General features: G+C 39.4%; 2 protein-coding genes and 1 long non-coding RNA gene across 10 annotated transcripts; 2 read left to right on the plus strand and 1 right to left on the minus strand.

Moving 5' to 3' along the window:
* The first annotated feature begins 5,016 nt into the window (after positions 1-5,016).
* On the plus strand, positions 5,017-12,480 carry PLSCR1 (phospholipid scramblase 1). The gene is made up of 7 exons (XM_062582531.1): positions 5,017-5,033; positions 7,098-7,267; positions 8,002-8,044; positions 9,094-9,314; positions 10,156-10,317; positions 11,317-11,478; positions 12,243-12,480. Exons 1-7 carry the CDS (start codon positions 5,021-5,023, stop codon positions 12,300-12,302), a joined length of 831 nt encoding a protein of 276 aa, XP_062438515.1. The 5' UTR covers positions 5,017-5,020; the 3' UTR covers positions 12,303-12,480.
* Positions 12,481-33,688: 21,208 nt separating this feature from the next.
* Positions 33,689-89,210, plus strand: PLOD2 (procollagen-lysine,2-oxoglutarate 5-dioxygenase 2). Of its 2 annotated transcripts, XM_062582704.1 has the most exons (20): positions 33,689-34,045; positions 51,375-51,466; positions 53,243-53,379; positions 58,370-58,533; positions 59,714-59,826; positions 61,611-61,674; positions 62,251-62,348; positions 64,615-64,716; positions 68,847-68,972; positions 70,596-70,717; positions 77,801-77,905; positions 79,468-79,593; positions 80,825-80,966; positions 82,203-82,265; positions 83,836-83,949; positions 84,339-84,404; positions 85,295-85,399; positions 86,322-86,468; positions 86,680-86,805; positions 87,982-89,209. In XM_062582704.1, exons 1-20 carry the CDS (start codon positions 33,934-33,936, stop codon positions 88,135-88,137), a joined length of 2,280 nt encoding a protein of 759 aa, XP_062438688.1. In that variant the 5' UTR covers positions 33,689-33,933; the 3' UTR covers positions 88,138-89,209. The 2 variants fall into 2 exon arrangements, with proteins under 2 accessions (XP_062438688.1, XP_062438689.1); XM_062582705.1 differs by lacking the exon at positions 82,203-82,265 and having other exon boundaries at positions 87,982-89,210.
* Positions 89,211-95,838: 6,628 nt separating this feature from the next.
* On the minus strand, positions 95,839-102,089 carry LOC134144133 (uncharacterized). Of its 7 annotated transcripts, XR_009959294.1 has the most exons (5): positions 101,854-102,089; positions 101,430-101,517; positions 99,368-99,584; positions 97,747-98,076; positions 95,839-96,987 (listed from the first exon to the last, which is right to left on the minus strand). It is a non-coding gene; the product is annotated as an uncharacterized LOC134144133 (long non-coding RNA). The 7 variants fall into 7 exon arrangements; XR_009959293.1 differs by lacking the exon at positions 95,839-96,987 and having other exon boundaries at positions 97,588-98,076; positions 99,368-99,514; positions 101,430-101,489; XR_009959290.1 differs by lacking the exon at positions 95,839-96,987 and having other exon boundaries at positions 97,588-98,076; positions 101,430-101,489.
* Positions 102,090-144,179: the final 42,090 nt, after the last annotated feature.

Here is a 144,179-nt window from a genome sequence, read left to right on the forward strand (position 1 = left end):
AGCTTTAGAAGTTATAGGATGCTTTTAGAAACTTTGGACCTTTTCAGACTTAAAGAGTTTTTTTTTTTTTTTTTTTTTAAGAAATATGAATCTGTTGTACTCTATTTCTCCAATTACTATGTAACATTTCTTATCACAGTATTATCAGACATGATACAAAAAAATAAGGCAATCATCATTCCTCAGCTGACCTCTGTTTTCCTGAAATCTTTCAGGAATAGTGCATCAGGTAGGCACCAGCCAAAGGGTCTTCCTCTTCTAGTGTAACATGTTTCAAAGAAACCAACGGTCCTTAGCAAAGGGGAAGCTTTTTCAGCTAGAGGATGATGGTGGAAAGATTACGGGAACCCTGAGATACTCGTTTAGGATTATCCTTGAATAATCATGCGATGGACATAAAAAAAAAAAAAAAAAAAAAAAAAAAAAAAAAAGGAAGAAGAAGATACTTACATGGGCAGGCTTGAATCACCATGCCTCCTGGACGAAATACTGCTGCTGTTTAATTCTAGCAGTCACGCTGAGCAGAGGAGCGACGTTACCCCCTTAAAGAGCAAGAACGCCGTCGCTTGAGTGTTTGCCCTTGCGTTGCACCGCCCTAAGAGCGCGGGGGCCGGGCCCGGGGGGGCGGGCCCGGGGGGGCCGGGCCGGGCCGGGCCAGGCCGCGGCGCTTCCCTTGAGGCCGCTGCTGCGGACGGGACGCGCCCGTCGCGCCGGGCGGGACGAGCCCGCAGCGGCTCCGCCCGCCCCCTCGAGCCGGCTCTTAGCGCGGCCGCGGCGCTCGGCGGCAGTCGCGGCTGGTGGGGGGTCCCGGCGCCGGAGCGGCTCCTCTTCCGTGGGGAGCGGGTGTTTTGGCTGTAAACAGATTTTTTTTTTTTTTTTTTTTTTTTTTTTTTTTAATTCCAGGTGATCCTTTTTTGTTTTTTGTTTTTTTTCCCCCTATCTTTTCTTTTTTTCCTTACAGCACTGCTTTAATGACTAGGCAGGCCGCAAAAGGCGGTTGATGTTTTCCAGTTGGTGATTGTGAATGAAGTTAAAAACGCGTCTCCTTAGCAACGGTTACTTATTAGAGCCATCAAAATAACTCTTTTGTTTTCAAAGATCAGCTTCTGCGGAGGCTTGCACAGCGAGCGCCGGGGCAGGCTGTGCTGCGAGTCGGAGTTACAGTGGCGGTGCTGGTGTGAGCAGTGTTGGAGAGCCATCCTCAGCGCCGTGAGCCTGCGGCGTGTCCCGCGTTCCGCATCGTCTGCAGTTCGGTTCGTTTTGCCTTTTTTTTTTTTTTTTTTTTTTTTTTTCCTTCCCTCCTCCCAGCTGTCAGGTGTTGGTGACTCCTAGGTTTCAGGAGAGGTGTCCCTATGAGGGGAGGGGATACCTCGGTGCATCAGAACAAACTAATTCTTATCAGCTTACAATTCATTTAATTTCTTCTTGGAAAACTATTTAGCAGCAAACACGAGTTAGACTAGGTTTAACTTGATTTCTAACATGTTGGTTCCCCAACAGTCAAGATTAAAATCTACACGGCTAATGTAATGGGCCTGTAAGTGTTCTACAGCTATTTGGCTTTCTAAGTGTGTTTTACAAATCATAAACCTTCTTGGAAATTTCCTGTGTTGGTACTTACGCAACACTGCATGATGCTTGTACTCGTGCAGCTTACGTTAACACGCTCTTAGTGGTGTTTTAGTGACTTGAACGAGAAATGAAACTGTTCATCATAAATGAAATCAGACTACTTTTGCTAACAAAAGACTGGAAGCTCTGCAGTTACCTGCATGAAAACACATCTAATTTCCCTAAATTAACTACCACATATCTACTGACAGGCATCAGGGTAAGAGCAACGTAGAAACTGAAGCTGTGCCGTGTGGCTCTGAAAACGACAGAGGAAGACCGTGGCCATTCTGCTGAAAGGGAGAGCGGAGTAGGCTGGGAATGTTGTTTCTTTGCTGTTTTGTAAACTGGAACTGTTCCGTTATGGTTGCATTTAGAGCTGGTATTTCCTCTACTTCCTTTCCAAAAGTTGTTGCCGTTTTTAGGTGCCTGGGCTCAGCCCCCGCTAGAGGGGAAGAGCAGCGTGCTCTGGGCATCGGGGTCCCTCTGAGGGTTATTTGCGGGCCGGATCTGTGTGGCCGGGAAGGTGGTGCGGCGGCTGGGTACACTGGCGTTGGCTGAAAGGCTTCAGGCCCTCTAAGGACCTGAGAGCGAGTTTTGAGAGCAAAGGGAAGAGTTTAGGGTGATGATGATGAGGAGGAAATGGCAGTGCCAGCCCTGGACACCTGCGGCGTTTAGGGGTATGAAGGATGAGACTTCTTGGTTTTAGTTCCTTTCTCCTGTGAGCAGTGCAGCGAATGAAGCACGTAGGTCTCAGATTGGTGTCAGTTTGGTATCGTGCAGCTGAGCTGCTGCCTTTGACAGTTGAAGGGCCGTGTGTGCGTGTATGGTTTCTTTAGTTTTTCATTTCCTTTCTGTATTGTAGTAACTGAGGTTAGAAGTCATGCTGCAGGGTTAAACTTGTTTTCACGAAAGATGGTCCAGCTTACGCTGGAAGTTACTGCCTTTCCCAGGCATAGCAAAGGAAGCAGGGAGGCCTCAAAAGATCCAGAGATTGTATTTCATAATTTTAGTTAACAGGCAGCTGCTTTGCATCAGTTGTCCTCGGTGGCCTCAGTGCTTCCTCCTTGCTAGCAAAATCACTTCTGCTTTTGCTTGCATTGAGCTGCTCCGGGTTATGTCCCCTCCTCCAGGGAGAGGAGGGTGTGTATCTCTTGCCTATACTCTCGCCAAGGGAGTAGACTCAGAGATAGGTGCTGGTAAACGCTTTCACGTAGCCCTGCAGCAAAGCGCCTGCAGCAGCTCCTCAAGCAGCCTCGGCTGGTGGGTCGGCGTCGGGGCGACCCAGCTCTGCAGTCTCCTGGCCTGCCTGTGTGTCCTCCAGCTGGAAGGAGCTGCTCCCCATGTTTATTAAAAAAATGCTACTAGAAACCTAGCAGTTTGTAAAGTCGCTTTTTACTGAACTGCTAGATGAAAATGTGGATTTCAAATTACTGGTCTTGCATTGCTTTGTGTGGCTGAAGCAGCTGGAACCTGCACGTACCTGAAGGGATTAGCCTGCCTGTTGTCTGCTTGTCTTTTCTTGGCTGTAGGTTTCATCAGGTGGGAACTTCCTCTTGCGTGATAGTGTGCCCCAGCAAGCTGCTGAGCTTATAATGGCTGAAAAAAGTGAGCTTTTGTTTCACCTCTTTCTGCGTCCTCAGAATTTTTTATTTCATAATCCGTGTTAATTATCCACACAAAGCAGGGTGTTGCTGGTGATGTTTTTCTTTGTAACTGAATTGGAGGCAGCAAAAGGAGTCAAGCAGAGGCAAATGCTTTTATTAAAAGTAACCTTAACTATCCCCTTCGGTGACATCTCCGGTGGCATGGGAGCTGAACTCTGTAAAAGCTTTGCTCTTCTAGGCAGCGTATCTCAATATTTTCTGTACCATAGATTCCACAGAAGAGTCTATGTGTGGCTGTGGGAGAAAAGTGATGATTCTGGGCTACTATACAGCCTTTCTGTTAAATAAATCGTATGATTTATTTCTGTCTCTACTTTTCCAGGTTTACCAGAGGGTGCAGCTGTGATTCTTTGTATTTCACTGGATTTCTGGTGAGTGGAACTTCTTGTGGTATAAACTGACCAACTGACCTTTTAATAGTTTAAATAACTTTTTTTAATCACTCTAAATTTGTTCTGTTCCTACTAGTACTTTTGTCAACTTACTTACAACAATATACTATAATCTTATATTAATCCTATCATTCCATATAGTCAACTGTGAGAATACTTAAGTTATGTAGTTTGAATGTCCTCATTCAGATTTTTTTTTTCTTTTTAAATTAGAGGTTTAAACTATTTCTTATTACTTTTGTTTTTCAACCTGCATTTCTCTGGGGACCAGAATCCAATTACAATACGTGAAACAGCATGCTGTCTTTGTAAATAAGGTATGCTAATGCAGAAGTGAAAAGTATATTGGAAAAAGAGCACTTTAAATCTAATTTATTAAACAAAGAGGATGTTTTGTACAAGACAAACTGAACTGGATGCCATATCATTCCAGAACCATTAAACATCCTGCTTTGATACCTGTTTTTATTCATGGAATAAAAAGCAGGAAGGAACTGTTTTCAGTTTCAATTTAATTCTCAGCTTTAAACGAACATCTTCTCTAAACTGAACTAGTTGAAGGTTGAGAGCTGCATAAACAGACAATTAGTTCCTATTAGAAACTATTGTTATTTTCTGCTATTAATAGATGGTTAAGAGTTCATATATATTGTTTAAGGAATTTACCAAATTTTAACTACCTTCTCTTTAAAGAATGATTCAATTTATTTTTAAAGCTTTTGATTCTGTAAAGAAGAGCTCCTATATTGTTCTTTTTAATATTTGCTACTTACGGATCTCTAAACCAACCATTTTGGACCTCTTTCCTTAGCAAATGTTGCTACCATTGCCTTCTTTCTCTAATAATCCCAGAGACAAAAAGTAGTATACCTCAAAGTTGATGATCAATCAAGATGATCAGTAAATGTTCTTTATGTTTTTTTTAACTCCTTTGGCAATCCTGGAAGAGTAGAAAAAAAGATAAGCAGTGAGTGTTTTTATTCATGGGATGTACTGCTTCAAAAGTGGACTATCATAAAGAAGGACTAAAAGAGGGTAGCATGGTGTCTCAGCTGCTCTAAGATTTACTGATGCTTTCCCCTGACTTGAGGATGATTCCAGGTACTCAAAACATGAATGCAGGTATAGATAATTCAGGCTCTTTTTTTGTAATAGAGGCATAGCTTAGAAGGAAGCCGAGACACTTAATTATTTTAGCTTGTGTTTGTAGTCCAGCTGTCCCATGCAATTTAGGCATGCGGTCATCTTTTACCACCAATAAATAGAGAACTCTGAATGACTTTTGCATTAAGTTATATATTCTAAATGTATGAAATTAAAATGTTTTGCAGAGTAATTATAAGCGGATCTATGGAAGTGAAAGGTGAGTAAAATATTGATCAAATGTTGTCTTTTGTTAATATCAAAGATAATATGGGTCACTTAAAGTTGTTCAAGCCATACTAGCTTAATTTCTTTTTAGTTTTAGTTTTTGGGTTTAATTTTTTACCATCTAATTTTGTGAATGGCCTCTGAATGCTTGACAAGAGTCGCCTGGCATGAGCCAAGCTTAAGATTGAGCAAGTTTGTTAGGGAGTTGTTACTGCTGCAGAACAATTAATATTTTTGCTGATGGTCAGATTTATTTATTAAAGTGACACTTCAATTTTTTGCTTTATTTTTTTCTAGAAATTCAGAGCTGAAAAAAAAACATTTGTTTTCACCTCATTGTACTGCTGGTCACATGTATTATGTTTTTCTCTTCTGCTCTGTTGCTGTACCTTATGTGTAGTTGTGCACCGTACTCTCTCTCACCTTCATTCCTCCCTTAACTTGCCTTCTGCTCCAGATTTGAAATGAAGGACTTGTAAATAGTCTCTCATGTTTTGGCAACAAGTTAAATTTTAAAGAACCAAATCACAATGAGCAAATAGTTAACAATAAGGCTCAAAGCACAGGTTATATATAAAAATGCAAAATGTTTGGCCTAAATTACCCTTCTGTTCATAAATGAAATCTTGTGTGTCTTATGGCAAACAAAACATGGTCTGTAAACAGAGTTAACCTTCAGCAGTGAGTGAGCATGTGCTGTGAAGATCGGAGAGTATTTTTGGTTTTGAACAATTGCACGAACACAAAAATGATAGTTGATTTTTGTTCAAAGTCTGTGATCAGACATAAAAGCGACTTTCGTCAGCGGGGATTCCTGTCTGGGGTGAGCGATCATGCTATCTGAGAGCTTCATGTTAGAGCTCTGTACATTGTCCGGGGCACTGCCCCACTCTTGGCCACAGTGTGATGTTTCACGTGCATGAGTCCGGGTTTTGCAACGGGACACAACATTGGTGCTGAACTGATTTGGGCTAAAGATAAGTCTGCAGGTCAGCATCTCTTGAACTATTTGTCCTTGTAGAGCTCTGCAAAAATTCTCCTTGTGACTTCTGTATCATGCTTACTTCTGAGTAAAATATAAAATTCTTCACCACCAAATTGAAGGTGGTCTTTACCTACCATAAAAGTATTATAATTCGCGTCTTTTAACTTTTATTTACGACTTCAGCAATTTGTGCTACAAGATCGTAAAGCTTCCCTGTAATAAAAGCACTGTTGCTAGCGGACCTTGCTCTGATCAGGCAGCCAGCACATCCCAGTTCAGCAGCCAGCACATCCCAGTTCAGCAGCCAGCACATCCCAGTTCAGCAGCCGGGTTTCCCAGCAGCAAGGCCTGTGCGTGCCATCTAGTGGGGCTGCTGGGCACTGAGACACCGAAGGGCTTCGCGTGAGCTTGCAGTTCCCGTGGAATAACTGGCACGTAGAAATACACGGAGATGTCTGACTTGTCATTCATATAATAATGATATGTTTCCTTCCTTACTGGGCACTTCCATACGGGAACTACAGGTTTCCTGAGTGTTGAAAGAGAAAACATTAAACAAATGGACAGGTGCGGTTCATAGACCACACTTATTTGATATGAAAGCTGCAGATTAACCTTGCTAAAAGGACATTTCCTATTAAATAAGTAGAAGATACAATTACAGGAAAACTTTGTCTTAAAATTCCTTATTTGATTAACTGGTAAACTGTAAATGCCACCACTTTTCCCATGTTTGGAAGTATTCCATCTTCTCTACTTAGAATTAACCTTTGCTATTTGTTTCTGACACCTTCATTATTTGTTTTTAACTTTTGAATTGTCCATCTTTGCGTAAATGAAATTTCTGCTTTGTGTAGAATGGCACATTTATTTCATTTGTTTTACTCCGGAGGGATTAAGCATCCCCATGCAGTGTGCCATTCTTTTGAAAGTTGTGGTATTTGTAACTGAAATATACTGTAGCTATAAGGATCGTCCTAGTTCAGAAAAGCAAACAGATAGATCTTTTGAAGGTTTATGGTGTGGTTCTAGTGTCTGAGATGTATATTTGCTTTTCTCCTAACAACTAAGGTGCTCCGGGAGTGGGGAGCTACGGATTTCAGGGATATGCCGTGGGAGTCCCAGGCAATCTTGCAGGGCCACCCGCCCAGAATCAGCCTCCTGGGGCCGGGGGGGCAATCTGGATGCCTGCCCCTCCTCCTCCTCTCTACTGCCCCCCTGGACTGGAATACCTCACCCAGGTACCTGCAACATTTGCTCCCCCCTGCCCCTGTTCACCTGACGTAGCACAAGCAGACTGCGTTTGGTGGGAGGGAAAAGGCTGAAACTCGCATCTGGCGTTACTGTGGCTGAATAATGTTACTGCTTTGGGGCTGCTCAGGGAGGCCTTTTGCTGTGGTGCTGACGCAGTTTGAGCGTGGAAGTGCTTGTTAGGACCGGGCCGCTTCGCGGAGCGTTCTCTCGCCGAGCGAGATGCCAGATCGCAGACTGGGGGCACCATGCGTCATGCCTCTTTACCATGTTGTAAAGCTACCGTGTGTGAGACGTAGTGCAGTTTGGCAAGCTGCGTACAATATATGCGTATAATTTGGGCACCTGCAGCACATTAGAGGCGCTTAATTTTCTACATGATGCTTTCTGAGCACCTCTTTGTAATGTTTTTGGAGAGACGCCACAAATGCAGGGAGCACTGTAGCGAAGCCTTGTGCGCTTCAACAAGACCGTACTGGGTACGGCTTCTGCTCTAGCGTCCTGAAATACCGACCGGTCTGTTAAGCTGGCAGAGTGCAGGACTTTGACAGGACGGGGGAATGTCGGCCACTTCCACAGCTTTGCTGGTAGACGATCTAGCCTTAGCGTAATACACTGATCCATCGAATTGCATTCTGCAATGAAAAAAATACAATGCTGCTAAAAGCAGGTCTCTCTTAGTTGCAACTCATTAACTATTAATTTTTCTTTGTGTTTCAACCAGATTGACCAGCTATTAATTCATCAGCAGATTGAACTTCTTGAGAGTAAGTGGCAAGTGTTTCTAGGGGAGAAATGTTTAAATGTGGGAGTCACAAGGACTGTTAACGTTTAGGCTTCCTTTGACATTGCTTGTTAAAGATGGAGCCCTTTATGGATATCCACTTCTCTCTTTCCTGCCTCCCTTATCTGTTTCAGTCTCCTTAGAAACTTGTGGAGGAGTGGAAGGAAGGAGAAAACAGGAGGGGTAGAAGATTTTAAATTTATTCTTTATTTTAAAAGATACGTGGGAATGTGACTGAATAATTTTTGTGGCTAGTTATAGCTGAAGTAGTAACATATGATTTCTGCGTGTCTTTCCTCCCTCTTTAAAAATCATCTTTTTCTGTCCTCTCTTATTCCACATATTCCCATAGATTGGCATGTTGCTCTGATTTGCAGACAGTTTTTCCTGTTTGAACTTAAACTGCTTTCCTTCTGCTCCCTCATTCTGTTCGCTTTAAGAATGTTAGTCATGTTAACAGTGGTTTCTCAAATAGAAGAAATAAAATGAAACGTCCATCTCAACTGACACCTGACTCTTCCCGTAATGCTTGCAGTACACGTGAGAAATTAATCAAAATTTGTGTCCTGGCCTTTGTTGTTTTCTATTTTTGTTGCTATGTATCTTGACCCCTACATTTTTTGTGGTCTTCTGATTCTGAACATTATTTATGCCCTCTAGAGTCCTTTTCTTCACCAAAAAACCTATCAGTTTCTTTAATTCTTATATCTTCAGTTCTTCCTAGGAATCTTATTTGCTGTGTTACTCGGATCTGTTTCGCTTGCTCTGGTAGCCGGTTTGCGTGTCGGGTAGGAGGTGGAACATGTCCGTGCTCTTCCCGTCTTGCCAGCCTCGTGTTGGTTTGTACCCTCTGAGCTTCCCTGTAAGGCCGCCTTGCCTGATGGTGGCCCCACCGCCTCCCTTTGTCAGTGCGTCTCTTTGGCAGACGTTCAGGAAGAGGTCTGGCTTCCTTGGGAATTAATGCTGCTTTTTCTTGTCTGTTGTTTGCACAGACAGATGTCAGAAATTAACAGTTCTGTTACTAACTTTCAGTTATTACTGGCTTTGAAACAAACAACAAATACGAAATCAAGAACACGTTGGGGCAAAGGGTTTACTTCGCAGCAGAGGACACTGACTGCTGCACCAGGATTTGTTGCGGGCCGTCACGACCTTTCAGCATTCACGTTATTGATAATCTGGGCCACGAGGTGATATCTTTGCAGAGACCTCTCAGGTGTTCTTCATGCTGTTTCCCTTGCTGCTTACAGGAGGTGAGTTGCTCCCTTACACCTTCTTCCCTCCCATGGGATGCAGGTGCTGTGTACAGTTCTAAAATTGAATTTCCTCAAATCAGGAGGTGAGGTGGAACAGCTCAAGTTTTCTCTATTAGTTGTAGGAAGAGAGATCTGTGAGATTTCTGCGTGGAGTCTCTTTGTTCCAGGAAGGTCAGTTTGGGCTGCAACACATAGATTCACTCTTGCCACTCCTGATTATGAAAATGACAGTCTTGATTCAGCAGCATTTCAGGGAACTGGTGGCTTGTGCTGAAATCTGCACTAGTGGTGTAAAAGGTTTTACCCCCTTGTGGGGTAAAAGTTACACAACAGCTTTCATGAACTAACAGCTGGAGTTTTCCCTACAATGCTGTGAAAGCTGCAACTAAATCCAACATGGCATGAAGAGTTTAAAATATTAGTAACTGTGATGTGATGCAATTCCTGAAATCATTCTGAAATGAAGCCTACTCAGAGTTCTTAGCAGAGAATTTATAGTAGGTGGGTTCTGCTGCCTTGTCAGATGTCTTCTGTTCATGCTTTCAGGATGCCCAAAGCTGCCTCTTCACTAGACTTTCTGATCTTTACACTGTAGATATATAGCCTGTATGAACCACATGGCTAGGAGTATATTGTTGTTTTCAGTGAAGGCAAAAATTGCTTATTGAATTTGCAATTTGTGTGTAGTTTTCTGAAAAAGTTCACAGAAAACCCCATGCAGCTTCATAGAAGATTGTCATGGAAAAGAAGTTGTGTATGGTTTGTGGGTGTGTGCACCTAACAAGTGTGTATCAAAGTGTGATCTGTTTTATACGGGAATTTTCTTTTTCTTATGAAGCTGGAAGTTCAGGCCCCTCCAGGAACACCAGTGGGTTATGTTGTCCAGAACTGGCATCCCTGCCTGCCTAAGTTTACCATTCAAGATGAGAAAAGGATGGATATACTGAAAATCATTGGCCCGTGTGTTGTCTGCAGCTGTTGTGAGGATATTAATTTTGAGGTAAGCAGTGCTAAAAATGGTTAGTATTTATCTTCGTTCAGATAGTAGTTTGATATTTGCAACCAGTTGCTCCACTTATCGCCTGTGAACTGAACTGTAGTACGTGTTAAGTAGTATATAATCCAATAATGTTACAATAATCAATTCACTTCTCTAGATACTAGATTACTCTAGATAAAAAAGTCAAACTTCCAGAAATGCCAACTTAAATACACTTATCAGTGATCAGTGCAATTGATTCCTTGTGGTTGCACACAATTGTCTTAACTGGCATATGTAGTAGCAAAATCTTTTCTGAATCTATTATATTAGTCTCTAACAAAAAATGTTATTCTCTGATGTACCGCATGCTTATTAAAATGACTTTCTACAACCAGTGTGTCAGTCATTTAATAATCATTGAATAACCAAGTAAATCAATGTTATTTAGACCTAAGACATAGATTTGAATGATTTAGGGTTACAACACTGTTTCACTTAGAAATAAGTGATTAATACCTTGTTACTTTCATACATGTGAACTGAGAGAGACACCAGTCTAACACTTAATATTTAAAATGATGTTGCAAACACTTGCTCAAGCAAACCTAGTAGCATTTTATTTAGGAGCATACTGTGGCCCAGAGCACTGGATTCAACTTCAGGGAACACTGTGTTGACAAAGGGCTAATCTGTGCTTTGGAACAGCAGGATGTCATTTGTTTAATTTTCACTTGAATGGTTCCTGACACATGGCAGAAGAAACCAGAATCCGTTACCCTGGCGAACCGACAACGCTTCCAGTCGAGTGTGTGTGCGCACATGTGTGGGAACTGTCTTCCAGCCCCATTAAAGCACTGAACTGTGCGCTCAGGTTTAGAATTAGGGGCATGTTCATGCTACGTAAGACTGCTTTAATTCAAATAACACAATTTGAAGCTTTCAGAGGGATGTGTAATGAAAAGGACCATTGTGAAGGACAGATTTGACTTTTTAAAATTTTGTTTTATTTTAAACTAGGTGAAGTCCATTGATGAAACTTGTACTGTTGGGAGGATTTCTAAGCAGTGGACTGGATTTGTGAGAGAAGCATTTACAGATGCAGATAATTTTGGTATCACGTTCCCAATGGACCTTGATGTAAAAATGAAAGCTGTCATGATGGGTGCTTGCTTCCTTATCGTAAGTCTATAATTCACTAATATTTGAACACGCACTGACTTCTTCATCTCAGTGCTCAAGTTGTGCTGGTAAAGGATTGACCCTGGGTTCCTTGAAGTGAGTGAGAGCTGCTTGTTAACTTTGTGTGTGTAAAGCTAGCCTTCAAGGGGCTGCAAAAAAAAATTATTTCAGATAATAAGCTTATTCTATACTGCACCAAATGCTGGCTAACTGTATTTAAGAACAGGTTCATATTTGCAGAGATTGAGAAACCTCGTTAAGGGGGGGAGGCATTGGGTGTTGCCTCCAAAGGGGCAGGTGCTGCGCTCGTGTTGGCGGAGGGGGAGGACGAGGGCAACCGCGTGTGACCCATAGCGCTAGCAAACCCGAGCAAGCCAGAGCTGCAGACACGGAAACGGGGCTCTTAAACATAAACTGCAGACAGAGACCGTTAACGATAGGCTCTGTTTTGAGGTAAAAACAAAGAGACTGAGGCAGGGTCAAACACAGCCAGGACAGGAATGCTAAGTAAGCATAGCTTCTGCCAGCTGTAATTTAAAGTTTCCGTATTTGTGTTTCACTGCCTCTTCCCGTGGGTGTCCTGTCGTCCGTACGTGAGACCCAGCTGATGGAGGGCGGGGAAAGGTGCCCCCCGCTCCCTCTCGTCGCCTGAGGTTTTTGAGGGGGAAATGCTTTGAACGCCCTATAGGGCGGCAGGGAGGACTCTCAGCTATGAACCACGTCTAAGAAATACTGAGTTTGTTTGCTTTTTGTTTTCTTCTTAGGATTTCATGTTTTTCGAACACGGTACAGATAACAAACAGCGAGCAGGAGTGTGGCAGTGAAATCCAGAACTTTTTGTTTAAAAAGACGATGCCGAAAAGTGGCTCAACTTTCCCGTGGATTACAAAGCTGCAGTGAGAACGTGAGAAATGTAGATCTTGTTCTGGAAGCTGTATTTAACAGCTGTATAGTCTAGCTTCTATTTTTGTAATTTTATGAAATTATTTGCAATATCTGAATTAGAACCTTTTGTACAGATCAATAATATAATTTATAAAAACATATAACAATCTTTTTTCAATGTACTAGTCTTGTGCACTTTTATGGAAGTATTCCTCCTTTTTAAGAATTAAAATAACTGTGTTCAATACAATAACATAAACAGTGAGCCAAAGAAGAGATTCTGATTTTTCCTGTGGCTCCTTCTTTGATATTTTTGCCTCCAGTGTTCACATTCTGATATTTACCACTTCTTACCAAATATGTATGTTCCAAAAAAGAAGAAAAAGTGATAAAATGAACTATCAGAAATCACTCTCAAATTGTCTTAATCTGCTGTAAAATGTGACTTCTTTAGTGTAACCTAGTTGCATGGTTTTTGTTTTTTGGGGGGTTTTCTGTCTGAAATGTAAGACAAGATTTGACTTTCACCAACAGAAGTTCGGCAGAGACAGGAAATACAAATGCCTGTGGTGGCTTCTCCTTAATAATCCTTTAATATGCACGAGTATGTGTTTTCATGAGGCAAAGGAAAAATAGTGGCTTCTTTTTTTTGTTTCTGCAGTCTTCTTTACCCTTCATTTAGTCCATAGTTTTCACAGATTGCAAGTTTGTTTGGCAGTGTGAGAGGGGCAGGAGTGATAAACAGATGAATTCTACTTCAGAAACGCCAGCATGAAATGGCAGTCCTATTTCTTCTCATTTTTAGCTTTGTGTTAAAAGTGCAAGCAAATGGGTACATTTTCTGGTTCAGACTCTGGCCTCACATGCATACTGAGGTTCCTGAGATCTTGCTGCAGGAAGAGGTCTGTGACAATATTTTGAGCTGCGTTCTAATTTTACTAAACATTTCTGTAGTCCAGTATTTTCAGTTTGTTGATGGCTCTCGGCTAGCCAAAAAGCAGAGGGAAAAGAAAGGTGTCGTTGCTGCTGTAGACTCCTTTTGATGCTCTTAAGAATTAGACACTTGTAACGACAGTCTGTACTGTTCTGAAAGTCTTGAATTGTATGTTTTGCCTTGTTAAAGATAATTTCTGATGCTAGAGACACTGCAGAATACTGTTTTTTATAATAGAAATTGCTAGAGGTGCATTTATTAATCAGCAGTGTTTCTAGGGAATTGAATTATTGTTATTTTGAAAATGTTATGCTTTATCAACTTGTTTTTAATGTGGTATTGGAAATTTAATCTTGCTCAGGTCAAAATTACTGTCAAAGTTTGATTAGCTCAGCTAGGAATAGATGTGGTACCTACAGAAACCAAGCTAACAGACCTACAAGTAGAGCTGTAGGGATTCGTATGGCTAAACCTGTAAGTATTATTTTTTTCTCAGTGTTCACCTAGAAAATGTATGACAGTAGTAAATATGCCCTCTCAGTCCTAGCTGAAGCTCTGAAGTCCGAGACTTAGACACATTCAATGTCTGCAGTTTTCATAGCAGAATTGCAGAACTTAACATCTGTGTTCGCTAAGCTTTTTCTTTTCCTTTTTTTTTCTCCTTTGGTAGATATCTGTTAATATCTGTTTAGTTGCATGGCAGGTCCTGTATAGAAATAGAATTCAAACTTACTCTCACATACCTTTTTATATTAGACTGAGGTCTGCCTGTGGCTGTTTGAAGAATGGATGAAATCATATTCTGTAAGTAGGTAAAATACACCTGAATACAGCGACAGTGTTCAGTAATTAAGATGGAAGGAGTTGAAGCTGAGACTTCCAGATTTCGCAGAACTCTGGTGAGAAGGAGCATGAAATGTCACACATCACAGTCTCAGATCACAAAAGAACAGAGGAAACCATTTGGCTACAGAAACTATTAGTCACCTGAGTAACTGGATAGTTTTGATATTTATTGCACTATTCTTGTTCATCTTTCATTGATCTCTTATGAAGCAGAAAGTAATAAATGAGAAAGGCTAACAAAGGACAACTCTTTAGTTAACCAAACAGTATCTTAAAAATGCTTAATCCCTAAATTCTTCAAATACTTCTGGAAACAGCTGTGAGCTAAGCACATGAACTAGCTCATTTCTGAAAATGATTATGCTAAATGCAGAAGAAATCATTCTTCTAGCAGTATTGCTTCATTTTGAGAGAACCCATAACAGCATCCATATTTAGTAAATCGCCGGCCTCTGGAACTCTCTACTTCTCATTTGTCAGACTATAAGCATACAGTGGTTTATTCTCCTATCCATAAATCCAGGCTTTGGAAAGCATTAGAAGACTTTCAGCACACTGTCTGTTATTCAATTGCATCTCAGTTAGATAAAACTGTTACATAAAACGTTTACAGACTGAGATTTGTAGATGGGTTTCTCTAGTTCTGCTCATGACCTTTCCACCTATGTCATCTCTAAGTTTTTCATTTGTAGCTGTATTGGAGATGCAGTCACTTAATGAAATCCTAGGGTCTGTAAGGCACAAGAAAGGCATAATTCATGTGATGTTTTTCAGTAGAAAATCATACTTAATCCCAGTTCCTAGAAACTAAAAAAAAGCTCAAAAAAAAAAAAAAAAAAGGTCAGCTATCCCCAATCTTAAGCAAGACTGGCTTTTTGCCAAGTGTATGGAGGAGGACCATTGTTTTAAAGTATCTTGTATAACAGTTGGTTATAGTTGGTCTAAAAATGTTTTAATTCAAATAAGGGAAACGTAAAAAAAAAAAAAAAAAAAAAAAAAAAAAAAAAAAAGCTTTTCTTGGGTCCTTTCATAGAAGGTCCTAAGAAAGGCATATATGTCCATCATGTACTCCTTTGTTTTACTAATGAGAATAACTTGCATGTACTTGGTTTTACTAACGAGAATAACTTTCACCAAAGCGGAAAAGCTGACCACAAGAGAGCAGGTACTGAACAGTAAGAGGAGATTCAGTAAAGGAGAAAGCACCTGGTTTTCATGAACTCGTCCTCTTTTTATACCTCATTGGAAATGCCAGTGGTGGTAATGAAATCAAATCTTTGTTCAGGGGAATGCATTATAAAATTGCATGGCTTAAGTGCTTGACTATTAATGCCTACCAGTTGCATGAATATGAATGCTAATAACTTGTAACAGAAATATGTTGTAAAATTGACAGAGAGGTAAATGGTTGATGCAGAGTAGGAAGTTGTAGTAACAAAGCAGCATACTGATAAGCGAGCAACTCATGACCAGGACAGAGAACAGATGCAGGTCAAATGGAGGGGAAACCGCACCACAAGACATAGAAGCAATTTCAACCAAAAATTAATCATGTGGTGAGACCTTGATTTTAAAATTAGTAAGCTAGGAGATATAAAAGACCTTCACAAAACAACAAGGAGTCGGGGAGAGAGAATAATAAAGAAAAAGCAGCAGAGTTCCTAGGGTGGAGGCAAAAGCCCAGCTACTGGAGAATTGTTGCATTAGACCAGGACTGTGTAAAAGTTTCATGATTTATGCTTATATATGATTATGCTTATTTACCAGATTAAGTCCCTCTAGGACTGGGTGAGTTACTCTGATGCCTTCTTTTCACCGTCCCTTTCCAAATCTAGGCCAATAATATGGATATGTTTAATGGCAAAAAAAGGTGCAGCTAAGTCTTTGTATAATATGATGTGTCTATAACCTCATGGTCTTAAATCTCAAAATGCTGCTTCTGAACCCACATGCTGCTTGTGTAGCTTTTGGTGATTGGGAGGTCAGAAGCAACTTTTGCTGAGTCCTAAGAAGGTTGCAGTCCAACAGAGCATCTAAAATTTCTGTTGAGTTGAGTATAAGGCTGCATGTGAAATGGCATTAAGATGAACAGAGATTTCTCTTTCTCAAGCTGAAACCTGTGATCTGTGGGACCCTAGGTCCATAGAAGTACAGGGAGGCATCATCTTATTTTCTCTGCTTATGCCCTTTACCTCTCTTTTCCTTTATCCTCTCCTCTTCTTTTTCCAGTAAGGCATTTATTGATAGAAGTAATATTCAGATAACACAGAAAACAAAGCCTTGCTTCCTCAACAAATGTAAAGATGGACATAATATATATGCTACAAAAGAGACAAATTTGTAAATCTTAATTTAAGCTAATTTCTACCTTAATGAGCTGGATTGCAGTAGTAAAGTAGATTACGGTGGTGCTGTCTACAGAAGAATGCTGGGTGAAAGACCTTCACCACCACTTGAAATGGGCTCTTCAGCCCTTCCAATTTGTAGCCCGTAAGCTGCAAGTTATCTTGTGCTACTCTAGATAGACCTAATGCAATTAGAAACCCAGTTTACTTATATGAGCAGGAAGGAGAAGAATTGGGTTCCATAAAATCTAGGGTCAATAGTTCTGAAAGCTGAAGCCTTCAATGAGAAGAGCTGATGTCTGAACAATGTGTAGGCCAAGCAGTACGTTTGGGGCATTAAACTATACAGACTAGTTAGATTTGGAAATATCCAGGTATTTTCATAGAGAATAGTTATCTCTGGACCAGCTGATCAGTAATTTTCGTGTGTTTCGTTCTGAATAGCAGTTTGAGTGAGGACAAAAAGTGAAGAAGCCCAGAACCTTTCTTCCATGTAGTATATAAAATGTGAGGTAACTTGATTTTGAAATTTTTGGTGCTCTTTGAGGACTATTTCCATTGCTGCTTCTGTGATCACTGTGGAGCTGTATTATGTATATTATCTGTAAATAAAACAGAAAAACCTTACAGAAGATCCTTGCCACCATACAGACGCTGCTGTACGTTACTGAATTTGTTTTGGAGAGAATTATCCTCTGTTCTGCAAATATGTCTGGGTTTGTGGTGGTGTTGGGTTTTTTCCTCTGATAGTGCCCTGTTATTAAAGAGGAAAAATGAGGATAATATATCCAGGAAAGCATTGCAACAAAACCAAAGAGGAAGAAGAGGTGAAAACAGCACATAACAAGTACTGCATCTCTTACGTTTTCCTGGAAGATCAGGTCTGTACCGTGTGTGCAATAGGGGGCAGTGTTAGCACAGGAATTATTTTTTCACTGCTTAAAAACTACGTTGCGAGATTCGCATGCATTCCCTTAGTTGTCATTCTGATTTTTTCAGTGGAAGAATTTCAGATTACACTATCTCCAAAGTATGTATTCCCTAACTGAGTGTGGAAACACGTCTTTCCCACCAAAGCACAGTAAAATTTTAAGCTGCAAATACAGGCCACTACGAAAATTGAAAATTGTGTGAATGTATGTTAAACCGCTGATAAAAAAAAAAAAAAAAAATTAAGAAAAAAAGGCAAATACTGTGCAACGTCCTTGTAGTTGCATTCGGCTGGGTATATGGTAGAATTTGGGGCTGGGCGGTGATCTCGGATGTAATTTACTGCACAACGAAAAGCTGCGGATCTATCACAGCAGCGTGCGTCAGAGCAAGCAGGCTAATTCATTGCTGGCTCAATGTCACGGATTTACGCTGGAGGCGAGCTGAGCCCCTAGCCGAGGGGAGGTCGGCATGCCCTGTGCGGCTTGCAGGGGGTGGCGCCGGGCCACCGCGCGCAGCGAGCCCCGGGCCCCCCCGCGCCTCGAGGGCTGCGGCGCTGGTGCCTGCTCCAAGCTTCCCCCAAGGCCTTAGGTGTGACTTTTTTTTTTATTTATTTAAACTTGCTGCTCGTGCCTCAGCTAGTTTAACCATTAGCTCACCTAGTTAGTGAACTGGGGCAGCTGCTGGCAGCTGAGAAACTCAGTATTTCTCCCTTGATGACTGCAAAAAAAAAAATATATATATATACACACACACACACACACACATATATATATATGTTTTCCCAAGCTGGACAAACTGTGCAGGGTGGGAGCCCGTGCCGCCAGGGATCTCCGCAATCCCTGTGCCGTCCCTGGCCCTGCCACGTAACGCCGTCGGCGCTCGGGTTGCACTAAACGCCCGGCCGAGGAGAGCCGCCCGGCGCACCGGGGGGACGTGCCGGCCCGGCCGCCCTCTGGCCGCGGGGCTCCTGCGCCTCGCTGCGGCCGCGGCGGAGCGGGTTACACGGCCCGGAAGGCGCGGGGCGGTTCTGCGCGCCGGCCCTGGCCGCGGCACGCTCGCTGCGCGGCCCCCCGGGCGAGCTCGTGGGCGGCAAACGCTCTCTGCCGTCTCCTGAGCAAACCGGGGAAGCTGAGGGTTACGGTGAAGGCTAAAATTAAAGCTGCTTATGAGAAGAAGCGTATAAAGGAAAAGCAACCTGCTAATTTAAATGACGCTGAGGACACTAAAGAATTTGGAGCTGCCTCAACTTCATGGTTTTATGGCAAAATTTGATAGTATTGTAGGCAGCCAGTAAGTCATTTTAGTAGCGTTTTGTAGCTGAGATGCTGGTTGCATGTTCCTGCTCTTAGGTGCGCTCTCTCGTGCAAGTGTAAAGTTCTCTTGGATGCTGGGATTTGTTTTGTGCAATTTGAACAGCATAACCCTCAAAAGTACCTGCACTTACACCAGCATCGCTTTGGGCTGGTCTATTTTCTATTTAGTTATGCCCAGTTACTTAACCAGCAGGTCCTGTACATCTCTGCTGGCTTTAATACAACAGCCTTTGCACTTTGTAAGTTGTTTCTTCAGTTCTTTGTGACCCTTTTCAATCTCCTCTGCTGATCTTTTGGCTCAAGCTCTGTTTGCTGGTTTTCCTTCAGCACTCTCCATCCGCACAGGACAGAACAGAGTAACATTTGGCCTTGGAGAATTTGAGCAAAATGATTTTTAATATTGCAAGCATCATATATACTTGCTAGAGGCCCTACTCATTAGCAGTTAAATCCTAGCTTCTTTTAGTCCTGCAACCAGTCCTGTTTTTTAACTGATATAAATGAGGTGTACGATAGTGACTGCAACTTTTTGTTTAAATTTTTTTATTGCATTGAGTAAGGCTGTACAATAGAACAACATGCACTTCTTTTCTCCTCCTCCCCTCCCCAACAAATTTCTCATTTTTCAGGAAGCAGAATTTGTGGATCCTGGAAAACTTAGGCCTTTCCATGGACTGTGGCTGAGTTGCTGAGTTTGTTGGCATTGGGTTTATGTCCACATTCTGCTTGTTGCCAGATTGAGATAGAAAATAAATACAAGGAAAGTTTCTCAACACAGACAAGGGCTCACTGTGCCCTGTCCTCCTTTTCCACTGAACAAACTTTAGAAAGGCCATGAGAGGTGGTGAGCTAGTATTAAAATGCACCAAGAATTAAAGCCAGCCATTGAAATGAACAGGAACTTACCTGCGGGTTACTGTGCTCGTTTTTCCGTGAGGGGAGGGGGGAAAAATAAAAATAAATAATAATAAAAAAAGGAAATGTTTCAGTGGCAGAGAAAGAGAGGGTGCAAGGTAAAAGCCTGATGAATAAATCCAATAAATTTACTTACATTGTGTTTGCTCCAGTTACAGCACTGAACTGGCTAAGCAATAAGTTTAGTTGCAGGAAATGTTTACCCAAAAGTGAATATTCAAATAATGAAAATATAAAGATGCTAGTGTTTGTATACTTTAAGGAAGCTACTACAATGTGGTGCCAGAGCCAAATATGAACCAATCAACACCTCTTAAGCTGAAAATATGAAATCTTTGCATCAAATTGCTTTTCTTGGGGAATAGCACCTCCGTAATTATGTGGTGAAATTCAGCAAAAGCTTTCACTATCATATAGTTTTAAGTTTATACTCAAGCCAAATTTGCAAACAGAAAAATGCACTAGTCGAGTTTTTATCTTTTCAGAAAGATGTAATGAGGTGTAAACATCCATGAAATATGTCTGACCACAAAGGCCAATTGATCCAAGGCTCAGCGAAGTCAAAGACAATTAACTGCGTGGTGCAGAGGGCACCTAGCACCAGTGGTAAGTCTCTGGGTGCCAACTCAGAACAAGCCACACCAATACTTCTATGCAGGGACGTATTAAGTCATCTTTGATTAATGTATACTTAAGATTAGAATTTAGCCATTTAAAAATGTGAACATATTTGCTGATGATGGGAAAAAGAACAGAGAATTGTGCTAAAAGTAGCAGGGCCGTTGAAATGCTGCCGCAATCGAACTGCAGACTGGAGCGTTTAGGTAAGAGAAAGGGGACTGGGAGCTCTCCTCAGAGACCTGCTTTGGTGCTGCCTGATTACAGGTGGGAAGTCTGAAGATTTTCCTGCGCTGATTCACAGAACTTCAGCCCTTCTCCCCATCTGAGCTACCAGCCTGCAATTTGTACCAATAAAAGTGTTTTTGCTTTGGAGAGAAAGGAAGAATGTAGCACACCCATCCAGGACGGGCCATGACAGCGGATGCTGCGCGTCTCCCTTGTTGCGGAGGTAAAGCTGCGGAGGCAAAGCGTTCCCAAGTGCCTCCTGCAAGCTCCCACCGAAATTCAACTAATAGCTGGTTGCTGTTACCAGGCTGATGGCATGGCGACAGCGGCTCGGTCTGCAGGGGCCAAATGCTTGAATCTAACTCATGTCTCTGCAATATGAGGGTACTTAAGGAAAATGCAATGATTGTGACCATCATCAGGTCAGGACAGCTGATCAAATGGCCTTTCTTTCCTTAAAATATGTGAAACTATAAATTTTCTCCCCCAAAAGAAAGGAGAAAAAAAGCAGCTGAGTGGAATTCTGAAGGTGTTACTCTCCTGTTAACCCAGCAGCTTTGTGCTTGATGGATTTAACATTTTCATGGATCATGCAATTCTCTAGATAAATATATTTGAATTAACACTTAGATTAGATTCAGTTAGACAGTGGCCTTTTTCTTGGAGATTTTTGTACCTGTAGTATACAAAGTATACAAAAGCTGCTTTTGACTTAATCTCATTAGTTTCTCACTTATAACTGAGCAGATGGGCGGTGCAAAAGGTGACTTTCTCTGATTTAAAAGTTTACATATGGGATGTCTCAAGGAGTTTTAGTACAAGATTAAGTCTTTATTCCATAAGCAAAAAGCTGTAGAAGGGTGAAAAGGATTCACAGTAGTATTCACTTCCTTTATCGCTGCTGAAGAGGCAAAGAATTGCCCCCATGTGGTGGAGGGGAGGACCTCGGTATTGTGCAGAGTGGCCACAGGTCCTGTCGTCCGGTGACATAATGTCCCCCAAAAGCTTGTCATCCGTGGCCACCTCGAGTGCTGCTTATGTGGAGAAATAAACTGTATTTGCTAGTACCTGTTTTATGAATCTTTGCCGTCTGCCAAGTATTTTTCACTGGGCTCCAAGGAGATGATGTCACAGCGAGGTTTTGCTTCCTTGCTATCATCCATCCATCACCTAAATTAGGTGTTTTTCAAAGTTTTTTTTTCAACAAGGTATCTAAATCTTTCTCTGCGCAGTCATGTTCTCCGGTTATGGAGTCCCAAACTGATGGGAATAACAGATTAAAGTTTGTGTGGACTTAGAAGGGGATGTGCAAACTCAAAATCAATCCTCTTCCTTAATGACAGCCTGATAAATCACATCTGTTTTCCTCTGCAATGCAAAGGCAGGGGAGGCGGGGAGAAGAGGAAAGGAATGACCTAATTTAGTCATTGAGATGTATGGTGTGGCAGAAGAGTTTTCCTAAAAATGCACATAAAATGAAAATCCATCTTCCCTGTAGGTGACTGGGCAGCAGTTGACTTCTGTGACTCACTTTTGAGATATTCCATGGGAAAAAGGTTAGGTTTCTCTGGGATTGAAAGAAAAAGAGTAAATGATATATATGGTGATTGTAAAGCAAGTCCCTGCCTTGTATCCCCTGTCTGCACTACTCAAATGCAATCAGCTAAACAGAGGTACTACTGCAGTCTGGGATCTGCAAGCTCGCTGTCTTTGAGATGACGAATGCACCCTTGCTAACAGGGTTCGGCTTTGAAGGTCAGCCTGAGAGTGCTGGTCCTTTTAAAAAGAAAATGCATCTAATCTGAGGCTGTTGGCATGCTGCCTGAAAATCGTGGACATTTAACCAGTAGCTTTTTCCTCACTCCAAACAGACTGAAGTGTGGCGTAAGCTATAGCAGAGTCATGGCCAAGACAACTGTCCCAATTAGCTACAGGGAGAAGCAGTCAGAGTGGAAAAAGTGTGTGGATGGGCTACGTGCAGTGGAGTTCAAACTCACAGCATTTGTTTATGGAAGCTTATATTCAGCTGTACCATCAGATGTCTCAATTATAGCCCTCAAGCACAGGGGGAACAAAACATTAGAATTATGTTTGAGAAGTAGCTGTGTGATGACCCTGACCCCTCCCCTCCTGTTCCTCTACTCACCCTCTGTTTGCCACACAACATTTTTGACTTTGTTTCCCAATGACATAATGGTTGCAACACTTTTCATCTTGCTAGTAGACTGGAAAAACATTTGCAATGATTCAACAGAATGAATGTGTCTTGATGTGCAGGAAGCTGGTCTGCCAGTGAAGGGAGATATGAAGAGCAGGATTAAATAGCCTGCTCTTCCCAAAACAACAAGAATCCTCATCCTCTCTGACCCTAATTTGGAGAAATTCGTACAAATTACCAGGAAGAGGAAAGGCTGTAATTGAGATTTGGTGGAACCTAGCTTTAGTGGTGTATGATTCTTTCTTGAATTTCTGTGATTTAGAAAGAGATTTTTTTTCTGTCTTTATCTTGTCTTTGCTCTTCTTTGGAAATCACACCATAGCGCTCTCTCTGGCTTTGGTAGTAACTTCAGACATAGTACAATTTAAAGATTATATGTTATTCTGCGAGCAAGTGATTTTTATTGTTTGCATTGGAAAGCCAGGGAAGGTTGCCACTATCATCTATAGAGGATTGGATCTTAAGAGTGGGTAACATAAATACCCTGTAGAAATGATAAATTTGCACAATGTTATATTGTGATTAGGGACTTCCCAATGCCTCGGTAAATATTTAGTGATAGCCTTATCATCATTCAGATTGCTAGTCTACTGTTAGCTTGTGGAGACTCTGTAGGCTTTTGCAGGCCGACACTATGGAGCTGTGCACAAGGTGTCTGACCTTCTTCTAGAGTCAAATTATATCAAATTTATCAAAATAATATCAACAAAAGTTTTAAAAACCTATTAATAGTCTGCTGGCATTCCTTAATGTTCCTCTCTGAGGAAAAATAGTTCACTTAACTGCTTGTTAACTTGAAAAAATTTCAAAGGTTTTTATAGGACTGATGTGCTATTTAGGAAGACAAGGCTAAAAAAAATGCCTTGCATTTGGATGAAAAACTAGTGATGTTTGTAGCAGCTCCTAGTTTCTTGCACACACTACAGTTTCAAAATGACTTTCATGGACAGTATTTTGAGAGCAGGGAACCATGGCTTTTATATTATCTGGCAGTTTGCAGTCTTTCACATGGCACTAATTTCCAGGGGCATGAGCCAACAAGTATTTTGATTTGTGCTCGATTTAGGTGAAAACAACCCAATTGACTAGTATAAAGCTACACAGGAAGTTAGCTGATTAAATGATCCGCAGGGCTGGGAGCTGGTTATTGAATCTCATGAACTAACACCTTCAACAGTACCTTGGAAAAAGATGAAGGCCAGATGACTGGAAATGTTGTACTCATGGTTGAATAAGTTTACAAAGGACTGGAAATGCGTGTGGATGCTTCTGAACGCTATTCCAGGTTGGAACAAGCTGGCTGACTTAGGCAGTTGAGTCATCTCCGCACAGAGTTGGCAGAACAAAAGATAATACACAAAAAAGGGGACTGAGCTAAAGATAGTCACATGTCCCTGTCAGAAAACACAAGAGAATTAAATATGTACGGACCCACAGAGCTTTTGAAAGAGGCGTTTATACAGAGACTGGGATAATATATATCCTGGTTACACTACATGGGCTGATTTTGAAAGAAAATATAGTTCTGGTACAAAATATGAAGAAGAAAAAGCAACTTGTAATTGAAGACTGGTGTAAGGGAAATAATATGATAACGAATGGTATAAAGGATATTTTTTCTTTATAATCTGTCTCAAATGTATTTGATTAGAAACAACTTAGTAGCTCAGTACAAATGTTTTGAAAATGTATCCTTTCTAAGCAGTGTAACAACAGTAGTGTTGATGATTTTTTTTTTCCTCCTACCTCAGGTGTACTCTGGGAACCAAAACGCAAAAATAAACAAGAATGACATTTCCCACTAAGTATGAGGAAATCTTACAGATGAGCTATATTGAATTCTGCTATAAATATATAACTATCAGGCCTTATTTCAACCAAATTCTGAATTCTAGCAGGCAGAATGGAAGCACAATATGAGAGCTATATTAATAAGATTTTCCTGTAAGTAAGGGTTTTGCAGAGGTGATAATTTGCTAGGTAGCTGCCTGCCAGAGTGAGATATAGAGGCTAGAAGGTTTTCCTTATTTCTTTCTGCCTATGTCAAAGACCTCTATTGAAGTGCAAAGTAAACAACTCAAAGGCAAGAATATTCCTACCTTGATACAGAGATACAAGAACCTCTATGTTTCCTTTGCTGCCCTGTTCACTTTTACACTGACAACAGGATTGCTTTTACCTGGCCGCTTACGAGGAATGTCCTGGAGATGTGAGCTCTGAGCCTACCATGTTTCCATCCCCCTTCAGCTCCCCAGGGACAGAGACTCCTGCACAGTTTACCTGGGGATACACAGGAACTACAACACAATATCTGTTTGAGGTTGTGATTTCTGCTCTTCTAAACCCTGTGAAAATGATTTGGCTACAGCCTTTACATAGTGTGCATATCTTCCTGATGGACTGAAGAAAGACTGAGGAAAAGGGAACAGCAGGAATACAGTGACCAAGACTCTGCTGGATGTGGTGCTCAAGCTATGTGCATTTTTGGCCCCGTTGTTAATTCTTCTGCTTGTGAGTTTATGACCAGCTGTTCACAGCGTTGGTGTTCTGCTGAGCTATCTGTAATTTCTGCTACTGATCACAATGTTCCTCCTCATTCTGGAGTAGGTTACTGCCTTCTTCTGACATAATGGAACCTCGTTTAGTTTTCTGTAAATAAGGGATTTCATTCTCTCCCATTACTAGTGTGGAATCAATCTGTATGTTGTCTTGGAAAATACCAACTTTGGATTATCTGGAAGTGAAGCAGCTAGATCTCCTCTAAAACTCCTTTCTTAAAGCTCAGACTACAGGAGCAAAATGTACTGGCAATATCAGGGTTTGCCAACATGACAGGTCATCAGAATTGCCTTGGGTAAAGACATCATCTTCGTAAGCATCCAAACTAAAGGAGCACTAACTGCAATCTCTGAGAAATCATTTACAAAGATTCAATGTCTCTGCCATTCTTGTTTTTGTGTAATGTCCTAGCAAAGATTAAGTGATTTTGTGTGATGTATTAAAAAATAACTAAATTTCCAAACCTTTTGAAAAGAGCCCTCCTGAGGCTGTATTGGAGGTTCTCATTTAATTCCAGTCGATCCTGGACAGCAGACAGGAAAGCACTAAGAGGCCTACTGCTTGCCTTGAATGCAGGCAGGGTCACATTTTTCGGAACTATACTGCTATTCAGAGCTTGCCCCTTCCCGTGTGAGCCAAGAACAGTATAGCTCCAGCCTTGAAAGGCATGCGTTTTGCTTGCTGGCTTAAGAAGTACAAATGAGAAGAAACATCCAGAATGAATGCGTTAGACTTTCACAGTCAGTGAAACCTAAAGCTGCTGCATTGTTTCAGCCAGTCTTAACCATTTTAGTGTTAAAGGCCCAAACTGATTCATTATCTCACTCATGTTTACCTCCATGCAGGATAACTACAGTAAGTGATTATATACAGTAATAGGGCTTAAAACTGAGCAACCCTGGTTTGCAGAGACTTTTCCAGTAGTGATCTGAACACAGCTTCCCTTCATATCCCCTTCTACCAAATAAAACCATGTGCATCTGTAAAGTAATTGGCAAGAGGATGAGAAAATAACCTCAAAGGCAATGCTTAGCTCCTAAATATTTCTAAGCAGAAAAATGCTTTCTCCTGATTCGGTCATGAAATTCTCTTGCTTCATATTTGTGTCAAGGACATGCTGCTCAAAACTTCAACTTTCCTGGTAATGGTATTTAACTGTTCATTTAATGATAGTATTTTTGTTTTCCACTCCTTGTTTTTACTGGCTACCACTTCTTTTTCCCTTAAGGGTTCTCTTGACAAAAAGGCAAAATAGTTAGTTATTGCAAAGCCATATGATATTTTGACCAACCAGAGAGGCACTAAACTAAATAAGATCTGTGGCTCTTTGTTTTTGCTCACCTTTCTTGTGGTCACCTTTTCACAACAGTGCATGCTGAAAAACTGAAGGCTTTCTGAAAGGAGACCTTAGAAAGAATGAAGAAATTGCCAGCCCATCTCCCTTCTTTCTCCCTAGAATCCAGTTCTCCAGAAATCCTGGCAGAAGTTGCTCTGTGGCCATCTGGGTTTCCTCATTTATGTTCTACAGGAGGTAGGAAATGAGACTAATTTAATGTGATTTTTTTATGAATGAAATAATGTTATTAAAAAGACATACCTGTCAAAATTAGCTTTTGTGAGACAGCAGTTTCTATTTATTTTGTATAAGTCAGCTGGAGAGAATGAGATCATTGCATTGTAGACAGACAGTACAGTCATAAAACTCAGAGCAGGGTCAGGAAAAGCAGCTTAGACCAAAGTTATTCCAGTAACAGAGAATATGAAATCTGATGTCTTCCCGTAGGGGAATACTTGTGGGACAAGCTTCCCTGCTCCAGTGTTTTTTCCCAAATCATCACTAGAGGAATCTCTACCAGATTTCTGAAATCACAGAAGAGCAGGCTCTAGGGTTAACTGCTGTAAAATACTGACCTGCCCTAATGGGCACACACAGATGACACTGTTCAGTCTGCTTAATACTGCAAGCTTAATTCAGAGGAACATTTTTTACATTACGATGGTTTGTTGACATAGACACAAACCCTCACATTGACTCCCAGTTTCAGGCAATTTTATAAACACATTTTTCTGCTGGTTCGTATTAACCCCACAGTAAACATTCAAGAATCTTTTTTCTTTCAGCTAGGTTCTGGGGTTTTTTTTTTGTTTGTTTGTTTGTTTGTTTGTTGTTGGGTTTTTTTTGGAATTTCCATACTCTTTTTTGCATCCCTAAACAAAGGCAAGACTTTAAATTAGTTAAATTAGTCATGATAATCTGTGTATTTCAACACCTCTTGTTTGAGGCTCTGAGAAGCATTTTATAGTTTGTTGGGTGATGAGACAGAAGTCTTCATAAGATCAACTCTGACTATCAGGGATTGCAAGATAAATTCTGTGGGATTTAATTCTTGGATTTTTTTGCCTGTATAAATCATGTAAAAATGAAAGCAAAAAGAGCAAAAAATGGAGATCAGACCTGTGTGTCCAACAGAAGCAGTGAGGGAGATTTTAAGCTTTTGGTGTAAGGCCCAGTCAGCACTGTATTCAGTAGGATTTATTCTCTCCCACTGACTTCAGCAATGCCGAATTAAACCTTGAGGCTGGAGCAATCGTGACATAAATGCCACAGGCTGGACCGCAGACAGAAACTTAGCTCGGCTTTTTGTGGCCGCTTATGTCTTGCTGCTCAGTCTGAGTGAAGGAATATAACTCTTGTAATTTTGGAGCCGCTCATACGATCTTTCGTGTAATAACGGGATGACGGCTGATTATACCCTGAAAATGCTGGCTAACACTATTAATCTTTTGTTCCTTTGGGTTGTTCGTAGCTATAATTACAAATGAGAAAAAAAAAAAAAGTAACTTCTTACTGGGCGGGCTGGAAAACTAACTATGAATATAGCCCAAATGATTCATTCAGCGCTAGATAGCGAAAGGTGCTGAGCATCCCAAGCGCCACTGAAATCAGCGGACTCGTGGCACTTCTGAGCAGGGCCGAACACTTCTCAGCAACCGGCTGGATCATGTCCACAGCAGCAAGGCTGGGGCGGCGACGCGCAGAAATAGTCTGATTGAAGTTGAAAATAAATTAAAGGGAGGCAACCAAACCATTTCCAGACAGCAAGAGTAGAATTTCAGTAGCATTTATCGTGATTCCTTGAAAATAAAATGTCTATGGGAAGATTTTTTATTAAGGTAAACGTTTAAGAGGCCCTTATTATATATAGGCTCTCATACATACATAAAGTCAGACAAAGGTGATGCACACTTTAATGCCACGTTATTGGCAGACTCCTATTTATGCTATTTTAAGTATCTTTGTTAAAAAAATCTTTTTTGTTCGTTCAGTTTAGTTCTCATGTTTCATAGACTTGTGGTCAAGTTAAAATAGTCACGAGCAGCTAAGTGAAATATATTTGAAGAAAATTTTTTGTATGATTGAAAAGGTTTTTTTAAACTTTCTGTTACTTTGGAATATGATTTTTATTAGTATTACTCTAGAATCAAGAATTGATATTTTCAGCTACCTCGACTCATGTGAAATCTTGATATACAAGTTTTCAATTTATAATTCAAAAACTGTATTTTCTTTTTAATAATTGCACAAGGTAAATGAGTTAACTAAGAAAGCAGGTGTGGCTTACTAACTTAAAGGTGTTTTACTGAGCTAACTGCAAAGATACACTCATATTAGACTGTAACTTTTCCGTAATAAACTAGATCGATGATATAACCACATAATGCCAAGAAAGTTTCTATTTAATCCTGTACTTCATATACTTTTGAGCCAGATAGTAAAATCATAGGGCTATGGAATTACCTTCATAACATAAATATAGGAAACATTTTATGAATTAAACCGGAAAAGTGTTTAAGATAGAATAGCTAGAATAGTACAGGGGAAAAAAATGAATTTGTCATTCAAAACATATGACTAGTGACTACTGCTGTTGAAAATACATGAGGAATGAGTTTTGCCCAGGCGAAATGGACCTCCTGATAGTTATACATCAAATTTGCTATCTGTTAGAAAACTCTCTATGATTTTTAGTGATATGTGAGACTTAAGAACATTTGATGTGATGATTTTTTTTCTATTCTTGGACTACTGCTGGTGGTGAATTGACACTTTGTTCTGTCCCTGATTTTAAACAGATTCAAGTGGGATTTTTTTCTTCTCTTTTTGTTATTGTATAATGGACAATTTCAGTGTTGTAAGATCAGGGAAGGAAGTCCGTGCAGCTAACTTTACCCCATTTCAGCGTGTGTGGAAAACGTATTCTTGTGAGGCTCCAGAATACAGGAAGGGATTTTTGAGGCTTGGACTTATGTTTTTTCTTAAAGAAAGCAAAGTAAATGGAGGATATGAAAAAGGCCTCTTAGAAAAAGATGCAAGTGACCTCTAGTTTGTCATGTTTGTTCTACCTATTAGTTTTGACAGCCTCTCTGCAAAAAAGGGTGTTGAAGATGCATCAACAGTCAGGCAGGTTAGCTGGAGAATTATTTTGGAAAGAAAGGCTCTACAAAGACTTCTTCAGAGAAGGACAGTATTCCTACCTGGAAAGCTAGAGAAGGGAAATCTTTTTCTGTTTTTCCTGAGTGTTGACCTATAATTGGTTTGGTTTCCAACATAAGATAACTTTGGTTATTATTTTCATAAGATGAAAGTCATGAGTAAAAGGCAAGTGACAGAGAGTTGCTGTTCCTTTTTAAGTACTATATAAAAGATTCAGCAGCTTTGTCTTTGATTTCTCACACCTTTCCCCTTTCCACTCCATTAACTGTAATATACATGTGACTCCTCTTTAAAAATATCTAAAGCATAAAATGAAAATCTGCCTCCTGCTGACTTACATGGACCACAGAAGAGGCTCCCTGATGCCCCAGCTGCGATTTGGTCCGTGTAAAGCACGGCTTGGCAGTTCACAAGGGCTGACTCCTATGACCAGACCTACCAACTTCGGCTGTGATGACAGGCTCGCAAGAGCTAATGAACTGCCATGAAGTAGGTCTGCTCTCATTCCAACTACACATGTTCTAACTTGCACCACTTGCATATATATTTTGACATTAAAAATTGTTGGTGGTCTGAGGAGGAAGGAAGTTGCCAGTCCCATGCTGATCTCATTTAGAAAATTAGGGAAGAGAGAGGGAAAAGGAGGAAAGGATAAGCAAATAAGGATTGCATTACCGAGACTATAAAAGAAATATCCAGACATCTGAGAAATAAAAAGACAATGAAGAAATGAAGGTTACTAACAACTCTGGAAGTTGTTCTCTCCCATGTTAATTTGCCCAAATATCTGCCAGTTGAATCCTAGATATTATTGCCAATCCGCTGAAAATGCATTGGGTCTGAAAAAAAAAAAATTAGGTTGGCAACTGACTGTGAGGTTACAGAAGATGGATTTTCACAGTGATTTTTTGAAGAGAGGACTCCTTGCAGATGCTCCCTTTCTGCTCTTGCTCACTATTGCTGGAGTTGAGTGACATGAAAGTCCCTTGGGCTCCCAAGATCAGAGTATCACATCTAATAATAACGAACCAGCACTCTCCCTTTCTCCATGCCAATTTAGCCAAACTGTTTCACTTGTGATGAAGAAATTCCCTTGTTGTAGAGGAAAAGGAAGGACTTATTCTCTATGAAAAGAAGTCTGATAAGGTCAAATGTCAAAGAAGAAAACAGTGATGATGGTGAGAATTAGTGAGACTTTTTTTTCATGGGACCTTTGTAGAAATTGTTTCTGGTGTAAACTTGCATATTACATTAAAACCTGGGTATGCTATTCTGGTGTGAGGATAAGTTTCTACTGGTTTCTTCAGAGATTTAACTATAGTTAACTACAGCACAGTTTTATAGTAATGCGATGAAGCAGCTTGCAATAGCATCAGGAAAGCTGAAGACCCTGCTAACCACCAGGCCATTCAGGCCTTGAAGTTGGCATTTCTGGATAGAAGTAACATTTCTAAACCAGTGTAGGCCAGAGTTAGATGTAGGCAGGGCCAGATAAAGATCTTTGGCATTCCATAAGACTGGTGGAGTTCAGTTCTGAAATTTTGCAAGAATTTCCCCTTCTATCAGACAGTGTCCTAGTGAATCTTTTGGGATATGAGATCTCTTTGCCACATCTATTGCTTTTAATGCAGTGTTGTGGATAGCTTCCACTCCTGTTTTCTCTCTGGGGGAAAAGCTTGAATTTTCTTGGAACAGTCTAAAATGAAACTAGCTTAGAAGAGACTAGGGAAAATGGTAAGAAAATGCAAAAGTCTCTAGTCAAAATCTGAGTAATGAACTTGCACTTACAGGTACAAGCTGTATTTATTTTTATCACCATTCTCTCTCTTAGCCTATTAGAAATCTATCTTTGCCAGCTATCTCCTCTTCTTTCATTGTTTCTTCTTTATGTTCTTCTCTCACTAATTCTTTTCATTCTTCTATGCCACTATTTACATGTACTCTTTGATACCAAAATGCTTCTTAGGATTTCTCCAGGATGCTCCCTCCTCTTTGTGTCAGTTGGTTGCCATCTAACAGTGTTGTTTCATGGCCTATGTATTAGTCTCAGTTGAAACTAGCTGCTGCTTCTGATAGAGAGTCATCTTCTCAAAGCCCTGTGTATGCCTGTGAGGCTCAAATGTTGATTTTCGCCTTGGATTCTGGAGGGCTGCAGCTTTGTTTGCTTCCTGACACGCTGCTCACATCTTTTTCCCTTCAGACTTTATTGAAGAAGTCTGTAATTCCTTTCATGGTGACAGTCTGAAGTGTGTTCTACATGTCTCTTGTGAGTTAATGCCATCTTGATGCATTCTTATTTTTCAGCTTCTTCATTACTTATTCTTTATATTGCTAGCTACAAGTATTGCTCTTTGGGACCTGCATATGGAGGCTGGATCTGTCTAGGACCTCTTTCAAAATACTTGCTTATCTGCTTTTCTACCTTATAACTATAGCTGTAACATCTTTGCTTTTCATAGGCCCAATTTCTTATTTGAATTTTGTATGTTTTTTTAAGTTAGGATACAAATCCTTGTGATATCATCACAATCATGACATTGTTCACTTTCAGATAATGCAGTCTTAAGTTGCTTAGCAGCAGTAGTGCTGATTTTTGGAAGGGTGAGCAGAGGTTGTTTATGATGTGTGCATAAATGATCATACTGTCTGCTCTCAAAAGGTATTTGTTCTCTGGTGAATCCCTGAAGGCCTGACAGAAGTGGCAGGAGAAAGTAGGTCATGAGCAATTGTCCAAAAACTAGAGGGTCTTTTCGAATGTCAGCAAGTGCAGCTGCATTAGTTCACTTTTACTGTTTCACAATTTCTACTTCAGGGGCCTTCTGGGAGCTTCTAGGTGCCTGTTGGGACCTCGGACCGATAGTCTTTTATTTTGGTTTACTCTGCCTCTGTCCCTGCTGTGCATGCTGACTGGCCCACAAGGAATTAACTCTTCCAGTTAACTGTAGAAAGGATATGGGCACATAACACACGTTTTGGTTTCCATGCTAGGCTCCAGTTCTTATCGTTGCAATATTCAGATCAGGTTTTTCCTTCTTCTTCCCCCTTTTTTTCCTAGGGCTCCAAAAAGCTTCCAAATGGCTCCACAGAGCCATTAAAGTGTTTTTTTTTTTTTTTTTTCAAATGAGGCGCCTAGATGACATTAATGCAAGCGAATCTCAAGCATGTGAATCCTGCTTTCAGCAGTAATTTTTGGATTATGCTGTTGGTCCTCAAATAACTTACTCAGGGCGTAGAACTCCACAGATTTCAATAGGCTGCCATCTGTTTTTTAATAATTTTACATGAATTGCTAACATTTAAGCTATTGTTTATAGTAGTTTTTCAACTACACCTTGTATCACAACAGGGAAAAAGGGGAAGGTGAGGAAGTACATCTTCATCTCCCTCGTGCTTCTTATTTGGTGATTCGACTTTTACTGTTTCTTCAACGAAAAAACGCGTAACAGCTTTGTGCGTTAAGAGTAGGCCAATGAACCGCGTTTTTGTTGTGAAAATCTGAACACTGGACCACGGGGATGACCGACGGCTCTGCCAGCCACGCAGAGGCGGGAAGCGCAGCGTGGCCGCCGCCACCCCACGGGTTTCGGTTGCTTTTGTGGCTCCCCGGGCGCTGGCTTCAGTCGCTCGCACTCTGCAGGGCGCAATTAAATTTTCAGGAAGACACTTATCGGGGTTGGCAAGGAGGCAAATTAAACCACGGCCAAAGCGTTACAGCAGGAAGCGAGCAGAGCCCCTGACCTGGCCGGGACGGCCGGCGCGGGCGGGGGCAGCGGCGCGCCGGGATGCGCAGCGCCGCGCACACGGGGCGGAGCGGGCCGGGCCGGGCCGGGCCGGGCCGGGGCGGGGCGGGGCGGGGCCTGGCCGCCCGCCCGCCCCATGCTCTGCCTTTCCCCATCCCTGCTCCATCTGCGTGCCGTCCCTCCCTGCCTCCCCGGGCGGCGGCGGCAGCAAGCGGCTCTTGTTCGGCCGCCGGCGCTGCCCGTGCAGAGGCGGCGCGGGGGCGCCCCTCGCCTCCTGCCTTTCGCAGAGGAGGAGCCGGCGGCGGGGGCACTAATACTGCTGCTTCTCCCCCCCCTTTTTTTTCCCCCCTTTTTTGCTTTCCTCCCTCCGACCCTGCAGGGAGGCTGGCGGCGCGGGGAGCGGCGGGCGGCCGGCGGGTGCGGAAGATGGCGGGGAGCAGCGCCCGGCCCCCGCGCCTGCTGCTGGCGCTGCCGCTGCTGGCGCTGGCGGCGGCGGCGGAGCGGAGCCCCGGGCCCGGCCCCGGCCCCGGCCCCGCAGGTGAGGCGCAGCGCGGAGCGGGGGGTGCGGATGCTCGCGGCGGGGCCCCGCGGCCCCTTTGTGCCGCCGCCGCCTCGGCGGGGAGCGGGCGCTGCCTCGTCCCCTCCTTCTCTTCCCTCGGGGCTCCCCCCACCCCGCGCTCTGCCGGCGCTCCTTCGGCTCGCGGGCAGCGTCTGGGGGGCGCGGGGGCCTCGGGAGGGATTGGGGAAGGGGGCGCGGGGGGCTGCGGCGCCCGCGCGCGTAGCTGTTCCGCGGGGGGCTGCGGGGCACGGCTCCTCAGGTTGTTGTCTGGAGGAAGCAGTTGGCTGGAACTGTTTTAACTCACCGGAGTGAGTCATGCAGAAATACATGCACAACCCCATTAAAAAAATATGTATATATATATAGAGAGAGATTCCTCAGTGGACACTCAGCGTCCCTGCCTTTCTCCCTTTCTCCTTTTCTTTCTTCCTTTCCCCTATGACAAGGTGTTGATAGACATGGTTTTCCTAAGGCTGGGAAAAACTGTATGGTCGTTCGCTACTTCTTCAGCTTTAGTGACTTCCAACAGTTTCCTGCTGCTTGTGAAAGTGAGCTGGAGACTTCAGTACTTACTGCATTTTGTAGGCACTTTTGTTTCAAAGAGCCAGAAAATGGGAATTTTATCTTCAGCATGTAAAATAAAGGGATGTGTACAGGAAATTCTCTCAGAGAGAGGTTTCCAAACACATGCATGTCAAATTATATGTCGAAACATATTTCCTGCTCTAATGTTGCTTTAAGAATATATTTCTGATTTCCACTCTAGAAATAAAAGGATATTCTATCTCACTAGATTATTACCATGTGAAATGGTAATAAAATGGTTTTAATACTTGTCTTGTATACTCAAGATGTAATCAAGTTATTTTTAATGTCTAGCTACATTTTCTCTTGGTGCGCAGAAGGAAACTTCATTTTACAAGAAACAAGTTTTGTCAACAAATTTTACTTTTGATGGGAAGTCTGCTGCCATGCTTGGTAACTAACGTGAGAAAAAAAAAAAAAGATGATGTCACCAGACTTGGGGAGCTGCTTGTTCTCCAATTTTCTTAACAGACTGCAGTTTCTCACCATTACAGGATTTTGTTTCAAAGTTGACCTGTGCGTGCTGTTCTTTGCAGCCCGTCAGGGGCGTGCGAGGCAGCGTTACGGTTTCAGCCGTTGCTGCCCTTCGGGAGTCTCGCCTACTGTAACGTGTTCCGAGGAAAACGTTGAGCTGCTGGTTTTGTACTCCGGGCAGCGAGATTGTAAGGCAAGCTGCTCGGGCAATTATGCTTGCTGCTATTGCAAGCACAGTTACTTTCTATAAAATACCTATTCGCGTAATAGATTCTTTGGCTTAAGTATTTCAAATGTGAGCTCTCAAGCTGATATAAGCTAATAGCTAGCGTAGCAACGATGTACATTTTTACTGGACGTCAGCTGCATTACTTTAAAGCCTTGCTAGTGATCGAAGGTGTGAAAAGCAAACGACGCTTAATTCAGAGCGGTGGGTACAGCACCGTGTGATCTAGCAAGTCAACAGTAAGGACCTCTGTGTCCGTGAAGTAGTTCATAAAGTAGTAAGTCTTATACTATGCAAATTACATTATTGGAAAGTATTAATACACTTAATACAGTCCCACAGAAAATCCTGAATCTTTTTAGTTTAAACACTAGTAGTCTGTACTGAATCATAGCAGACTGCTGACTTAAACTGCTCCTTAAGCAATTTCTTGACCCCCAGCCATCGCTTGCTCTGTTACTGGGTTTTAATTCCCGTTTTAACCCTTTGTGTCATCCTTGACTCTCTTCTATTGCTTGGAAGGGGACAAACTTCTGTGTGCCTCCATTTTAGAAAACTGGAGTTTAATTTTTAGGCTATTGATTCTTTGTGTAACTTGGTGTAAAAGGTGCTACTTGGCTGTTGCATTTTAAAGTGGTTGATGAGTTTTGCTTACTTCAGATGCCAGCTGTAACAGGAGTGTCTAAAACTGACTGCCAAGCTCCATCTTCCTTTATTCTTTAATAAGACTTCATGGCTTTTCTCAAAAAAAAAAAAAAAAAAAAAAAAAAAAGGCCGTTTCTCAAGTAACGAGCTGTCAGTGCGGCTGGGGCAAGCTTTGTTTGCAGAACTCCCTCCGTCTCCGCTTAACATGTCAAACGTAACAGAAAAGAATACTATTAAATTCTGAAAACTTCTGGTGCTCAGACTCCTGTGTGGACAAAAAAAAGAGCAGTTTCAGTGTTAAAACAGCAGCATTAAAATGTTTCTGCTCCACCATACTTACTAAATACATATATCTCATCACATAACACGGCGCGGAAGGCGATGAGAGGGAACGGAAAAGAAATTCGTCATCCTTTGAGAAACAACTGCTGTTCTTACTCGCGGCTTTGGGGCTTGGCGGTGGCTGGTGGAGTTGCGGCGCTGACGCTGTAGGGCTGCAGGCTGCAACCACTGGGCATTTGCAGGCGTTGAGCTGGGCCCCGAAGCTCCCTGCCCACCCCTGTGCGTTCCCAAAGTACACGTGGTGCACGGGCTGCTGGTGGGAAGGGTTTTTTTCGATGGAGAGGGTTTATTAGGAAAGCTTTTCCCTTCTCTAAGGGCTCTGAGAACTTACGGGATGGTTTACAAGGGCTGTTGCAGCCCTTCCATCCTGGTATTCATGTAGGGTAAATCTAGTTCAAGTGCTGGTTGGAAGTTGCTTCAAACATTAGTAACTTATTGGTTTAGTGCTGCAAGGATTCACTTGAAGATACAGCACGTATTACTGCAATTACTGTTGCCTTTTGGGGCCTCGTCAAAGCGATCTCTGGGCCAGACATTAAGCAATTTATAGTTTTTTTTTTTTGCTTTGCAGCAGCTTTGGTGTGCGTACAAGGGAATTTGGTCATTTAACCATCTTGCCTATCTTTACTAACAGTGTGGAAAGCCTAAGCCCATGTGATGGAGGAGTGGCCCTAAGCATGGCCCTGCAGGACTCCTGGAGGGAGTCTCTCCTCCCGATTTTCCTTCGTATTTTGCTTCTCTGCTGATACTTTTGTTCCGGCTTATCACCACGCTATCTAAAACTGCACTAAAAAACTGTGAAAGGATGTTGGAAACATCAGTGCTCCTGACACTGCAGCAGGTGAGGAGGAGGTAGAGGCAGGCAAAGGTGCTACAGCTCCTCTAGCTCCCTAGGAGGCTGGTGCCTTTTTATTTTGTGCGCTTTGGAGGACTCCAGGACAGCACTGTCACCCCCTTTTCAGTGGCGAGGTGTGGATACAGAGACAGAGCAAGCAGCTTAGCCAGGGCCATATGTGGCAAGCAACTGAATTTGGGCTACCTGTGTCCTAGAAGGGCATCTTCATGCTGAACATCCAGGAAGCGTGCGTTAATTTTTGTGATACCGTGTGCACCACTTCAAATATAATGACTGCTTGCTTAGATGCAGTAGGTTACAGCTTTTAGATGGTGAATAGCCAATGAAACAGTGGGTAGTGCTGTGTGTGTTGGAAATTAGCTGGAAGTAAGCGGGCATGGGTATTGGGGGTGCAAAGCAGCAGTTGCTTTTCCATCATGTATTTTCCCCTTGAAAATACTGTTGTCCTTGAAGGTATTTCCTGAGTTGGTAATTTGAGTTGTTTGTAGTTCCTAATATAGAGGCTGCATGATGTCAATCAGAGTTGGAAAATAAAAGTCATTTTAGAGGAATTTTTTTTGGCCAGACTTTGCCTTAGTGGAAAGGTAGAGGAGAAAATTAGGCTGTGGAGCTAGACCACAGCGGTGGATGCGATACATGCTTCTATCCTCACTACTGCAGGTAGTATCTACAGTATTTTAGTGCACTGAAATTTTGACCATAAAATACATTTCTGCTTAAATCAGGAAAAAATAATGCAGGTATAAGGTTTATCATCAATATTTGATTCTGTAAATTACTGTGAAAAGTTACAGTGGAACGATCACTGCATTGTCTGAGCTGGGGAGGTTTTGTGTGAAGGACTTTCCTGTCCAGGATGTAAACTAACAGTTTTCAGTTACAGTTTAACAAAAGTGGTTAACAGATTTCTCAGTAATCCCTTGCATTAATTACATAGTTCAGGAGAGTCATGATTTATATCTAGAAGTTCTTATATTTTTCCTTCACATTTCCTTATTTAAGCAAAAAGTGACTCTGGCTCTTAATAGGGAACCATTAAGTTTTCTTGTTGAATAGCATTATTACAGTGCCTGAACAAAGTCTCTCGTTTGCGTAGAACTGCTAGTGTCTCTTAAAATACCAACTACTTTACATACTGCCCAAGTGAACTCCCTTCCCGTGAAGGGCAGGCATGGTCAGAATAAGGACATCTCTTTCTTTTATTTAAAATGTCAGCTTTTTGTAGTTCTTGAGGGACCAGTTGCAAAGAGGAGAGTGAGTTTAAAGTGAAGAATAATTTCTGTACTTTTTTAATTTTAACAACAAGTGTAGTTCCCTCCAGCACAAAGCAGAACTTGACCAAACAGATCAGTAGTAGGAATGTGTCTCGATGTATAGGAATGTCATAGGTAATATAGTTGTGTTGCATAAAGAACACTTAATCATCAAGTAACACATACTTGTAAGCACAGTTTTACGCTACAAGTAGCTTTAGGTGCTTTAATAGAACTCGGTTGACAAAATATGGATTATACTAGTCAGGAAGAAACTAACTATGTAAAATAGCTGGTTGATCACAGGCATTCCTTTTTGTCAGGAGCTATAGTTCCTTTTTCAATTTGTAGGCAGAGGAAAAAACAAACAAACCACAAGCCCACTAAGGAAACAGAGTAAGTCTTTTTTATTTGATGATCTTCAGAGTAGTCTGGCTTTTTCATGTTCAGTGTATTTGGTTTTTTTAAATATGTTGTAATTATATTGATTCCAACTCAGCAGTGTGGGTGCGGAAACAGATACCTGCTAATTATTGAGATATTCAGATTAATGATGAAATACTTGATTGTTTCATTCAGTTTCTATTCAAACCAAAATTAAAGATACTGTGGTTTACTGTAAAATTTATTTTAAGACATGGCTATTTTTGTGTTGGAGTATAAAGTAATTACAGGCCAACTTCCTTAATAGATTAGGGCTAAGTAGTGGAACTCTGCCTTGGCTTTTGAAACATTGCATAGGACAACTTTGAAGAAAACTGTTTTATTTTACTGGTTGATCCACTGCCTCTAAGGGGTTATCATATGAAAGTCTCTTAAGGTTTCTCCATTTAAAAGATACAAGATCCACTGTGGATTTTATTAGAGAACAGATATGGGATGGTGAAAAAAAGTCCTTTTTTTGATGTTAATGCTGACTCTCCAAATGTAACTGCAGATATTGTTTTTGAAGCTGGCATATGTAATATTTATAATTAACGCAAGAATTTGAGCAGGGAGAGGTATGCAAACAAAAACTGTAAGATAAGCACAGACAAATGCTAAACAAACAAAAAAAAAGATTGCTGCTTAAGTGCCATTCTTTGGAGAATTAATTCTGTGCCTCTGGGTCTAACTATTAATATAGAGGCCCATTAGAGGTTCTCCTTGAAGTCTACTGTGCAGAAAACAATCAGTATCTGATAGAATCGCTTCTGCAATTTTTTGACTTTTTTGCAAAAAAATAGAAATCAGATTAACTTTTTTTTTGTAGCTAGCACCAAACTCTAATACAATAAAGAATTCCTTAGGCTATACTCATAAGCAGTTTTAATAGTTCTGTTTTATATTACTGTGAAATCATTGCTCATAACTTAGTGTGGGATCACAATCAGGGCCATAAACATTTTAACTGAAGTATCTGAGTTGCTAGCCCAGGATTTTATCTGATGTTAAAATAATCTTGGAATATACTTCATACATTACACACGTCATTATATTTTGTGTCAGCAATAGAATAGGATAAGTTTTTTTTTTTTTATCGGTGCTGTTTAATGATTTGAAGGACTGACTTGCTAGAGGCAAATACCTTTTTCTAACAAGTGTGGAGCTTTAAGCCATTCATTCACAGAGAAAAAAGGGCTCTTTGAAAAGTGCATTTCTGTCCTGCTAGGGTTGCCTGGTCTGTGTTTCTGTTCAACTAGTTAAAAGTCAGAATCGGATTTCAGAGATGAGAGAATTTTAGGTGTCCAGTATCTAGAAATAGAGCCAGCTGGTAAAATTGTAAGGCGCCTTTTTTCAAAAGAACTGATTAATCTGGATGGGAGCATCTTCTGACAGTGTGAACTGTCGTGAAGATATGAAGGGAAATTACAGGTCTTCAGGACACCTCCAATTCCAGCTCCGATTTCTCATTTCTTAAGTAAAGACATTATGTCAGATCTTCACAGCTGACGTTCATTGATAGATTAGCAATATGAAAACAAGCTTTAGGAATGTTTGTGTGTGACCGCTTTTGTTGAAACAGCTGGGTTTGCTGAATAGTAGCTTAAGAAGCGTGCTCTTCTCTAGATACGTATTTATGAGAGGCACAGAGGGCAAGACTACTAAAAGACAGAAGCTGAGTAAACTTTCTCACTTAGACAGCTGATGCTAATTGTGTCCCGCTCTCTGAAGCAGAGCCATGATGACAGTTTATAGCAGGGCCGTCCAGTCGGGGCATCTGAGCAAGACCCAGCCCACGGAGTGACACCATCCACTCCCCCTCTCAAACAGATTTTTGCGGTTTAGTTACTATCTGGGCACTAATGAAGTGCTGTAACCCGGTCTGGTTCCTGCTTGTCAGAAAGTTAGCTCCTTTGGAGAAGTTGCTTCATGCGTTGCAATGATGTCATTTACAAACATTTTTTTTTTTTTGCTTATCTAGGAGCTAAGGAATGTGTCTTATCTTTACTTTGCTATAGAATTACCGGTTCAGTAAACAGGGTCTCCTCCAAGTCCATTGCAGCTGATGGAAAAACTCTCAGAGACTACTGCTGCTTGCATCTGGTTTTGCTCAGCTATTAAAATGAGGAAATCTTTCATTCGAGTGAATGTTGGCCTAATCATCAGCCAGCGTTGCACTTGTGACTAACACTGTTGATTGATGACTGCACATACAGGTCTTAATGAGCTGTTGTTGACTGTACATTCAATACCACTACATTAAAAAAGCTCAGACAGATTTAACTTTAAAATATTTTCTAAAGAGCAGTTATGTATTGATATTATGAGTAATTGCTAATCTTTATGTCTAAAAGTGTGTATATATGCACATATACACAGAGAAAGTATTCACTCAGATAAAGCCTGTTTTACCATTTCTTTTGTGATGTAGCTGTTCATGAGATCTTGCATTAAGAAACCCCCCCCCCCCCCAAAAAAAAAAGGCTATGGAGACAGGCATGGGTACTTGAGAATAGATAACGGTACCTGATGCTGTTCTAGTTCCTGTTTGTGTGTCTAGTTCAGTGGTTGATAGATTCTCTTGCTTACTTCTGATGCAGGCGCTCTATTTCGGTACAGCTATGTGACCCAAGATTATTACTATTTTTTTTGAACTGGATACATTCAACAGTTTATCATTTTTCATTGTAAGCATTTTAGATGCAGCAACTATGTGACATCAGAACTGATGTTGTTAAAAAATAGGAAGTGAGTGAGAACACTTGCTTTTAGTTTGTGTCAGAACATGTGAAAGAGGGAAGTGCCTGCTAGCATCCCTGTGGGCTGCTAATTAAAAGAAATTTCTTTGCATGAGAAAGCTTTACTGTTTTTGTAACAGACTTCAGATTTTCTAAATGCACAGTTGTTGAAACACTGCTCACCTCTTCAGAAATGGGTTTATATTGTGGATGACTTTTTAGAATAATAGAACTTGGATATTAATGGTGTAATTACTTTTTTTTAGATCTTGGAGAACACTCAGTTTGGATTCAGTTAACAGAAAAATTTAGAAAATGAAACTACTGGTATCCTGTTTGGAGAGAATGTATTAGCAAATACAAACCTCTTACAAGCTCTGTATTATGAGACAACTTGGAGCAACAGTTGTTTAATATAAGCATGCATTTCTGCTAATCCAGTTCCTTTAAAAAAAACAGGAGTAGAGGGAGTACCTTTGACAGGCAACATTTATTGTTGCTGAGAAAGTTGCAATGGTACAAGCCATCTAAAGGATCTGAACCTGGCTTCGGATATATCTTTTTGTATACAGCTTCTGAAAGCTTTCTATCTTTACCAGTCATGGTTCTCTGGCTAGGAGTGGTGCTGGGAGTCTTGTTACCGTTATCTATTGCTCTGTCATTTCAGCAGAGTCTCCAAATCTACCTGAAGAAAAGCAGGTAGGGGTATCCATGGACATCCTGGCATTTGGGTGATCCCTGATAATCATAGGTGTCAGCTGAGGTCGCAAACTGCCAGTGTAGCTTGTAGCAGTTTAAAAGCAACAGTATTATTTTTTTCTGTAAATGGAACCATTTTGAGGATCAGCTGGTGGCAGAGGTGGTGCCTGTGCATCATCTTTAGCTCAGGAATAACTATACTTATACCATCAAAAAGGTAAACATCTGTTTTCTGGAAATTAAGTAGATATTTAGGCTACTGTTTGTATTTTGCAGTAAGGCATTTTGTATTGAAGCACAGCGATTATTAAGAAGTTTGTAATATAGGGGAAAATGGCCTGACCTCCTCTTTCAGAATATAGCCCTAATCTTAGAAGCCTTGGCTGTAACGGATCCATCTCTCTCACAAATACATGTGTATTGGTGCAGGAAGCGGTCAATATATACTATGTGTTTGGACAACCCCTGACTTTTTTCTTAACTTATTATCTGTTAATTCTAATGTCATCTTTTCTTTTAAATCTTATCACTTCCTTTATCTTTAATGAGGTTCTTTTGAGCATATTTTGTCTCTTCTCTGTGGATATTTTTTAACAGCACTTCAACCATGATATTAAGTTGCAGAGGATGCAGTCTTAAAGGGTGTTTATGGCTATCATTATTGGATGTTGAAACTATTCTTTATCTCTTGGAAACAGTAGAGGGATCTGTAGAGGCATGCTGCAAAATGTTCCCTGTGGAACAGAAGTCATCTTTTTAAAATAAAAATCAAAGCTAAAAAAAAAAAAAAAAAAAAAAAAAATCAGAGCTGCTCAATATGAAGTAATATTCTCTATGCATAAGCCATCTTTCTCCCTATTGGAGTGCAATGCACTCCTCTTTCTTTGCTGGGATAAAAGACCATGCTTGCTATTTCTGCACATGCTCGTGTTTTTCAAGAATCCTTTTGGGGGAAGGAACCACCTGACTGTGATGTAGTTCTATTCTTTTGCCCCTTTATGTCAAATTAGAAATTTTTGTTGGCTTGCTACATTGTTTGATCATACAGACATCATATAAACTGGCACTGTGTAGATCTGTATGTTTAAAGTTCATATTTATCACAGTGTATACTTAAGATCTTCTACGTCTGTTGCTGAATTATGCTAAGTATATGTACATAGATACAACTTATCATGGTTGTATTGCATAAAATGGATTTCTCCTATTTCCAACAGTTGGCTTCTTTTCACAGTATGGATTTTCAAAAGTTTTGTTTAATTTAGAGTCTTAACTTTGGGCTATAACTCTTATTTACAGGAAAAAACTTTCATTTCCTTTTCAGAAGTCTAATACTTTCTTGAGTGATAAGTAAAATGCAAGCTCATGCTATGCTAGGAATCTGGATTTTGAAAGTGATCTTTGACATTTCAACTTTTCGACTGGGTTAGCAGTTCTTGGAATTTTTTATGTAATGTCTGAGTCAGTATAAATGGAGAAAGGAAGCTGCTTTTGACAACACAGGTGACCCTGTCGCTATCTATAGAACTTAGAAGCCTATGAAAGAGTTGCTTTTAATAAAGACATGGAAACTGCATGAGAAGAGAATTGATTGCCATACCTGTTGAAGCAATGACATCATACAATATTGTGTAGCCCAAGGATCTTTTTCAGTTTTTTGAATGCTTTTGTACTATTATGGGCTTCAGTCCTGTAGTGCCTTCACTTAAATTCTTTTATAGCTTTGGAATTAATTGGGAACTCAGATTGATATGTACAATTTAATTTTATGGAGAAAACAGAGGAATTGAAATTTAAAAAGAAGATATTTTCCAAAAGGCTTTAAATCAGCCATTTGTTTGTATTTCAGTTAATTTTGCCTTGTTCAGAAGATACCGTAGAATATTTTACGTTTTCCAGGATATCTTCCAGAAATGTAATTCATCTGTTAGAGGAATTACATGAAGTTATTTATAGTGTTACAGGCTATTATTAGATACTGGATAAAGTTACATTCCTCCAATCTTTATCAGTCTTAAGAAGTTCTGAGAAATTCTGCATCTTGAATCCTGGTTGTAGCTCACGTCTGCGCACACTGCCAGCTGCCCTGGATACAGCTGAAGAGCTCTGGCCACTGCTGTCCTCATTTGCTGACTCAAACTTGTAGTAAATATGCTTATCAGGGCAACGATAGTAAAATTGCATGTGCTGTAAACAGGGCTGGTGACATGCTGGAAAGCATCCAGCAGGACCTGATTCTGGTGTACAAGCATCTGTTTTGAAAATGTAGCTCAGGACTTTCCATTCGTCCTTCTAGGCATAGAAATGTTCTCCTTTTATGGGCACAGGGAAGATGGAGCAAATTGCTAATTATCCAACCCCCCCCACTTCAGGATGGGGATTTTATAGATTACTAGGTACTCTGGGTGAGGCGCACAAGGAAATAAAATAGAATTTGTCAAGAATGTCGTCAATTTTGGCTGCTGGTTGCCTTCTGGTTCCAGTCTCTGTGGGGACTGAGAGTGGATGGGAAAGCTGCAGGGCTGAGTAGGACTTGCACACGTTTCAGATGGTTGTCCGTGGGGTCAATTGCCTGTCTCTGGGAATAAACAAGCATATCAAAAGCTTTTATCCAAAAAACAAACATTTTTTTTTCAGTTAGTCTTTGGTAATGGAAACTGGATTGGAAGTCTGCAGTTAATGAGGGCTGGTTCGTATCACTCTGACTGCTTCTGCTTGGTTAGTTTACTCTGTCACATGTCAAAACCACAGTAGCAAGGAACGTTTAAGAGGAGGTTTCTAGACTGAGAACACCTGTTCAGTTGTATTGCATTTTAGTGCATCTTTCCAGTGATGGAGAACACTCATGTGACATAAAGGCAAGCTAAATCCGGTCTATTTTTGTGGAAAACTGTATCCTCTCTCTCTCTCCCATCTTGTGATCTGAAGGCCAGCTTCTACTGAAAGCCAGTGACTAGATAGCTCAATAATTTTACTCAAATGCACCTGTCTGCCTTTTCTCTTCCAGTATATTCCTGGCCTATGCCTTAGTTTAAGGCCATGTTGTCAGAGGTAACTACTTTGCGCTCCCTGGAGAATTTTAGTATTTGAGCCTTTCTATGTCAGTGTGCATGTGTGTTTATATGTTTAATAGTGTTTTTTCTCTTACACTACCAATTCCCAGTCCTTTTTCCCTTGGCTCCTGCAACGTGTTCATTTGTTTGCTGGGAACCGCTGGCAGATTATTTTGTGAGCTCCATGTCCTGTGTTCTTTTAAGTGGAGAGGATTGCACAGATTGAAAAACAACAACTTGCACAGTTGTTCTTCTAGTGAGAATTTCTGGGCAGGGTGTAATCTGCAAACAGAAAAGTCGGCTGTATTTAATATAGACACTAGAACACAGAACAAGCCCTACTCCAAGAACTAGGAATCATTTGCTTATCATTATAAGCAACTATGTTTACAGACAGGGTGAGATTTCCATGGCATAATGCAGCACCGTGCACGGATGTCCTCTGACCTTACAGCTACTCCAGATAAGTCCCCAGGGGTTGAATCCAAGGACTGAGCGTCGGCTCCACAGTGCATGTGAGCAATATCCTCAGTTTTGGCTGCTCTAAAGCTACTGTACAAGTGCCCACAGCCCTTGGTAGAAGTTATGTAGTAATCTCTGTCTGTGTTCATTCAAGATAAATAAGAAACATGTGGGTGTGCGAATGGCAAGGAATGACTAGTGGTATTTGCATATCTCTTTGCCAAGGTACAAGGAAAGAGGTCATTGCTACTTAAAACAGTCCTGTCATGTTACTTCCTAGCTGAGACCTTGCCAGTGGAATCACTGAAGACAAAGGCTCTGGATTATAGTTCTTACTTCTGGAAATAAATATTTATGATGCAGTCAAATCCCTGTATGTAGCGGCACAAAAGATTGAGTAAAGGAATGAGATGTTTCCCTAAACCTTCATTAGGATTCCTAATACACTGTTTGCACTCTATGTGCAGTCTTGTCCTTCACACCCGGAGTACTAAAGGTACTAATTTGCATTTTGAAAATAAATTAAAAATTCTGTTTGTCACTGGATATACTTTTCTTGGTAAAATGCTCACTCTCAGGCTTGTTTTCAAAACAGAACAGCTGTTTTTGTGAATGTGACTATCAGAAAGCTGTCCGGAATAATTGCCTTGTAATAACTTCAACACCCTTGTATCTGGCATGAAGCTCTTCAGAGATTTTTTTCTTGCCTTCCTTTTGAACCTGAGCGCAGGGCTTGTATTTCCGTGTAACGCAGACCGCCTGTGCCTGCGCTGATCCCCTCCAGTGAGCGACGGGCCGCCGCCGGCGGGGGAGCAGCGGGGGGCCGCGCCGGGGCTGCGGCCGCCTGCCGTGCACTTTATTTCGGATCCGTTTGGAGGGTGATGTTACTGCAAGTTAGAAAATCCCCTTGGGAGGAGGGAGCGCGTGTCCTCGGCTCGCGGGAGCGGGGTCAGCGGAGCTGGAGCGGACGGCTCAAGCGTGCGTGCCGCGCTGGCAGCCGCACCACGTCAACGGGGCGGCCCAGCCCCGTCGGAAATCAAAACATAACGTGACTGAACTTTCTCACCTGCTATATGTTTTTTTTTCCTTTTCTTTCTCTCTCTCTTTTTTTTTTTTTTTAACTTGCAAAATATTTATACTCTTGCGACTTCATGGAAGTCGCTTTGGATTTGCATTGATTAGTCACAAATGGTGCCGCTGCCTTTGAGGGGATATTGTACGTAAATATAGCAAATGAGGAATAGACCTTGCGAAGCGACTGTGGTTAAAGGGTTAAGGAGGAATTATCAGAAATGTTTGGTGGTCAGAGGAGTGCTCTCTGACACAGGAAGGAACGAACACCTTTCACACTGTGCTCAGGGGAACTCTGCCAGTGAAGCGTGCTGCAGGTTATCACTTGCATCTAAATAAAGCAATAGGAGCTTATGTGAATCGCATTAATGTTTTTGTAATATCTTATTAGCTAGAAGGGTGCTGCTTTCCTCATTTGATTAATAATACCCTATTTATATGTGCAGGTAACTAAATCAGTACACTTCGCAGTGACTCCCCAAGCACCCTACAGACAGGGTAAAAGCACTTGAAAATTCTGCTGCACTTGAAAATTATTTAAGGACCCACGTGCACTTACACTTACCTGTAGTAGTGCAGCCAAGACACCGAAATAAGGCCTCTTAAAACTCTGCATCTGTAAATAAAAAGAAAGGAACATTGGAAAGTATACTAAAAAGAAAACATTTCCAATGAGAATAGTACCTCTATAAAAATAGCCTCCTGTTTGTGTTTTGACTGTTTTCAAAACTGACTCAGGCAGCCTATATAAATGGCTTCATTGGCTGCAAGCCCAATACTGGTTCTTTTAGTTTCAAGGCAGTGTAAACTGTATCATTTGTCTGCCTAGCTTTCTCCGTTTTTTGAATAGTCCAGGTTGCTTTAGCACATGTTTTTCTTATCTCCTATTCCACAAAACTATAATAATATACCAGACTGCATAGTGAATCTCAAAATACAGGAACGATTTGTAGATGGGATTATTGTGCGTTATGTTAGAAAAGAATAATGGTAGCTCATAAAGAATAATAGTAGCTCATAAAGAATAATAGTTATTTAGTGTTTGCCAAGCTGCACACGGATATTTGTTTAATATTTTTCACAGTCAGCAAGTCAAATGGGAAAAAAAAACCCTGAGATTAATCTGATCCAGCTGAGATTTTGTCATTACATCATGTTGTGCCTAGTACCAATTTTGAAATCCTTGACATTAACATTTCTCAGGAAGGGGTAGGTGTAAAATATGTCTACCCCACAACAGACTTCTGTGGTTGTAGTTGGTGCTTGAGAGTTCACCTAGGAAACTTTCAATAATGGATTCACTTGGCTTGGTGAAGCAGTCTGGTATGATCACATTTTCCAGTTCCCTCTAATTCGAAAATGCAAGGCTTGAAGAAAATATTAATCATAACTTGCTTATGTTTCATACAGAAAAATTCAAGCTCTGTCTACAGTTCTGTTTTAGTCATGATCTAAGATACTATGTTCTTTCTCCAGTCTGTGGTGACTCCTGTAGAATTACTTTAGATTGCATTACTTTTAAAATAAATGATTTTCAACTTACCGAATCATTGAAGTGATTCTGGACCTAACATGTTATTGCTGTGTTTATGTCAATCTGTGAGTCAGTGCATTTATGAATACATTGCACTAGAGTCGTCTTTGAGTGTCTTCCTGTCCATTTAAGAAGTTTTCACAGGGTTTTCTTTGGATTCTTGCTCTACAAAAGGCTACTAGCACTTAAGTGAGGAAAAGGTGGAGGAACTTCAGCTTTTAAAATGGTCTGTCTGTTGGTTGTCCAAGCTGAATTGACTAAAATGTTTCAAGTGTTCCCACTTTCATCTTTGCCCTATATTGCCTACAAGAGCATCAGTGTGTTTGAGCAGTGCTGGCAGTTAAAATCTTCAAGTCTTCTAGGGCTGTTCAGCTTGGAGAGGGGCAAAAATAAACAACAAACAATTTAGGCAGAATATGAGAGGCCTGCAAAACTGAATGGGAGTGAGATCCGGTAGAGATGAATTGTTCCCTGTCTTTTACAGTAGGAAAGTTTGGGGAGTATCACCTAAAAAAGCGTAGGGGCTCTGTTCAGAACAAACAAAAGATTGTTTTTTGTGGGTGGGTAGTAAACCTGTGGATGCTGTTACTGCTTACCATTTACATCAGTTCAAGGGATGACTAGATAAGAACAAAGTTGAGAAATGGATTAAAAGTTTCAGAATACACAGAAACCACATCCGATTCAGAAAAAAACCCTGAAACTGGAAATACGTGGAAGCTGGGAGAGTAAGCACAGAAAGTACTGAATGTGCTTGCTCTTCCTTTTGTATGGACTTATGCCTGCATGGACTGGTAGACCCTTGTCTGACCGGATTTTAGTGTTATTGAAGTGCCTTATTGTTGACTAGTGCAGAATCTAACTGTTTCTGAGGGGCTGACCTGCTGGAAAGCAGCTCTGTGGAGAAGGACCTAGGGGTCCTGGTGGACAGCAAGTTGACCATGAGCCGGCAATGTACCCTTGTGTCCAAGAAGGCCAATGGTATCCTGGGGTGCACTGGGAAGAGCATTGCCAGCAGATCGAGGGAGGTGATCCTGCATCTCTCCGAAGTCCTGGTGAGGCCACATCTGGAGTACAGTGGCCAGTTATGGGCTCCACAGTACAGGAGACATGGAGCTATTGGAGTGAGTCCAGCAAAGGGCTACTAACATGATTAAGAGACTGGAGTGTTTCTCCTATGAGGAAAGAGTGAGAGAACTGGGACTGTTCAGGCTGGAGAAGATTGAGGAAGGATCTTATCAATGTCTATAAGTATTTGGAGGGAGTGTAGAGAGGATGCAGCCAGACTCTTCTTGCTCTTCTCAGTGGTGTGCAGCGATAAGACAAGAGGCAGCGGGCACAAACTTAGCACAGGAAGTTTCCTCTCAATGTGAGGAAAAACTCCTTTGCTGTGAGGGTGACTGAGCACTGAAAGAGGTTGCCCAGAAATGTTCCAAAGCTGTCTGTACAGGGTCCTGGGCAACATGCTGTAGGTGACCCAGCTTGAGCAGGGGGGTTGGACTAGATGATCTGCAGATGTCTCTTCCAACCTCAACCATTCTGTGATTCTGTGATTTCAGTGGAAAAAAATATTAGTGGCTCCTGAGATCAATCTCCACAGGTTGCTTAATACATCTGTAGTAGATGTAGTTTAAATGTTCATTGGAGTTTAGAATGTGTTTTTATGATAGCCTGCAAGCTCTGTGCTCTCCTACAGCTATTTTTGCTGCTTTTGGTTGACTGCTCAGAGGTCCCTCTGAAGCATCGTGGTACGTGGCTGCAGAGCATCGCATATGTGACTAATAAGATACCCTTTTTCTACAAAGAAAGAGGGAAGTAGAACATCTTCTAGTATGTTAATTTTTCTGGTGTCAAACCAGACAAAATGGTAAGCAGTGATTGACTTAAATGCATCAATGATGAAGCCTCACGTGTCTGAGGGCTGCTATGTCTGTGCTAGTGAAAGAGGGTAAGGATTAGTGGGAATGTTTTTCACAGCAGCCACCTTTACCAAATGTTACAGTGCTGGTGAAGATAAACCCAGCAGACTTTTTCTGGGAAAATGAAGCAACAACAGGCACTGTGTCTGGAATACCCATTAGGAGTGATTAATTTTACTTTCTGTAAGGATTGATTTCATGATCTGTGTTTAGAGAACAGCTGTTGCTTGAACGCGGACCAAATTGGGGAACTGAAATGTGCTCTGGGATCTAGGCTGGTCTGACTAAAATACGTGATGTTGGATAGGGGTCCTGTGTTTTTGATAGCTTTGAATTACATCTCTCAATTATGCAGCATATGGGATAGAGCCTGGAATATGGAAAGGAAATTGGTTGCAAAGTCATTTGCTTGTATGCAGTAAATGGGCAAAACGAGCACTGGTGTAGTTTATAGACACCATGTTCTGAATAAAACAAAGGGCCTCACTTTTTTGTCTCTGCCAAAGGGCTTGAAAGTGCTAAGCACAGCCTGTTTGAGGACCTGTTCCCATTGGATTTTCCATCCTCTTTTTATCAAGAATATTAAACTTATTGTCACTCCACTTGTTGTTGCTTTTAAGAGTTATTGAGGTTGGGTGAAGTTCTCTAGTATCATTCAGCCACGTGATAAGAGCTCGCAGGATTAGCTCAGACCAAAGAGTAATATGTTATTTTGGTTTCAAAGAGTCCTTCCTGTCTAGCAGTCATACTAGCTTTGTTTTTATCTCTTGAGCTGATTATTTATATGATAAATCTATTTCTGTGCTTCCTTTTCCTGAGGATAATTTTAAATACGGGATCCTCATCCTTTGCAGTTCCTTGTTTGATGATGTCTCAGGTTTGTAACAGGGCAGTCCATTCACCGCCTGTCTTTGAACAGGACACATGCAAGTCTTAAGGCTCCTTGGTCCAGTGCTGTTCAGCATGTTTTTGTTATAAACTGTGGCCTGCAAATGTATTAATACACGTTCCTTTTTTCCCTCCCTCAGATAACCTATTAGTTTTTACTGTAGCAACTAAAGAAACGGATGGCTTTCACCGATTCATGCAAACTGCAAAGCACTTCAACTATACAGTAAAGGTATTGTACATTTTCATGCCATAATCGTACTCTACAGCCTGAAGACAGAAATGGTGCAGCAGTAACTAGTTGCATTAGCTTGCTTGCCTATTGGGGTAAGCAATAAAATAAAATAAAAATTACAAAGCCCAGAGGTGGCTGGGACATCTTGTACGTGTCCCTGCAGGTGACCCTGCTGGTGGCCCTGTTGTACACCTGCCAGCCCAGCTCTGAATGTGCCTGAGGAGGGGGGGCTTCCTCCACCACCCTGAAATTATTTTACAGGTTAAAGTTACTGTGATCAAGAAGAGGTATTTCTTTCTTTCTTTCTTTCTTTTTTTTCACCCTTCATAATCTCAACAATTTTCTGATGTATTGTTTTATTATTATCAGTTTTGCTGTTTTTCCCTTTTATTCCAAGCGGTCCAACATCCCCTAGTATCTTCAGTCATCTATGGGTTTTCTCATGTGTTTCATATAGCCTTGTTTTGCAGTGCTACATAGTTGTTGAGTAGCTGCGTGAATACCCCTGTCGTCCTGGCAGTCCTCGGGCAGCCAGAAGGGCTTTGTGCATCCCCTTGTTCCTTAAACGAGGCTGGATCCCTTCTGCGGAGGAGGGAGGATCACAAAACTGTAAAGTTGCATTGTGTTTTCCAAGAACCTGTAATTCTCTGAGAGGACAAAACGTTTCTGTCGCTCTTGCCAATCTTTCCTGCCTCGCTTGGTGTCTAGATATATCACGTCCTGAGGTTGGCCTCTGCATGACCCTGGGAAAAAAGGAGGGCCCTAACTTTCTTTTAAACTTTCCCCGCAAATTGATCCTGCAAGAAAAAATCTAGGGAATCACAGGTTGTATTACTTTTTTTTTTTTTTTTTTTTTTTGCCTGTTTAGCAGAGTGTTAAAACTATAAATAAGAAAGACACTAATTACAGTTGTCTCCCAATTATTTCATCTGAGAAACATTTGGGTTTCTGTAACTTGATTTCTGCCACTGAACTTGGAAGGCTGGAGTGAACCTTTCCTAGTATATTAATGCTGTATTAAAACACCCTAAGAAGCCTCTAGGTACAGCTATTAGCTTTACAGATTTGTCCAAAACACTATGCAATTATAGTTCGTCTAGGTTTTAAATGTAAAAAAGAAACCAATCAAAAAACTCCCCCCAAAAAACAAAAACAACCCAACTCCACCTATTAAATACTCAAACACCACAAAAAGCTTAAGGATTTTTTTTTTTTTTTTTTTTTTGAGATGTAATTCACTGTAACAGTTGGCTAGGGAAGAATTTTGTTTAGTTGTTTTTTAGCAGTCAGCTGTAAATTGGGAACCTATTTTCTACTAGTATATAAGTGTTGTGGAAATATTTCAGAAAGGACTAGACCTTGCAGTTTCTATTAATATCCTGTCCCCATAAGAGACCCGATGCTTTCTTATGCCTCCTGTTCCTAAAATTGTTATATTGACTGCTAAAGGCCTCATTCAGAATGTTTCTGTAATGCAAAATTGGAAGCAATTATTCACATTTTTTCTTTTGCTGGAGGAGACGCGTTTGACTAAGTGATGGTCAAAGGCAATTGCTTGATTCTTATTTGGTTAAGAAATGTCTCTCATGTTTTTGAAATGATGTCATTGTGCTGAATACAGCTTCAGACATGGAAAACTAAAGCACAGCAAGCCAGCATTTCCAACATCTTAAATGTGTTGCTTCTGCTTTAACATCTGTTTTCGATAACGGTCTGTTTTAAAAAGCCTCTTTTTGGGGGGTACTGGCAAAACGTGGTTTTTCCTCGTTGCAGGTACTTGGAAAAGGTGAAGAGTGGAAGGGTGGAGAGTTAGCTAACTCTATTGGCGGAGGGCAGAAAGTTCGGCTGCTGAAGGAAGGAATAGAAAGCTACGCTGATCAAGAGGACCTGGTTATAATGTTTGTTGAGTGGTGAGTCTGGCTTGTTGCCTTTACATTTTACTCTGGGTAGACTCTCAAAAGTAGCTGCTGTGAAATGCTGAAAATTGCATGCTGTTTATTTGAGAGAGTTTGCTTTCATTTTTCTCCATTCATAAAAATATTAGTTTGCACTTAGAGCAGTTGTGAGGTTCTTTAACGGATTTACAAATGTAGGAATTGTTCATAGGGTAGCTCTCTTGAGGAGGAAAAGCAAAGTTACTAGGAGGTGACTGGCTTTTAGGCAAGTGTTTGCCCTCTTCGTGATCCATTGCCATCAGAGCAGGATGCGGCTGCAAGGTGGGAGTGCTTGTTCCTGCAACCATGGCGTGATCAGAGTCGCTGAGAAACCAGCTCGTGGTTGTCATCGAGATCTGCCACCTTATCAATGATCAGAGTGTGGTCACAGCCCTAGGAGGATACCCGCAAGGAAGCGAGGGGAACCGATCTTGAAACGGGTGTGTGAAGGGTTGCAGACCGAGGCATCCCTGGGGCGCCAGCTCGGTGTGGGCTCGGAGAGCTGCCTGCGCTGCTCGCGCTGATGTTCGTGGCGAGTCGTTCTGGCGCGTGTACTCCCAAAGTTCGGTTCAGTCTTAACCTACCCACTCGTTTTCCTGTTCACAGGTTCTATTCTGCACAGGACTAGGCAGAACAGAGCTACTGTGATTTTTGGGAACCCCTTTGCAATTTAAAGGGGTTTGGCAGAATTTGTTCCACAAACTTCATGAAAAGTGAGAGACTAGTCTGACAGTCATATTTACTGAAAAGTTCCTTTATTGTTTTGCGTACGTTAGGATTTTTGGAAAGTTGGAGTAGCCTGTTAAACTGGTAGCGATTTTAAGGATGCTACTCAATTTTCTTTCACTTTTTTATCCTACCTCATATATGATGTTTAGCAAGAAAGCCAATGTCTAAATCATCTTAACTGGTTTAAGAAAGGATTTAAAAGGACTTATCTACTCAATATTTTCTCTGCTATACGTAATGAACATAAAAGTAACATATGGTTTAGAGCTGCATGTTTAACTTTTGAATTCTTTTCATATGTAATTAACTTGATTAGCAGTTTTTCATTCAGTGGCAAAAATATGTAAAAGTAAACTATATCCACTGTTTGCTCATACAGTTGTTCTATTGGTCAAGCGATAATTGAAACTTTTTTAAGGGTCACTTTAAAGATGATGCATTTTTTTTATTAAGGGTTCAGCTGAAGCAAATATCTCCCAGATGTTTGTTGCTCACACTGAGGTGTTTGTATTTGCAAAAACTTCTCCCTGTTTTCTCCCTATATGGACAAATATGTAAATTTGTTATCATTTTGGAGATAGCTCAGATTCTCTCCAAAACAGGTTATTTTCTCCAGGGACAGGTTGATGGGGATGTATGAGAGAGTGCAGAGGACAGTCTGTGTTGTAAGAAGATGCCTCTATCAGGCCAAAGCACTGGTTATCATAAAAATTGCAGGATTTAGTCTCCCAAGTTCTTAAGGATCATAATACCCAGCATGTTTTGATATAAAACTTGCAGAATTGATTCCCAAAGGAAAAAAAAAACCACATAATTTTCTTTCATTAGTCTGATTCTAGCAATATGCTTTATTTCTAATGAGCATTTTCATTACCAAGAATTCTGATCTGTGAATGTGATGCTCATCAATGTAGCAGTAGGTTTGGAAAGATAAATATAACAAAATTCTTTTCTTTTTCAAATATTTTTGATTATATTCATTACAATTGTTTGGAGTATTAACTTGGATAAAAGGAAATGTCTTATTTACTTGCTGTAACTAGTCAGTTTCTAATGAACTTAGACTTTGCTTCTTGCTGTTTTTTGAGCAGTGCTTTTATAGGGCTCACAATTATGAGAACAGTTGGAGATAATTCATTTACTCCTTTTGTGAACAGTTTTGTATGTATGTGTAGATAGCAATTGCTACTTGCCTGCCGATGGAATACTATTTAAATTAGATTTGCTTTTGGGAGGCTAACTACTAGTTTACTTCAGACTGTTTCAGATTGAACTGGCTGATGGCCAGTATAGACAGGACTAAATGGTTGGTACTGTAACTGTTCATTCAAAACTCCCACAGCAACCCATTTGTATCGTGGTAGACTTGACATCTCTCAAAAATGTTATTTAAAACATTTACCAGAAAATGCAGCATAGTTACCTTTTCTACATGTACCTCAAGCATCTTAAGATGGTCCTGGTGTGGATACTGCATGAACCACGCTGGTACAAAATGGTCATGTGCCCCAACAGTCCACACAAATAATATGAAATCTGGCACCTGGCTACTGGTAAACCCTTTCTTATTTGAAGTCTGAGCTCTTACTTCTATTTTAACTGTATATACTCCGCATTATCACTCTCAATGTTGTGGTGCGGATTTTGCCCATTCAGTTCTAGATGATCTAAACCACTGTCGTGGCCTGCCTGCCCTGGTCGGGGAGCAGAGGACAGGGCTGCTTCCCTGGCACAGCGAAGGGACTGGGATGGGTGGGTTCCAGCCCAGAACATCTGCAATCTCACGGATGCAGGAAATGGAACTGGAATTGTGGATTTTTTTTTTTGCCTTCTGCTTAATCAGAGGGATTTATGAAAAATAAATAAAAGAGCATTTGAGCTTTTCCAGCTTGCAAAGACAGCCTGTCTCTTGCTGGATATATCCTTCCTTTCACTGCCTCAACAAACTCTGAAGCCCCGTTCAAAATTAGGATGCAGCAAGTCATGTGCATAACCCATACTGACAGTTGTCCCGGAATCCCCTTTAAGGTATTCTTGGAAGTTGAATGCACCTGAGGTGCATCTTCCCTTACTGCAGAAATTCCCTGCTATATATAGTATTGGATGTGATCTGAAGTAGCAGGTAAGCAAGGCAAATGATGAACTTCGAGTTGAGCTTGGCCCTAGAAGTGTTACTGTTGCCTGGAGAGGAAAGCAGGAGCGTTGTAAAGCAGCTAAGACGTGACTGGCAGTGAGGAGCAGGAGGCCAGTGGAGGTCCTGCCTGTGGGAGGTGGTGTGGTAACCATGTCTGAGTCAGCACCAAGCCTGCAGGTCACCTCTTTACAGAACAGAGCCATGAAGATCAGTAGAGAGCGTCAGGCCATGATGGATTCGTACTCCTGCATGGTATCCATGGTGTGTGGAGTTTAAAATAATTGCCTGGGCAGTTTAGCTGCTCTGAAGTAAGCACTGAACTCTGTGCAGTGTTTTGTATTAGAAACTGTCCTGTATTAAGTAGTGCATCACTTTCATAAGCAGAGGCTGTGGCTAACACAGCACGTTGCCCAACTTTGGCTTTCTTTTCCAAAATGACAGTCTTTGGGAAGCGATGTTCCAGGGGTTTTCGGTTCCTTCCTGCAGCTGTAAGTCTTTGGAGCAACAGCACAAACTTGATCAAAGAGGAGAAGCACAGCCTGCCATAAGCTGTTAGGTTAAAGCTTCAGGCAAATCTTCATTTTTGTCAGCCGTCTTCGACTTGTCTCCTGGTTCTTGCTTGTTCATAATGCTCATTCTGGCTTTCAGTCAGGCTACCCCTATTTGAATGGAAAAGTGAGAGCGCTGTATGTTTGAATATCTGGGCAGAAACAGGCATTTTTTGCAAAACCGAAGAAGCTCCAAAATGTACAGTGTTATTTTTTTCATAAGTTCTGCTGCCAAAGTTACAGAAAAACAAAACAATTTTCCAAAACCCACTTACTTTATATAGACTGCATAACGAACTATTTCTCCAGAGTTCATACTGTGCTCTGTGGTGGAAATCTTCTTCCCTTCTGCATTCGTAAGCCAGCTGTTCTTCGGTTCTTGCAGGCCAACTGCATGAAATGCCCTTTGAAGGAAGGGTGTTTTAAATAATTTCAGAGCTGAAATGAGGAAATACTGGAAGCCAGTAAGGGTTGTTTTCTTGACATTATTGCTGAGTAACAGATTGCCCTAGAAGAAGTTGTGTTCACTGTAGAGGTGCTGCAACTGAAGTTACGACAGTTGCTACAGTTTGTAAGAACAAAATCTTGATCAAAAGAAGGAAAATTTGGCTTGCTAAAATGTTGATTAGACCTTTTCGTTTGGTCTTCTGCCCTGCCCTGTAGAGCAGCCCTGTTTCAAGGCTGCTGATTTTCATTGACTTGAGTACAAAAAAAATGGAACCTTACCTGAGAACAATTTAATTATTCGTTCTCATTTTGAGTATTTTAGAAGCATTTAGATACAATTTGATAACGTGAAGCCACTAGGTTTGTTAGACTACGTTCTTACATGACCTTTGTCAAACCCATGTGTGTTTCTTTCCATTTTGGGAGAGTGTTATTTTTAGCTTTGCGTTAAAGAGAAACTCTGGATAACTATTGTTTTTAGAGATAAGCCTTTAGGTCTTTGTCTTCAGTGGGGGTTTGGAGTCAAACTGGATGAACACATAAAGTCAGAGGAAGATTTTATGAAGAGCCTTTTGGGTTCTCCAGCAGCTTAAAGAGGTTGAAGCAGAACTCCATGTATTGTGGGAATGCAGCACAGTTTAAGAATAAGTATTCATATTTATGAATAAGTACACTTTATTGAGAAATATCTAAGTACATATTTGACATGACCTTTCAGAAGAAAGTCTGTACCATTGTGGTTTGGAACAACATCATTAGAATTTTTCCAGTGAGAGACATTGAAATTGTTTTTCAGTCTCACTCTGTTTCAGCTGCTAGGGTTTTTTTTCTTTGTTTTTAACTACATAAACACTTTTATAAAGGGGAAAATATATTTTATATTTTACTGAAAATACATGAAACCTAAAAATCAATTTCAGATAGACAAAAAAAATCTGAAGGAAAAAATGTCTAAAATGTGCAAGGTTCAGACAAATGAGTGTAAACAGAGGAGAAATCATGTTGCATATCTGCATTTCATGCTGAAAATCTGAATAATCCACCCATTTCTTGTTTTGAACACAGAAGGGTTAAAATCGAACTAATGTACTGACTTCTTTATTTTCAGCTATGATGTTATTTTTGCGGGAGGTCCTGAAGAATTGCTAAAGAAATTTCGAGAGGCTAATCATAAAGTAGTGTTTGCGGCAGATGGACTGATTTGGCCGGATAAACGGCTAGCTGACAAGTATCCTTTTGTCCGGAGTGGAAAACGATTCCTGAACTCAGGAGGCAAGTGTGACTCTTGGACATATGAACCTCTTGAACATGTCTAACTTCTGTTATCTGTTTTATGTATTTGTATGTGTAATTGCTCTTGAACTTCGTAAGTGCAAAACTGAGGATTGGATTGGTGGATTTTTCTTCCTTCTTTTTTTCCTCTTCAGTAGCTGCTCTTCTGTGCTTCAGAATACATTTCCTTCAAGAATGTTTATTGGCAATAACATTGTGAAAAGCATGTAAATCGTGTACAGCTGAGGGCATAACTCAGCCTTGTAATAAAGTGTTGTGCAGGGGTCACCCAGTTGCCACCAACTGAAACCATCTAGACGTATGAGCCTAGTCAGAGAATTAAGTGCTTTTTGTAGGCACAATTTATTAGCAGGGGCACAGAATTTGCTAACTTGGCCGCATTGTTTTGGGGAATCTCTGCACAGGGTATAGACGTGCTAGTGACTATGTCCAACTCATCAGCATAGTTTGAGGAATCACTTCCAAGAGAAGTTTGAATTATTTCCATTAATCTCAATGAAGTGTTAATTCTGAAGTCCCTAGTCCCTTTGAATGCCAGTTTTGTTAATAATTTTGCAGCTGATTATTACGTGCATCCATCGATGTTGTTTAACTGTTTTGGAGTGCAGTACGTAGCTTTTCCTAGGAATTCTGGGTACATGGTCCTTGGCCATGTGCAGATCTGGGAATGTCCCTGTTTCTTTCCCTCTCTTCTTTCCTCACCCATTTATTTGCCTTGCCTTTTCTGTTTTGGCACTAATGTGATATATATCAGGTTTGAGCTGGATTCCCTTTATGGTTCTGGCAATATTAGGTTTCTCACTTCTCTGCCAGCAGGAAACGATTGATGAAAATGAAGCTTTTTTCCATAGATGAACTTCTTTCTCAGGAGCAATAACATCCCAATTTCATGGTTTGGCATTCGCAGGACCATCCCAAACCGATGTTGTATTCCTATTTTTCCCTTAAAATAGCATTAGTATAGAAGTAACTCTTAATTTTGAGCTCTTTAAAACATAACTAATACATATCACCACAAGAAAATGGGATTTTGGAGCCAAGGTGCGTGAATTTTCCTTTGCTGGCACGGAACGGCTGGAATGGAATCTCTAGCTGGTGGAACAGCATTGGCAGAGTACTGCTTTTTATGGAAATAACTTATGTGTGTGTGATATTGCAGGATTCATTGGTTATGCTCCATATATAAATCGTATTGTGCAGCAATGGAACCTGCAGGATAATGATGATGACCAGCTGTTCTATACCAAAATCTATGTTGACCCATTGGCAAGGGTAGGTAGCTAATGACTTTCTCATTTCTTTCTTCTTGAGTAACATGTTGCTGCTCATAAAACATCAAAAAGCAAACCCAAAAGGAATGTAGTCTCTTACTGCCTGCCCTGCTGACAGTTGTGTTTGTCCTCTGGAGGTTCCTACTGTCAGAGTGATGAACAGATTTCAGAGGGATCATGACTTGAAATACTATTTCAGGCTATCTGCAGATCCAGGCAGGTTATGCTTTGCTGTTAGAAATAACAGCTCTGAGATATATGATCAGACGTGACCTATATCCTTCCAGTTTAGATGAAGTTTTTCTAGTTATAAAACCAATCACTCACATCTCTTTGAGAGTCCCACGTACGCTGCTGCTTGACAGCCGTAGAACGTGGCGTTTCTCCAGGGTGTCCCAGAACATTCTGCCAATCCAGTGTTTTATATTCTGGCTTGCTGCCATTTCAGGTCTTGCTTGCAGCAGCCTCCGACTCTTCAGGTTTTTATGCAGATAGGTTCAATAAGACTGCATTGTAAATTTTTGGTGGAGGCTTCTCTATGCCCGAGCTTAACAAAGTTCTGTGCAGAGTGGCAGACGAGTACACATTAAAGCAGAGGGAATGATGGAGGCATGGCCCTGGTGCTGAGAAAAGGGCTAAAAGGAATTAATGATGTATTGATGCAACAACAGCTGGGTTTAGAAGCTGATCCTGTAGTTTTTTGAAGTTGATTGTGACCGTTTGTGTGCTTAAAGGTGTTAAAGTTCATGAAATAGATAATGTTTGTCAAAGTATGCCAGAAACATAGGGTGTATTTAGATCCAGGTATACAGATGTTTGCATTGGCATTATGCAAGCTAAGTCAGATACTAGATGTGCAGTTGAAAGGGCAGGATATAGAGACACCGGAGCTAACTTGGCGCCATAATCAGAAGTCATATAATGAGCTGTCTAAGCAGATAGCCTTCTGGACAAAGAACGTGTACCTCTGCGCAGTGCAGCACTGACAGTGCCGCAAAACGTCTTCACAGTGCTGACTTGGAACGCTCTGTTTTAATTCTCAGTTTGGTAGTATCCAGAATTGCAGAACACATAAGGAAATCCTGGAAGATCAAAATAAATACGTTATCTATATAAGGATTTTTTAAAATGTATTTTAGAGGCTATATGCTTTGATCAACCTCTTAACATTTTAGTAGACCAAGGTACATTAAATAAGAATGTAAGTAGGGCTAGGCACAATTTAGTAAAAGGAACATGTTTTAAAACTACTGTAGTTTGTATTTTGACATTGTATGTAAATTTAGCTCTTATATTTTTGAAATCTTAAAAATAGTGCATTTTGATTTAAAAGCTGCCAGTATGCTCTGTTGCTGGGCCAAGATTTTTAATTCTTTCTTTCTGTATTTATTTATTTTAAGATAAATCACAGATTTTTTTTTTTTTTTTTTGGGGGGGGGGATTATACTGCCAAATTGTACTGCCAAATTACAGTTTCTTTGGAAAGTCATGACCTATATCCTTGAAGTTTAGATGAAGTTTTTCTAGTCATAAAACCAATCACTATACAGCTGCACCAGACAGAAATATAGAAGCACTTGAACAGTATAAAATTAAGAAATATATCTAAAAGATATATATATAATATATATATATATATATATATATATATATTAAATATATATAATGAAATTATATCAAAATGACCTGATTTTACCTAATTGCTTGCTGTCACTGCGGTATAAATTGTTGCATTACAGTAAAAGCTTTTACAATACGTCATCATCTTTGCTACTTTTATTTCAGGAACGCATTAACATTACTTTGGATCACAAATGTGCAATTTTCCAGACCCTAAATGGAGCTGTAGGTAAGTGTATGATTTGCATGTTTTGTGTTTTATTACCTATAATTGTCTTAATAAATATGCTTGCTTGTTTTAAAGAATTAATTGTGTGGGCAAACCTGATTAGCAGATTAATGAAACTATAGCAAACAACGATATCTAATGAAATGGAAATGAGGAAAAATGTGGACTTTTCTTTATTTGTCATGAAGTTAAATTGAAAAAGCCTCCTACTTTTGTATTTTCCCCAAATCCCTTTCTTACCTTTAACCATCAATTGTAGAGCAATGGCATATTTAGATCAGATCGGTTTGATTTCTCATTAAATATGCTTTGTACAAGATTCATTTTATAATTTCTAAGCAGATTTTCTTCAAATATTAAAGGATGCTGATGGTAAACTCTAAAGTTTAATGTAACCTCATTTGGCCTAAAGAGTTAGTTTAGAATTCAAGATTTATTAAAATAAATAAAAGGATAAGTAACATTAGTAATAGCAGCAGTAGGGAATGTTGTATCAATAAGAGTTTAGAGAAGTCTGAAATTTTTGCTTTTGCCTATAAAGTGTACTTTTGCCTATGTACAATTCTTGATTTGCAGATGAAGTCCTTCTGAAATTTGAAGAAGGAAAAGCAAGAGCTAGGAATTCCATGTATGAGACATTACCAATCACTCTTCATGGAAATGGTCCAACTAAAGTGAGTGACAGCTTTTTTTCTGCAAAGACTACAATTTTAGTAACAGCAAAAACAATGGAGGAGCTTGAAACAATCTTAGTGTACCACCACTGCTTATTTTTAATTGATGTTAGTAAGAGTTGCAGAGAGAAACCATTCTCATAGGTCTCTCCATCATGTTATTCTGTTGTTGTAGTAACTTGATACCAGTGTGGAAACAGCTCATTCTGCTCCCAGATTGATTACAACACTGGGCATTAGAAACAAATAAGTTTATGTTTATTTGTTCACTATCCAAAAAGCATTTTTGAAACTATAGTGAATATCTCTCTGATTAATAAATGCTAATCCGATGATTAGATTTTTAGGGGAAGAGAGATTTAATCTAGAGTCACAGGTTGGGGTACAAAACAGAAATGTATCTGATCCCACCATACATTTCAAAGTATATATACTGTTGGCTTCTGCCATTGAATCTTCAGCGTCTTTGGTCATTGCCTGCCAAGTTTCTGCAGTTCACTAACTGTGGGACCACAGTGGAGCTCTTCTTCTGAGCGCAAGTTGCTTGTGGTAGCTCATGCTTTCCAGTAAAGTGCCTCCCAGCTTAATGGGGCAAAGTTTGCAACTCGTATTGATATCCCAGTGACTGCTGTTTCTTAGCTTTTTGTGCTGTATTTCATCTTCTGAATTAGTGAATATACTACTATTGTAATCTGTTTGGTTTATAATTACTCAGTAGTGGTGGAATATATGACCATATGACCATGTTGCTTCAATTTGTCTCAATTCGAATTGTCAAATTAGCTATCATCACTGACTTTGCTGACTTTTTACCAGGGAAAAGAAAGGTACTATATTTTGTAGTTTGGTAATGTTTAGATTGGAACTCCTTATACTAATCCACAGGCTATGCTGTGTTAAACAAAAATAGATTTCTGCATGTAGTTAATGTGACAGTCTACCTTGACTCTTAGCCTGGACCATATGGCTGAAAGATTTCTCTTTAAAAACAGAGGAGACTCTTACTATGTATCATTTTATGTGTGTTTAGATTCTTCTGTTTCAAACATGGGCTATAATTAAGAGGATGTTAACATGAAGATTGAAAAAAAGTTTTCACTAGTTAATAAACTAACACTAAAGTTATTTCCAGGGTGAACTCCAAATTTAAGTTTTGTGTTTATAAGAACCTCCAGTTTTGTATATAATCTCTTGAACTTGCAGATTAATAAGTTACATTAGTCAGAGCCATCTTTTTGAAAAGGATACCAAATTATATGACACTTTTTTGCCCCTTTTCCTTTATTTTTTTTACCCTAGTGAGATTTTTTTATTATTATTATTAATATTTTAAGAAACATTCTTCTAGACTTTATTGGCCATCTATGGAATTAAGTTCAAGCAGTTCTATTTATAACTTGTCTGGAATAGTTTTCAATATACATGAATAAAAGCAAAAAATAGATGTTAAAATGCAAATTGAGTACTGGACTGGCATGTGTTTTTCCTGTGTAAGATGCCACTCTATCCTTCCAGTTTTTGATGAAGACAACAGAGAGAGCGCGAGCAGCCGCCTCCTGTCAGGCAGACTTTCCCCTGTGTAAGATCTTTAACCGTTGCAAAAGGCAGTAGAGAAGGGTGAAGTTCTGTACAATCCAGGAGGACATGGCAGCCCGCGCAGCCCATCGATTAAAAAGAAAAGTACATATCTTGTTCAATGCCAATTCCAAGTCTTTTAAGAAGCTAGATGCTGTTTTAAAACATCCCACGGTTTGGCTTCTAAATCTCAGCCTAGCTTGCCAAAGCAAAAACTTGAGTCTGCTCTGTCATCTGGGTGTATATCTTCCATGTTTTCTGTGGGCCTTTCGTATGGCCACCCTTTATCTTTTGTATGAAGTGTTGATGGTTCTCAGATTCAGGAAGAGAATTAGAACTATGATCGTTTTTTTTGGCTTGAAATCAGGCATAACTGCTTGCAAGAGCGGGATGATCTGCAGACCAAGCCTTGGCAGGCATCTCGTTGGTAGGTTTTATGCTTGCAACAATTGTTTGGCTGAACTCAAGCCAAACTAAATATCATCTATTTGGTATAAATAAAAGGAAGAAAAAAGAAGCTTTTTCCTCCTGTTTTTACATATATATATTTTTAAATTTCAAATAAAAAGATAGGACGGTCAATTATCTTTAAGTATAAGGGATTCAAAGGCTAAGACGGACTTCCTTAAAAGGTACAAATCAGCATTTGCATTCACATTTCATTAATCTTACTTGTTCATTTTTTTACCAGATTCACTTGAATTATTTGGGAAATTATATCCCCAATGCTTGGACACGGGAAACTGGGTGCAGTATTTGTGATTTAGACTTGCTAGACCTATCAACAGTAACGGTAAGAATACCCCTCAGTATAACAGAACCGTTTTGAATGGATTTGATAGGTGTATAGTGATTTCTGAGGCAAAATGACTGTAGAATGCAATGTTATGTTTCATGTAAACCTCGGATTTTTTTTTTTTTTCCAAAAAAAATGTGGTATGTGAAACTGTAAAGAGAATTTCAATTTACTGGAAGTATCAGTTGTTTTAGAAATGTTTTCATACTGACTGCATTTCAATATAGGTTTCCTATTATTATTAAAAATACCTGAAAACCCCTCCTTTCTTTCTTCTACTCACTGAGACCCAATGGATCATTTTTGAAATATGCAAGATTCCAATAAATGAGTTGAATTTCTGGGAAACATGGAAACTCTTTAAATATTGTATTTTTTTTTTTTGTGAAGATTTATACAGGACTAGGGTATGTATCAATTTAGTGCTGTGCTATAGAGATCAGCAGCTACTTGTAACATGATTACAGTTACTGGTTCCTGAAAGGGCTAGAAGAAAGTCACAGCACTTGGAATTTCTATTGTTTTACCTTGTGAAGGGTGATACAGAGATTTATATTGTTGTATGTGTAAACATATATCTGTATAATAGATCTGAGGTAAAAAGGTAAAAATTGAGGTCTGATATCAGTTCACAATATTTAGAATTTTCATAGTATAGATGCATTCAGGCAAACACGCATGTGTGTATCCAATTTTTAGGAATTTATTTTGCTCTTTGGCTCCAAGTATGACATCTCTAATGTCCTTACACGTTTTCTAGTTTGTACCAAGTACATTTTAGGCAGAGTATATGCAAAGATCTACAGTGTGAAAATATAACACTCGTACTTAAAAGGACATTAAGATTTTTCTTAAACTATTCACAGGCACTGTATGTTTAGTTTCTGTTCTGTAGTGAGGGTATGAGAGGAAGGCTTAGGGGGTCATGAAAAGCGGGGATAACTTGAAAGAACTAGTGGGTTATGATCCCTGTGACTAAAGGACAAAGTGAAAGACTTTCTGGACAATAAGCAGCTTATGGACTTGGATATAAATTCAAAAAGCCATTGCTGGAATTGTGATGACTTTCAGCTTCTCTTCATCTGTCTTTTAAAAATTATTTTGCTTTAAAAGTACATTCTAATGATGTTCTACTGAAATTATGGGTGTTTGCACTCCCGAGTCTAACTTAAAGTTAACTTGAGGAAACAAGTTATTAGGTTTTTCGTAATTGTGTGGGCAACTAAAACACAGTTGGAGAGTAGTTAAAACAAGTAATGAGAAGTAACTAGCAGTGGTTTACTGGGTAGCTTCTATAACTTGAAAACATCTTTTTGGAAGCTGTCTTCCTTTACTATAATTCTTTGGACTTCATACCTCACTTATTCTGCCAGAAGGAATAGCGAGACTTTTTCTTGGCCTCTGTGGAAGTGTTTACTTTTGGCTTTTCTGAGTACAAGTGATATTTCACTTTCTGAACACACTTTCTGCTCAGGCCTGGTTGGTTGCAACTCAACAGGAAATCTTTCATGAAAAGAGCAATACCAGTTGTGAATCTTTACCATGATCCTTGCCGTATTGTTTTATTTAACTTTCTGCATTGGTGTGCTCCTGTCTTGTGAGTGTTTTTTTCACAAGCAAGTAGGGGGATCAAATTTGTTGATGCCAACTATGTTTTAGAGTTTCAGTTGCTTTAGATAAATTCTAGCATGAATAGACACGATGAGCTTAGGCATTGCCGTTTTAATGTTACGGATTGGGCACACCTAAACTCTAATGCAGAACAAGTAGAAGTAGTAATAGTGCTTTCCGTCCCGGGCACGGGCATATCCTTCCTTCCGTGTCGCCTAGGGCTGGGGGCATGCGAGGCAGAGGGGCTGGAAGGATTGCCGTGGTTGTGTGTAAACTGCTCTGTGATGGATGAGCAGAAAAGCTGAAGGTGTGACCAGGGGCTCGCTGTGGGAACGCTCGCAGTAACCAGGTTCTGCTGATGTTAAACAGCCCACGTCAGCCTCAAATTAGCTCAGAGCGAAGGAGCGTGCTGGTAAATAAATTGAAGTACAGAGTTTGACACAATGCATGTAAACTTTTGCCACTTTTCTTTTTTTTTTTTCACCCTTTTCTTTTTTTCTTAACTAAAACCTGAATTGGATTGGATGACAAGCATAGTCCCCTCTACAGCTGCTGTTTTAAATCTCTAAGTTTGTTCCTGGTCTGGACACTTCTGTTGCAGAATGGGAAGAGCAACCTCATTTCAACCTCTCGCTTCCTGGCAAATCTCATGGAAAGGGCTCTTGGACTTTGTCTCAAAATAACTACCCAGAGGGGTATCTTGTATTTTTCAGAAAATTGTCATATGCTTGACTAGTGCTTGCGAAAAAGTGAACTTGAAAAGGCAAACATACGGCCTTCATGAAAATGAGAAAACGTCAGATGAAACGTAACACCCCACTGCAGACTGGGTGTTCTGGAAAGGTTTTTGCTCAGGCTGAATTGGGAAGAAGCAAAATCACAGATCTGATATAGTCAAAATACTGAGTGTTGAAATTGTATGTTTTGATCTAGATTCAGGTTATGCAGTGACAACCGTTTATACTATAGTGACTCAGGGTCTAGACCCATGAACTTTCTGCTTTGAGAAGAAATTCTGGCAGAGCAGCTCTCGGGAATTTGTACTCTGATGTTTTAAACGCTATTTTCCTTTGATCACACCCCTGAGATTTTAGTCTACAATGTTGAAAATTGTTGCCAAGCAATTCATTTCAGTGTATGAAAGGAGTATTAGTAATTCTCATTACTAATTGTTCTTGATCAGCTGTTTTGAAGTTATCAGCATGCCTGCACAAACGCACATTAAGTTTGGCGAGTAAGTTGTGAGCAGGAGGTAGTCTGGGTAAACACTGGTGCTTAACGTTTCCTATCTGATATATTTGCCAGTGTGTTTCTGGATTTGCTATGTAGACACTGACTTGGTGAAATTTCAGCATGTTCTGAACCTTTATCCAGACACTTTAATTGGCTTTGACTCCGTTAGGAGAACCAACTTTGTGCTCACCTGTGGTTTCTCTCTAAGACTCTTGCAGTGAGTTAGAGATGTTTATACTAACTGTCTGCTTTAAAGCTGGGGAAAAACTAGTTTCGTTTAATCAGTATATTTCCTTGTGTAGGGAAAGAGGCTTTTGCAGGCTAAGTTTTTTCATCTCAAGGAATGTAATAATACATTTTAGAAATATGTTCAAAAGTGCTGACTACGCTTGTTTAAGTGGTGCTCACATTACTGAGGGATTAATACCCAGGAATATATTACCCAGGGATTTGAAAGATGTGAATTAAAAAGAGAACAAATATGATTAAGTCACTATGGGACTTTTTGTAAACTTGTAAATAGTGCGCAGCTTGGCTGCTGCTGTTACCATTTGCTCTGAGCAAAATGTTACCGTCCTAAACTGTGCCAGTAACTAGTGCTGGCTGAACTTGAAAGTGTGTTTAAAGGACTAAAATAAGGTGGGTAAAATTTCAGTATCCTTGGCTATGAGGGGAGATACTCTACTCAGTTCATCAAAAGTCTTGATAAAATCAGTCAGTAGGGAGGTATTGCAGAACTCAGTGGGCGACAGGGAAAGGGGGAGTTAGTGCATATAAAAGTAAAAGGAAGGATATGGCAATCTTTGACTTAAAGTACGGTTGAGAAAATATGTTGTATTTATTATTTAATTACTTTTTAAGAATAGGTCTTTTTTTTCCTTGTTAATTACAATTTAGTATATACGATGCTGCGTTCAAAAATAATGAAGTTGCTATATAGATTTAGGTGTATTTCCTAAACATTTTTTTTGCTATTTTTTTTTAATATATATAAGAACTTAAAAACCTTACTGTATTATTTAAACTGGCAGTTCATGTTGTTGAAATTTAAAGAGGGTTCTAGCAATTGTGTGTGTTATCTTTGTGAAGTTGAACAGAGGATACAGATATGGGGGAATAGCACTTTTGGGTTAGTTTGTTTTGTTTGTTTGGAAGCTGTGTGGCCTGATACAGTTGTATTAAAAAGCAACTACTCTTGTGCTGTGATAATCTTGGAAAGGAGACAAGTCTTACCGGTTGTGTCAAAATATATATATACATTTTTTTTTATTTTATTTTTTTAGGAATATCCAAAGGTAAAAATTGGTGTTTTCATTGAACAACCCACTCCTTTCCTCCCTAAATTTTTAGACAGACTGTTGACTCTGGACTACCCAAAAGAGGCACTCAGTATCTTCATTCATAATAATGTAAGTATTATATAACTATAGTGCAAAGCTTAATTTTTAGAAATTATGATATGAATGAATGTGTATGTGAGGGAAAGCATATGGATTCTATATATGTACACATTTAAACTGCATAGGAAGAGTTTATCTTTCATAATACAGTATGTGGAAGTGGGAAAAAATAGAGTAGTTTTATTAACAGAACAAAGTTGAATGAAATTAAAGCAATGCTTACGAGTCTATTTATACAAAGTGCTTAGATTCCAGTAGTGAGAAAGGTTGTATTTTAAAGTGTGTGCTTCTGGGAAAAGTATACATTGGTATAAAACAGTAGTTGACACTGGATTTGCTTTTCATCTTATTGAGGTGCCAGTGCATTTTCCTTTCTCCTGGTGCTCGTGTTGGGTGCCGTGGGATCGAGGGGTGCGTCCGTGTATGTTTTGAATGGTAGCACAACTGTGTTGATTTTTTTCCCCCCTTTTTTTTTCTTTTTTTCTGAATGTTTTTGAAGTGTATTTTTTTTTTAATTACCTACGGACCTGCTGTTGCTGAGACTTCGCTGTGGACAGTTCAGCAGCACTGTAACATAAGCGAGGTTACAAATTTGTGCAGGTCTTTGAAAGATTGAGCCGTAAGAGAGATAGCAGGAAAATATTATAATTCTGTCCTTTCTTATTAGGCATACACTGCTATTTATATCATAGCACTACAGCTCTGAGTAATGGAAGTAGAACTGATCTTTAAGATTTTCAGTCTGTTTTTGTGGAAGGTTGGTAAAGGAATAAATATGATATGCACATAGGAGTTGTAGGCTTTTCCTGCTAGGTTTCATTATTTCAGCCAGAAGTCAAACAATATTTGAAATGAATGTCCTTTTTATTATAGAGAGGGGAAAAAGAGTTGTTTTCGGTTAGACTAAAGTCAGCCATAATATGCACAACAAATGGTCTGGAAGTACTGCATGCTGGTGAGGCCTCTTAAATGAGTGGTTGAGTATTTAGCTATCAAAGGAAATAGTCACTATAACTGGATTTTAGAGGAAGTTAATATTGATTATTTTTATTTGATACTTGTTTGAATATTCATAAAAATTTTGTTTTTTTAGCAGCTTAGAACAAGGTAATAGGCACAAACCTACCCCGTACCCTACCCATCTCTGCCTGTTCCGACACAGTCGCCCTTTTCCATAATGACACCAGCAAGTTTCTTCGCTTCCTTTTACTAGCAGAGGCTCAAGCCTTTCCAAATCTCCTTACTGGGAGTAACGCCGAGCACGATTTCCCCCCCAGCTGGGACATGGGAAGGGTGGCCGGCCCCGTGGTGGGCGCCGCCTGGACGTGGCTGTAGGACGGGCTCCGAAGGACGCCAAAAGATGCGTCCTGAAAAAGCGTCATTTGGTGACTCTTTCATCGCTGGTCTGGAAGCACTGCCTTGGTTTGTGCTGCTGAAGTGGTGGATTCTTTTGCTAAGATTTTGAGTGGAAAGGCTTGCTTTTGGTGATAGATGTACTGACGTATCCACAAATACTGTGTTTGCCATCTCTTTGTTTAGAATAGAATACAATTTGTACTTGGACGCTATATTTGTGATTTCGCAGCAATTTGTACTTTTCATTTACTCTAAACAATCTTAACTTGATTACAGGAGGTTTACCATGAAAAGCACATCAAGAAATTCTGGGAAAAAGCCAAGAACATTATCAGAAATATAAAAATTGTTGGACCCGAAGAAAATCTGAGTCAAGCAGAAGCCAGGAACATGGGAATGTAATTTCTAATTTATGAATTCTTTATAACAATGCATGTGCTACCTTTTTTTTTTCAGCCTTAATGTGTATTTTTCATCTTAAATGCTAACAATTTTGCATTTTAAAATACAAAAGTGAGGGCTTTAGTGATGAAACTAGCACTAAATGTAAAATATGAACACCTGAGTGTTTGGTGGTTTTTGTCCAATATAAAAAGCTGTTGGTCATTTGTAAAAACATTTCTTTCTGGTTTGGACCACTCCAGTGGTCTGTCATTTTGCCCACTGATGAAGGCACAGACAGTAGTAGACTATGAGGAAACAAAAGAGATGCCAGATTATTCTTGTATTTGTACTAAGTATAATGTATGTTAAAACATCTGTCACGAGTGTAAGCTCCCTAAAGTTTAAGTATCTTTTAAAAAGAACACTTTACAAACAAAACACGATACAACACACCAAACTTTAACACAGTTCGTGCGGCACTTACGCATAACAAAAGTTATAAAAATGGGTGGAGGTTGTTGTGACTAGAAATTCCGATTGCGCTGTAGTCTTGAAAAAATGTATTTGGTGCAATTTTTGCATCCTAAACTTTTTTAAGCTAAGTGTTCACAGAATGATTTCCTAGGGTAAAATTACTTCTTGCATTCAGTAATTCAATATACATTTAACACCTGCACCTTTTCTGTCCTAATTCCTCCTCCCCTTCTCTTGTGGTTATTTGTTTGTTTTAAATATAAAATAAAAATAACGTATGGTTGGAGCTGGATCTGGGCATATGGGTAACAGAATTGTGTTGCTTTATATGGTTCAAAGAGACAGGAATCTCCTTTAGAAGTACTCTAGCAGAAGTTTCTGCTTTCCAGAAAAAGAAGTTGCAAAAGCAACTGATTTCATCCTTATGGTCTGTCTCGCTCTTTTCCTTCTACCAGGGAGGAGCTATTCTCCCTGTATACCCATCTTCTTGCTTATCAAGGGTTCTCTTCTTCAGTGGCAGCACACTGGCTGGTATCGTGGAGCATCTCGCAGCTCTCCTAGTAGGTCCATCAACCAGATTATGGAGTTCTACAGACCAGGATCCCACTAAGATTTGCTGCGGCCCTTGGGCAGGCTTCATTCCTAGACGGTTCTTTCGTTAGTCTTTTCGCCCCAATCTTCCGCTAGCGATGAAAGAGAAGTTATATAAGAAGGCCCTTTTCGTTCTTAATCTGCGGTTAAGAACATAACGTAGACAGTTCAGGGCATCAACTGAAAGAACGTAGGATTAATCCTGAGTCTTTGTGATTTGTTTGAATGGGGTTTTGTTATGCTGAAGCCACAGGAAAACTTGTATTTGGATGAGTTCCAAGCCTCTCCCAAAGCTTTTCTAGGAAACATTACAGATGTCTGGTGTGGGAGTATTAAGTGTCCATTCACGTGTTTATGAAGCACTCTGTCTTTGTCATAGTCTCTAAAGCAATTACATATCATATTTGCAAACTTTTTGAAGGCGTGTATCTTATCTGTAGCTGAGGTGGAATTTCTGGAGTTGTCTTCTTCTCTTTTTGTACTTTGCTATATAGACACCATAAGGCAGAACTTTCAGTGTAACCTCTTTCTATTTTTCTGTTATTATTCTCTCTATATATTTCTATTTCTTCATTCATTTAATCTTCTGTTTTTCTATTTCATTTCAGTGTAACGAATTTCTATTAAATCTCACCAAAAGATCTTTAAAGTTGTTTTCCTCTTCTAATGGTACCTACTTTTTTTTTATAACATGGTGAAGGCTTTTGATGTGATATGCTGTCTTTGCAGCTCTGCAGCTAATAATAGTAATTTAGATAAATGTCTGCATATATCATATATCTGCATTTCAAATTCTACTGTGTAAGACAGATAAATCGTATTTGTGATGTGTACCAACGGATAACCATGTTTATGATCGTATGGATATAATTTGACTCATGTTGCTTCTGAAGAGCCTCTTAATTAGAGGTTCTGCCCTAAAGAGAAGTGTAGTGTATTGAGAAAATGTGAAGCGTAGTGCATTTGGAATGAGACAGTGCCAAAATACTGAATCATACATAAATCTTGAGCATTAGTTGACTCTTTAATGTGGACAATTTTGCTGGCTTCTTTGAGTTCCACATAAGCTCAAGGATAAATGAGTTTCAATTCATCTGCCTGCTCTCTCACATGCTGTTGGTCTGTTCTGCTGCCTTTCTGGTTATAATCAGCTTCTCTGGAACAACTAGATCTTTCTCTTCTTCAGCAAATTTAACTTAGAGGTATGGCATGTTCATGGAAAAGCCAGTTCCTGTGAAAATTATTTGCTTTCAACCTTCAGCTGGCTTCCAGAATAACCTCACTTCTTTCTCACTAATATTGCAGTGGGAATAAGTTGAAAAGAGTTGCACTGAAGCTTCAGTTTCAGTTTAGTGGCATGCTTTTGTATATATAATACAATTGGTCTGTTTTCTCTTTACTTCATTTTCTCTTTTTTTGCCTTAGTAAAAAGTGGTAATATATCAGGATGATGTTCTCAGTAAATAAGACTGTCTTTTATGTCAATATAAATGTGAGGGAAAATAAATTCTTTTTAATTTGACCTATAACCATGTAGCAAACTTCTACTTGCCTCATTCACATGATAAAGAATAATTGAGGCATTTACTTGCTTCTTATTGATGCGAAAAGCCCCCTCCTGAGCTTTTGTGATAGGCTGACAGCTGTTGGAAAAAGACTCTAAATTGTGTACTCAGCAAAGACTTGATACAAATCAACAATATCGGCAAATAGGAGAGCAGACTTTTCCTCATTATGGGCTGAAAGGGGAAGAACTAGAATAAAGAGAGGGCAAATGGAGTAGGACAAAACCAGGAAAGCATTATCTGAGTAGTCTGTCTGCGTGTGCATCCCTTGGAGATGCTATTAGTGTTTTGTGTCTTTTAAAGCCTTTGTTTGCAAGAAACTAATCAAAGTTCTTAATAGTCATTTTTTTTTTTGCCTCAATTCTAATTCTTTAGGAAAAAGAAATAGCTCATCTGAGCTCATCCTTGTGTTTTGTCTTTGCTGAAGATAAGCCTTCAACCAGCTGTTACAGCATGTTCTATGACAGAAAATGCAAGATAACTGTTTGAAATATATTAAGCCATAGCAGAAGATGGGAAATATAAGAACTGATTTTATTCATTTCTTTATAGAGTTAAAAATTCAGAAAGTTTGTTTATTTCAATATTTTTCCCCCTAAAGCACTTGCAGACTTTGGGTTTAGTTTTATTTATTTATTTTTAAAAACGATTAGTAACACAATTAGTTAAGAGTTTTTTGAACTTTTTAAAAAAATGTGATTTATCTCAACTTTTACTGGGAATGTGCAAATTTTAATGAAAATGTAAAGTTAAAACATTCAAAAGTTTCAGGAAAAATAGCAAAAAGCCCAGAATCAGTTTGCCACTTGGTAGACCTCATTGTTGCATTTGAGCTGGAACTGACTTTGGGTTTCCTGTGTGCTTCTTGAAAATCAGCGGGTATTAAGCTAATCTTAGAGCTCCCATTTCATATTGATAAGCTATTAATTGGAAACAAAAGGACTTCTTTGTAGTTCTGCAAGTAGGGCAAATGTCTTGGCTGTGATTAAAGGCTGGGCAGGGATTTAAATCTGTATCCCCCATATGTCACTTGATTTGGCCTGGATACTTGGATTTTCTGGAGCTGATTCTTTTTTGAACACTTGGGAAGTTTTGAGTTTCAGCCTCCTGTGGAGCTGGGAGCATTCTGAACTTTCTAGGTGTTGCAGAATGCAAAAGCCTTTCCCACCCCTATCTCATTTCAGTAGCTTTGGGATGTAGTACCTGTGATAACAATAGTTTTACACTTGAGGCTAGGTAGACATTAGTACTTTATCTATTTTGTGGCGGTATTTGTTCATCTGCAGTGATGGGTGGCAGAGCTTTGTGTATCCCATTCTGAAAATAGCAGTGACTATCTCTAGGCTACTGAGACTGCAAAACGTAATTCTAAATGACAAGCAGTGTCACACAGTCTTCCAATTAATGCTGCAGGCGTGGGTCTGAAGCACCCTTTTTGGGGAGATTTGTCAAATGGCCTAAGTGTAACTCTCCCTTAAAGTGTAATGTCTGTGTCTGGGGTTGTGTTTTCAAACTGAGAGGCGTATAAAAATGACAAATTGATTACTTACAGTTTCAAATCATGCCTGAACAAAATTTAAATGACTCAATGCAGAAGAAAATTGAGTAGATTATACTAGTGTTTTCCCCCACAAAGGACTTGCGCCTTTGAAGATATCAGTGGAAAGTTTCCTGTGCAGAACAGCAGTGATGCTTTTCCTTTTTAGATGATCACTGTTCTACGTGGACTAAAGGTTTAAAGAAATTAAGCATCACTGTATTTGCAAATTACTAATTTCTGTCTCTGTAGAGGCTAGCATACAATGTAAGAATCTAATACATGAGCATATATGTAAGAATATAAGCATGAGAATATCCAGGATTATTCATATTTCCCTGGGAAAACTACCTAGCAGCAGTGAAAGCCTAAAGAAAAGAAACATGGATTTCTTATGAGTAGTCTTTCTTTATTAATTTTAAGATAAATTTTTTCAGTCACTTTTCCTTATATCTGAAACAAACTATTTTATGGAAACTTCTATTTGTGATCTTCTTAAAGTGCAAAGGTAAGATTTATGCTTTCCATTTGACATGGTAACTTATACCTAGAAATGCAAAGAAAATTATGATTAAATATGAAGTTTTCCTGTTCAGTGATCGAGTCTTCTGACTGAATATGCTGAGTAAAAAGAAACAGGGAAAAAAATGAGTCAAAGCAGGGTTAGATTAGCAGCCTTGATATTTTTCTTCACCTCTCCCCACTGCCTGACTTTTAAATATACTTTTTCTTGTTTGTAGATGTTGCAGTTGAGGCTTTAACATTGTGGGTGATCTATATTACAGCTGAATTTCCAGAATATTTAAGGCAGTAATGGTTTTAAAGAGTTCTCAATAGATCATTGAATGATCGAGTGCATCTTATGCTAAAACTTTTCATCTAATACCTTGTGTTTTGGGTTAATATGTGAATATTAATGTGAAAACAGAAGGATTTTCAACACTAAACACATCTGGATTGGTTTTAATAGCATTCTCTGGCAGTGAATTTTCTTAAAGAAAAGGTTTGGTGGGGGAGTTGAAGGACCATTCATTTTTAAAAAGAAGAACTTAATCAATTTTCTGGTTATGTTTGCCTATAACAAGGCAAACAAGTATATATATTTATACAAGTATAAATCTATTCCATTTATTTTTTCACTTTGTAGTTAAAAACATGGATTCCAATCATATTTTTGTTAATAGCAGAAGGGTTTTTTTGCTTCTGGGGAGATCTTGGCTGGGGTTGTCACAGATGGAACCTCAGGCAGGGACCGCATCTCTCAGAATATTTTTTAAAGCAATCTAACCCTAATGCAAACTGCAATATAAAACTTGGAGCACTGCTAATAACTGTGGTTACGTTAATGCTAAAGGTATGAGTGGACTGTACACAGGATTTCTCAAACTTTGGACAGAACAGGCTGCTAATGGAAAACTGTGGCAGATTTTACCTTCTTGGCTTTGTTGTGCAGCAGTGAAATCTGCTGGTTTCAGTGGGGGCAGTTATGTGAGGAAGTGCTGGTCAAGGCATCACAGTTACATGGACATGTCTTCGTAAGACAGAAGATCGTCAGTGAAGGAAAGAACAGACTGACCAAAAATTTAGAGTGTTGCTCCAGCAGACATATGGCCAAATATGGTGCTTCCAGTACAGTCCAAGTCACCATTTCTTCCATTTTACTGTTTTACAAATTTGGCACAAATCTCTCTTACATCTTCAGGAGGAGAGGTTGAAGAGGAAGGAATGCTTAAGTGTATGGAATAAAAAAGCTCTGCCTTCCAATGTGATCTCAACAACGTCATACCTCCAAAGTCCCTTGAGCTTGACAAGGTTTGGTAAACAGAAAGACCCCAGAGGCACCGACACGTAATCCTTGCAGGAGACAGGCTGGGATGGCTCGAGGGCGGTGGCGAGGCAGAGGGAAGGGGAGCTGAGGAGCGGCAGGCAGGCTGTCCCGCCGGCCGGCGTCTCGGCTGCGATGGAGCGTGTCGCGTCCCAGCTACGGCTGTAGCGTGTTCTACCTTTTGTAGAAGTACATTTGATTTTCTATGAACTCTCACAGTTCTGTTCGTGTAGGAAGCTGTATTCGTTGCACCAAACCTTGGCCTAGCGAGGGTACCCTGGCAAAAGCACAGATACTCAGGTTTACTCTTTGTACACATGAACTCCTGTATTTTACTGGGTGTTTAGTTATAGCAGAGTGTCTTTTTCCACTTAATGGAAATTTTCCCTTGAAGGGGAGGGAATCTGTGCAAATAGCTTATTTTTCTGAGATCAAAACCACAACTGATAGGAACTGCATGGAACAAATGAAGTTTCTTTTTATTCTGATTTCCATGCACCATCCCTATGATTATCTTGCATTCCTCTTTGGCAACTGTATTATTCCTTTAAGTCACAAAATGACTAAGAAAAGCTCTCTAAATACATATTTTTCCCCCACTTTTTGTCTTAGATATTCTGTAAGGATTCAATTACTGTTCCAATCGGCAAATTGCATCTGTAGCACCTTTGGATAAAGGCCTCCCCATGTTATCGGCTGTTATGCAGTTATTTACTAGAGAAGATTATATTTCACACTTAACTCACTACTACTGGGCATCTACCCTCATAGCAGATACGCAAAATGTTGACTTGATCTCCCTGTCTGTATTTGGCTAGGGCAAGGCACAGCTGTTCTCATGGAACTTGGTGAAGGTCACTTAGCTTCTTAGAAGAAAAACTGGTTTGTATCTTAAAATCTGCTTTTAGTGTATCACACTGTTGTAATCTAAAATATCTTTCTTTTACTATGCTACATTCCAGAGGGCTTTTAATGTAAAATATGACTAGGGTTAGGGTTATATGACTTGGTTAGCATTTTTCTTTCTTTCTTTTTTTTCTATATTTCGTCCTCTGTGAACTTTCATGGACATGTGTGAGCTAACCATTACTTTTTCTCTTTTTAGGGACCTTTGTCGCCAGGATAAAACATGCGAATATTACTTCAGTATAGACGCAGACGTTGTCCTGACAAACCCAAAGACTTTAAAAATACTGATAGAACAGAACAGGTATAGTATATCTCCTGGCTTTACAGAATTCCTTCCAACTTAAAAAATGGGTACCCAGAAAATCCTTTCATTGTTCCATTTCTCAGCATGGCGTTACTGTAGGAAAACTCAGATTAATTCTCTCTGTAGATCTTTTCAACCTTCTACAGTGGTTATTTTACTGTAACTACTGCCATTGACTTCCCAGCTGAGGAAGCATTGTGTTCGCCTTTGCTATGCAGTAGTAAACTGAACTCATTCAGCTGTTCCAATGGAAAACTTTGAAACTAATCTTGCATGCTTTTTAGGTTAGTGTACCTTTATTTGGGTACGTTAAAACAAAAATGATCATGTCTCATGAGAAAACTGTTTCAAGAAACAAGATCCTGTCTGTTCTTGCAGAATTGGACCCTCTTGTTTGCCTGCAGTGTTTGATTGCCATGGTTAATAACAGGCTTGGAAGCGAGAAATGCTCAAAGTGTTTTGTTTTTGTCAAGCAGCAATTCCTGATGTGAATTTCAAATATGTGAAATTTGTTCTGAAGACAGCAGTATGGCATAAATACTTTTTTATGAGATCAGTCAAGATCTCAAGGACTGATGTTTCAAAGTTAGTCAAACATAAAAAGAAAAAAATGTATAGTTTATTGTTGGTATTGCAATATTACTACTTTGTTTTTAAAATGAAAGTGAATTAAAAGATTGGATTTTTTTTTCTTGGAGCTGAGGCAGCTCCATCATTCTTGCTCTAAAGACCAATTTCTCTTTGTATTAAATTCTCTTAAGTCAAACTAAGCTGCGACTTCTGACCAGTGGCAGCTGTAGGCATGTGGGACCTGCCGTACATGACATGCTGTGCACACTGTATAGCAGCACAGCTGGAGGATGCCTCCTCTGCAGGTGTGACTTTGGTGTTTGGGCCTTAGTAACACATCTGGAATATCCAGTGCATTGCATGAATTATCAGTGTCTGTATTAAGCTACTGCTGAGAAGGGATAGAGTTTAGGTGAAGATACAATTGCCAGTACTTTATGTAGTGTTCTTTATAAAATTTACTGTTGTACAAAGAGAGAATAAAAGCCAAATATATGACATGGAAGAGGCAGAAGCTTTGCAAGATATATTTACGAGTAGACTGTCTCTGGAACAGAAGTTCCCTTTTCTTCTTTTTCTCTAGTCAACTTTGAATTTCCTTTTTGACTTTGTGTTAAATTTTGAGAAAGCTGGAATAATTCAGATTCATGAGGTTGCACTTGCATCTGTTATTCTCTGACTTTGTGATGCTTTTTCTATCATTATGTCATGGGCAGTATTTTTTTTTTTTTCCTTTTGATTGACTGAAAACCCAGTTGCTTCTGATTTACAGGGAATCTTTGATTCTGTTACACTGATGTTGTCTTTGGGCAGATGAAGGCTTTGATGCTGTTTCCTTCTTGTTCAAGGTCAGCGTTGCTGCTCTAATATTTGACAATCATTGGATTACAGAGTTGTTAAAATACTAAAGTGAGGAAAGCGTATGTAGTTTGACACAGAGACTAAGTATTGCAACTTGTGTTTTCTTATTATTGAATGTCATTTCACAGAAAGATCATTGCTCCGCTTGTAACTCGGCATGGGAAGCTTTGGTCCAATTTTTGGGGTGCTTTGAGCCCGGATGGCTACTATGCTCGATCAGAGGACTATATTGATATCGTCCAAGGGAACAGAGTGTAAGTAATTGTGGGTTAAGGTTTGAGGTCAAGGCACTCATGTACTGTTATTAGGAACATATTCTTACCTTACTTGCATTATTTTGGAAAAGCTTATGTTAGTTATGTTGTTTAGCTTTTTTCGTTTCATAGATACGCTTTCATTTTCCCTTCGTTTCCAATCCGCAGCCTGAAATTGAATAAATAGCAAAGAGTTTAACACAGTGAGCTAGTTTTTGTAGTGGGCACAGTCATTACTGGTACTGCTCTGATTGTGTCTGATTACTCTGAGTGCCTAATATAAAAAATAGCAAAACAAAGAAATAGCAAAGCAAAAGGGTTGTAGTTTCTGTCTATGTCCCAGGAACCTCAGTCTAAAGGAGTCATTTGAGGCATGCATCAAATGGCTGCAAGGACTGCTTCATCTCCTCTGGACAAATAGAGTGTTTAATCAACACATAATTGAACGACTGTAATCTGTTTGTTAATGTCTTTCTTGTGTGTTATGTCTGGGGTCTTGAGAAATATTTTGTATCACAGCCTTTTAAGTTACTCCCTCCACAATCAGTGTGATTTAAGCTTATCTAAGCTTGACTTTCACATGCAGTGATGACTTCTTTTCCTTGCCCTGAAAAAACAGAAAGGTCTGGAACAGACTGTTTGAACAGGACTGGCTTTTCTTGCACTGCACTGAAAGATGTGCTCTTGGTTTGGGAGACTTGGTGTGGGGAAGGAGGAAAATTGGCAACGCATGCATTGTACAACAGCAATGCTTATTTGTTGATATTGGCCCAACTCACATAAATACATGGCCTGCTGTAGACAGTGGTATTTGTGTGAGAAGGTCAGACCAGCTGTGTGAAGCCTCAGTACAGTGCTTAAACTCATCTGAAAATCTGTTTCAGAATTATTTTCTCAATCTGGCAGTGTAGAATAATACTGTAGTATAATGGAATTTGATTGATAGCCTTGACTATACAAACATGAAGTACATTTGTAGCTAAAACTTAGAGAATTTGACTTTTTTCCCTTTTCATGACAGCACTTCATAAAAATTCAATTACTGCCTACGCCAACATTTGGGATGTAATCTCTTTATGTCCAGCTGTAGTTTTTCACAAGTATTGGGAACCATTCAGCTTCATTGCCTTGAAGCTTACTTTATCTTGTCAGTAAATACAGATGCTAATTTAATAAATATACAACAAATAACAGCTTCAGTGACTAAATTATTTCCATGTGTTTATTACAGAGGAGTATGGAATATTCCTTATATGGCTAATATATATTTAATTAAGGGACAAATTCTCAGATCAGAGATGAAGGAGAAAAACTACTTTATACGTGATAAGTTGGATCCTGATATGGCTCTCTGCAGGAATGCCAGGGAAATGGTAAGGTGTATCTATAACAGCTTGCTTTTAAATAGAATACACTCGGACTGCTTTGTGTCCTGCTACACTTGACCGCTTCACTTGATTGATCTTGGATTTTGTATTTTTACTTCTAATTAAAAGTACTGGCCAATTTTTGTGATATATTAGCGCTTTAGGTATATTTCTTTAAACTATTGAGAAGAACAGAGTGGAGTTTTTTTCTAAGGCCAGTGCATTGGTGCACTGACTACATGATGTTTTTTATTTAAACACACTGAAAATTCCTATTGAGGATAAAATATCTTGCTTGTTGACACAACCTCAATAGGATGAAAGACAGCTCAACTTTACCCCTGCTGTGTATGACTTCAAATTTATCAATGCATTTAGAGCTACTCTGCTATCCACGTTTTTATACGATATGGAACTTCTAGCAAACTAAGTTGGAATATTTAGCAATTTTATAGCTGAGTAGATATATTTTAAGCTAGATGGCAGACAGTGTTGATATAAAAATCCATAGTGATTTATGAAATACTATCTATCGTATTAGGGGGCATGGACTCATTCATTTTCTAGGTTGATTAAAATTGTATCAGAAGTTTTTGTTACTTGCATTAAGCTGTAAGTAATAAGAGAAAATGTATTTGTACTGTAAAAATGTGAATATATAAATCCACATTTCTACTGATATTTACGCTAGTTTCAGCACAGAAACAAATAAGAGCTAAACCAGACCTATTTCCAGACTTTGTAGCATTGAAAAATAATTTTGCTGAATTGAACAAGAAAAGTTGGCAAGTATTAATTTTTTTTTTATTCCCTCATAACAAGGCATGATTTCCTTTGTTTGTACTGATTCTTCAGAACATCACAGTCAAATTCTTTTGTATTCAAACCTTTGCAGCATCAGTTATGGCAAACCTATGCTTCCCGTGTGCTCGTTAAACTAATCTGACTCTGTGGCTCATCAGAAAATTGCATTCTCTTTTTCTCTTTCTCAGTCTGTGCTGCAAGATGGTCTGGTACTTGCTTGTTTTTGTATTGCAGCAGATAAGAAGGGGCTGGTGGAAACAGCTTTGACATGTACATTATGAGCTTTGCTTGGAAATGCATGTTGTCTGTAAAGGCATATCAGCTTTTGGTCAAAGGCTGCTACTTCCCTAATATAACTGTGGAAATCTAATAGTACTTGGACAAAGAGAAAGCGACTTTGTATCAGTCAACTGATGTAATGATTCTCCTTCATTTTAGACTTTACAAAGGGAAAAAGACTCCCCTTCTTCGGAAACATTCCATATGCTCAGACCCCCAAAGGTGTTGCTTTATTTTTTTTTTTAATTCATTAGTTATTATTACATGCGGTATTATTCTACCACAGGAAGATCCTTCTCTGTCCACTTAATCTCAGCAAAATACTGCTTTAGCTTTCTCTTCAGTCTTCTAAGGTTCAAGTTTTCACCACGGACGCGTTCTTCATGACCAGCCCAGAACTTCTTAGAGATGCTTGAGGTTCTCTCAGGGAGATTTCTCAGTACTTGCTAAGTCCAGGTCCTTTTGAAGTGTATCAGCATAAGCATCCAGTGATCTGTCCATCAGTAGCTAAAATTGGTTCAGCAGCCCAAAGAAGGAAGGAGAGGAGCCTTGGCAGTAAACTACGATCATGTGTGCGGCAAAGTTGCTTCTCACTCCAAGTGCATTGATTTATCCCAAATGTTCTGGCATATTTCCAAAGAGGATAAACTTTTCAAACGATTTTTTGTACAGATGGATTTTCCCCCATCTCTTTGAGACTTACAGTGGTATTAAATTAGAATAAAACTCAAATCACTAGCAGGTAAACCAGGCCCAGTGACAGCACAGGGCAGGTGTGAAATCTATGTAATTTAAAGCTGTTTTCCTTCTCCTGGACCCTCCTCATTCTCCCTGCTGCAGCTACTTAGTAATTTGGTAGGGGCCCAAAAATGGGCACATGTTTAGCATAATCATTATTATTCTGACAATTTAACTCTTTTTCAGACAGAAGCATAGATAGAAGTAACAAAACATCCAAACGGGAATGCCTTCATCTGCTGCAAATCTAAAAGTCACAGATGATTCTAAAATGAAGTTTTGATCTGAAAAACAGTAAAATAAATTTAAAAAAATATAAATTTCTTATTTGAAAAAAATATTTTCTGCTATTATTTCTTATCAAGAGTTCTCTTAGTATCCTGTGTTGATAGCTTGATAATAGAGCCATGTTTCTATTATCTTAATATTTTGCACATACTTTGCAATATTTGCTCAGCTATTTTGTACCCTAATCTGAATTTTACTGTGTTGTATTTGCCAATACCTTTTTATTTCAGGCCGATTCACAGGATGAATCATGTAGTTAATCCCCTGAAACACATTTCTTGTTCTGATTTCCATTAGTCCTTTCTCTGTTAGCTCATTCTTTCAGATTTTAATCAGAAACTAAACTTCAGATGATGATTTTCTTGTGCAGGTGTTTTCAGTGTGAGAACGGGTACTTCCAGTTTGTTAAACACTTAGTGTGGTCTGCTTTAGATTTTATGGGGAAAAAAGATATATTTTACTTGCTATAACTGTAGATAGTTTTGCATTATAAACAATATGTATTTGGTTAATTTGCTTAGAAAATAAATTCAACTAAGTATTTATTAAGGAAAAAAGTACTAGCACTACACTGTGATTAGAATCAACCATTTGAAGATTTAAGATACTGAGAATTAAAAATGAACAATGCACATGTATAATATAAATGTACAAGTGTGTGATATTTCACAAAACAAGCACAGGCATAAACACACAGATATTTTTAATGTTGTTTTTACTGAAATAGACAATTTTGCTAATGATGATTTTTTTCTGTTTGGTGTAGGGTGTTTTCATGTACATTACCAACAGACATGAATTTGGAAGACTTATTTCTACAGCCAATTACAATACCTCCCATTACAACAATGACCTCTGGCAGATATTTGAAAATCCTGTGGTATGCATCTAATTATTCATAAATAATTATTTTATTTTAAAAAACTATTTTAAAGTTTTATCTTGTTAAGGACTTTCATGGCATTTGGCTGGAGAACATCTGGTTTTATTATGCAGTAACTATTGATCATGTTCTATACCAGCTACTTAAGCCAATGACAATGTATCATATCAGTAAACCAATGACTTGAGTAAGGAGTTGGAGATACAGCCATAATGTAACAGGTCTTGTGTTTTAGAGATGATGGGATCCAGTTCATTTAGGGATATGAGAAATGTTTAATTTTGTCATGCTTTCAGTACAGCAAATGAACAGAATGGCTATTACTTTTTCTATCATTTTAAAATGGAACAAGTGAGTTTTTAATGTATCAAAATAATCTTTTTCAGGACTGGAAGGAAACCTATATAAATCCCAACTACTCCAAGATCTTCACTGATAATATAGTAGAACAAGTAGGTATAAATATTATTAGACTGCTGTTTTGGTCTGTGGCTGTATACCTTTTGAAGTTTACAGCAGAGCTGAACTTTTGCACTTCTGAAAATTGGATGAGAGTAGTCCAAAAATGAATTGGTAGATTGCTCCAAATAATATAACTGTCTAAGTAATTTCCTTCTCCAAAATGCAATTGTAGTTGATTTGGAGTTTGTAGTTAACGGATGTGTTTTCCCATATCTAATAACGGCAAGCTCTTACAGGAGCTTTTCTCTAGGTGTGCCTTTTCATATGGATTCTCTAAGATCTAATACGTGTGAACCCAGAAGGAAGCTTTTCCTTCAGCCTCACTGGATGCTTCAGAGGTCTTTTTTTTCCTTTGTCTGGCTGCTTGCTTTCACATAACTGGACATAACGCTTTTAAGGTCTTAATCATTGTATCAATGGTGGCTGATGGGTTCTATGGCAATTAGGCACAGCAATTTAATTAACCTTTCTTAAGAAACTAGGATAAATTGTTCTCACGTTTAAAGCCATGTTATGTTTGAAAACTGTTTTTCTTATTAGCTCATACCTAGAAGGCCAGAGTTATCATTTAGACCAACCAAGGCACAGAATACTTAAATATTTGAATATTCAAGAATATTTGGGTACATAGTCTGTTCATTGTGGGTGGTGACATACAGTGTGGCTCTTTGTTCTTCCAGAATGAAGCCAAACTGTGGTGTGGATCAAGAGAAATTATTTAGATGTATCTGGATTATGACTCAGAACAGAATTACTGATATTCTTTAGTGATTCAGAAGAGTGAAGAGGTCCTTGGCATGAGCTTTTTAGTTGTTGAAAATAAAAGATAGCAGTAATAACTTCTACTGAAAAAAAAAAATCTGTGTTCATTTCTTAATAGCCATGTCCAGATGTGTTTTGGTTTCCCATATTTTCTGAGACTGCCTGTGATGAATTGGTAGAAGAAATGGAACATTTTGGACAATGGTCTGGTGGAAAACACCAAGTAAGTGTCTGCCTATATAAACAAGATCTTTTTATTAAGAGAGTAAATAGATAGTAGTAAGCCATAGTGTACTACAGTTCCAACATTCCAGTAATTGCTAATGACCTAAGACATCTGCCTACAGTATAAAATGCTTAGTTTTGTCCAGCATGTAGTTTGTTGTTTGGCAGATTTGGAGACATTCCTCAGTTAACCTTGAAATAGTCAATTTGGATGCTAGCAGCAGTGTAGGTGCTGTAGCAATGCAAATCCATGACGTTCATCATTATTTAGAGAAGTTTTACTCTTTTATCTCTTTAAGTTCTAATTTGTCAGACTTGTCTCTCTAAAGAGTCACTCATAAATGTAATGAGCTATTGTGTTCGTGTTTGCACAAACCTCAAGGTGTTCATTAACTGCTGCTAAAGTTAGAGTGCTAACAGGAAGGTTTGTCACATTCACAAACCTGTGTCCTGGAAACAAGATGAATTACAGCCATCATGACTTCACTGTAGGAAGGAGCTTCCAAAAAGCCTTTCTAACATACTTTTATCTTTACATTATTTTAATATATTTATTGCCATGGCAAGCTGAAGGCTTGTGTTCTGATGATCCGATATAAGTTGAGTTGCTTAGTTCCTTTTATATCACAGTCATTAAAACTATTATTTAACTTAGGCTTACCTTCATGAAGTCCTTATAAATGGGCAACACATGCAAATATTGACTCACCTTTCTAAAATTTTTCAATTTCTGTTGTTACTTCAGTATTTTTTCCCCCAGCAGCTAGCTGTGAAATTAATGTGCAGTGAGCTCAAATGTACCCGCTGGGGCAGAGCACTGTTGTAGTTTTGTGATTCTGCAGATTTCAAGCCAGCATGTGTGGAAGTGCCAGAAGCATTCCATGCTCTTATTTCAAGGCTATTTATGGTGTTCTCATTAGGACAGCCGTATTTCTGGAGGTTATGAAAATGTCCCAACTGATGATATTCATATGAAGCAAATTGGACTGGATAATGAATGGCTGCATTTCATAAGAGAGTTCATTGCACCAGTAACACTGAAAGTCTTTGCTGGTTATTATACGAAGGTATGTGTTTAAAACTGTTGCAGGCAATTATTGGATGAATGACTAATTTAAGTATTTTATCAAATATATCCTATCCTATTTGGTTGGTGAGTTTGTGTGCAACATAGCAATAATTGCAAATAAATGTTGTTTTGTTAATTCAGCTCTTATGAACAAAACCCCATGTGTGACTTGGAAGTCCACATACTGAAGTCTGTATATCTTGTTTCAGGGCTTTGCTTTACTGAATTTTGTTGTAAAATACAGCCCTGACAGACAACGTTCACTCAGACCTCATCACGATTCCTCTACGTTCACAATCAACATTGCTCTCAACAAAGTAGGAGAGGACTTTCAAGTAAGTTTGCAACTTATTTATTGCAATAACATGTCTTCTGAGTGTCTAACATTTGTTTCTACACTAGACCTCAACTTGATATACTTACAGACTGTGTGGAAGAGGAAAATAGAGATTGAAATATATTATTGCTGGGTGTTTTTTCACAAATATTAGATTTGCACAATTGCAGATTGCAGCGTCTGTTGATGCAATCAAACTGTATTAGGCAAATCATTTCAGTGGAAGCCAATGGTGGTGGAGGGCTGGGTATGAAAGGAAAACTTTGGACATACGAACTCTTTCACTTTCAACATTTTGGAAATGCTTCATTCTTGTATTGTGAAAAACAGGTTTTTAAAATTATTTTGTATAGTCCTAAGTTGATTGCAGTGGCTTCTCTTCTTTATATAATGTGCTGAGCAGGGAGGTTGGACTAGATGATCTCCAGAGGTCCCTTCCAGCCTTACTGATTCTATGATTCTATGATAAAATTGTTTTTATCAATTGTCTCCTGTTTTAGTTCAGCCACAGAAACAACATATTCAATCATATTTCTCTCTCTCTCTCTTTTTTTTTTTTTTTTTTTTTTTTTGAGATATATTATTTCCTGCTTAACTATTGAGTAGTTCAAATAAACCAACCCTCAGACTGCAGAGGTAGAAAGGGCCGTGGAAGTAATATCCAGCCTTGGCTAGTAGAGAAGCTTGTCCTGTTTTACTTATTTACACTTACACTTAACACCCATGAGTATATTCCTCAAACCTCTGCCTTTAGAAAATACTGCTTCTGTTTGGAAATAACAGCCAGGAGGACATTTAAGATTTATTTAAATGCTGTCCTAGATAGAGATGCTGTGTAGGAACAGGATCTATAAACATGATTTGCTACTCTCTGATAGCAACTGTACTAATGTTATCAAAGGGCTGTTCAATAATATACGTCAGAATTGCTGCTTGAATGAATTGCTATACAGAGAATACTGAAGCAAAATGAGGTGAAATCTCTATTACTGTAAATGCATGGCTCTTAAGTACTGCTTTGAAGATGAAACCTTGTTAGTATGGATAGTAAAATTTATTTATTGTTAACAGCCTATTAATAATAGCAGAATATCTTAAGCTTTGGAGAAATGAAAAGGAACCTATTCAAGAATAATGAAAGGTAAAAGATCTTCCTTTTAATCTTTTGTTACAGGGAGGTGGATGCAAATTTCTTAGGTACAACTGTTCCATTGAGTCCCCCAGGAAAGGATGGAGTTTCATGCACCCTGGAAGACTGACTCATTTACACGAAGGACTTCCTATCTTAAATGGCACAAGATACATTGCAGTATCATTTATTGATCCTTAATTTTATTTTTTTTTTTTTGCCCTCTTCAGTGCCAGTGTTTGATTCTTTACATAAAAATTTATTTATAGTTTTCTTCCAGAAGATGGTGAAAAAAGAAACTTTTAAGTAACTGCTCCTAGACATCAGGATTACTTTAGGCTAAAATAATTGGGGGTAGGGAAGGAAAAATGCTTTTAAATTGCTGGAGATTTTTCAATATCTGCTCTGAGCCTTAAGTCACAAAGTAAACATGTCCTGCTTATTTTTTCCATTCTGCTGTCTTAAAGAATGGGTAAGGAGGAAAAAGCATTTTATAATAAATCCATTTCTTTGTTGCAAGAAAATCCTAAATACAAAATTATTTGAAGAAATTATTGTGGTTTTTATTCAGTAAAGTGACACAGCTAAAGTTGCGTGGTCTGTATCTTTGGCAACAGCCATTTAAAAAACCACAGCATAAAAACACCATCAAGTGAATCTCATACACAGTTGCTGAGGTTAAACAATAATTCCATGTGCTGGTATATACTTTACAGAACATCTCAGTAGCCTTTCTTCTTAATTCATTTTAAATATTGAAATGTGCATCTTTAGAAAAAAAATAAAATTCATTGCAGAGATGGACTAATGATATATAATTTGACAAAGAAAAAAAATGGTTTTATCATTTGCTTTAAGAACTCATCCTGTTAAAATTTTCACTTTTCTTCACCAAGTGTCCTTCATTTTAAATGAATTATTTTTCTAAATATGTATTTGAACCCAACTAATACTGGGAATCTGATGTTTATTTTCAGAACACTGGTAAATTTTAATATCAGGATGTTTTATAAAGACAATTTTCTACTCTTATTTAAAATTACTTGAATTTTGTATCAGGAAAATGAAATTGTGGAAGTTTCTCTTTTAAAACTAAGGGTTTTGACTTGCAATTTATTTTAAAGAAATCCATCTAAATATTCCTACTGTATCTACTGTTTGTAATTTAAAGAAACTTGAAGCAAACTAACTCAAAATCAACCGTGCCAAAATGCACAATGTGTTGGAAAAACTTGTGAAAAATAAAGGGTAATTTTAAATTAATACAACAGGTTTTACTTGACTGCCTTAGGTAGCTGTTTTGCACATTGATGTTGTCCTTACAGAGATTATATTTACGGACAAATAACTTAAAAAGGTATTGTATAGATATTTTTATTGGTAAGAGTTTCTCTTTGTGTTGCCAGTTTTCACCTTATTTTTGTTTACTGTTGAAATTCTCTTTTGTGAATTTGTGCCCATGCACAAAAACTCGCCTTGCATTACAAATTCCTGCAGCAAGAGGCACGCTTGTCGTCTTGGGAGCCAACCTTCCTTTTTTATATCACAGATGTTTTTTGGTGGTCTGAACAGTAGATCGCTTTCCACCTGCTAATATCTGAAGAAGTTTAAATTGCTTTTCCTGCAGAAGCTTTATTCAGAGCTAAAAAGATTGTGAAAGAATTCAAAGATTATTTTTTTTTTTATCCAAAATAATCAGGTTTGCTTATTTCCCTGTTCTGTTGTTTTGAGATTTAGGGAGTAACTGGGCTGAAAGTCATGCCGAAGCAAATACATGGAACTTTGCATATTGTAGTGAAGCGGGGTGGTTTGGAAAGGAATGGCTTCGCCCAAGAAAGTCGTTGCTTTTTCTTTGCATTTCTCTTTCTTTGCTAGGTTTTCTCCGTTTCACGTCAGTATTTTTCAGATCGATAAACATGTCCCCCGACTTTGTTTATGTGCTTGAAACTTTGCACGCTCGAAGCCAGCCCTGTCTTGGTGAGCTTCCCCGCTCGGCAGCCCCTTCCCTCCCTGCGGGCCGGAGGGCCGAAGGCAGCCGCTGTGCGCCGCCCTTCCCGGGAGCCTGCCTGTGGCCCGCTAGGCTCACTCGGGACAGAGCCGCCTCTTCACCGCGGCGTCGGGAAAGGGGGGGCTAGTGCTGTGAGGAAGCTTTCTTGAAAAAACAGCAGTACAACAAAAAAATCCTTGAACACAAAACACAGAGGAAGTTTTTTTTTTTTTTTGCAGGTTTCTTGCATAATTTGTGGGTTGTTTGCATAATTTTTGCTTCTGCATCACATTTGATTATCCCTTTTTTTTATTTTGCTAAGTATTAACTGATATGATTGCTCTACTTATTGTTAAATTTGCATGTTTACATTTTTAAATTCACTCTATTTGCTATAATGGTGTGTTTTAGTGTGCTGCACATTTCTTGGAGTGGAAAATGTGTTTACGAAGCTTAGGTTCACACTACAAAAATCCTCTCTCGCTTTATTTCTAGCGATGAAACATTTGCCAAGGTTAACAGCTCCCTTTCGGGTAGGTGGCAATGGATGCGGTGAACAACAGAGCCCTCATTCATTTCTTAGACATTGACAGATACCAGAAAAAAAGTTTGTTCTTAAAAGTTCCCCTGAGTTACTGTTGAAAGCTTTACTGTACTGTTAGTGTCTTGGTACAGTCGCTCATACAGGCTATACTGAATTACCACTACTGGGAAATCATTTTTAATTTTCAGTAATTCTAAAAGAATTTAAAAGGTTTTTTTGGTTGAATCTTCTAACCAAGCCGGATTTGGGACATAGAAGATAAATACACCTGGAGGAACATAGCAGCCTTAATTCCACCAGTGTATGTGAGACCGTAGGAGTACAAGGACATAAAGGTGCTCTGCAACAAATGAAGCATTTGTAAAGTATCTGACCTGTTTTGCTTTCACCTAGCTTTATTTTTTCACTGGTAAATACTTGAATCTGAGATTCAGTGGTTTGGATACGGAAGGGAGAACAGGATATGGGCAGGAGAAAATTCCTTACATTTTTTAACCAAACAGAGTGAATATAGTTTTGATGGGTTTTTTTCCCCCTTCTCTATTTTTCATATTCATAGGCTACTTTAACTCTCTAATACTCCTAAATAATGTCCAGGGCATTCAGGAATATTTTCTACACATTTAGTCGTCTTTAACATTACTGTGAAGCAAAGAATTCTAATACGTATTTGTCTTCATTTTCTCCTAAATAGTTACCATTCCATTGCTCTGGTGAGGTGATAGGAGTAAGACTATGATAAGCCCAAAGGAAGATGAATTTTCAGTGAGGTATTCATTAATAATGGCATCTATTTGACTATGGTGGTTTTTTGTTTGTTTGTTTTAATGCCTTTTATCCTCATTTTATTTTATTTTGGAATAAATGTTAATTCAAAGCACAATAGCCTTTCTTTTGCAATGTGTAAGAAATAAGGGGGTAAAGATATTTCAAGAGAGGGAAAAGTCTAAAAAAGACCGCTTAGCATTCTTTCCTCTCACATTCACATATTAGTTTTGCTTTTATTTTTCTCTTTAAATGAATATGTCCAGATTTTTCTGTTAGGCTGCTGCAGTGAGGTTTTTAAAGAATTCATGCATTTCAATTCTTTTGGTTTGTTTCCGATAGTCTTCGCTGGATTCAGTTGTGAAAGCAGTAAGTATTGCTTTGAATCTTCGTTCCTTGACTCATCACTTCCTTGCACAGAGGAGCAGACATTTTCACATTAGGATTAGGTTAGGGTTAGGAGCACAATTACCTCTCTCAGGAGCCCCCTTTGACTGAGGTAGCTGAGAAATGACTTGGTTTTCTTACTTTTTTGATTGGGGTTTTTTGATTTTGTAGCAGAGCCTGGGTTATAGGGCAAAGCCTTTATAAAACACATGCTTAGAGTTCATATTGGCAGGTCAAAAGGGAATCAAGTAGCACCTAATTTATACTAGCAGAACTGCTAAACTATGGAGTTCAAGGCATGACTAACTCATTGAGGACCTTCAAGAGACCGCAGCTGTTCTGTTCTCTTCCTTTCTAGTGTGCTGCCAAGGCAGTTAGTCTCTGGCAGCAAGCTAGTATCAAGCCAACAGTAAAAGTGAAGTGGGAGTCAGTGATGCAGGGTTCTCCTTGCACCCAAAAGGTGGAGGAGTCATCTCTAGTTGTTCTCCAGCATGGTTTCCCACTGGCCTTAATCTGATGAAGCTGGTATTTCTCTTTGTCAGCAGCAAAGAATGGTCTAACATTTCCTGTTTTCAAAATTCATTTCTTATATGCAACTCAGACATTAAACACAGTTGGAAAAAGATGCCTTTGTCATCTTCAGTGACACTTTTTATTTATGACAGTTGTATTCTGGTTTTTTTTCTATAATTGTATTCCAGTTTGCTAAGTCCAACATATAGGATGATGGTTGTCCTTTAGGGTACTTTGTGGGGTGGAGATGAAAAGGGAATGGATCAGTTTTCAGGAAACTTCAAAATTCACCTCCACATAATTGCTTCTTTGACCAGCTATCAGCACAGATGTGTACAGCGTGTTCTGAGGAGCAGCTGACTTCCTGACCCACTGCTAAGGTTGCTAAATGTAGAGAGAAGATTGTCTTTTTTTTTTCCCCTTGGTAATTTATTACTTTTGGAAAGTTAAACTTCTGGATGGAAATTCATTCTTTTTCTTCAGAAAAACTGTTTTGGCTGCGTTTAAAGCAATGTCCCACAGGATTGTTTTGTACAAGAATCTGCTATGAGATAATCTAACCAAACAAAATGTAGTCAAGGTACTTAATAAAATAGGCAACAGTTCAAAGGTAGGATTTCACTCAGCTTAGTTACAACCTCTGGTGTTAGTGCAAATTTGGAAGCCTGCGTGATGGATGTCAGTTATGCCACCAGCAGTGCTTCAGAGAAATGCTATGCCAAGTAGGGAGCGGAGAAAATTTTCCTTTAAGGTCTCTCTTGTGTTCTGAGTCTGGAATATTGTCCCCTCTTTGCTGCCTGCTACTGGTTCACAGTTGTTGAATGTCTCCGTGTATGAAGTCACATAGTAACAAATTTATTCAGGAATTAGTCATCTGGCTTGAAACCAGAACATTTTTTTTTTCTGAGAATTTTGCTCAGATGTGAAAAGAGCTGCTCAAATACTAATGACTTTGCACTACTTTATTTCCTCCCTTTTTGAGCGGGTAGAAGGGGAGGAGGGGAAATACAGAGAGGAGGAAGGAAGTGGATCGTATTTAGTTTAAACTACTTTCTCATCCTAGCATCTGATTTAGTACAGACTGGGCATGAAAATGTTGCATTTTCATAGCTTCAGCTGGAATGGCAGTTAGATCAATACTTAAAACCCATGAGATGTATATACAATTCTTTAAGGCATCAGGACCTACTCTTCAAAGTAGGCACAGTTAATCCTTCAGATTTTAAGCTTTCTCTTGATTTAGGTTGCTAATCTCTCACAGTATACATTCCTCCATTGGTGGCATGTGAAAATAAGGTTTGCAACCTTATTTTTAAGTTTTAAAGGTTTTCCTTTTAAGAAAAACTCTATTTTTAGTGTAGTAATTTTATTTTTAAAATTAGAAAAGCATTTTTTCCAATCACGTAAGGTAAATAGTCTTCTCCGTGTAATACAACAGCAGGACTAGAATTACTGCTTAGGTCTTGGCTGTTTAAAGTGCCCTGGTGACTGGTAACAGTAGTATGTTTTCATTCCACAAAAGCGTGTCTGACTTCTGTTGTTAATATTGGAAGGAGATGTCTTTCTCCATCTTCTTAGAGTAGCAGAAAGGATGGAGAGGGGGAGTCGGTGAGGGTACCCGAGAGAGATGGTTTTACTCTGTCCTAGGCCCTGGCTGCACTCGGCACAATGATTACAGAGAAATTATTTTTTGCCACTGTAGTCGGATCCAGCTTAGTTGCTCCCTGGGGATCTGTTGCATATGAAGAGCTTGGAGAAAGCTGATTGTGCTTTGTAAGGAAGAAATCGTTGGGTATTTTAGTACCTGAACTCTGAGCTTACTGGAGACGTGATTTCCCCCCACCTGGAGACTTCTAACTACTAGAGCACAGCCATAACCAAAGGCATTTCTGTAAGAGATGTTATGTCTCACCAAGCTTTAAGTCCCAAAAGCACAAAGACATTACAGCTTTTTAAAGGAAGGGTCACCAAGGTGATGTAGGTACAATGCATGAAAATTTCAGGCATAAAGAATTAAGTACAGGCAACTAAACCCCAGTGTTTATCTTCTGAAATATAGGGTAATCTTAATGGCATGCAGGCTGGTGCACAACAGAACAATGAACTGCTGGCACAGACAAATTTAGAGACTGGTCTTCTCTGAATTGCTTCACTAAACTCTGATTCACCAGAGAACATGAGCTATTTGAAATGTTTGGTCATTATTTAAAACATGCCCCATAAAGTATGGCAGGCATCCGAGGTCTTTGTACAGTAAAATAGTATTTTGCCTTAAAGTTTTATACTCTTTTAGAGATGTCTTTACTGTGCTGTCATGAATTAGAGTGGAATTCTTTATAGTGTTACTTGCAATAAGAGGAATTTCGTAATTCTTGTACTTCAGTCATATGCGTTAATCAGCCTGAGAGCACTTTGGCCATTTGAGGTATGAACGGTTTTGTTCTCTTAGACTGCTTTGTCCATCCTCTCATTACTCAGGCATTTGTGCGCACGTCGCTTTCCATCCAAACCATATTCCCTTTGCTTCTCTCGTGTTTGCCAGATGACAGCTTTCCAACTGGGACAAAAATTAGTGTGGGTGGCAGCCTATTTTTGCATATCCTCAGGCAGGACTAAGGAGGGCAGAGACAGGGGACCATTACTTTAAAACGTTTTTGAAATGTAAAATTTAACCGTTTCTTATGCCTTAGCATTACTGCCAGTGAGGAGTTAAATACTGAAGGTATGACTGATACATGCCTCTATACAGAACATAGAGGTTACTTTTTGATAAGTTCATCATAATTGATATGGTTACTGAGGAGGGGAGGATGCAGCATCTCCCCAGACTTCCAGGAGAGCCTTTCATTGGGACCTGCAGAGTCCCTGGCAGCCTTTGGAGCAGGTACCTGCTAAGTGATTCCACTGTTAAGGCATTTATTTGGTGAGGTGTATTCACCTTTCTCCATCTCCTCACCCACCTTTGTGTGTGTGCGTAGGTGTGTGCACACACAAATGCATGTTTGATCTTTTCCATAGCCTGGTTTTATCTTGGCCTTGTTCTGCAAAGGTTTTCTTCATTGTGCTATTCAGCCTTGAAAAAGGGGTTTCTCTTGTTCTGAAAATGATAGAGCACAAAAGGATGCACAGGTAAGGCTTGATTTTTCTCTGAATGTAATTTGACAGAGAATAGGAACATTTCATGAATTAATTCCGAATAATTTCATGAATTAATTCCGAATAATTTCATGAATTAATTCCAAATAATAGAAGTTCAAATGACAGAAGTAGGAAAATGAGATCCTCTTTAATTGAACAAGAAGGTAAGATAAATGGTGTCATCATTAGATAGGTATAATTTACCTATAGTTGGATAAAACAGACATGGAAGATGGAATAGAGATATGAGGGTGTTTCAAAAACAACTATGCAGGTGTTCCTGAAATGTTGTTTGAGCAAATAAATGGAGCTGTTCTTGGCAAGTTGGTCCCATTTTTATTTACTTCCTGTCTGAAAGGAACAAAAACACATTATGGAGCTATAGCACCATTCAAATGCTGGGAAGCAGAAGCTCATAAAAAATGGTCTTACTGCAGAGAAGAGGAAAATTTTGCAGCCATTAAGACATCAGAACTACTCCTTATGTGAAATACTTTATGACCAGAACCCTGTGGAGCGCCTTAGGAATGTCGTCAAAATACCACAGTCTATTTTTATATTTGCCAAATTTAACTTTATTTAAAAATAATACTAAAAAATGAATGGGAAGGGTTCCTGACTATAGACATTCTTCCTGAAAGGTTCTTTTTATGCACATGTCCAACCAAAATTGTGTGATATCATAAAGCATAGCTATTCAAAAATAAGGCCAGGCTTCTAACCTATTCACCACTTCTTAGCTGAGAATTCCTGGTGCATACAATACTGCATGTAGCTCTCATGCCTGACAGGTCTTATACCTGTCATAAAAGTCTACAGCAAATAAGTTATTCTCTATTACTAGAAAAAAATAGACAAATATAGAGACAAACATGCTTCAAAGAACTTCATATGGTGATGTAAACGGGCTGCTTTTGTTCATGCAGGCCACTGGATGTAAGTGCTAATTTCACTGACTTCAGCTAGAGCAAGTTTGCGCGTACAGCTTCAAAGTGCCCTTTGCCTGCAAGTATCTAGAAGTTTGTATCAAGTTTGCAAAAGATTTATACCTAAAGTGCGACATATTTACTTCTTGCAAAACTGATGGCACTATTTTATATTGAGGACAACGGGTTGAGGGGATATGCTGGAGCCTGTTAAGTCTGGAGCGGAGGAGAGGGGAGAGCCATTAACAAGGAGACTCCAGATGAGATGAGTGGGAGCCAGGTTCAAAGCAGGGGCGCTTCCCCCCTGGTGCAGATGCTCAAAGTTTGCTGGAGCAGATGGCAAAGTTCATGGAGAGAAGTCCGCTGAGGGTAGTCAGCTCACATCCTTGAACCAGCGGTGTTTGGGGGGGCTGTCTGTCTGGGCACAGTTTTGTTGTATTAGGCCCTGTGGTTGTACTCCTGCCCAGGCAACTACTTACGGCCATCGCTGGCGACCAGATCCTGATGACGTGCGACTGCTTCTGTGGTCTGTTCTGCAATTGCAAAGTCTGGGCAATGTTTTGCAAGGAAACGGAGGAGCTGCTGCACTGTTCTTGCTTCCTTTCAGTTTGGGAAAGTTGGGGACGTTTCTGCATTAGCAATCCAGTCAGTTCTCTTTATATCTGCAATGCATCCAGAAGTGAAAGAAGCCCTGACTAGCCTTTATCTATGCAAACATGATGGAGCAAGCTGGAATGAGAACAGTCTGCTCCCGAGGTTTCCACGTGCACCGGCTCTGTTGTCCTTCAGGTCTCAGGCCAACAAAAATAGTAACGCGGTCAGTAAGTACGGAGGCTTTGTCTACTGAAAATCTCACTCAGGCCACCTTTCACTTCATTAAACTTGCATAAATCGTTGTGGATGGCCAAGTCCTCTTTCACCAACACTTACAAGACTGATGGATGCTCAGTGGGAAAATATTTTTATTGAAAAAACATCTATACAGTTTGAGTGAAGATTTAATAAAAATCCTAGAGATCTGAGTGAATTTCCAAAAAATATTAAATAAAATCTTGCTTTACTTGGATGTAGGAGTGAAGTTTAAGATGGGTCTAAAATGGAAGACAGGTTGGAATATATAGCAGTGTTTGGAATTAAAACTTAATTTACAGTTTAAAGAAAGAGCTGGGGAAAGGAACATATTCTTAAATTTGTGTTGCTTTTAATGATATCAGTATATTAACTATGCCCTATTATGATGTCCTATTAATATTTTACTGACAAAGATTCATTTTATATAAATTTTTCAAAATATTTTTTTCTGGACTATTTCAGTCTCTTCTCATACAAAAGGAAAATAAAGGTTTTCTTTAAAAATTTAAATCAGCTTTGATTTAGATAAAGATGTTTGATTTTCAATTTGGGGGGGAATATTTCATAATGCCTTATTATTTACAAAGCTTTATTTTCATTATTTAAATAAAAAAATGTTTATAAAATAGACCTCAAAAATCTTTTTAATTAGAAAAAAAGTTCAGATAAAAAAAGAAAGAGAACAATTCTAAGTTTACCTGGGCTCTTTCCATCTGCTGATGGAAACCCTTCTGTTGCTTTTCCTGACCAAGCTACATCTTCAGGGCAAATAATGCAGTTGCTGAACAGAAGATTATTATCTCAAAAGATGCAGAACCTCCCTGTTACAGTTTAGGCTTCAAGCCTGCCTTCTCATTGTATGTGGGAGACTGAAGCTTTTCTTCGCCTAATACCTTGGAAGTCGAGTGCCAGAGCTCTTGGTTTCTGCTACATTTCTCTCTCTCAGCAACCCAGAAGAGCAATTGTAGAGTAGCACCAACGCTTGATGGACATCCCCACAGAGGCACTGGACCTGAGGAAGCAAGGCCCTGGGAAGAGGGCAGGTCAGTAATTTACTTTGTGTGCGTTTTTTTAATTGCACTGTTTTGGATTGTTTTGCTAAACTGGATTTTTTTTACTTGGGAAATAAAGGAAGATCATGTAGTTTGAGTGATGTAAATCATCACTAGAACTACAGAAATGAACGTGTTAACACAAGGTGTGAAAACCTAATGCTTTGAGATAAGTAGGTAAAATAACATAATTTGAGAGTGAACATATAAAGAAATTTCTATTGACAAAGTATAGCCAACACATAAAAGACTGAGGATGAAAGAGATCCACAGTAAGAAAAAGTTATGTTCTGGGCTGGAAATGCTCTTAGAGATTTATTTGATTTCATTAGAGAACAGAGTGAAATATGTGCAAAGTAAAACTGCAACTCTGTACTCACACAAAAAGAATTGGTCTCAGAAGAGTGAAAAATGATTCCTGTCCTCATTTTCACAAAGAAACTCTAGGGGAGAGTGCCCATGTACTCTTTGTCATTTCTAATAGCAGTCAGTTGGGCAAATATGAACAAACCTGCGGCAGGTCAGCAAACTGTGGCTGTATATTGCAAAAAGTAAGCAAAACAGTCAAAATTGGTGGAAACTGCATAAAATTTGGTAGCAGAAATGAAGGTATTTTACGAATTTAAGCATCAGACCATTACATTTTTGTACCTGCTAGTTTCCTGTGATGGAAATGTTCCACAGTTTTCCCTGGTGGGGAGAGGGGAATCCTGTAAGTTGTTTTTAACTCTTTCTAAATCTGATAGTTTGGAAAAAGTGGTAAGGCCCTGGTTTTATCCATCCTTTTCCAGCTTAGTAATTAGCAAATGAATCATAAGGCTGTGATGGACTCTACCTAGGGATATTGGCATAGGGATTTCTCTTGTTCCTGAATGTTTATATATTAAACTTGGCTGTCATTTGGTTGGCATCATTTTCCCTTTCAGTCCAAGAAGGAAATCTTAAAGCATGATGCTTAGAGCAGGGAATGTAACAGTATATGCTGGAGTAATGTGGATTCCATAATTCTTTAATGCAGGCCAAGAAAGAGCACAAACTATTACTGGGAACTTTGTAACTGGAAAATGAGAGCTTAATAGAAATAAGGGCGGGGGGAGGCTTTCTGAAAGCAAGGTGTGTCTAGCCAGTGATTTCACTTGGGCTAGGGCTTCATCTTTTATAAAATTTAGTACATGCAGCCCAAAATGCGAAGAAAAGATAAGATAGATCATATTTGTACATAATACTACTGTATAGTTGCGTTTTATACATAAAGGTTGGATTTTACCTTTCCCATGTGTAAAAGTGCAGCTTCTGCTCTTTCTCTTTTGAAGTGGTTATCTTCAAACCGATGATTTTGTGTGTCGTATGCTGTCTTGGAGTGCTACAAAAACACAGGAAGCTTTCTTGGACTTGAGCGTCTTCCACAGGATATCTGCCCATGAACATTTTTTATAGCAAGTATTACTGAATTTTACTGGATTTTTATCTTTTCATTTTTATATCTGTAAGAAGAGATAAAAAGAGCATTTCTTGCTAAAGAAGCTTGCAGATTCGAGGAGACTACTGAAGAAGGTTAGTTTGGGTTTCAGTTTTGCTTTTCACTCAGGAAGAAAGAAAACTTCCCCCTCCCCTCCCCTTGGCAATGGCACCAAGCGATCAAGTAAGTCTTTCTTCGCACATAAGAAATTAGCCTCATACCAGTGGAACAAGTGTAAAGCCAGTGACCAACCCTGCATAACGTGTTCTACCATTAATGAATGAAAAATATCAAGTATGGTGCCTTTTCTCAGTCCAGTTGCCAGGCTATAATGAACAGTGCTGTCATTTGCCACCTCATCAGCGTTTTAGCTAACAAATGACAATTATTCATGAGACAACTAATAGGAACTCTCAGAGCTAACTCTCCTTTTTAGCTAACTTATGTTTGCTTCTTGTTACATTTTCTTGCCATCATCATCTAAATGAATTCAGTACATTACTTTATGGCTTTACTATGTTACTTTCTGTGTGTGTTACATGGTGGAATGCTTCTTGGTGCAAGTGCAATATTAAGATATGGCATTTTTCCATAATTTGTCACAATTTCTTTTGTGAATCTAGTATTTTCTGAAATGCCTGTGGTCCACTGGTAAAGTGGTTACAGAAATGCCTGCAGTCCTTGTCTACCACTCTATTAAACCATTTGCTTTATTTTTCCAAATTCCTGGAAACTGGTTGCAGATAAAGAGCTGCTTTTTGCATTCCCACCTGCCTTTAGTACAGCATGTTTGTAGCCCTCTGAGTATAGTGAGCCTTGATAAAGAGAATATTCATCCTTTTCAGCTAGCTTCCCAACCTCCTAAGTTTTGAATGATGAATGTTTTTCTTTGTAGTAAAGAGTTGTAGGAACAGAGAAAACACTCCAAAGACCAAGCCAATACCACTGGCAGCATAAATAGTACTTAAATATGAAGCATAGTTTATGCATGGTATGCTTCTCCAGACTCTAGTTCCTTTCATTGTTTCCATCACTCCTTTGGTTCAGAAATAAATGTATTCAACCCAAAAGCCAAATAAAACTTCCCTTTACCTTTTTAAAATGTAAATAGGTTCAGGACTCTAGAAAGACTTGCACAGACGCTGAACTGACTGGTTTGCACAATGCCAGGTTTGTATTTATCTGCTGGCCAGAAAATTATATGAAGAAGCATCATAACTGAACTAAACTGCTGCCCTCTGCAAACTGGAGTACGCTGTGCTTTGGTAAAGTCCAAACACATGGAGCTCAAAGAAAGCCCTCTGCAGTATTTAATGGTGCTTACTACTTACTTTCTCTAGAAGCTGGGGCAGAAGGCTATTAAAAATGTTTTAAATTCATTAAACTTGAACCAAGAACAATAGGAAGAAGAAATGTTTATAATTTGGTAATAAGTTCTGGGTATTCCCATGACAACCTTATGGCTGCCTAAGCTTCTTGCTATTTATTCTGCTACCTTGGGTATATATACTGAATAAATACATCACAGTAACATGTTATTTTAATTCATTTGCTGGTTATTTCTTGCAAGTAGCTTTAAAAGCTTTGTTAAATAAAAAAGTAATGGTAATTTTAATTTTCACACAATGAAAATAGCACTGTATATGGACAATAAAATAATGAGATCTATTTTTGGACCGTGCCTGCAAATGGCACATCTGATTTCTGTTTCTTCTTGAAAATTGCCTTTCTCAGTTTAATTCCATGGTATGTCTATTTTATAAACTCCCTTCTGTAATGTGTTGTGGAGGCCAAAGTGTTTAAGCTGGTTAATAAAAGCATGAGCAAACAGAGACAGTGAAAGAAAACATGCCTTGCCTCATGTATATACCTTTTCCATGAAAAGTAGAAGGTGACGATGAAATAGTGCCATCATACTCTGCCTGCCATCCTGTGGTCAAAATAGAACTTTACAGATGCTTATTAAAGAGGAAAAGTCTTAGTATTAAAAATTAGGATAGAGATAATAGCTGCAAAAATACTCAAACACAACAGTTAAGATACAGTTTTAGAATTCAAGTCTAGATTTTCTTAATACATATACTTTTGGGATAGTGTGTGTTTATATATGCCCAGTAAGCATGGAAAACACATGCATAGCCACATTTTAGATAATAGTTGCAAAGTATAACTTAAAAGTATGAAATAGTATCTTCTTACAGAGCAGTACTTACATAGCCTTTCGTCTAAATGCGTCAAAGTATTTTGTAAGTAGACAGGAAAATTGAAGCTCAGAAAAACTGATTTGTTCATACCGTTTGGCAGCAGATCTGGGAAGAGACTGCAGGAGTCTGGTTTTGCAGTCTTGGCCTGGACCTCCAGAGGAATGAATCAGTAGCCAGGAGAACGTCAGTGGCTCACTCGTCCTCCTCCCCAGCAGCCTGCAGAAAGCAGCTTTCGGCGAGTCTGGGGGCGGTGGGATGGGAGGCGAGAGCGTGGGGAGAGACATACCTCAAATACCAGACAGAGCTCTTGGCCAGCTCAACTCGCAGAGCAAAGAGTAGGAGAAATTTTCCCAACGAGCTGATGTCAAGTGTGGGATCTCTCCCCAGTCCTATTCTGCTCCTTTCTAAAAATGTCTTCTGGTATGAAGCCAAAATCTCCAGACTGTAGCAGCCAAGAGCAACTCTAGTTAGTCCAGTGCCACTGGAGCGCTTCCCTTCTTTCTTGTCTAGCCCGCATGGAGCATTTTACCTCGCTGCTTGACACACGTGGGATTTAGGCACTTGTTTGGCATTCTGATAAATTACGTGTAGTTCAGATTTTTATACTGTTGTTTGAATGTTAATAACATATTTGCTTGTACATGATGGAGGAAATAACTTGGTTACTGGTTTATTAGTTGTTGATTGCATTTTCAGTGTGGTGGATGTGGTACGCTTGAAGTGTCTGGGAGACGGGGCGTGAGTGGCTTAGCTAAGTATGTGGTCTGTAGGCTATAGAGAGAAGTCAAAATGGAAAAATGATTTGCATTTGAATCTTAAAACTGTAAAATGCCTAGGCTGCTATCTTTTATAAATATTCACTGTTAACAATAACAGGACCCTGGAGTAAATCTTGAGCCACTGACTGTGATAGGGCCAAGATTTTAGTCTCTAGCTCACAAACTTTTCTGTTGGCTAAGTTCAATTGCTCCAATGTAATTTTGTTGTCAAAGGAAGTCATTATCAGGAGAAGAGGCAATTTCTTAGTGACTAAAGTCAGATTGATTTTTTTTTTTGATTGGAATTTGAGTTTACTGGTGAGATGGACCAGAGAATACAACTGTAGAACTGTTTTCTTATTAGAGTTAACTTTCTCATCAGTATGAACTAGCAGTTTAGGATTTTGAGTCACACAGAGCCTTTCCATGCTGCAGGATAAACTTTAGCTGTGGCATAGATAGGAATAGCACTTTTAAAATGTTAATTTTTTTAAAATAATTACCCTATCCAGGTAAGTCTTTTTTTTTTTTTTTTTTTTTCCTTTTTTTTTTTTCCTTTTTTGGTTGCTATTTATGGTTTTGCTCCTTCTAAAGACTTGATGTACTAGAAACCAAAGGGCTATAAAGAACCTTCTTTCCTATAAGAATGCAATATATAGCATGTATCTGTTAATAACCCAGGGACTTAAGTGGCTGCTTTTACTGAGTTAAGTTAAAACAGACATTTGAGACAGGGGAAAGAATAGGTTTCTTTAAAAAGAAAGCAGGTTGCTAGAAATACAGACTTCATATCTGGCTGCATTTGTGTCACGTATCAACACTCTTGCACAAATATCACCATTCTTATCTTCACCAAATGAAACACTGGACTCCCTGTTCATCCTACAGCACTCTTCTATCATGGCTAGGCTTTCAGAATGGTAAATCATGCTATGTTTATCTTAAGAGATCATTTTTGGCCAAGACTGAATACAGGACTGACAATCCAGATAGTTTTGAAAGTATGGAGCAGTTTTGGAGAGAACAGGATTTCATCATGTTGGTGGAAAGTTTAGAAATTCAAAGCAGACTCCCTGTACGCATGCTGCTGGTGGAAAGTCACCAAGGATACAGGTTTGTTTTCATTGCATGACTTTCCCTGACAACCATCTCTGCTAAAAGAATGAAGGAACAGGTCGGGACGTGAGGGACTGCTCCACCACTCAAGAAGAGCAGCTTCCTATATCACTTGTTCAACTCTACTGGTCCCAGAAGGCAAGAGCAGGAAGTAACAATGAGTATGTCGTGCTGCTACTTCTAGTCATTGCCAACATTTATAGCATCATGCAGAAAAGGTGTTCCCTAGCCCTAAGTGAATGAAACCTCTAAATCAAGAGCTGCACACATGCTAATAAAGCAGCTGCTTACGTGTCAGACCTAGCCTTGTAAATACTTCACATCTTTGCATAGTTTTCATCTCCTTAGATGTATAGAAACCATATATCCATCTAGGAAGGTGCTATTAAGGACAAGTGAATGTCTACATGCAGTATATTTTGTTTGAATTGTCATTTGGATGAAGGCGCTTACAGAAACAGCTTTTCACTAGAAAACTGAGCTAGAGCTGAAGTGATTCACAGGAAAAATAAAGCCTACGAGACTCAGTTCAAATAGAGCTGGAAAGAGGCAGTAATTCGTCCCCTACTCCATTATGTAATTTGACAGTAGGTTAGAAGTGCTGTCAGCAGCAGAACTAGCTCTTCTAAAATCTATTCATATGAACTACAGATTTCATTGTATCCTAACTTTTGTGAGGGGTGTTGGCTCCTGTGTGCTTTATTTGCAGCCTTTGTGGAAGTCCTTGGGGAAGAACCTCAACCTTATCCCTGAAGACAGAGACCACACGTACCCTGTCTGCAATGACGGAGGTGGAGGGGGGGCAGCAGCGAGCCAGAGGGCTCCTGTCCCCAGGGGGGCGGTGAGGGTAATCTTAGTGGGGAAACAGGAACCATGTCGTTGGCACTCTTGATGATGGGCAGCTCTTCTTATAAGACAAAAATCCCTGCTGTTTTGCTGTCCATCACTTTCTACCTGGTGGAACAGCACAAATATTTGTGGTGCATCTCTGTCCATCTCTTGCTGTCTGGTGACTGCTTTTAACGGATGCTTGTATAAGAATCTGGTGTGGTTGAAGCTAAAGAAGCTGCATGGACTGTAGCTCCATTTTTTTTTTAAACAGGCCTTTACAAACAAGCACTAGAGAAATTACCTTTTCAGGAAGTGCAAGGACTTTCTTTAAAAATTTTGCCTCCTCTTCAACATTTTTTTCTCTGTCAGACAGTCTCTAGAATTCATTTAAATACCATTCTTCAGCAGCCACTGTATCCTACATATTGATGTAAAAATTTCCAGTGGCTTTCATTAATCTGATTTCTTGAATTATCGTGATGCTTAATTAACAGATTCATTGTGGCAACTGAGATCTCAGAAATTAGACTTTGTTTGCCAGTGCATGGTAATTTGTGCTTTCAATATATACTTGGTGACTGTTAAGGTAAACTGATGGCTCTCACAAGCTTTACTGGACAGAAGTATATAAATGTTGATTATGCTATTTGTTGGGTAGGTCTTAACTGACTGCATGCCAAGCAGCTGCCTTCTCCCTAGCTACTGCGTAGTTGCTTTTCTAGCAGTTTTTTCTTCTTTCTTCATTCCCTAGCCACGTATGTACTTTCTCTTTTCTGCTAGTGCTTTATTCTACACAGATGCTCTGTTGATGATCTTTGAATGTAGAAAGGGAAAAGCCCCTATAATTAATATTTTTCCTCTTTGGCAGTTAAGCACTTGGCCACGTCTCTGTGTTCTCTTCCTACCAATATTGTTTCCAGATGTTTTCTTGGTGTTTCTTTTTGTTTGCATTTGGATTGTCACTCAAGCATTAGTGCTCTGTTTTTTAGAGGAAAGCCTTTGACTTGGTAGACATGGACCCAAGCCGCAATTGTGTGACCTCAGCTTCCCCAATTTGAGGTTATGTTTGGATCGGAGATTTTGGTTTGGCCTGTCCTATTGGAAGGGGCCAGACAGAAAGTTCATTTTTGAATTTAGAGATGACTTTTTTTTTTTTTTTTTTTTTTTTTTTTACCAATTTCAAGATTACACAGTTTATTGCTTCACTTTGACTACATGTGGAGACAAACTCAATTCCTAAAGATTTAACTGGTTTGCAACAATATTATGGGTTTATTTCCTCTTTGGTGAAAATAAGACCCAGAGATCTGAACTTGACATGGGCTTGCTCCAGAGTGCTGTGAACACGATCTTAAGAAAGAGGATAGTCTCTCTTCGTAAGCTGGAAGTGAGACTATCCTCTTGCTGAAGTTTGAAACGACCCTGACCTAAACCTGAGACATACTGCTCTGATCAGAGGAAGTGAAGCGTAGTTTCTGCCTGCTACCTCAAGTGCTTGGTCTTGGTGGAGTCTCTGAGATTCAGTCTTGCCAACTGTGTTCTGTAAGAAAAGTGTAGCCCATGGTATGAGTAACTCACTAGCAGTTTTGGTGTAGAGAGAAGAATAAATTAGCAGCTTGAATAACAAAAAACCCTTTAGGTACCCTGTGTTTCTCACAGCTCTCACTACTCACTGCACATAATGTGCAAGAAAAAAGGTACAGTCTTTTCTTACACAATCCAGGTATTCTCATCTCAACTTCTGGCTACTGTTTCCAGCCTGAAGAGATCAATTACTGTCTTCCTAGACCTAAAGTGTGGTCTTTGTTTCACAAGTCACCACTTTTACCTCCTGCTAGTGGGAAATCTGGCCCTTTATCCTGTCCTTGGGTAGTGGAAGGTAGAAAAGGAAGACTAACTGGAAGTAGGCCTTCCAAGCAGATAACCACCTTATAAATATGAGGCCTTTGCTAACCAAATTATACATGCTATCCCAAAACCAATGCATTCATGGTTCACAATTCAGACCTATTCTAAATTCACTCCTGGTGCAGAAACAGGGACTTAGCCCCAAATTTCATGAATGCCAAACATGTCAAATATTATAGTAGGGCTTTTCCAGACAGTTCTGTTATAGTGAAGGCAAGAGGGCTTCATGGAATTAGAAGCAAAAATTTTTTATAACTGCTGGTCCTCAAGATTGTGGTTCCCATGCTAGGGCACGCTATACTGTCAGGCAAAGGAGGCAATGAACAAAACAAATTCACCCTGCCGTTCAGACTTGCCGAAAAAGAACGAGTAGCTTGATGTTGCAGCCGACTTCAGGTATCACCTCCCCTCCCTCAGCTAGAAGAAAATCAGCACAAATACTGTGTTATAAATTATGGTTAATTTGACAAGATACAAATCTTTATTCCTATGGCTGGTCTAGATCAGCCAGAAGTGACTAAATCTGGTCTAAATCTAGCAGCCACGCGAGATGACATGATTCACAGGTACTTATCATCTGCAGTTACAGACAGAAAGGAGCGTGACACTCTTCTGATTTCTCTTAAAATGGAGAATGCTTGAAGAAACACAAAAGCTTCACCTTTTTTCAGCCCACAGGAGGGCAACATTGAGCTGCAGCTGAAACTAACAGGCTTTGCCAAAACAGGTGTACAGTTTACTAATTTAAGAATTAATGAATTGAAACGAGTTGGTTAATTTAGAGATACAGACTGTAGATATTTAGCGGTGTGCTGGCCTGCATTCACGCTGACTTCATTTAGGTTGTATTTGTGGTTAATTTGTAATTGCCCTAAATTGCATATGTCACCTGTGGCCAATGAAAATCGGTGTTGTGAACAGCAGGGCAAATTCATGTGTTAGGCAGTTCTGTTTACTTTGGTAGTTCTCTTCCCAAACTGTATTTTGTAATTAACTGTTGTGTTGAGAAAAACTCAACAGGACTATGTAAGAAGGTTTGTAGGCTGAGAACATGAATTGCATGATCCTGATCTAAAATTCAGTTATTTAGGAAGCGTGGGCCATGATGGGATGAATACAAGTGGTTTTCAGTAGTCAAGGTAGCATATCAAATGTAGCTGCCCAAAGAATTTCCGTCCTGCAATAATTTGTTGACTCCATAAATTCTGATCACAGCCTGGAGCTAGCTCCTGAGGGAGGTTGAGAAGCCTGACTCAGGAGAGGTGAAAAATGAGGTTGCTAGGCCAGATCCTAAGAGGCTGGGAAGGTAGCTTGCTGGGAGTGAGGCACTCCAATACCTTCTGAGCTCCTGGCCGTGTGATGTTTGCAAGGTTTCAGTTGACTGCTAAAATAAAGCATTTCTCTCTCTGGGCAGGTAGCAAAATCCAACAGCGACCATGAGCAGGTAAATAGCCAGCAGAGGCAGTGGCGCATGTGTACCCGTCGGCAAAGGTGTGCTGAGAGCAGGCTGGGAGCCGCGCTGTGGAAGATCAGTGCGAAGCGTGTGGGCGCTGGGCACACCTCCAAGCTCTAGGCCAAGCACACGGGCTGCAAGCGCCAAGCCCCAGTTAGGTGCTGACAGGAAACGGCACCGGGCTCCTGCCGACGGCAAACGGCTCGGCGGGCCGCTCCGCGCGCTGAGCGCAGCCGCGGGTGTGCGGAGAGCGCGCTACTGGTACTGCGACACACGCGTCATGTCGGTGCAATGGAGAAAAGCAAAGACTTGGTGGCTAACCGCTTTGTAAGGAGCAGCTGAACCGGCTGTTTGCAGAGAGGTGCAGCAGGCAAGGGCTTAGTTTGCAGTACAGTATCTGCTGCCAGAGGAGAAGGATGAGCCTCAGGCAGCGGCCGAGCTGGCGCCGAGAGCCGCATAAGCCCTGATATTGGCACCAGTCGTCAGTGTCCCTGGGCTGGGGAAGGGAAAAGGGGGAGCGACCGTAGGCTGTGACAGAGAAACCACCACAAAACTATTCTTCACCCCTTACCTCTGCTGTATCCTTTAGGCAAAGCCATTTGTGCCGGTGCTTGGCGTTTCAGGCTACCTGCGTGCTGTGCGAGAGTTGGAGAGACTCTGGTGGGGGTGCTGGGGTATCACGCGCTAGTTAACGGCGATATTATTGACCAAAATGATCCAGAGAGATAAGCTTTGAGGGGAAGGCTGTTTGCTTGGTTGGTTTGGGGTTTTTTTAGATGTGATGTCTTTTATTGGACTTAACTCATTCACAGTCAGGTTGAGAGAGCTCTCAGGTTTTATGTCCGTGCTCCGTGGACTTCAACAGTATGGTTAAGAGATCTCGACTCAGGTGCTTTGCGGTCTCATGGAGACAACACGTTGCTAAGTCAAACAAGACGTATAGTTTGGAAACTTTCTTCTCCCAGTCATATAAACTGAAAGCATTTTTGAAAGTGAAAGCCTGGAGCCTATAACAAGGCATGGATTCTTGCCAAATTCCATGGTTCCTTAAGCAGAGAATATTTGTAGTCCCTTTTTAATGCTCAAAGCAGAAATGAGTGAGCTTTTCTTTCCCCAGAGGTTTCCAAACTATATTGGTATACACTAGAAAAGCTCTGACAGGACACACTAGATGATGAATTGAGATATAAAGGATACCTTCTAGTATTTTATTAGAAAAGTAATTGTTTGGATGTGTATTATTACTAGTTTTGCCAGAGGCAGGTATACAATTTCATATAGCTAGTAAAATTAACTCTCTGTGGATTGACATTTTTGAGAAACTAGCAATCTGTAAAGACTCAAAACAAAACCCCTCTTTTTTTTTTTTATCCACAGTGCCCTTTTTGGGTCCTTGAGAGTCAGACTCATATCTGAAAACAATTCCAAGCATTACACTTCTATGAAAAAAACAATTCAATAAGGAAATGGTCAGGCTCCTAGACCAACACAGTTGGGCTTGCACTTTTGGATACAGTCCGTAATAGTTTTGTTCTTTGTGTGTGTTGTGCTGTCTTGGCCCTGCCAGAAAAAAATACAGATTTTTTTTTTTTTTCAGATGTGCTTACTCTATTTGTTACCAACAATGTAAGTATGGACACTAAGAGGTTAATCAGAATGGTTTAAGGAAAAAAATACTTCTACGTGCTTTTATGGAAAGATCAAGTATGCTAATAAAATAATTCTTTAAAAAATAAAACCCTAGTTAGCTGAGAAAATGAGTTAAAACTCTGCACTTGGTTTTGACTATCCTTGATGTTTTAAATGGAAGGGTGTGTGTGGTTCCCCCCTCCACACACACACTCATGATTTTCCTCCTCCTTGAAAGATGATCCATATGTCTTTATTGGTGAAAGACAGGAGCGGTCAGATGTATCAAATCCAGAAAAGAATATAGCAGGTACGGCTGATACGAACATATGTAATTACACAGGCGAGATTGCACTGTGGATGGGGGAGAAGGAGGGTGCGTGGGTGCACAGCACTGCACCATCTCTTGCCATCATGATCCCTGCCCTGGAGGAAGCTACAAGCATGCAGGAGCTGGACAGAAGTGCTAAAATGATGGATGAAGTGACACCAGTTTTGATAAAATTCCCCCTTTCTCTCCTTCCTTGCAACAGCTAGGAGCCCTAGGTTATCATACCAAGAGTAGCTAAGAAATAATCAGATGAGAACAAGTCTGTGCTGACTGGCCTCAAATCGAGGTTCCTGGTGCTTGCTCAATTTTCATTTCCCTCTAGGAAATTCCCTTCTTGTGCTACCTCTGATTCCTGCTCTCCAGCCCCTCTCCTCCCTTCTGGAGTACTCTACTAAACCCTTTTGACAAGGAGCAGTTTCACAAGCCGTTTTGGGAGGCAGCACCTTCTCCTGACCTCCCGCACCACTGCCTCACTTGTTTCAGTGCCAGGTCAGTAGTGCACAACAGGGAGGAGAAACCTTTTAAAGGAGTCACTGCTGCTATAAGAAATGCCTATGAAACTGGAGTTTTAAATGCACACCGTTTGGCTCTTGGTTTAAAGCAAATGGGATGATACAGTAGGAAAATATGATTTAAAAAAAAAAATACAGCCAGCCAACCCCAAACCCTTCCTTTTCTTATCCCCTGCCTCTCAACAGCATAGATCCAGCTGTAGCCCAGATTCCTTCAAGAAAAAATGTGAAATGAAAAAAAAAAATCTGGAGGCAAATGTGCAGCTGAGGGCGAAGTTGGATAGAACTTTATTACAGGCGTTAGTGTTGTTTCAAAATAAATATGTAAGACCTCTGCTTTTTATTCCATAGCCTTGCAAAAATCAAAACTTCAGATAACATCTTTCTAAACAGTGAACAACGATGACAAGCTCTTGGACAAAGTTGCACTTCTCAAAGTTACCAGTCAGGCCAGTATCCAATCCAGCAGTTCTCAGCTAGCAAGCACCTGTAAGTACTTTTTGTCTTGATTTGATTTTTCAGTTGAAAAATGATGCATTTCAGAGTGAAGTGTGTGTTTTTTGTATGCGTGTATATGTGCTTGTGCATATGTACTCACTGATTTCATTAGTTCCTTGGCCTCCAGGCCCTTGCTATGTATGCCAGGACCATGCTATGATTCACTGGTACAACCTTCAGGAGGGACGAAGGGCATGGCTGAAATGTGTGCAGCCACAGCGATGTCGTGTTCAGGCTGCACAGAGTCTCTGTCTGGGTCAATGAAGGAGCTCAGAATTAGAAAAGATCACTGATGTTCCCAAGTTCTGTTACTGAGGAACAAGAAAAACCTTGTTCAAGAGCACAAACACATACAAAAAAGAATATTGTCTTCCACAGAAATGAAGTACTGAGCACTCACTGCACCTTCCATGTATAATCTCTTAGCAACTCAACTTCCTGGCCCTTGAACTTGAATAAAACACACAAACAATATGAAATTCACCCCCCCCCCCCCCAGCAGAGACTTTCTACTGTGGAGCAGTTGTTAAGGACTCTATAAAGTGCTCTGGGACCAGTACTGAGTGATTGTGCATAAATCTGTGGAATATCTTAAAGGCTGGGAAGTTGAAAAGACCTTGGTGAAGCTGGGCTGCAGGAGATCTGGGATCACAGATGAGTCAGCGGGAGGCTGCACATCGGGGCCACAAAGAGCCTGGTGGCAGCAATGAGGGTAACGAGCAAAGTTTACGCATCCTGAAAGCACAGGCTCCAGTACTGAAACTAAGGGAAATCACCATTAGTTTCTGACGGCACAGGGATTAGCATTGCTCAGCTGTGTCCCATAAATCTCTCCATGACCCAGCTGTAATTCACAGACCAATGAACCAGCTCCTTATATGGATACGTCTACATGGTATATTGCAGAAACAAGTTTGCTGTGTTGGTTCTCTGAGCCAGCTGATAGCTACATCACCATATTAGCATGGCACCACTTTGGAGCTAATAAGCCCTGCAGAGAAACAAGTATATTAGCGTGGGCTCTGTGCCATGCTCATGCTATCAGATGGCTTTCAGATCACAGTTGGCTTATGCCCTGCTGCTCTGGAGCACAGGCAGAGTGAACACAAGTTGCATCTGAATGTCATATGTAGGTAAAGGGCAATTTGTTTATCCACTTGATAAAAGGATAAAGATGATCTTAAGCTGGCATAAATACATTAATTCTCCTGAAGTGACTGACTATGCAGCGCCAGAGAACCTCTTGTGGGAATTTGACATTTGGGTTGTCACAATGAATTGAAGACTAGGAATTTTAAAATCTTTAATGGCATTAAGGAATTAAAATCCAAAGCTCTGGATGATCTGTACAAAGAGAGCACTGTACAGATTAAAATTCTTCAGAGAGCTCAGAGTTTTCATTCCCTTCTGCAATTATAGAAACTTCTTTAAGCAGAAGTAGTATCCATTTTAGGTAGTTTAAATAATGTGTGGAAGAGGAGAAGAGTATGCACAGCATAGGCACATGATTGATGAGAGGGTGCAGAATAACTATTACGCTGATATTCAGTATTACAGGCTAGCAGAAACCAGAGATGGATGTTTTCATTAGATTTTCTGTCTTCAAAAGATGCTAAATTTAAGGGTGGTCCTAGGTAGCAAGGTGCTTCTCAGAAAAAAAGCAAGGAAACAGCCTTGAAATTGATGTATTAGTCATTTTTCTTTGTCCTCTGAAGTATGAAAATGTATCATGCTAGACTATGGAACTCTGCTTATGGTGTAATTTCTCATGAAAAACTATGCTTTCTTTCTTCACTATCTTTGCTAATAATTTATACCTATTCCAGGATCTAAATGCTTGGCATTTGTATAGTGACAGAAAAGTAAACCTCCAGTTGAGATGCACAGGTAATAAAATAACCATTTATTATGCTATTTTCTACTTGTATTTTGAGCAGAAATGTCATTTTTTTTTTGAGAAAACACTTATCAAAACATTTTAGAATCAATAAATTCTGAAAGCATCGTAGCCAAGGAGCCAAATACATCTGGAAACACTGACTACAAAAATCACGTGCTGCCTCGCTTTTGAGGAGGCAACAGTGTAAATGGCCCTATGTATTTGCTTTATCTTATTAGTTCAAAGTACCAGCATCATTGAGGGGGAAATAAAGCTTTTCAAGAATAAATACAAGGAAAAGAATGTAAATCAACTATTTTGTTTATAGCTTCAGATGATCTAAATTTTTGAGGATTTGTCAGTCCAATTGCCAGAATCATTCTCTCCTTAGAAGACAGAGAAATTTATCTTCTTGGTTGCAAAACTTTTTATTTAGAGATCATTAGACGTGTTAGTGGAAACCAGTAATACTCTAAAGCTGTCTCGAGGAGTACGGACTCGAGCCAGGGTTCCTGTCTCCCTCGGTGACCTGCCAATTACTAGGAGCAGTGACCAGAGATCAGGACTTGACTGCAGGATCAGACATTTAGTGCCAAACTCCTTTACTGAACAAGGGATGTGCAAGACTATAAGCTGTAGTTTCCCTTTCAGCTAAACACAGTTAACACCACTAGTCCACAAAACCAGTACATTTAAGCCTAATAATAGAGAAATTCTGATGACTTGAACTGGACTGGACCCTCTGCCCTTAAGAATTTAATAAACAGAAATATCTGACTTTACAGAGTTGTGCTAGATTTTTGCTATTTGAAAAGCTGCTCTTTCAGATAGTACAACAAAATAAGGATTTCTCTTGCATTTCTTCCTAAAAGAAATTCTGCCAGATGTCAGCAGTGGGGGAAACTGTGAGCTCAGCGTGAGAAGCAATGCCAGCACTGGCACTGTGCTTCGGGGATGATGCTCAGCTGTGTTTTGAAAGGGCCGCCTCCAGGAGCAAAGAGGCTAGTTCAATAACACTGCTAATATAATATTTTCCAGAGTTTGCTGTGAGTGTTGATGATTTTGTCATACTTTCAGGACTTATTCCATCGAGCCATAGAAGGAAATAGCACTCTCGTAAATGCCACAACATTCTGCTAGTTTGTATTCAGCTGACCTTGGGAATGGCTTTTTTTCCCCTCTTTAAAGCATAATGGTTAAAGTAAGGTATTCTGACTGTCAGAACAATGGGAACTGTTTTTAGAAAATGCTTTCAAAGACATCAAATGCTTTCTTGAAAACATCAAGACAAATGGTAATCTTTCTGGGTAAATAACTAGCAGTTTTACGTACATGTTAGGATAATTAATTTTAAAAGTCTAGGATGCAGGATGTAGAAAAAATTAACAGCACTATGTAGTAAAAAGTATTGCAGGCTAATTGCAGTAACTGTGCCAGAAACCTAGTAATCTTCCTGAATGGACAAGTTATTTTAATGTACATGTAAGAAAAACCCGGTAATTTTGGTTCTTCGTTAAAGTGAACAAGGGAGAGGCAAATATTTCCTGAAATGTAAGAATTAACAATTTGTTGTCCCATGCATTTCATTAGTCTCTCCTCCACAGACTTATATGGCATATCATTAGCAAGGAATATGTTTTGGATAGTTTCACTATAATAAAATCATGTGATCACTACCCTTTTTTCATAAGTGATTTATCCACCTACCTCCTCAGCCCCTTTTTAATAACTAAACATTAATTGCACAAACCTGACTCATTAAAAATAATTGCATAGCTGATCTCACTCTATTATTTCTTTTACAATGGAATGGTAGGCTTTTTCACACGTATATCATTTACATAATTAAAATATTGAATGAGCTTTTGTGGGAGTTGTAAAGATACTTTTGCACTGGGCATCTTAATTAAGGTTAATCCTTGCTCCCTCACTGAAAGAAACTTTGGCTAGTCGGTACTGCCTGCTGTTAAAAAGTCTTTGGCTTTCTCTTTATAGATATTGTGTCTTGCAAGTTAAGGGTTTGACTTGTGATCGTTAACGAACTTCCCTATAACTGCTTAAGCAGTCTCAGTTTGGTATGATGACCTCTGAGGGGTGCTCTGTAAATCATGGATTAGTCACTAATAGGGACTGCAATGTAGCAAGTAAAAAGCTCTCATCCTCGTTACTACCTTTGAACGGAGCTGGGATATCACCGATTCAGACAACGTCAATATACATAAGAAATAACAGTTAAAACAAAAGCAAAACCCAGGAGTGATGAGCATTTATACCAGGATATAGCTGGACAATTGCCAGTGTAGGTAAAATAAGTAAAAATCCTGTTTGTTGACACCTTAATTCTCTATAAAACCTAAAACAGTGTCAGGCAATTCCAATTGTTTGGAATTAGATGCAATAATATTGATTGGAAAATAAAGTAAACGAAGTAGAAAACCAAACATCAGTTACAAAACCAAAACACCAACATATTTCTTCTTCCAATTCTTATTTCAAGCCTTTTGCCACCAAGTCACCAGTATTTAGCCTGTGTTTACATGCAAAGTTTGTGTATTGAAGACTAATAAGACCCTGTTCGTCGCTGAAACTCCTCATGTTGTGAATGGGGAAAGCAGGTACACACATGTGCATACTGCATGTGCGTGTGTACACACACACACACACACACACACACACACACACACTCTGTCTGCCTCCCTCCCTCCCTCCTTCCCATTCCCCACAAAAACCTGAAAATATTGTTTTGGGTCAATTGAACGCTTCAGTTAACAAATCTGAAATGTCAATCCAGAATTAAAATGTTACGAACATTTTATTATATTTCAGATAGAAACTATGTTAATGGAAGAACTGTGTTTTGAAAATATGAAGTCAGATTTTAAGCAGAGAAATGATGTCTTTTGGAATATTTTGTGCATTTGCAGGTACATATCTGATTTTGTGGGCCTGTTTGGTGATTTACTGTGTAGATCTATATGTATGTATATGTACTTCCTTAATTTTCTACATGGGTGGTTTTCTTTGAGGAATAATTCCTCCGAATTCTTTATGTGTATTGCTAATTGCATATAAATGAAATGGAAGCCTCTCCCAGAGAAGAAATAAGATTCTCTGGATATGGAATAAATATAGCAATACTTATCTTAACACAAAAGGCAAAAGGGTAAAGGATCCTATCCTTCAAAATTTTTATATCTCTGTTTACTATTGCCTGTTGTACTTCTTAATGGAGTGAAGATAAATAGCTTCAGGCCCTAGAGAAAGTATTTAGATACCTTCCTTGAGAGCACACTTGCCAAATAACATTTGGCAACCCTGAGTCTGCTTAAAAAAAAAGTTTAGTAGGCACTTTAATTTCAGTAATTAGAATAATATCCATGTTTAAGACATGAAATTTAAGATGTTTAACCGAATCATGTATTTCTTCCATGTGCTCTGGAGATCTGACATTTTTCAAGTCTCGATTACTTAAAAGTCCAAGCGTAACACCACATCAGTATTCAGAAGGAATGTCTGAATCTTCTTGTGTTATTTGATCAGGCTAAGTATGCATCCCACTTTGATTAAGACTTTGCTGATCCTCGAGTAAAATCATTAAACATTCATAAATGACCATTGCTTTTTCTTCTCCTCAAGAATGTACTGACACATTTTATGCAATTATTTGTCGCCAGTATCTTCCTGAACTTTTAACCCTCTTTACTGTCTCTTATGCCTGCTTATATTAAGTCCAAAATCTTCATTTCAAAGCATTTTTAGACGCTAATATACAATTCATTTGACTTCAGAGGAAGTAAAATTACAAAACAGCACACTGTCGTGATAGAGTTCTTCCTTAATTTTCTACATGGGTGGTTTTCTTTGAGGAATAATTCCTCCGAATTCTTTATTTCCCAGGTGAAAACGCCTTCGAGCCTAGGCTCATCTTTTAGAAAGCTATTTCTAATAGTGAGAGCAGGATAATGTTGGCCCCCAAGTTATGGTCTGATATCACGTGCATCTCCTACGCGCTCAGCTTAACGGCTTGAGGACAGGTAAGGGCCTTAATCTGTCAGCTGTTTGGGTGTTTTTATTCTTATTTTATTATTATCGTTGTTGTTGTTTTATTTTCTTATGTGTTTTATATACCGACCCCCGGGGCCGGGCTCGAAGGCGCGGGCAGCCCCGAGCGGCGGCGCTGCCCCGCGCCGCCCCGCGCCGCGCTCCCGGCCCCGGCCCCGGCCCCGGTGCCGCGCTGCTGCCGCCGGCCGCGGCCCCGCGGCCCCGCAAGCTCCCCGCTGCGGCGGGGGCTGCGGCGTTTCTGTGATGAAACGCCTGCAAAGCGGTTTCAGGTGGTAGGTATGCAAAGCTGGGAGAGTACCCGCCTTTTCATGTTGTTTCAAATTTAATATTTCTATTATACATATATATACACACACACATGCACACACACACACACACACAAAGTCTTAAAGAAAACCCCATCTCTGTATTAAAACAGCACCATTCAACATGTTTAAAAAATTCAGGTATGTTTTTATCGTGCTTAAAAGTAATGGTAAAACCCCCATTGACTTCAAGGGTAAGGATTAATTAAAATCCTTAGGTATTCATTAGAGGAACTGTACCTGCTCAGAATTTTAGGTTAACAAAACTGTTTGCTTTTAGTGGTTTCATCTGACTTTAATGTAATCTGAGGCCTAAATCAGATTTTGGTACAAAATAGGAAGAATATATCTGCTGTTGTTGGAGGAAGGCATCCAGCTTACGTTCTCACTAAAAGCTAGTGCAGTTTCTTTTAAAGGTGGACTACAAGTCTTTAGTATTCTTGATTTCTCTAATACATTTGAGAAACATGCGTTTGCTAGTTTTCCTAGAGAGAGATTCTCCCCCCCCTTCTTCTTTTTTTTTTTTTTTAATTGTTTGCTTTAATTGAAGAACGTGTGAATTAGGAACATGGCAGAGACACCAGAAATTAAAATTTTAGTCATTAAGAACAAATAAGACTTGTAGTTAGATCATTAAAAGCATTTCAGCGTGGCTTATTTTTTAAATATCTTTTGTATCACGGAATAATTTCTTGCCTGTTAGTGCATTCAGAGTGGCAGGTAGGACTTGTAGTAAACATCCTTGATTCCTTGATGCTGAAAAATGGAAAAAATGGCATTCTTCAATATAGTGAAATTGCTATTCCTGATAGTTCTCTTCATAACTCACTAAAAGGAAAAAAACTGCAAAAAAAAAGGCAAAAAAAAGACCTTTTCCAATCTTACTTTAGACAGCGTAAAACTATGAATCAAAATTTCAAGTGACTAGTTTGCATATGTGTATTAAAGACTTATAGTTTATCCAAGGCAATATGAGAATTTCCTCCTACTCCTCTGATTATGTTGCTCACATTGACATGTAATTTAAATATATTAAATGTTAGCCGAGTAAGTGAGTAAAAGGGTCCTGATATCTGTTTCAGAATGAAAAGGGAAGTACATCCTCCATCAGTCAATCACCAGTACTTATTTTCAAGTGTTTTGCAATGTTTTTAGCCATTTGTTGTTTTGGTACCTACATGGCATGTTTTGTATTCATGTTTGACAAGGTTTTTGTCAGAACTAGGCTCTTAAGTAGTCATCTTCATGTAGAAAGTTTCTAGAAACCGAATATATTATTAGACTTTCAGATAAATGGGTAACTCTTGGCCATTTCACTGACAAATTTTCTCTTAAATGACTTAGTATTACAGGTGAAAGAAATTTTGACTTTATAGAAGTCATAAAACATTCCCATTCTTGATGCATTTGTGAAAATTGTACAAAGCTGTTGGGTCTTCTGACTCTCTTCACTCTACTCAATGTTATCTAAGGACTAATTCAGGAAAAAAGTAGAAAAAGCAGGATAATCTTGACTTTGGAAAAAAAAGAAATTTGAACAGGATTTCAAGGTCTCTTTTATAGATGAAAGTAAAACCTACTAAATGCAGTGCTACTCTTCTAGATTTTCCTTATTTGAACCACAAAATTTTCTGACATTTTCATTTATAACTATAATACTGTCAGCTAGAATGTTGCTATGCTTATTTTGGAATAAATATCTGCAAGTCTAACGTTCAAAAATATGTTTAAACCTTAATTACTCTATTAATATTTTTCTTTTCAGTGTGTTACAAAGAAGTCTATAATTTATCTTTTGATAGAAACAAATTCCCTATAAGTAAAACTTTTACCTTATTAACCTTCAGGGACTGTATGGCAAGAATAGACTAGAGAACTGCAGGGGATGATGCTTGTAAAACCTCTTTTCACTGCTAATAACAGCTCTTAACAGAATTTTGTATATTAAGTTCAGTGTCTCCTGCTGACTACGGATGAAACAGGTAGTGATGCAAGAAAAGACATGTTAGGTAGTGTCACCTTCAAAAATCACTCCTTGATCTTTGACGGTTTACACATTATCGCTTTGCTGAGACATTGCATTGGGCTTCCATGTTTGCTTAGCGCCTGGTCTGAGTGGCAAAATAAAATAAATAAAAAAAAACAGTAGGCCTTGAAGAGCTCAAGGTGTCCAGAGGTCTGCCTCGTCTCTCGCATTGCTCGGCTTCCCTTGCGGGGTTGTTTAGCTCCAGAGCACCTTGAGTTACCACTTGATGGGGTAATGTTTTCCCTAGGAAAAATCAATCCCTAATATTTGTAGTAAGGATAGTAAGTATCCATTTGAGTATTAGGCAGAAATATTAGGTGGAAATATCATCATTTGCAGGTATTATAAGGTTTTCTTTGCAGACTAAAATTATCCTCTATATTTTTAAACCTAGCTTAGAAGAGGTGGGCCACGACTTGCGATGGAGCCGCAGTCAGACCTGGAGCACTAACCACGGGGCTTGTGCTCCCAGGTCACCTCTAGTGCTAATTCTGGGGCTGGATCTGACCATGAGCAGGCTGTAGAAGAACCACAGGATCTGGATCTTCTTTTTCTCTAAAAGTATTTTAACTCTTTCATGCTGGATTTGCAGAAATACAACAGAACAGCTCTAATTTCTTTTATTTATTTATTTATTTTATTGAAAGTTGTGCAGTCACTCTCCTCATATGTCCCTCTGCGTGTCTCATTTTTTCACACTCCTGGTTCGATCTCTTGCCGTTGACTTCCATGCGTATTCTTTCTGGTGAGGCAGTTTCTCTGGAAACAACTAGGATGAGATATAACAAATTACCGCTAGGTTCAAGTCTTGGCTGTTGCTGCCTGCCTTATGTAGGACTTTCCCATAGTTGCTTGACTCTAGCTTGCACAGGACCTGTTCCTGTAGAAACACGAGCTCAGGCCCTGAAAGTAGCTCAGCTGTGTAGGTAGAATATTGTAGCAGGTGCATTTACTGCAAAACAGTGCTTTGCTGTTGTGGCTGTAAGAGTAGTGATAAATAGTGCAAGGTGTTTGGAAATTTTGCAGTGCGCCATAACCCCTGCTACCACGATGTAACAGCTGGCCGCCATCCACCGATAATACGTGTTCCTCAGTCTCCCACTTTCTTATTACTTCAGCACCAGAACTGCCTTCCTGAAGGCAGAAAAACCTTCTATCTCCCAAAACAGTCTTCATACTTGGATTAAACAGAAGACATTTCTGTGACAACAACCTATTCTGAAAACAATTTCCTCTTTCTTGCATAAAGCTTTCTAGGAAGGTTAGGGCTAGATGAAAACTGTTGTGGCAGTGTTAAAGGCACTTCATTGCTGTCAGTCCCTGCCCTGTCCAGGCTAATTATTGCTGCTGTTGATAGGGGCGTGCAGTGGTGCTGTGGCTACGCAAATTGCTCCCCCATCGTTTCCGAGGCAGAGAAAAGGGGTCAACGAAATGTCTGGTTGCGGATGGGGCTGGTTTTCATTCAGCAGCACCTACAGGTGTATGCCCCGTGCAGGCGGCTCCTACTGCAGACAAATTACTAATCACTTACAAAGGATGAAGTATGATCGAGGCACAGATTCTTTAACATGTTAGAAAATCTACCTCTGGCATGCCAAATGTGCGCTGTGCCTTCAAATTGTGTAATTTAACAATTTCAGTATCTAGTGAGTGTATTAAATCTACGGCACATATAGGATCAAATTTAGTTGTATGAAAAAGTTCATTTAAATGCTTTGAAAAGTCTACTGTTAGAAGGCTTCAGAAAAGTATGGATATATTTCAGAGCCAATATTTGAAATGAACTGGTTCAAACCAAACTGTTTCTCTTAGTGCTGCAGTGGGCTAGAAGAGGCAGGCTTTGTTTTACCCTGCATTAGGTGACATTATGGACTATGACTGTTTTTATAAAGCTCCACAACATATTTGCACAGCAGTGGAGAAAGGCCCTGTGTAACTTGCATCTCTTAGATCCTGCCACGTAAGTGTTGTGAAGCATCCACAGCAGTAAGGAAGAATCTGCTGCTGACTTTGAAAATCCTCCGGCAGAGGACATCCTGGTCTGTGTACAAGGTCTAGCAAAACCCTTCATTCTCTAAAACACTTACTTGCTCAAATAGAAACATTACTCTTCTTTTCCTGAGGAACTGCCTGGTTTTCAGCATGGAAAGATCCAGATTAAAAGCAGCTCTGAGGTTTAAAAAAGTAACAAATGCAGAAGACTTGCTTATCTGTATTACTTAATCAAGTGAAAGAATTTTCTCATAGCTGACTCAGCTATTACTGCTTGGGTTGTGCCTATTTGCCAGGCAGACAGCTATGGCTTAAAATCTATTGATCAGTCTTTCTGTGGTTTTAGAGACTTTTATAGCCTTCAATTTGGAATATAAGGTGGATCCTGAAGGGAGGAGGTGCATCTATTTTGCTATAGGTGTAAAAATGTTTGCTTTCTCTCTGTGCCTTAAGGAAGTCAGATGCAGATCTAAAATCTTCCGATTCTGTGTGTGCATGTGTAATGTTTGATTTGGGGCAGTCATGCCAAATGCACCAGGTGGATGTGGATGTGGGTAAGAAGGCTGTACCTTGTCCCCCTCACCACTGCAGGAGGGCAAGGTGGACGCATTGAGCACGGTGCTTGCTGCTGCCGAGTCCCCTGGCCTCATTCCTCTTACTTTCCTATAGATTTGTAGACATTCTACTCCACCCATGTGGTAATGCAGTTTTTAGCTTCAAATATAACAGGAAATGTCTGATTACAAGTCATCCTTTACCTAATCATTCAACACAAGAAAACAATTCTTGAAGTGTGTTTTGCTAAAATGACCCGGAGAAATCTATAAAGGGACAGAAAACCTGGATTTGGGGCCTAAATACCTTACAGTTGCAGTCATTATACTTGCTAAACAGCACCGTTATTGCTGGAGCTCTTGCTATTGTCGCAGAGTGTGCTAGAGGTCTTCCAGGAAAATCAGGGTGGAGGGGAATGGAGGGAAGAATGAAGTGCTCAGTTTCTGTCTGTTGGTCTGTAAGCATGCTACGTGGCCCCTGTGCACTCAAGGGATTAATAATAATAACATACCCAAGCAGCATTTAACTCCTTGTGATCAGGATGTCGTGAATAACTTGAACTCCCTGTCATACAGTTACATTTTCTTGCTGTTTCACCCCCTTTACATTTTTAAGTAATCTGTAATTAAATAATCCAAAAACGGGTTTTGTGTTGTTTGTATTAGCATTTCTTAAAGCCCCAGTTACAGACCAGCAGTGACAAGCAATTCAGTCCTTGAATTGTTCACAGCTTGAATATTTCGTTATGATAAGAGTAGGGAGGGAACACAGACAGATGGGAACCTGGGGAGTTCTCTGCTTCGGCACTGTGTTGCAAAGCTCAGATCTGGTATCAATTTGTGTAAATCCAAATGTTCTTTTCTACTTTTTTGCACAGTAATTGTCTAATAGTAAAACCTAACAGCTGTGGCTCAAAATTAATTTAGTTAGCCAAATCTTAATAGGATATCTTAAAATATTTGTCTGTATCATTCAGGTACCAGCTGATTGGAAACTGCTCATAAATTGCAAATGTATATCGATCCTTTCTGTCCATCTTTGGAGTGTGGACAGAATTTATGTTCAGAGAAATTCCTTCACTTAAAGCCTATCTATATATTGGAACAAGTCATAGAATCATAGAATCAGTAAGGTTGGAAGGGACCTCTGGAGATCATCTAGTCCAACCTCCCTGCTGCTCAAGCAGGGTCACCTAGAGCATGTTAGACAGGGTTGCATCTAGGCGGGCCTTGAAGATCTCCAGAGAAGGAGACTCCACAACCTCTCTGGGCAACCTGGTCCAGGGCTTCGTCACCCTCACAGTGAAGAAATTCCCCCTCACGTTCAAGCGGAACTTCCTGTGCTTCCATTTCTACCCATTGCCTCTTGACCTGTCACATGGGACACCTGAAAAGAGTTTGTCCCCATCCCCTTGACACCCTCCCTTCAGGTACTTGTACACATTGATAAGATCCCCCCTCAGTCTTCTCTTCCCCAGGCTAAACAGGCCCAGCTCTCGCAGCCGTTCCTCATAGGGCAGGTGCTCCAGCCCTCTGATCATCCTCGTAGTCCTATGCTGGACTCTCTCCAGTAGCTCCATGTCTCTCTCATACTGGGGAGCCCAGAACTGGACACAGTACTCGAGATGAGGCCTCACCAGGGCTGAGTAGAGGGGCAGGATCACCTCCTAATGCACCCCAGGATTGGCCTTGGCCACAAGGGCACATTGCTGGCTCATGGTCAACTTGTCATCCAGCAGCACTCCCAGGTCCTTCTCTGCAGAGCTGCTTTCCAGAAGGTCAGTCCCCAGCTTGTACTGGTGCCTGGGGTTATTTTTCGTTAGGTGCAGGACTCCATTCATAATTGGTCCTCAATAGATTGATAATACATACCATTTATACACAGATAATAACAATGAGAACTAGCCAAATTTGTTTTCAGGAAAAATACGAAATACCCTGGTTTGTAGATCGCCATTACTATGCTACTACTTTAGCACGACCCAGGTCATTCTCTCACAAATTCAATCATACCCCTGTTTGCAGTAATACTGACCAAAGATTTTAGCAATGGATTGAGCAGAATATGTAGATACAGTCCTGTTTCAAATACATCAATAATGACATTTAGTCTCTGGGAGGGACATAAGACCCTAGAATATGTCCTATCCCATAACTATATTTTTTTTCCTTAAGATTTCTGAACCAGTTCGATATGTGAATACTCTTAAGTGCCCGAATAAAAACAAACTGCTTAGATTGGATCACCTAGAATTGAAAGTTGTCATAGCAGAGCTTGCCAAGATAGTGTTGCCCATAATAGCAAAGGGCTGAACTTGATTAGACTGAGATCTGTTTCAGTCTAAGTTTCTTAACAGAGAGCAAGGGAAGCAGCGAGCTCCTAAAGCTACCAGAGAAACAGAACTTCTTTGGAAGAGGGTTGCAACACTGGACCTTTGTGTAAATGCCAGACTTAGTAATTTCCTGGGGTCCCAAGGTTAGGAGGACTAAACTGTGGGATAGCCGCCAAAAGGAAAGGAAATTCCAGCCTGCTAGGCAGTCGCTGCAATGAGCAACAGGGGTGTGGAAGTGTTGGCTGTGGGCTTCTTAGCTAGCATGGATTTCCTTTCTTCTCTCAGACCACAGAATGGCTCTCAGTGCTTTGACCAGTGTTAACTCCTTCATGCTGCCTGAAAAAATACTAGTAGTAGTTCATCAGGAGTGTCTAGGGGGAAAAAGTCCCTCACATAATATTAATGCAGGACCAAGACATATAAAACAATATTTTCAGTATTGAAGTCATTCAAATATTCCAGTTCTTTCTCATTTATTTATTTTTAAGGGAACCTTTCCTGCTCTGCCATTGTTGCTGTCAATGGGAGATCAGTTCTTGGTATATTTTATATTCTTTAACTTTTCCTCTTGATTTAACCATTTGGAGTCATATTGCCCCGTAGAAATTAGGTGAATAGCCTATAAACAACCAAAGTTACAAGTCTGGAGGCACATGGTTTTCAGAGACAATATTTCTGATGAAATAAAGTTGCAGTGCACATTTGCTGTATTTTTACTTGGTCACAGTGAGTTTCCAAGCTACTGATATTCAGTGTCATGAACAAAACATGCCAACCATTTTTCCTGTGAAATCAAAAGGCCTATATTCTATCAATTTATTTCTAACAGATTTTATTTTTTCAAATTAAAGCATCCAAGGAGTGAGCAAATTCCGTCTCCATACTCCAAGGTTATTTTTACATTATCAGAAATCAAAGAATACTCGTTTTCCAAATGTGGAATGTTAAAAAATCCAGATCTAGTGTTATTATGATTATCAGGCACTTCATACTTCTTTGGGCTTATGATCCAGAGGCCTTAGAGAAGAACAATAAGTGGATAATAATAATTCCCTATTTTTATTTCAGTGTTTACTGTACTTGAAAATGGAAGATAAATGTCAATGTCATTTTCAGACTTAAAAATCCAAAGAAAAAGAGGAGATATAATTCCTTCTTATATCTCTCTCTTTTTTTTTGGCTAGCTCTAGAGAATATATCTTCTACAGAGACGTTAAAGGACTTCTTCACAGCGAGACAGTACCAGCGAACTCAAAACGGCCGATGCACAGTGCCATCCAGCTCTTACGCGCTTTCTTGACACAACCAGGACTCCAAGTTTTCTTTTCCTTTTGCAATGCAAACAAAGGTAGGGTTCATACTCACTTGGCCAGAGGGGGTCACTCAGTCATGGGCTTTAGTGCCACGCGATACTTGCCTTCACTACCCACTCACTCACACTGCGGGAGACTAGTCTGTTGTTCTAGCAGTATCGTTCCTCCTACAGAATCTGGCAATAACGAGGACAAAGATAGCTTTTTCTATTCAATTCTTCCAGAGATGCTGGATAAAGAACCAAAATGGGAGCTGCAAGATCAGATTTCCTTTCATTTCTATTAATTCCTTTTTTAAAAAAAGAAAGTATGAGGCACATAGATTTAGTTAGATTTCCTTTTCAGGGAACAAGTTAGGTAGACCTCAGAGCGGTAAAATCTAAAGGAAATGTTGGTTAGGTTCAGTGAAGTATAAAAGATGCCTTGCTATAGTATCCAGGGTATTTGTTTAAAACTGGTGTAAAAAACCCTACATCTTCCACCATCCTCAGAAATACCTGAGAACAATTTTTTTTTCCTCTAGATGCTTTAAGATGTGTTCATTTAAATCTATTGTATCAGGTATGTATAACCAATGGAAGAAGAAGTAAATAGATTTCTGAACAATGTAGCACTTTGTTTATAAATTTTTTTTTCCACAGTTCTTAGCAGGAATATAGGATCAAATATACACTCAGTAAAGTGTCCAGAAATTAACAAAATATTAAAAAATATGCTCAGAGAAATTAATTATATATGTTAATAAGAATGAAAAATAGCTAGGGAGTTCAGTTAACGAACTGATTTTTTTTGATAATTAATCAAGAGTCCATGTAATACGGTATTATGTGAATCTTGTAAGATGCTAATCACTTTCTCCATCACTGAGATAGCCCTAACCACTATTAACAGACTTAGTAATTGGCTGCAGGAACACCCATGCAGCACACTGCATAAGTATTTATGTCCTTGTGCATATTCCTATTCAGAGACTCATAGATGTTTTTTTAAAGCTGTCTCCTAGAACAGAAGATCTGCCACAAAAGAGGTCTTGCAAGAGAGCCAGAGAATTTATTAAAAATAAAAATAAACAAAATCAAAAGACTACTAGTTTAAAAAACAGATGTTAGGCCCCTGTGAAATCATTTCCTACTGCTATCATGCTGATCAGCTGCACAGATTGCATTACTGGTCTCTTGAACAGATGGGCTATACTTATATACTATATACATATATATGTATATATATACACTTATATATACTTTATACACATGCACGTACACATATATATTATATTATTCCCCAGTAATTTCCAGAGTTCCTGGACAACACAAGTATTTAATTTTTAGGTCCTTTTTTAAAAAAAAGATCATTCCACTTTAAATTTGTTTCTTGATGAAGACACACACATTTTTTTGTTGCAGAGCAATATTTGTCCAAAGCATAGAGACCTACCACTTTCATTTATTTCTGGAATAGTTCCCAGACTTTATCTTCAACTTTTGCTTCATTGTATTGGTCTGGCTGCCTGCTCTGAATGTTTTGTTTTATCATCTGTCCAGAGACTGCTACGCTCCACCCATCTTCCTGATGGGTAAAAAGAAGACAGTATTAAGCAAGCTTCATTACAATAGCATGTTACAGGAGAGCTCTCATACTTTCAATCACTCTGCACTTGTTTTCTTAGGTATAAAAAGTAATTATTGTTTCAGTGACTATCTTGAGAACTTGTAGGTAATGAGTAGTTACAGATACCATCTTTATGACTCTGACCTCCCCGTGGTGGTGAAGTGACAGAATACACAGCTCGTTCATCTTTATGCTCACAGTCTTCATGTAGAACAGTTTTGTCGGGCAGGGAGGATCATGCATATGTATTTAAGTACGCTTACATATTTCCTGGTGGTGTAAAAGACAGGACTGAAATAACTATCAACGCTGCAAATGCAATGCAGTCTCATTGGATATCACTAAACATAGGCTCAGAATTTATGTTGCTGTTTAGTTTTGTTTTGCTTTTCTGCCATGTGTTTTCTTAGAAGGGCCTTGAGCTGACAATGTTTCAAGTGAGTTCTAAGTTAACAAGTTTACTGCCTGATTTTATATTTCTAAAAATTATGTTGGAGAATATAGTACCTGGAAACTCTAATAGCTGCACGGCTAAATTCAGTATAAGGATCTATAGGATAGCAGCACAGCTAGCACGTGCTATGGCAGACGTATAAAGAAGCTGCAACTCCATTTGCTCTGAAGGGGTTGCATAAGTCGAACCTAAGCTCAGCAGCTTGGAGGTCCTGGTGAAGATAGAGATGGTCCTGTACAGGGCTTGCTCATCCGAGTTCTCTTCTAAATGGCTCCTACACATGAAGAACTATGTCTTCTCACACCCTCCCAGAGAAAATGCAGAGAAGCTTTCCAAATGTAGGGACCCTGGCTGAGATGAAATAGCATAATTAATCTCTCTCTCCAGAGGACTGTATAAATTGGCTGTAGCCTAACTTGAGGCTGTAGAGTTCCTCACATCTCACCTGCATGTTGACTGGCAGCTTTACTGCTCTTCTAGTCATGTTTATCTCAGTCATGCAACCAAAATGAGTGGCAGGATAGTATATACCCATGTAACAGGATAATCCCGTATTATTTGCACATTTGAGAAGCTATAGATATGTCATAATGAAAGATTAATATGTCCACTATCAAATTATTCCTCATAGTTAATATTGTTCATTATCGATGCAAAAGTTCTCGCATGTCAGATACAGAAAGCAAAGGCTTAATCATGTAGATTGATCCTGAGTGTCTATCTACACATGCGTAAAGGATTTATATTTTTATGCTGAAATAGTCTTGCTGAGCATGTAATGGGACATAAATTCCCTGATTAACCACATAGGAAAATGGCTTATATTGAGAGTTTTCTCTCTCTCTCTCTCTCTCTCTCTCTCTCTCTCTCTCTCTCTCTCTCTCTCTCTCTCTCTCTCTCTCTCTCTTTTTTTTTTTTCTCTCTCTCATTTATTTTAACAAAACTACGTCTCTGAGCGTTCTTTTAACTGATTTACTGCCCCTCTAGTGGAGGAGAACAGAGATCAGGGAAGGTATCTTTCATTAAGAGCTAGCTTCTTAGTATCCTTTCTGGTTTTAATTTCTGGCTGAGATAGGGCATAGCCATGTGAGGAGATAGATCCAAATTCCTACAAGTGATAACTGACCCTAGAGCCTAGGAAATCCTTTATGGAAATTCTTGAACTTCTTATTCCACAAAAGTACCATCTTCCTTGCTTTGTTGTCCTGCAGACACTTCTCTCAAGGAAGGGTGCCTAGAGGCAGAAATTGCAAGAGTTGTACATTGTCTCACATACTTTTTCACAAAAAGAAATGCTCTATCACATTCTTTTCCACTTTGTTATCATTCTGTATAGACTTTTCCTACAAAAGGGTAAACCTTTCTTAGGTAAACTGAGATGTCTGTTCTTCAGTGGTCCGTCTGTGCTTCTAATCTGTGAGACATTATATTTCAGCATCCAAATAATTTATCCTTTTTTGTAGGAATGCTCACGGAATAGACATGCCTGCTCGTTATATTTACAGTGGCTTTAGTGTGCTCTTTCACATCACGGCTTCACTCTGCTTTTCTCCACAGGGAAGGAATTTCAATTTTAGAGGAATGACCTCATGTATTATTATTAATTAACACTTCCACACAGGACTTATCATAGCTATCGCAGGCGTACAGAGAGCCTGCTACTCGGGATGCAAAGCAGGCGAGCAAGTTGCCAAAAACCGTGTCCCAGCGTGTGCAGGTTCCTCCTACAGCTTCTGCCAGGCTGGTAGAAATATGCACATACATCAGCCTCTGGGAGTAAGACACATTCCTGAGGAAGTTAATGGGAAGGTAGGACGTATGGCCAGAAGGTGTGATATTTAATACAAGTCACATTTACTAGTCCTCTCAGAATAATGAGGAAGGTACCAAGGGTTCAAGGGGATACAGGAGTTCTCAAATGCAGCAAGCGCATGTGCTAGTAAATAGAGTGGTTGTCTAGAGAGCACTGCTGGGATACCTAGATAAAGGCAAGTTCTGCTTTTAATATTAGCCAGAAGAATTTTGGTTTTTCTTCTCTCTTTTTTCCTTTTTTTTCTTTTGTTTGCTCCATTGAATTACGGAGGTTTTCTTTTAACATTAGAAAATTTAGAAATCTATGAGTTTGTTTTACAGTATTTCTTGAGTCTGAGGCTAATCAGGCCAGCTAGCTTAGAAATGATCTGAAGGCTATAGCAAGAATAAAACTACTTATTTTTCAGTGCAGCCATTCCTAAAACCTTCAGCTTAATTGCATATGGTGGATTTATAACCTCCTTGATGCTGAACCAGAATTTTCAATATCCTCTGGAGGAAGGCCATGGATCTGCCTGCTGCAGGATTGATCAAATTAGCTTTCTGAGAAATAGTAGGCAGTTAGTCTGCCAAAGGTCTAAAGTAATACTCAGGGAACAAAATAAGCTGTCTCTAAAAAAAGTTTTCTCTATTATCCTATTAAAATAAATAATGAAAAAATATTTATGTGGCATAGGAACAGTTCTGATAGTAAGGTCTTGTGCACAAAGATGAAAAGGTCTCTGGCATATAAACAAAAAGAAAGAAAAACCTCACTGGTTCAGATGCTGGCAGTCTCCCCACAGAAGTTGCTGGTAGCATGGCAGAGGACTGGGTGATCTGCTGAAACTGTGTGACTAGCTAGCGCGTGAGTAGTGGGATCAGATTTTCTCTTTCTCTCTCTAGAGAACCATCAAAGCTCTCTGACATGTTCTCTCACGGGCAATTCATTTTTCTCCAACCTTCTCTAACCCAGGGCTGCTAAGAAGCCCTGCTTGCAGAGGCTTGGGTTTCTTAGTAGTGAAGGCTAGACAACACAGGTCAAATCCAGAGCCTCAAATATTTTAACTGAAGGACCAAAAAGAAAATCCCCCCCTCCCTCCCCCCCCCCCCCCCACTTGATAGATATTTGGACCAGGGGGTAGTGTGATTTTTCATTTTTGATTAGAAACAATCATGCTGAATGAGAGTAAATGGTACCTGTAAAGACAGCCTTCCTAACCCACAAAATGCATCACAAATGGGTAGAAAAATCTTTCCAGCAAGCTCCTTTTCAGTTCCTTCAGACAAGAGACAACTTTGTGGTTAACATATATATGATCTCAAACCCCTTGAGTTTGGCACTTACTAGCTTTTTACCAATGTTAGAACCACAAATACACATGTAGCAACTCTTCTGACAGAAATGCCATCTATTTCATCCTCCAGAAGCCAGAAATGATTCCCTTTATGAAAAACAGACCATCGAGTGGTGTTGTGGAGCTTACCACCGCAAAAGAAGATCTTTGATGAAATCACGTGGATTGGTTTGTTCAAACTGTACAGTATATAATTTGCATGCTCCACAAATGGAAACAAAAGAAATCAGTGACAGATGGCTCTCTTAGTTTGTTGTGTGTCATGTTATTTGTTTAAACAGGTCAATGACTCTAGGGAACTACTGAACAAAGAGAATGAGGTTAAATTCATGCTGGAAATAGAAAACAAAAGATAAATAATTAAGCAGTTGAACAGTAAAAAACTTGATTTTTTTTTTCTTTCATGGCTTGAGGGATATAATTATGAGTAAACATTTCCACAGGAAACTAATGACTGTAAATGAAGTGTCAACCGTTTGAACTGTTACGACTAACTCCCAATCCAGAACTAGTCTTTTTACTGTCTTAGTCTAACTCACTAAAAAGACATTTCTTATGTCTTCTTATTTTAAAGCAATTCTTTAAATTAATGTTACTATCTTGTTTTCCACAGATCCTGTTGCATTTATTTTTATGAATACTGTTGCATAGTTTAACCCTACAGATTCATTTTTGCAACTTGATTTTTCTATACCTTTGACTGTCACTTTGTACCTGATCTTCAAATGCAAGCCATTCAAGGCAGATTAGAGTCTTAAGGTAGAAATCTTGTAGAGAATCTTCCATAACAGTTATTAGAGACCAAACCTAATGCAGAACAGATTCTAATGAAACTTCATTAAACCAGCAGTATAAATTAGACACAAGATGTTTGGGGGAAATAGGTGATGAACAAAAGTATCAGAAGTAATTCTTGAAGTATTTCTTATACTTAGTGTGGGTTTGTTAGGAAAATAATCTCTCATTATATAAACATTGAAAACAGTGAAAGTAAGTTAGTCACAGCTTCTGCCCAGTAATGAACTGAATGAGTTCAGATCAAAGTTATCTTGGGCTAAGCAGAGATAGTAGGCAATATGAGTGCAATATTCCTATTTAAAAAAAATCATTAAAAGGCACTTTTTTTTTTATCAATCTATAAGCATTGGGTCTATAAGAACAGGTGAATTCAGGTAGTATCAGTTATGGCTTGTCTCTGTATTTAAAATGTGAATTGTACATAAGATGAATAAACTACAGTATAACAGGGGAAAGAAATGGATGTTGGAGGGAAATAAAAGAGAAATTCTTGAGACTGCAGCTGCATGATAATAAACTCATCGGTGTAGATTTCATATATGGTTACAGAAAAGAATCTCTACTCCACGTGAAATATAATAATTAAAGGAAAGCACCAATATCACAAATACCTGGTGCAAAGGCCAAGGATGTGCCCCACCAAGAGTACTTGTACAGACCCATAGAGCTTCTACACCTTAGCAATGCGGAGACTTCTTTAAGCCCAGATGTGGTGTAAGGGAGAAGAAAGAGGTATAATATTACTTTTATCTCCAATATTTTCTGATCTTATCACGGCCTGAAGAGCATAACCAAAGTCAGCCTTTCTCTCTCGTTTCTTGGCAGGCTGAGGACTGCCACATTTGCAGCCAAGTTGCCAGCCCACATCTGGAGAAGAATGAGGAAAAAGCTGCTGAAGCCTCTCAGCTGACAAAACCCATGAAGGTAGGGCTTTGTGCTTAACCATGTAGTCTGACTTCTGGACTGTACTTGGGGAGCTATGTGTAGCTGGCTTTCACCTTTATTAGTTGAGTTTTCTCCATGGAGATGCTGAATGGCAAATATTGAAACAGGAATAACTGCTTGTCTTTTAAATGGAAATGTGCTGCAAGACAACATGTCTGGGGAAAATATAGTGAGAACCATTCCTAGAGGACACATACTTGGAAATACAATAAAGAAGAAACATAGGAAACTGAAGGAGAAGAAGAAAAGAAAGCCCTCTGTGTACACTAAAATGGAGAGCTACTTTATTATGATAAACTGGTGCTCTAACAGAACTGTGAACTGAATAAGGCACCCCACAAAGCTTGAGATTTCACCACTCTTTTCCAGTATGCCATGCTTCAATCAAGTGAAAAGAGGCATAAATGGAAGCTACATCAAAGCCAGAGCCATCACAGCAATGGTGAGCACTGTCCCTCACCGAGCCAGCAGGAGATACAAACTCCTAAAGGGCAGAAATCCTGGGAGTGCCGTCAAGAACAAATGCTCTGATATAATTTTGAGCCTGAATGTCTCTGATAGATGTCTTAGAAAACTGGCTGCTACTGACATTGTCAAACATATTTCTGTACAGACACAGAAAAGTGAAAGAGCTATCTTTATTTCTTTCCAGATGGCTATGAACAGTATATTCCTATTAAAAATAATCAGTATATTCATATTAATAAAGCCAGTGCTAATTTAGAAAAGTATACACGGTATACCTTTTCATATAAATCCTGCCTCTGAATTGATAGCTAAGATGCAGAACATTTTACTGCAATAACTGTGGCACCCTGCCTAGCATGCCCCCATTGCATTAACTGGAAGATGTTGGTCGTCTCCAAACACCAAGTGTAATAACACAGGCAAAGCAGCTGATGCTGCACCTCTAGCTGTACTTACAGGTATTTGGACATTTATAATGCTGTATTAGCCAGTAAAGTCTCTCGTTAGACTAACGTAAAGTTGATTTTAATCTTTGCTAATGGAAATCTTCAATTAAGCATCCTAACTCTTATTCTAATTTCCCAAATAATTCTGCAGTTTTGGGTTCAATCCAATATCCATTGATTTGTTGACTTAAAAGCAAAAATATGACCACCAGAATTCCACTTCTGTTGACACTTCTGTACCTATGCCCAGAAACTGCCTAATATTAGAGGGGTTTAAAATTCCACAGAGGCTTCAACAGATCAACCTACCTGTTCCCACTATACCTGTATTAGGGCTCCAACATATGGTCAGTAACACTGCAGAGCCAGCAGCCACTTTAAGCTCCAACACAGGACCAAGTGTCTACAGTATTGCTTCTGCACCAGACGAGGAGCACTGCTGTCATAGCTCAAGTGGTCAGGCAGGTAACTATTTCTCCAAAAGTCTTTTTGAGGCCTTTGCACAATCAGAGCCCCAGGTTTTAGTTTTTACAGTAGCAGAAATTGCACACTTGTGAGCTGAAGAAAGATTGATCTGATTTGTCATGTTTTCACTCTTCTGCTTGGTTAGAAGTAGAGATGAGTCTCCAAGAAAAATAATCTGTACCCTCAAGGAACCTTTGGATTTGGCAATGAACTGCATTCCATAAGCACCTCCTTTGCCAGCATGTCTGAGCTAGAAATAACAAACCAGGACATGACAGATGCAAAAAATAAGAGTAGGTTGGGAAGTACTAATGACTGCAATTCACTTTTAAACTCCCCCTATACCTGAAAGAATTGAGTGAGTAGTTTTGTCCAGAGTGGAGTAATGTCAATACCACTGTGGCTTTCTGTAACCCAAGAGCTCTTCTGCAGCCTGTGAGTGGATGCCTGATGAGCTGCCGTGACACTGTTGAGCCCAGTAGTGGGACCTGGGCATAAAGCTGGCTCTGCAGAAGTTCTGCAGCTCATGTCATTTCACTTATGTCAGGAAGGCGTCAATGCAATTTGTTAAGTAAGCTTTAAAGCTGCTTAGCGCTGCAGAGAAGAGCAGAGTAGCCTCAGGAGGGCCAGAGTCTGGCTCAGGGACTGTCGCTGTGCAGTGAAGTCATTATGCATGCAGGAATGACTGCAGAATGGCCTCGAATGCTAGAATTTAGCCTCTTCAGAGAAAACATCGACCAGGTCACTGAGTTAGATCTGTTTTCATTAAGGTGTCACTGGATTCTTATGTTGCAGCTAAAAAGGCAGTCACAAGTGGGAACCCTAGCTTCAAAATTATTCCACCTCCGCTAGTGAGACACAGCCCTAATTTCTGCATCAAAGGGCTGTCCTAGGGTATGTGCCCAAATCCTGGGGTAATATTTCAACAGGCCAAAATAAATGTATTTAATGAGGTCCAGAGGGCATTGTGCCTCTTGCCAGCTCCTCATTAGTGAAGAGACTGCAATACAAATAAGCACAACCGATCAACTTATTACAGTCAGATATTGCTGCTGGGTCTGCTGCTGATTTGAAAAGATCAGCTGGTCTGGGTTAAGCAGTCACATATGGGAACTTGTCAGGAACTTCCTTGAAGTAAGCCTTAAAGTAAGTTACATCTTTACGAGAGAATGTTTAAAAATAAAACCATATGAAGAAACATCCAGAAATAAGGGCTGGAAATGGAATACCAGCTCTGTTTTTATTTTGATGTATCTCACTGTGAGCATCTGCTGAACAAAAAATATTAAGAAGCAAACAGATTACCAAAATTGAAGCTACTATTTTAGGAAATGGAAGGTCACCCCAAACTTAGCATCAGAGATTATTGTTGCTCTTAAGATGCTGATCTTAAGATTATTTCTTCTTTCTTCTCTCTCTCTCTCTGTGGGTAGCAGAATTCCATTTTCTTTACTTCATTTCTGTTTTTCCAATTGTTATAAATTAGGCAGGGAGTGGAAATAGCAGAAGCCAAAGTCACTGCCACTCTCTCATAGCCATGTAGTAATCTTTCATAGTGTTTTAGTATTATGTTTGTATTTGTACAAGATCAGAATAAGTCTTTCATGTGGGATGATGAGTCCAACATGGTCAAAGATCTGAAAAAATGAGTAGGTTTCACTGAAAGTACAATCATATCTTCAAGCATAAGAAAAATATTGCATGGAACTACAACTCTAAAACAACTACAGTGTCAGTAAACTCGAGCAGAAGAGAAAATGTGATCCACGGCCCATAGTAAAACCCATCTTATGTGAATTGTACATGAAAGACATCTGCTCAGACAGTTTGTTCTTACTCTGGTGGTAAGGGTAGAGGCCTTTTGATTTTTGCTGAGTCTTTAATTAAGAAATGCATTTACAGTTTACAAGGAAATCATGCCTCTTTGGATTGATGGGCTTGTGGTCCCTGAAACAAACTGTTTAATTCATGGTACCAGATCAGGTGGGGAAGAAGTGACTTTTGCTGGACAGGCCCAGACTTTTATTTCCTGAAATGAAATTTCCTTTCACACCATCAGGAAAGGAGATCCATGTCTATCAGTCTCTTAAGGTATGTATCAATCTCATAAGGTCATCAATTATTTGCTAGCCACTTTTAACCTGTATTCTACATCAGTGCATTTTGTCTCAAAATTTGTTTTAGGTTTTTTCTCACAATAAACAAAGATGAATGAAAAATTTTGGAGAAGTAGACAGAAACATGCTGAGATTTAAACAGGAAGCTAAACACTATTTCCATAAAAGTGTATGAACTAAGATGCTTTTATAAGGAGGAGGAAATGAAGCTTATATTTTGTGGATTTTAAAATAAGTTGCTGCATCCTGCACATTACATTTAAATAAAAGGTCAATAAAATTTGCTTTCTCACATAGGCACGCATTGTTACACAGAATTTGGTTTATGAATGTCTGGAATTAATACATTCATTTATAGCTAAAAGGTATCCATGTCCTCCTAGGCTTTGTATAGCTTAGTACTCCTATTTTTTTTTTTTTTTTTCATCTTTTCTAGTTCTACTGAAGATTCAGCAACCAAAGATTTGCAAATCTGCTAGAGTGGAACCAAATGATGGTAGGATATGATGGAATCTTGTCCTTAGGTATTACATTGAGAATTTAGCATTAGTAGTTAATATAAGAGTACCAGATCCAAGCCCCGCCTAAAAGACAGCTGTGTTATTTAATCCTATTGATAAAATCCAATTGGAATTATGTTTAAAGTAAATTTCCCACTTGATAAATTGTTCCATAGAAATGTTCAAACCCATCTTCATCTTGAGTCCCCTCATGTGCCTTTTGCACGCACTCAGCTCTTACCAAAAAGTCCTTCTTGGTTCCAGTCCTTCTTATTGCAAGTAGGCTTTCTCACATGAGGCCTCCTGTCCTGGGCACCTCCAACTTTCGCTGCATTCCCCCTGAACATGCCAGTGGGCCGTGACTTTTTTTATCAATAAATCTTTTTTTGCCCCTGAATACAATTTCTGCACTACTTTCTTCTGTTTCAAACAATTCAGTTCTGCAATTTGAGTTCCTTCTGGATACTCCTATTCTTCTTCATATTGTACGTTCTCCCAACTTTGCATCATCAGCTCACTTGAGCAGTGAGGTCTTCTTTAGATACAGTCTTCACTTACAGGAAATAACGGATGGGATGGCGTTCATTACTATTCCTAAAGGCACATTTCGCTGTAATTTCCCTTCAGTCTTATACTTCTTATTTCAGCATGGCTTTTTTTTAACCAGTTCTTGCCTTACAGCACTATCACTAGTTTCTTCCAGATTAATTCTTTCCTGTATATTTATTGAAGTCCAGGAACACTATTAACTATTAACGCTATTGCATTTCTCTGTATCTTTGAAAGATAAAATGTATAAAAAGCCCCATGTATATTATTCAAGAATGAATGCAGTTAGTTTGACACGACTGATCATTATTAATTGCATGCTGTATTTTAATCTCATTTTCTTCACATCTCCTGTTGTTTCATTATTTTATGGTAAACTTATTCTCGTCTCGATGGTAGTAACCCAGCTATCAGTGACGGGAGTTGTTTTTCTTTTTTTCTTTTTTAAAAATGGAATTTCTACTTTTGCTTTTCCTCTGTCATGATGCATCCCAGATTTGATACTCCACCAATTCTTTCAGTATTCTGGATGGAGATTTCTTTCCTGAACACATAAATTTCAGTCTTGGATGAACCTTGGATGTGGTAATTTTCATTACTATAGTTTCAGTTCATTAGCAAACCTAGTTTTGTCCCCATATTCTACTTTATTATCTTTACTGAAAATGTAGGCACATGTTTCATTTTATTTTTGGTCCTAAAATTCTTCAAGTTTTATGTCATCCTTACTGAATAGTGGCCATGCTTCATTTTTTCCTGGACTTTTTTCCATTTGCTTGACTGATGATCCTTTTCGTGTATGTGTTTTAAATTTAATTTGCAAGTTTACATGAGTTTGAATTTTGGCAAATTTTACTTTACTTCACTTTATTAATTAGTTTCCATGAAGTTTTTGTACACTAAAGATTCTTTTCCAGCCTATTTACCTAGTGTCTAATTTAAATAGGACTCATAAGTCGAGCAAGGCTATCACACTACATATATTTGTCTAGAATATGCACTTACTATACAGAGACATCTAAATATATTCATTTTGAAAGTTACTATCAATAGGGTATTAATAAGATCAGGAGGCTCAGTAAAGTACACACAAGAGCTAAGAGATTTTTACAAGCAGCTAGTGAATACTATTTCTTTCATGTTAACAAATAGAAGAGAATAGGAGGAATCTTGTTTTTAATCTTAATTTTTTTTCTTTTAATCTTCTTGAGGGACAAGAATTTATAATTTTTGCTAGTCAGAAAAAAGCAGAACACAATGGTCCTATCTTAAACAAGAATGCAAATTTAAAAGTCTTTTAGATAGGGAATAGTGTTGCAACAATTTCTTCCAGAACTCTTGCATTTCAGTCCACTGGTGAGTTAAACATTTAATTAATAATTTTGTATTTTCCAAAGCCTGTTGTGAAAGATGAAGAGAATTGCTGGCATCACATTTTTAATGAAAACAGAAGAAGAAGAAGACATATTTAATTTGATGTTCTGTTAATTTTACTTATGTACTATAGATAAAATTTTCTAAAATAAATTAGTACTCTCACAAAAAAAAAGCCTATCTAGAGCTATGCATAAAAATGCTTAAAAGATAATTATTTTGTTTCCCAGAGGACTAATGCTAGTCATAAAATAAATTATTAATAAAAAACTATAATAAATATTTTATTCCTAATAAAGCAGACCTAAGCATTTATAGGCCAAGTGACTCATGCCACAATCCTGCCAGCTGTAAAAGTATTGCTAATTTCTACACCTTCAGAAGTCCTATAAAAGTCAGAAGACGAATAGAGAAGCAAAGTTTGAGGCTTGTTAATTCACTTAGGAGCCAGACACTTGTAAACAGAGACACCAAAACCGGTCCCCTTTCACTGAAAATGTTGTTTACTCTCTGCAGTATTTGCTTACAGCAAATGGATGTTGGCAAAAGAAGTTGCTGTTATCCTTGCATGGCTTTTCAGGGCTTCTGCTGGGCATCGCCAGGGTCCTCTGCCAGTGGGCAGCATGTAACAAAATAGGAGACTTATTTTGTCTCTCAGGGCATAAGTGCTCCCCCACCAGTACGCAACTGAAGGATGTATGGCAGTGAAATTCCTATTAAGAGAGAAAAAGAGGGTCTGCTCTTGATTCGACATCCTTAGAAGTGCTTTTTCTTTCTGATTGACTAGCCCATGTCCCAGCTCCTTGCTGTTTCTTACAGCGGTGCGTTCTTCGTGGTTGAGGCCTCTGAACGTTACTGTAGCATTGCGTGGTGGGCTTCGTTCCCGGCTCTTCCACTCCCTCTCTGTGAGCGTGAGTAAAGCAATTTTAATGTGTTTGAATCGGTGTCCAGCAGCAGTCTATACCTTGGTGGATATGACCTTTATCGGCATTGCAGAGTGCTTTTAGCAGTCTTAGCTTCATGTAAAAGATGATGTGGAAATGTTGTCGTATTTATACTAAAAACTTAAGAACCATAGGTAGATGGGATGGCTATAGAATAGATAAACATAAACTTAATCTTACTCCTTTGTTTGGGAAACTTTCATTACCCATCTTGCATATTGCACCCTCTCCCTGCTCTTTTACTTAATATATCACATCAGCAACTTTCCTTGCCCGTTCAATAAAAAGCAGCTAAGAGCATCTGTTTCACTGTTAGTATTAACGTTTTCACTTATGCATGAATCTTCTACAGTTTTACTTAATGGTTCATATTTAAGTGTCTTTATTTGAAGTCTGATCTGTCAAATTGTTTTCCTTCTTATTTATTTGCCTCCAATCTGCTGGGCTGTGCTTCAACATGTATTTTTTCTGCACCACTGAGTGTGTTGGACACAGGAGCCTGTGCACCAGCTTTTATGCAAATATCTTTACTCCTTCCTAGCCCTTTCGTGTTTTGGCATTATCGCAGAGTAGTGCTGCTCTGAAAGTAATGGGAGGTTAATTGCTTATGACAATACAGTTATCAAGTAGAAATATTAACTAGCCTATTGTCTGTGCATGCACACGTTAATTATATATAACGTGACTTTTAACATAACAGTTATGCTTCACTGATGCCTATTCAATATTGCAAAGAGAGTGGAGAGAAAATCCTTTACAGAGAAATGGATTTCTTATGACATATTTGAGGTTCTGGTGCACTCAGTTGTAACTCCTCACAGATTTAAGGGAGATCGTTCATCCTTGAGAGATCCAGGGACAGAGATGATAGATTTTGAAGCTTTTAAAACTTTTCTGTGCTGCAAAAATGACTGGGATGCATTCATTCAGCTCTGGAGTTACTCAGAGCTGTTCAGTTGTGTTGGCAGCCTGGCCCTGACAAGACAAGGCGAACGCAGCAGAGTGCAACATGTAGTTGAAGAAAGTGGCTCGAATACCTGTGCTCAGGCACAGACAGGCATGATAATGGATTCGAACCCGATCAGATTTGTGGGTTTAAGACTGACTTAATCATGATTTTAATGAACTGGAATAGCAGGGTGATGGGGAACTCACCTTTGAGAAAAACTGGTGGGAGCAGATTGTAAATAAGCCAAGATAAAAATTTAAATTTGAAGTAAGAAACTACTAGTGAGTATCTTGAGAGTTCACTATAACATTGATGCCTGAAGCAGAGACGGTGCTGAGGAAGAACAAAAGCTGCGGCCTGTTGGTTTCTGTGCAGTTTACTGAGATCAGATAGCTGCAGAAGTTTCTTATCCACCGAGGAGAAAAAAGAACCTAAAGAAGAAAGCTGAGAGTATCGAGTCATGAGACTGAGAAGCTGAAGACTTACAGGAAAACAGGTGAAACTGAAAAGAAGAACAGTGCTATATAAGTTTTAAAGTGTGTGCAATGATGAAAGTGAGCACAGAAAACTTGTCTGAGTGACGCCGCCTGTACATGCATGTACAGAACTCGTGTCACGAGCAGCCCAACCAACCGGCTCTTTGAAAGCTTTCTCCAGCATAAATATTACTATCTCACTGGAGCAGGAATTGCCAAGGACTTTCAGATGCAAGCAAAATGACTTGTTCAGGTGTGAAGGAAGCACAAGCCTGCAAGCCTGTTTTTTTTTTTTTTTTTTTTTTTTTTTTTGAGATGGAGTGAAGCAGAGGGGAGCCCTGCACCCTGTGGCTGCTTGTTATGCTTGGTTTGCTGTGGGCTGAGTGTGCGTGATGCTGGGTGTGCAGATGGAGCTGCAGCTCGGCTAGTCCTCCAGGGGAATCCCTGTCTGGCCCAGATTCACAGATCAGAAGAAATAAGGCACGGTTGCAGGCCTGATGTGCTCTGGCCAAGTATTACAGTGCAAAGCCTGAAGGGGATTCTGCTCAAGAGGGACAACTTTATGGTTACAAAAGAAAAAAAAAAGAATTTGGTTTAATGCAAAAAGGGAAATTTTCAGTGTGTGTTCAAAGAAGTACTGGAAGACAAAGAAAAAGTAAACTGGGTATTTCATCATGAAATTCTCTGGGCAATCCTCCCTCTGGTGTGATTTGATGAAAGTTTTATAAATGTCTTTGTAGCCATTGCAAGTTCCTAGAATTCTAAAATACTAGTAGCAGGGGTAGTAATAGTTAGCTGTTAATTGCTTGGAAATCTTTGGCTGAGCTATGATTTGAAGTAGATAGTGCAGTAATATCATTATTTCCTTATCTTTAAATTTTGATCTGATTTTCACACTGAAAGAATTCCTCCTGGCACTAACAAAGTTGCCAATCACATATATGTAATATTATCTTCTAGGCTTGACTTGCCCAGAATTGTAAACCTTTCACAATGAGTCCATATGAGGCTTTAACCTCTAAAGCTTTAGATCTCTACCAAACAGATTAAAATAATAACCTCTCTGCCAAGGCTCTGTAATTCTTCTTTGTCACGTCTGTTATCTCCTTCTCCACCTTGTTTACTATTTTTTTAAGAGAAACAGTTTTCTATTTTATAAGATGTTTTTTGGTTCTTCTATTTTGTTTAGTCAATGATTATTATGCTGTTCTTCAGCAGTGTATGTATATGTTAAAATACTGTAGAGAGACTTGGATTTCTTATTACGTTTGTTGAACTGTATAAACAGACTGATTTTTTTCAAGTGTAATCTCACTGAAATTGCTGAAGATGTATTATTCTTAAAATCTTATATGATTTATTTGTCTCATCATTTGATTCTAAAACTGGGCTGAGGTATGCGAATTAGTTCTCATACTTTGGAAGCTTTATAGCCGTATGCTGCTCTGAACCATCACTGAACTAGAGTGACAGGAAAACTAGAATGAAGAACTGATTTTCCTAAAATTTTACAGAGATCAAAACCAAGGTGAGACTATACTGTCTATGTTAGTGTCTATACAAAAGTTTCTTCTGACATTCTGTGTTGGATATTAGAAATCATTTGAAAAAAAATATGTTCAATAGACTCGTTGTTACTTTAGGTCTTACATCAGTGTATGTGCTACAGAACCCCGTCAGCAAGCCGTTATCACCCTATTATGTCTTTATTTTGATATTTACTCTTTTTTTAAAACCAAGTTATTTAGGCACTCAAGTAAGGGAAAATAAATGCTTATGCATTTAAATATATTGGTAGTGTTTGTTTTCAAAGTACTTATCAAGACACCTATTTTCCTTTAAAATGCTTTGTTGGTCTAAACAGTTGGCTGACTATTCAGTTGTAACAGCTTTTCATACTGGTGACTCAGAAGCATCAAAGCATGTTGTTTTATTTGAATTGCTTTTAATCAGACTGTAGGGCAAACGGTTTTCCCTTCTTGGCGAGGCTCACGTGTAGCACTGACGGTGTATTTTTGTAGTACTAGAGAAAGCAGGGTTTGGAGTGGCACAGTCCGTGATGGACAAGCGAGTTTTGTCTGCAGAGACTCTCGGTGTCGTGGGCCTGGGACCGAGCGGGACTGTGAGGAGGACCGCAGGAGGGGTGGCTGGGCCAGCCGAGCTCACGGGGAGCGCCGGCCCGCTGCAGTGGCTCCGGGTGATGCAGGCACTGCTCCATCTGCGATTTGCTTAAGGTGATCTTCTCCCTCTTTCTCCTCTAAGTCAACAGACTGTCACATGGAACGACGAGGACTTACTTTCGAAGGAAAATATTATGGCTCTATTTTCCTGTTACCGAATATGTTTCACATTTATTTCAAAATACCTAAGACATGGCACACTGTCTCCCTCAGATTGCCATCTGCTGAACTGCCTCTGGGCCGCTCTGACTCACAAGCTGCAGCGAAAGTGCCGATATTTTGGCACTCCAGCAAAAACTTGTACGCTGTTTTACTTATCAGCGCGACTGGTGAGTAGTAACGCGAGGAGAGGGGCCGGGGTGTCTGAGCTCTGAGCCCCAGCTGGGCAACAGGGTGTGGGCAGGTCAAATCCAAATGAGGGAAAATACCAGACAAGGAATATTTTTTTCAGTCGGCAGACTAGTCCCATTTCTTCTAACGTATGTTCAGTTTATTAGCGTTTTTTAGAAGTGTTAATAGCGTAACTCCTGTCGTATGCTCAGTGCTTTAAGGCTTTAATTTCAGCTGGAGCTCTTTGGCCTTAAGACATAGTGTTTACTCTTGCAGTCCTCTGTAACGGAAGCAATAGCTTTTTCAGTGTGAACTCCTATTATAGAGAACAATCCCCATCAGACGTGTGTACATGTCACAGAAATTTCTGTCTAGATTCTTGTGGCGTGTTTAACCATCTGAGGAATATTCACAGTAAATACCAAGAAAATAATGTGTCCAAGTTCAACGGTTCCTTTGAAAATTAAGCTTTTGGTGAAAAAAAACAGAACTGAAATATGTCTTGTTTTAATCACATTTTTAGTAAGTCTACAGCAGGCCTCTTGTCCTACTTCTAAGAAAAATAATAATTTTTATAATAAGATTTTTATAATTCAAAACACAATTCTCATTAAAGACAAATATTAGACAACCTAAGTCATAAGCAGCACCGTGAGATCTGTGCAACATGTCAAAGCTTCCTCTCTGTCATCTATTCACCAGCCTTTCCTTTTAGTGAATTCCCAAATCCTGAGATACTTTGCATCTATAAACCTCAAGATTCTCCAGAGTTTGTACAAGATTTATGATCAGAGGGAAAGACTTAAAGCAATGCTATAATGAACTATAATGGACTATAATGTTAGGGACATCATGATGGTAGGAAGGAAGAAGTGAGAATTTTCTTCAGCAGCAAAGGGGAGTGATAGACAGAATAATATCAAGTGAACAAAGCAGAGCTTAAAACTTCATTATCTAATTCATCATTCACTTTATGTTTTCAAACACAAATATTTATTGGCGGCACATATGCTACTGCCTAACTTCTAACATATTTTGTAGGTTTACATCCTATTAGCAAGTGTTTTACAGATTCTCAAATGAGAGGAAATTTAATGGTGTGCAAGAATTACTTAATGAAAGAAAAAACTGCCTTTCCCTTTCCCCCTAAGGAGGTGAGAATTA

The sequence above is a fragment of the Rhea pennata genome, chromosome 9 (assembly GCF_028389875.1).
Source record: "Rhea pennata isolate bPtePen1 chromosome 9, bPtePen1.pri, whole genome shotgun sequence".
Lineage (NCBI taxonomy): Eukaryota > Metazoa > Chordata > Aves > Rheiformes > Rheidae > Rhea > Rhea pennata.

What these genes read in the sequence shown, in the direction of transcription:
- PLSCR1 (XM_062582531.1), top strand. An exon ending in GACTGGAATACCTCACCCAG is followed by an intron (nt 7,268 to 8,001) that starts GTACCTGCAACA and finishes TGTTTCAACCAG; the next exon opens with ATTGACCAGCTATTAATTCA. An exon ending in TCCCTTGCTGCTTACAGGAG is followed by an intron (nt 9,315 to 10,155) that starts GTGAGTTGCTCC and finishes TTTCTTATGAAG; the next exon opens with CTGGAAGTTCAGGCCCCTCC.
- PLOD2 (XM_062582704.1), top strand. Translation starts at nt 33,934, where the DNA reads ATGGCGGGGAGCAGCGCCCGGCCCCCGCGCCTGCTGCTGGCGCTGCCG. An exon ending in ACGATTCCTGAACTCAGGAG is followed by an intron (nt 58,534 to 59,713) that starts GCAAGTGTGACT and finishes GTGATATTGCAG; the next exon opens with GATTCATTGGTTATGCTCCA. An exon ending in ATACTGATAGAACAGAACAG is followed by an intron (nt 77,906 to 79,467) that starts GTATAGTATATC and finishes GTCATTTCACAG; the next exon opens with AAAGATCATTGCTCCGCTTG.